Source organism: Emydura macquarii, unplaced genomic scaffold (assembly GCF_026122565.2).
Source record: "Emydura macquarii macquarii isolate MOO-44397 ecotype Brisbane River unplaced genomic scaffold, CSIRO-AGI_Emac_v2 contig_1146, whole genome shotgun sequence".
Lineage (NCBI taxonomy): Eukaryota > Metazoa > Chordata > Testudines > Chelidae > Emydura > Emydura macquarii.
This window is the reverse complement of record NW_027131283.1, coordinates 17,912,559-18,056,737: the sequence shown is the minus strand read 5'-3', so window position 1 is coordinate 18,056,737 and position 144,179 is coordinate 17,912,559. Positions and strand designations below refer to the sequence as shown.

Sequence of the window (144,179 nt, the reverse complement as noted above, 5' to 3'; positions counted from 1 at the left end):
CATAAAGTTAAGTATGTGCATCAGTATTTGCAGGATCAGGGCCTTATCTTGTGCCATTGGGAGAATGAGATAAAACAAAATATAGACGATATAGCAGCAGGAATTAGTGGAGAGAGAATGTCAATGTCAAACACTTTAATACTGAATTTCCTGGATTTGTCAGGTTGCTTGACAACATCAATATAACTAAATATTATGTGTTTATTAAGCACTGACAATGTGCTCAGTTACTATAGAAGACATCAAATACAGAGAGTACTTGTCCCAAAATCGACAGTTTCTCAGCAAGGCAGACGAAGGCGATGCAACATATTAGGAAGCAGAGGATAAATATGTAATAGGCTCTACTTATATTTAAAACTTCAGTAGCTTATGTTATATTGTATTATAACCTAACTTATCCTGGGCAACAAAGAAGTACTGAGTCATTTGGAGAGATGCAAATGGAGAGAAGGCACTAACTTTGTGGAAGGGCTTCCTGGTTCCAATCCATGCACTGGGAGAAGCATGGAAGAAGGCATGATGCTGGCTGTGTGAGAAATAACTGAACAGGGCATCATGGCAGATGTTGCTGGAGTGCAGGTGATGGGGGAATGATTCGGTAAGAGGCAAGGTTTGAGATGAAGGCCGAGGCAGATTTATATTGCAGCTCTCAGCTCCAGCACTGCAGGTGAGTCCCTCCCAACCTGGGCCGAGGGGGACAGGAGGGGAGTTGGAGGAGAGGGGACAAGCAGTGAGTGATGGGGGGAGGGAGGGAAGAGGAGCAAATGGGGGGTGGGGCCTCAGGGGGGAAGAGGCAGGACAGGGGCGGGACTTTGGGGGGAAGAGGCAGGGTGGGGTGGTTCTGGCATTCCTGCTGGAGTGTTTGGTTTTTAAATATTACAAAGTTGGCACCCTATTCCCCAGCAACCCTGCACCTTGTGCCCAGCCCCAGGCTGCTGCATTATCCCCACCAGACTCACCTGCAGGGAGGGGCTCTGTTCTCCTTCCATTGACCTCCCTCCTGGCATGTTTTTGTCTCACTTGGATCCTCTCCCTGGCAGCCGGGCCCAGGTGGAGAGCAGAGGCGGTGGGACGGAGCTGCTTCTAACGCTGGTTGAGGGTGGCCGCTCAGGGTCGTTGCCTCTGTGCCAAGTGAGCTGGAAACATGTCGGTACGAAGGTGCAGCAGGAAAAGGACAGAGCCCTCCCCCTCGCCCGCAGGTCAAGCATAGCAAGCCCTGCCAGGGCAGCTTAGTGCTTGCAGAAATCTGGGGGGCATGTGATCCCTGCGTGCCCCCCCTGCACATTGCCTCTGCCTACTTGCTCCCAAGTTATTATGCCCCTCCTGACTACCCACCCCATTCTTAAATACCTCAGCTATTTTTCATTATTACCAGGGATCCTAGTTTTCTGTGATAAAAAAACCAAAGTTCTCTGACCAGAAAAACCATAAATATCTGTGTTTTGTTGATTAAAATGAAATCTGACAGTGGGAGCCCTGCCTCCCGGGGCTGGCAGCCCAAGCTCCGCCAGATTCTCTGTAAAAATGCAAATTCCGTGTTTTTCCTTGGCAAATGGATTTCTAGGATCCCTGATTATTACTTAAAAGGCCCCAAAGCCCAAGAGTAAGAAGGCACATTATGTTCAAATGGTCTGAAAGTTTTGATTTAACAACAAAAACCAAAGACCCTTACAACTGGAGGTCTGTTCCTTTGACTTCAGTGGATGCTGGATCATAGATGCATAGATTTCAAGGCCAGAAGGTATCATTATGATCATCCAGTCCGCCTCCTGCATAGCACAGTCCATAGAACCTCACCCAGTAATCTCTGCGCGAGGCCCAAAGGTTCTGTTTGAGCAATATTATCTCTTTAGAGAGACATCCAATCTTGATTTCAGAATTCAAGTGACAAAGAATCTGCCACCACCCTAGGTAAGTTGTTCCAGTGGTTAATTTCCCTCACTGTTAAAAATCTGTACCTCATTTCTAGTCTGAATTTGTGTAGTTTCAGCATCAGGCATTGGATTGTGTTGTGCCTTTTGCTGCTAAATTAAAGAGCTGTCCGCTATCAAAAATCTTGTCTCCCTGTAGGTGCTTGTAGACCATAATTGAGTCACCTCTTTAAGCTTCTCTTGGATAAACTAAATAGACTGAGCTGTTAAAGAAGAAAAGGGAAATGCCAGAGCTATAAATAGAGAATTAGATTTTGATTTTAGTTTGTAGTATCTGTTAAAAATGTATTTACTTCTTGGCCAATAGCAGCAGAAGGTCAATCTATAACCAGGTTCTAAGCTTCATCAAAATGGGAATTTAAACCCTAGCCCTGAGGCATGTACTGAGCCACAGGAGCTGAGCTCTTACAATTTCCTCTTTGACTTCTTATAATAGAAATAAGCATTAACTGATGTTAAATATACCCAATGTAATTATGATAAAATAATTTTGCTAGAACTATTTTTCAATATTGTATCAAAGAATTCTGATTTACTCCTGGATATCATCAAATATACAAGCAGTCTTGCAACCTCTTAATTTTGATTCCATGGTGATACAAACATTACAATGTATGAGATAATCTGATTATGAAAAACTACAAAATACTACGTCACCTGATACTTCTTATCCATTCATGGGCTATTACAAATTTTGGAAATAATGTACAATTTTGATTATTTGAAATCTTGATTTTAAAAATGTATTTTCATAGTTACATTGAAACTAATGAAAGCAACTAAGTTCATATTTATTCTGAAACTCCACCTTTAAAGGACTTCAGATGCATTAATTATGCACATGCTTAAGTGCTTTGCAGGATGAAGGCCCTGCTGTTCGGAGGTCTTTGGCCCTCAGAGCCTAGATTTTGTGTGCAGGGCTGACAATTGGATCACATTATTTCCTTCTTGTAAACTGAGCACAACTGATACTGAAATCATTAACACAATAAACTTGCAACTCTACCATGCCATTGTTCATGAATCTCCTTTCCGAACAGAACAACACTTTAAAGTATATGGGAGAAAATCTAACAATCTTCTGCCTTTCCCCCATCCCAGCAGAGGACTATATCATTTGGCAAACATGCCTCAATGGAAAGAGATACAAGATTTAAGAAATCATATCTGATTTTCCTTTTAATGGACTTAGGGACAGTACTGAGGTATTTTAAAACAGGTTAAATTGTATGGACAATAAATGAAGGACTTCATGGAAATTAAATGCTTGCCTAACTGTCCAGATTTCTGAATTTTCCTCTGCTAGGACTTTAACAGGCATACTGCTTAAATGCACCTCTTTCCATTCGAATGCTTGGCCCAAAATGTTTTTCTAGCTGCCAAAACTCTGACAGGAAAATAAGTGACCTAAAAGAATGCACTTTATGGGAAAAATGTTCCTTTTAGACCCTGAGATTAAACTATAGAAGGTGAACAAAGAGGAAGACATGTCTAGAAATGCAGAAATAAGTTGGTTTAATTAAGAGCGCTCCCACTGCTCCCCCTTCATGAAAGTTGTTATGCTTTTGAAACACTGGAGATGGTTTCACTGTGAATTTGTGAGGTTAGGATACAGCTGGGATATTGAGACTGTGGGTTGGGTGGTATGTATAGAATGTGTTTGATCAGTTTCCCCACTTGTGTTAAACAGAGATGGCATAAAACAAATGTGGTAGAAATAGGCAAAAGGGATGAGCAGATTTCTGTGGGATACGTCTGAACGGATTTCGATTTTAGAGAATAATTTTTCTGTTCAAATATTATTTGCTTCAAAGACTTCAGTGAGAAGACTTTTCTAACCTATGTAAATGACACAGGAATCATTTCAGTGCATCCAAAATCAGGCTCAAACTTTACAGTTTATTGCTTGAGATCAGACACTAGTGCTTCTGTGAGAGCATTCTGCATATTAAATTGCAAGTAAGCCCACCAAGCCTTCCATTATCATGCCAATAATTGTTCGTGATAGGGCTAATAATCATTATTCTGCCTTTGTCATGTTTTTGATGTCCAACCCAGAAAACACATTATCTAGCTGTCTAGCTGTAGTGTACACACCAATAGGGTATCTGAGCATTACATATGTGCTAAATAAATGTGATCACAGTTCTTGGATCAAATAGCATTGTGGATGAGCCAGAACTCAGTACATCTAACAATAATTAACTAGAGATAAATAATCAATTCCAACTGCACTACATTAAATTCTTCAATGCTAAGGCTTGCACTGTAGTCACAACAAATAGGTAAGTCTCCCCTTCATCCCAATTCATAGACAGTAGCTCCCTCATAAACACAGTGTTTTATAAGAATTAATCCTTTATGTTTTCCTGAAGTACATTAAAATTATTCTTTCCTTTCTTTCCCTAGAAGTTTCATTCTGATAATTTGATTCAAGGTCCATTGTAGAGGGATTTCTTTTTGTAAAGGACCATGGATAAACTTGGCACCATATTCAAATGTAAAACAACATTAAAAATAACAGATATCAAGATAGTTTCCAATCTTTGTAAGCTCCCGTGCCCAGCTGCTTTTTGTGTCATTCAGAAAAACACTATAATGATTGATTTGCATTCAGTAAATATGTGACAAATTATTAATGGAATAGTTCAAAACTGATTAAAGAAAGCACAGAAGTTTTATTTTATTTGCTAGATTACGTGACCTGACCAGACTCATTGAAAATTGGTACTTAATTAAATGGGGGACATTCTAAATTTGTCTTGTGAACTGTTTCTCTGTTTTCTGTCTCTCATCCTGGAAATAATATTTTCTGAAAATATGAGCTCCATTGAGGTTTCTATGTGGATAACTGTATGGATTAACCCCAAAGAAAAATAAGCAATCAAAACTAGAAGGCACCAAAATATTTTGTTTGCAGGAAAATAGACAATACAGCATTTAAAACTGCCTCCCCTCTTTTTTTTTTCAGCATCACTTCACTCTGGTTCTGATATAGCAAGGTACTTCACCATCTAGCTTACCATATTCAGGAAATGGATTAAGTTCCTTGCTGACTTGGGGATCTGTAGATGGTAGCTGAGGTCAGCATGAGTAAATAATTGTTGGTATTAGAGCTGTGTGGGATTTGTAACAAAAAACCTGTAACTGTATGATGAAAGCAAAATACTTTGGGTTTCACACAAACCTTTCACTCAGCGCTTCTCTATCAGTGTGTCGTGCACTAGCAGTATCTCAGTTCAGAGCCAGGTAAGGCAGAGGTTCATTCCTTCCGTTTTCTGTGGATCACTTGTGGTTGGTTGAGGCACTGCTGGTGGTCCATGGAGAGCTGAATTTTCTGGCCCCATGCAGAAAGAGGGAACAGGTAACAAAATGCCAGTAGATTCAGTGGAGGAAATGGATTATTTTTGCTTCCTCTACCTCCTGCAGACATAAGGCTTCCTAGCTAACTCTTTTAATTGTCCAGATTGTAAGGAGGGCAGCCATCAGTCCCCTGAAGACTGCAGAGCACAAGAGTGTGTAGCAAACCATCACTTCCCTTTTACTCTTCCAGAAGACAGCATCAAGTAACAGTTGTAGGGGAAAGCAGGGTAGGATTTGGGCAACATTCATCCCAAAACACATGAGACCCACCTGTTTTGCAAGTTTAATTTGAATGAACATGTTCACATCAACCTGAATTGCAAGGTGCTAAAACCGTGCAGACTGAATTCACTGAAACCCACTGAACTAAAACCAGCAGGTTTCCCACAGCCCCACGTGGTCTGAATAAAACATAGAGCAGAACAAAAAGGAAAAGCAGAAAATATTGGGTAAATGTATATATTTCCCTCTAACCCTTCCTGTATAGGTTTGGTTGAGGCTGATGCCTGAACACACTGCTTACAGCTCCTCTGCTGATCTAGTTAGACTGTCAGGGCTATACTTTCCAGTTGCTGATTAACTTTCTGATGTGCACTGTGGATAGCCTAAAATTGGGAGAGGTGGAGCCATTACCAGTGGCAGAAAAAACACCTGAAACTAAAAGTAAATTACTGCCCTGGGTACCATAATAATGGATTTTTTGTTTTAAAATCTTCTTAAAGGAAATTGAGCAGCTGAACCATCAGACGATTTGAAATTTCTGAAAATAAAAAGATCATACTTTTGTTATGCCCTCTGTCCTGAATAGAAATGGTAAAGAGTTTGAAAAAGTACACAGAATTCCACTCCAGTCAGGGAAGACCATTTTTGTTGGATGCTGGAGAGAGAAACCTCATTTTGCAGGTGGCTCTTGCCACAATAGGTCTTGATGTGGACGATAATATTATTTCCTTCATCCTGGATCCCAGTCTGATCACACAGTCCAGAAGAAAACAGAGTGCTGTGCCTTAGGAAGAGCTTTCAAGCTGAGGATGATGAATTTACAATCCTATTTCCAGCAAGCTTTAGGGTAGTACATCAAGCAATCTGCTACACTTTCTGGGATTATGCTAGAGCACTCAAATTGTTCAAAAATAGTAAAGTCAGCCAGCAATTTAGGAACTTGGAGGCAGAGGAGAATTTGACTCATAAGTAACTGTATTATTTGAATTAGTCTCTTTGCCTGATTTAAAAAGAAAAATACTCTGGTGCATTAGGCTTTGGTTCTTTTTAAAGTAAGTTCCTATGCTTTGCTCTTTGTCATTTCCTTTTTGGACTTGTCCTTCCAAAGTTTAACTCTCAGCCTACAAGAATGCGGTATGAAGGCTTGTTGCCTTAACAAAGCAGCCAGGGAGCAATTTATTTGTAAGTGGCTGGGCACCCGGTGCGACTGAGTGTATTACATGAGCCCAAAGCTTGGCCACGTCAGCTTCACTTGAGGTGACGTTGTTTGGGTGAATTTGGGGTTTAGTAAAATACTGCCCTGAGGTTTGTGGGTTTTTGGGAGGCATGATTTGTGGTATTTTGGTATAAGGATTTTAAATAGAGGGCACAGTTTTCAGTATCCAATGAGGACGGTGGCAGAGAAGTTCAGTAGTTAGAATAAGAAACCGAGAGTCAAGACTTTTGGTGTCTCACAGTGCACCACTCACCCTGTGACACTGGGCAGGTCTCTGAACTCCGGTTTACTATCTGTAATAACGGAAGTGCCCAGAGGCCTCAGTCAGGATGGGAGCTTCAATGCACTCCTCGCTGTACAGATATCAAAGGAGACCATATAAATGGTAGAGCTGGTCTACATTTTTCCTATTTTAAAATTTGGTTGGAATTCTGTGTCAAAATCTTAACTAAGAAAAGGGGGATAAAATTTCATGAAAATTATAGTGACTTTCCTCCTTTTTTCCACCCATTTCTAATAAATAGCATGATACAAAGAAGGTGTAACTGAGTGAGGAGGGGGAAGAGAAGAGTGACAGGAATAGGGAAAAATCTTCAATGGTCCTATTTGCTATAGGATGCTGAAGTTTAGTTAATTAACATAAGTAATTGTCTTTACCTTGGATAAAAGATGCTATGTAGTAGCAAGGTACTTATACTTTACTTGCTAGCTACCATCTTCTAACTGAAGTATTCAGTTTCTTCTAACTTAAGTATTCATTAAGTATTTTAATGTACTTTTGCTGTGAAAAATCCTACAATCATGTTCATGCAAAAAAGGAAAGAACAGACCTAATAATGAAAACCAGAATTGTCTTTTTCTTGAGAGAGCTAGCTAAACAAAATACCTATTTGGCCTGAGAATAAATATTTAATTAGCTTTATAGAAATGGATAAATAATAAAAAGTATCAACTAAATCCTAAAGGAGAAATGGATGTGAACCAAAACTCTGGAATAAAGCCCTTAGCCCCCTTGCTAGGAAAGTCTGGATCTGGCTGTGGATATAAATGTTGTGGCTGACCACAATGGAGTGAAATGTTGTGGCTGACCATTATGGACTGAAGCAAAACCTAGATATACAGAACCCCAGACTTTGGGTACTTTACATTCACATTTTGAAACTCAGACCCATCTTTGTCCTAAAGCAACAAGTGAGTGGCCTAATTTGAGGAGACGATGAGCACTTGTCTCCCATTGGTTTGCAGATGCTGATCATCCCTTCTTAGCGGTGTTCTACTAGGGTAATATGTTATTAGAATCATTCTTAGGCTTATGTAGTCTCTGCAGTTGGACTGGGCCCTGTGCTTCCAGGGTCCCTGCAGAACCTCCCACCCCATCCTACAGTCACACCAGACCTACCAGTTAGAATACTATTCATGATCCTCTCTGATTTTTATTGCTATTGAATTCTGTAACTGCCTTCTCCTGTGCCCTACTTGTTGGCTCTACCTCTTGGTTTACTGATCCATCCTATGTTCTGAATGAGGCAGGGGTCCTATATGCGATCATGTCATAAAGGCTGTAGTGTGATGCATACACACAAGGGGTCCAAATTAAGGTTATACGAGCAACCTTCATTTTTGAATTTCCTAAATTTTGTATGCTTGACTTTGCAACCTTAACTTTCTTTCTCTGAATGGAAATACACGTGTCCATCTAGTACTACAATCTGTACTGAAACACCACAGCTGATTGGGAAATGTATTGATTCGTTCCAGAATTCACTTTACCTATCACTATCCATTTCAGAAGCCAGCATTCTAATGTTGGTTGGCAAATGGCTTCAGCATATCACAAGCCACAGTACTTGTGTGCAAGTACATCTGGGCATGCCATGTATCTTAGATTGAGATGTGTGCATTGTGCCAAACATTCAAAATGGCCACGTACGAACTTGAGATTTTATTTAGGTTTTGGCAGCCTGATCAGTATTTGTTTTAGCTGCTTTTTAATAACGTAACAATGACATCAAGACTTTTGTTAAATTAACCACAAGACCAGTATGAATTTCCTATGGCTTTCTCAGGGGATGTCCCTAGACTCTACTCCTGCCAAAAGGCAACATTCTGAAATATTGCAGGGATTGGGTACCTGTGGTGCATCTGATTTAAACTTCTGTCAGATACTAGAGTCCGGTGCAGTGATGTGTAATTTAGGATTATTGTAACTATTCTGGAATGTCCAGTAAGTGTAACACTAATTCTGTGTAATATCCTATGGATGCAGTGGGCACGTGGATGTCTAGCCCTAGATGCTTAGCAGATGCAGTAGAGTTTATATTGCATATACAGTTCCTTCTACCATGTAGAATTAAGCTTCAGTATTAAGAACTCCTGACACAGCACTACCATACAAGGTCAAACTGCTCTCGTTTTATGACTACCCCTGCAAATCTATATTTGTTCAAAGATTTGAACAGAAGTGACTTCTCCAAGTCCTCTACCTGCTTATAAAAGTTTCAATCAACCAATCAGGTAACAGAAACCATACCATTTAAGTTAGGTGACCAGTCACACAGCACAAATAGAAAAATACTGCAGTGGATAATCACAGAAAAGCATTAAAATGGCTCACATCTCACAACTGAAAACTGCCACATCCCAGCATGCCCGTAGTCTTTGCTATGGATACGCACATTGTTGCTGAAAGCTAAGCTGCTGCTGATCCTTAATTGGAGCCAGCCCATGAAAAGTTAGAGAGTTTGAGGTCCTAGCCATGGACAGCCTTATTTCAGCACTCAAGGAACTGATGAGCTGGTACAAAAGGAAAGCTGCATGCAGTACTTGATGCATGGTGATGATGTTCTGATGGGAGGTGGAAGAAGCAGAGTGTAGAACTAGATCCTGCACTATATTGCAAGGAGGATGAGGAGGAAATAGGAAAATAGAATGGGGGACAAAAGAGAGCAGCACAGCAAAGCAGTCTCATAGTCAGATGTTTATAATCTTTTCCCCCTCTTCCATATGCTCATCCCTTTGGTGTGAGCTTTCCTTGTCACATCTACTTAAGCAATTTGGGGCAGAGATTGGTCATGTTTTATAAAACAACTAGCATTCTTTTGGATGCATGATAAATAACGGACACATCTATATACCTACAAGTCCATATTCTCTCCTGTAGCCGCGGTCCCCTAAGAGAAGATAGGCATCGCGTTGTGGAGCTCCACCACAGACCCTCTTTCCACTGGTGAATCCTCTTCTTCCTTCTGATGCCAAGGTGAGATTTGACTGAGTGGGGCAGTCAGGCGGGTACCATATTAGTTTAATGATTTTAAAAAATATATATACTTCGTTATGTATTGTGCATTTAAAACATTCATTACAAAAATAATGAAACTCTGTCTTACGAAAATATCCCTGTCATTTTGCAATGTTTGGAAAGCTAGCTGAAACATCTTGTCATTCAAGTTTCTGGTTTTTTGACAATAAGTCAAAAAATCTTTGCACTGAATGTGGCAAAAATACTGTGGGAAAAATAGGATGTGGTCAGGTAAAGAAAGATCCTAGCATAATGCACAGACCCAAGAAAGCTGAATCTAATTTGCTCAGGGAGCCTAAATTTGAACATTTCCTAATTTCTGAGTACTTGACTTTGCAGCCTTGATGTTAGAATCATAGAGTTGGAAGGGACCTCAGGAGGTCATCTAGTCCAATCCCCTGCTCAGAGCAGGACTAACCTCAGCTAAATCATCCCAGCCAGGGCTTTGTCAAGCTGCCGCTTAAAAACCTCTAAAAATGGAGATTCCACCACCTCCCTAGGTAAACCATTCCAGTGCTTCACCACACTCCTAGTGAAAAACTTTTTCCTAATGTCCAACCTAGACCTCCCCCACTGCAACTTGAGATCGTTGCTCCTTGTTCTGTTATCTGCCACCACTGAGAACAGCTTAGCTCCATCCTCCCTGGAACCCTCTTTCAGGTAGTTAAAGGCCTTCTTGGCAACCAGGGCACACTTCTGACTCATATCCAGCTTCTTATCCACTGTTACCCCCAGGTCCTTTTCTGCAGAACTGTTGCCTAGCTCGTCGGTACCCAGTCTGTAGCTGTGCATGGAATTCTTCCTTCCTAAGTGCAGGAATCTGCACTTGTCCTTGTTGAACCTCATCAATTTCTTTTGGCCCAATCCTCCAGTTTGTTTGGTCCTTCTGTATCCTATCCCTACCTTCCAGGGTATCTACCACTCCCCCTAGCTTAGTGTCATCTGTTCTTTCAACATAGGTTTTTTTTTTTGGTGTATAATATATTATGGACTTTGCCTTAAAGGTTTAATGTGTCAAATTCTTCTGTCATTCACATGAACAGTTCTCATTGGCTTCATCTGGATTTTGCTGGGAGGTGTGGAAAGGGTGATGGAAGCTCCCTTTTGGTGAATAGTGATTCAGTCAAAAGACAAGGGCTATGCCTAATCTTGTGTACACCATGGACTACAGTGTTTACCATAATAACAATAGAGTTATGGAAGACAACTGTTTAGCAGCCCTATGTTCCAACTGGCCAGAGTGGTTGTATTTACATAAGTAATACATAATTTACATAAGTAATAGCACATGACTTAAGAATGTACTTATACCAGGCATGTGTTGTTATCTATATAAACACATTTTTTCTGGTCAGGTATAGCAATAAAAATACACCCAATACATAAATGTGTATATATTTTTAACAGTATGTGATGCACCCACACATTTATGTATTGGGTGTATTTTAATATATATTTGTATCTATATTTTGCTGTATCTGTTACACAGATAAATATATTTCAGTCTCCCAAGGGATTAATCTGGCATCTTCCATGAACATTCTGTTCACTCAAATGAAATAATTTGTACATGTCCTCAGAGATGTTCAACTCACTATTAAAGAATAAAAACAACCCCCCCCCCAATATCAAATTTCTGCATGCAGGGAGAGGAAAGAAACATGGAGCCTATTTAACTGAATACCATACCAGTTTTCCTTTTGGCGGTAATATAAGCCCTGAAAATTATTTAGTAAAAAAAATAATTATAACAATAATTATTCTTCAGTAGTGTCCAAGGACTCTGATCAGAGATCAGGGCCCCATTGTACAAGGCATGGTACAACCAAATATCTCAAAGGACAATCCTTCCCCAGAAAACCCACATTCAAGGATTTAGACAATAAGCAACACATGAACAACCCAACAAATGGAGAACAAGGTAAGGGTCAAGACAGTTGTGAGGTGAATATGTAGTTTTCACAGATTTGAAAATCAGAATGGACATTGTCATATTCTAAACTGATGTCCTATATTAGAGACTTGTAGTGAGGTGGTGTGGCCTCCCTCTGACCCAGAGGGGGAGGAGCCACCACCCCCGCCTAAGTGGGCAGAGATAAACCAACCTCACCCCTCCCGTCAGAAGTGGGTGGGCAGGACAGGAAGTATAAAAGGCAGGGCCTCCAGCTTAGTAGATCCTAAGACAGCAAGGGAAGTGGACGCATCTGGCTCACTTTAGGCTGCTGCCTTTGCAGACGTGCCCAGAGGCACGCTGCCTGCTGACGAGGCCGTACCTGTAGGGGAACCACCAGGACTGCGCTGGCCACTTATCCCAGGGTCACTGAGGATGCTCCATGGACCCCAACTGCTGCCATTGCTGACACGCCAGAGGAGTCCTGCCCATCGAGGAGTCCCTGTCTGCCAAGGAACTGCTGGGACTGCCACTGGCCACACATCCTGGGGACACAGACAACACCCCTTGGACTCAGGTACACACCAGGGAATGGGTAGGAAGTAGCCTAGGGGTGGCTGATCACCATTCGGCTGTGTTGGGGCCTGCACCCCAGTCAGCGTTGCTGACCCAGTGGTGGAGCACTCCCCCACTGTTAGGGCCCTGGGCTGGGGTGCCAATAGACGGTTACTGAGTGAGGTGGTGTGGCCTCCCTCTGACCCCAGAGGAGGAGGAGTGACAGGCACCTCTCTACAAGGCGATAGACATGAGATTATGAAGGGTAACTAGTGAAATTCTGGCCAACCTATTCTTATGTCACTTTCTTTATATCTCATAATTTATATGACAGAGTGGCAGAATGTGCATCTGTTACAAATTATCCAATTTCAAATTGGAGAGGTACAGATATAGATCAAAATTATGCTCTGGGTTACATGTTGGGAGCTCAGCTCTTACTAGCTGCTTTTCCTGCATGCAAGGATTTGTCTCTGATGTCAGTGACTGTCCCACACATGTAGGTAGAGCAAAATATTAGAGATGAGATCTATCATGTGGATTTGAGAGGAGAATGTTTTCTCTCTCTCCTCCCCTCCCTGTTTCCATTGTGCCTGTTACCAAAAGCACTGCCCCTGCCTTTAATTTTTTGCTACTCTTTTATGCCACTGTTTTAGAGATCATTTCTACGTTTAGCATTTTTTAGACATTCGATTATATTGTAAATTGCAGGACAAATGATGACACTTAATTATTTTAATTATTTTTGCAGCTATTGATTTTTTTCAAAAGCCAGACAAAAATAATACAAAATCTAATGTTGCTGCTTCCCTTCTTGAGTGATATATGTTAAATTCGCCAAACAGGGCTGGCGTGAGTGTGACTGAGGCTGCAGATTTTGTCTCCAGGATGCTGTAGACTAGAATATTGGAAATGGACAGGAACTGGCCAAAACAGCATTTTGTATCTCCAAAATGTGTAGAAATCAGGACCAATTATCTGAATTATTTAAAAGAGCCTGTTGGTGGCTTGGACATGTGTGACAAGTGTGTACTCAGCAGATGACCTTAGGTCACTGTGACCTTGTCAACAGCAGAGGCTGAGAATAAGGGATACCATGGAGAGATTAAGAATTACTTATTTGTTCTCCTTCGACATAGCTTTCTCATGTTTTTTTACAAAGCTAACATTTTTTTGAACAATTTTCCCAATATTCTAAGTTGATACTTGATTTTCTTCAACATAAGGCATGAGGCACTGGTTTCTATGATTTAACAGGCAGATATTTGGCCCAGTCCTACATGACTTTCACAGGTAAAACTCCCATTAAAGTCACTCAAAATTTTGACTAGAAAGGAGTGCAGGATCAGGCCCATTGCAAGGAAAATACCATTCCCTTTCCATGTCTGAGTCTTGTTATGCTCCCCTTACAGCATCTGCTGGCAATGTTTAGAAGTGGGAGTATCACCTACTTATTTTTTAAAAAGGACAGTTCCCTCGCTGCCCTATGGTCTCCATCTCTGTGAAGTCCATGGGAAACATATAAGATCTGAAAGCTATTGTTTGGTATGTCAAATCCTAGTCCCTTTACCTTTAGCTGTTGGGATAAGAGGAGAGAGTGATATAAGACAAGAGAATAAGAGGAAGAAGGCGTGTGTGTGTGAGAAGGTTAGGAGCCTAAAGAAAAAAGGCTAGAAATAGTGTTGTGCTAAGAAAAGGCGTTCAGGACGAAGAAGACAGGAGAGAGAGTACAGTGAACTACACTTAGTCCTTAATCATGCTAGATGTTCCCCTAAGAACATAAGAATGGCCATACTGGGGCAGACCAATGGTTCATTTAGCCCAGTGTCCTGTCTTCCCACAGTGGCTAAAGCAAGGTGCTTCAGAGGGAATGAACAAAGCAGGCAATCATCAAATGATTCATCTACTGTCATCCACTCGCGGCTTCTGGCAGTCAGAGGCTAGGGATACCCACCGCATAGGGTTGCATCCCTGACCATCTTGGCTAATAGCCATTAAGTTCATGGAGAATATGTCTATCAATCTAATTCTTTTTTGAACCCAGTTGTACTTTGGCCTTCACAACATCCCCTAGCAGTGAGTTCCCCAGGTTGACTGTGCACTGTGTGAAGAAGTACTTCTTTTTGTTTGTTTTAAACCTGCTGCCTGTTAATTTAATTGGGTGATCCCTGGTTCTTGTGTCATGTGAAGGAATAAGTAACACTTCCTTATTCACTTTCTCCACATATTCATTATTTTATAAACCTCTATCATATTCCCCCCTTAGCTGTCTCTTTTCCAAGCTGAAAAGTCCCAGTCTTTTTGATCTCTCCTTATATGGAAGCTGTTCCATACCCTTAATAATTTGTGCGGCCCTTATCTGTATCTTTTCCAATTCTAATACATCTTTTTGAGGTGGGGTGACCAGAACCGCATGCAGTACTCAAAGTATGGGAGTATCATGGACTTAGATAATGGCATCATGATATTTTCTGTCTGATTATCTACCCCTTTCCTAATGGTTCCTAACATTGTGGTGTAGATCCTGGCACAGAGCCCCATGGAAGTCAAGGGAGCTCCAGGTAAGCACAAGGATTTGCCCAGGAAGAACAGGAACTTGCAGGATTGGTGCCTTAGGGGGGAGTAACTAAAAATATAAACCTTAATAAGAACAGAAAGAATGAAGCAAAGGAAATACAAATCAAACAGACTAAAGGGAGAATAAAGACACTGCAAGTGTCCGAAATACGGAATGGGGGAGGAGAAAAGCAGTTAAGCAAAGTACTCTGTGTAACTGATTTCCCATCCCAGGGCATGTCACTTAGTCGCTATGTGACTCAGTTTCCCCACATCTAGAATGGGATTAAAGTATTTGGCATCTGTGAATGAAATGTTTGGATTCCTATTAATATTCATTAATGAAGACAGAGAAGCGGAGCTCTACAGAGGTGGAGTCACCCTTGGGAAAACCAAGTCAAAGATAGGTTTAGAGTAGAAACCAACATGTGGGAGGTGAGGTGGAGAGTGGAAGGAAAAAGGACAGAGAACGGTAAGAAATGTGTAATAAATGGGATCTTAAATGACAAGTATGGTCAAAAAAGTTAAAGTAAAAAATACCTATTTCAAATGCTGATATATTTATTGTAATATTAATATTTGTCCTGTTACATTGACAAAGGTTCTATTCACTGAAGAGTTAATCAGAACCTTTCCTTGAGTTCATGGCCATCTTGAACTATTTATCCACCCAGATTTCCCATCTCCAAAGTGTGTGTCATAAGCTCTCTATGTTCTCTATCTGTGATGGAAACTCTCCAGAAAGCAGTGTCATGGTATCTCATGAAACAGCCAGGTCCAGAACCATTGTAGTAAATGTAATTACAGCCTGACAGTCTGATGTTGTATAAGTGATGCGTGTGAGTACAGAAGAATGTGCTACAGAGAGTTGTTTGTCTGGCAAATTCTTGATCCTTCCTTAGTGTGAAATTATAAGTTTGCGAAAGGGTTTGTAGTGGTAACAGCTGAAAATTGTCATAATCTCTTTCATCTTTGACATCACTGGAAAACACATGGCTTATTTCTGTTGCAAAATCCTAATGGTGGCTGTCAGTTTGAAACTTCCCTGTGGCTAGCTATTGATAAATATCTTACCATTTCATCACCATTTCATATGTAGTTATATTTTGCTAGCTGTTGGATGTGCTTATTATTTGTACGGAAGTGATTGTGCCTCAAACTTCACCAAATCATTGTAGAGGGTGGCCATACTATATAACAAATTTGGATGAACTTTAGATTATATAGCTCCTAGATGATATGTGGTTCTGTTATAGCCAATGAAAAATGATGAATGGAGCCTATTCAGTGCCTAGCAGCTAAAATGAGATACAATAAGAAGAAACATTCAAATCTAGGGCTATATATGGATTTCTGTGGGACATTAAATACTGATTGTGATGACTGAAGAGCAGAACTGACATCCCCTTCCACTATTAGATCCCACAACTTTGATAATTGAAGTCTGGAATATGTTATGAATTCTACTATCCTGGCTGCATATAGAGATCTGCCAATAATTTGAGGTTAAGCATTCCAGTCTTCAAAAACATAGAATTAAGTTAAAATATGGCAAACCTGAGAAGAATGATGAAAGCAGCTGTCTTCCATTCTGTCATATATAGGTTCTTACACTGCACTCCTTGCCATTGTATCTGAGCACCTTCCAGCGGTGCTTTCTTCCATCCTCTCCCCCCAAGAGGGCAAAATTTGTGTGGAGTGTTTTGTTTTCTTAGGGATTGTATTTTATGTATGTGTTGCTATATGTTTATGTTGAAGGCAGGTTGAAGAAATGGCCCTTAATTTCTGTTGGAGTTTGTTCTGATCTCAGACTGCCTTCCAAGAACATTCTGTCTCCTGCACAGATGAGCTTTAACCTTGTGGTAGAAAATACCATTGTGCCCGAGACGTGACGTTACTGAGCATGCGCTTCACCTTGGAACATCTTTTAGAAGGCAACCTTTTAGATATGCTAGGCGCAGGCCAATGAGCACCTTTAAGGATTTATTTACATGGGAATGCTCAAGAAAATTAATCTGAATGGAAAAAAAAAGGGATGAATTTAAAGTGGATTAGTTAAACTGCATTAAATCCCTGGGTGAACACTTTCATTCAGAATTCAAGTGGTCTTAATTCAGTTTACCTTAATTCCCTTCAAAAGTGAACTGAATTAAGGACACTTAATTCGATATGAGAGTGTCCATCCAGTAGTTTAACACAGTTTAACTACTCTACTTTAAATTCACACCTGTTGTTAATTTGATTAACTTTCCTGAGTGTTCCCTTGTAGACAAGGTCCAAGATAGACCGAGACATTGAACTTGACAGTCAATAGGAAGCCAATGTAGGGACCAGAGGACAAATCTGAGATGCTTGCAGACACCTGTGCTGCTGAGACATGCTGCAGCGTTCTGTACTAGCTAAAGTTTCCTAAGGACTGCTGCCTTCATGCCCAAGTATGTTGCATTGCCATAGTCTAGACGGAAATGTGTATAACTGAGGCCATGTCATCATCTGCCAGGATGGGACAGACTCTCCTAGCCAACCAGAGGTGACAAAAGTATTTTCCCAAGAAAAAGACTATCTGTGATACTTCTGTGTTTGAACTGTGATTAAATATAACACCTGAATTTTATTTTACAATACTTACATGGCTCTAATTTCTAGTAGTGAAATCCCCATAATTGGCAACTGGTCCTTATTTTACATAGCAGAATAGTCCATATTCAGTCATTTGCAAAATCACTGGAAGGGCTGAATAACAACTTATTCTCACTGAAAAGAAAAGGACAATCCACAAAAAACAAGATGAACATGCAACATGCTTTACAACAGTACAATAATTTGGGACCCAGTAAAGCATTAATCTATAGAAAGTAATATTATGGCAGCTTGAGAATTTAAAAAATTTGCAATATTATTTTAGAAGAAAGCAGCAGTACTTTTGTAATGTCAAATGGACACAATTTCATAAAGAGATGGACAAAATTGGGTGTTTTTTGTTTGGCAAAACCAAGGGCCAAATCAGAGATGGTTCAGATTCTTTAACCCATTTATCTGGAAATTCTCTGACTCACAAAAAATTGAGGATTCAGCTATCTGATTCCTGTTTGTCCACCTCTGCTTTCTCATTGTCTCTAGTAGAGCTGGCTCATAATTGAACTGAAAAAATTATTGACAATGAAAAAAAATTGGTTTGGGTCAAACTGAATCTGAACATTTTTGGTGAATTGAAAATGTCAGTTTCCAAGCATTATTAAAAATCTAGAGTCACTAAACAACCAAAGGAGGTGGTGCTGCCCCCATCATTTTTAGCCCAGTGATTAGGGCACTCCTCTGGGATGTGGAAGACCAGGAGGTCTTCCCTCTCCCAGGTGCATGCCTTAATCACCAGGACATTGGGAATCGAGCCTGAAAAAAAGATATGTGGGGCCCAAAACTATTCTGTGAATGTGTGTCAAATGTACAAACAGTTTTGGGTCAGCTGAAACTGCGCTTTCTGATGAATAAACTATTTATTCATCCAAAAAAATCACACACAGCTCTAGCCTCGAGCAAGGAAGGCTAGTTCAGCAAAGTAATTTGTTCCCTTAAAGCACATAATAAAACATCACAGAGACAAGGTTGGTGAGGTAATAGCTTTTATTGGACCAACGTCTGTTGGGGAGAGAGACAAGTTTTCGAGCCATGCAGAGCTCTTCTTCAGATCTGGGAAAGGTAGTCTGAGCTAACAGCTAACTGCAAAGTGGAATAGATTGTTTAGCATAAATCTGTTCCACCGTGCATTTAGCTATGATGCTCCAATGACCTTTCCCAGACCTGAAGAAGAGCTCTGCATGGCTCAAAAGCTTGTCTCTCTCACCAACAGAAGTTGGTTCAATAAAAGATATTACCTCACCCACCTTATTTCTCTAATATCCTGGGACTGACACTGCTCCAACTCTACCACATGTAATAAAACAGTGAAGACCCGTTCAGTCAATCCAGAAGTTGACGTACTAAAACCACCTCCTCAAGTGGCGTAGCACTGCGTTGATGGGAATGCGGTTCCTGTCGGCACAGTGCAGTGAAGATGGCGCGCAGAAGAGAAGCACAGAAGTCGACGGGAGTTACGCAAGTTCTTTGCGTACTTTACGTAACTCCCGTTGACTGCCACCGAATCGCCGAGGTAAGTATAGACCAAACCTGAGAAATACTATAGTGGTCTTCTGGTTAAGGCACAAGACTGGGAATCAGGACATATTGATTGAATTCATGGCTCTACCACAGACTTCCTGTGTGACATTTGGCAAGCAATTGAACTTCTGTGTCCTGATTTCCCCATCTGTAAAAAGGGGATAGTAGTTAGAACTGGTATAAATATTCATCACACATATTCGCTTTTCTCTTGGACAGAATGCCTGTTTCCAAGTTCAAGAGATTTTTCCATGGAATTTGATCAAGTTTACAAAATATTGTGGCAAACTTTCACATTAAATATTACTCATTTTACAATGAAAAGTTGAAATGCCACCTTCTTTCCCAAGGTTGTCATTATTGATTACTTTAAAATATCAGTTAATTGGGTCATGTCATGTGAGTTGTGTAGAGAGAGACTGAGTGATTTTTAATTTTTTTTCTATACCCCAAAATCCTATTGCAGAAATGTAGGATTTAGTCTTGAAATTGTGGCCCTGTTGATTACCCTAGAAGTATTGCTCCTAATCAGCACAAGAACAACAAAAGTGTCTAGGAAAATTACTGAAGGTAATATTTAAGGGTCTGATTCCATAAGGTGGAGTGTTGACTGTTTATATCTCCCTTGATTTCAAATCAGCTCCTGTCCCCGGATTACAGGGTTACATTTTAAAAAAAGTATTGCTGTAATGTTACTAATGGTAAATGACATTCAATTGCAAAAAACCAGCATAAATGCAGACTTAAGGTTGCTTGATGGTAGGTCGTCCCCTTAGAGAACATTGAGTCGAGCAAAACTCAAATCTCTGAAAACTGGGAAATTCACAGTTAAGGTGGCAATGCAGCCATAACTCTGCCTCTTTCAGCAATGCCCCAGCACTCATCTACCTTTATTCTGCCAACCCCATAGTTGTACAAGCTCTTCACCCTCTTTTACAACCCATTCACTGTCACCCACTGGATTCCATGTAATACTATTAAAGAACAAAAAAAAAGTTGCCTGTGCCACCTTCCCGCTACTTTTTTTTGAACAATGCCCCAATATGCACACAGTACATACTTGCACTTGCCTTTGGCCTATAAGATTCAGGAGCTCCCAGATCCTGGGATACCCTCACACACTTAGCCAGCTCCCCAGAAAGAATACCACACACATACAATTTAAAAACCACTTCACAACCTTTTACAGCTTCCTTACACTTATTCACAGGCTATCATCTCAACCTACACTTTCACTTAACCATCACGAAAGCATTCGAATGTTCTCATGTTCCGCCTCATTGCTGATGACCTCCTTTGTAATAAGAGCCTGATGCTCTGCCAGTGGCATAACTTACACAATTCTGCATTGAAATGATGCATTCAATAACTTGAAGATACAAATGCACCTCTTCCCTGTCCTCACACATGAGAGAGTGGAAAACAGATCTGCTGATATCACAATCACAGTTCTGTCACACACCTCAGAGTAATTCACTAATGTCCACATACCATAAACACACCTTTATCAAGCAGACCCAGCTATTGCTTCCACCATTTAGCGTAGGTACACTTAAAATCCTGGCTGCATCTGGAATGTGTGCAAATAATTTCCATTGGCTACTGCCAATTCATGGGGAACAGAGGGAAGGTGGCATGGGGCAACCATCCCCCCCACTTTTGTCCTTTAATAGTGTTAGATGGAATCCTGCGCATGAGTGTGAATGGGCGGTAAAAGGAGGTGAGGAGCTTGTATATTTCGGTAAGTGGGTTTGGCAGAGTAAAGATGTGTGTGTTAACAGGGTGCATTTGGGATACTGCTGAAAGAGGGTAGAGTGCATGGGCACCCTTAACTGTGCACTTCCTGGTTTTCAGACGTTTGAGTTTTGCTTGACTGAGTGTTCTGCAACGGGCCGACGTACCATCCACCAACCCTATCTCTACATTAATGGAATTTTTTGACATTGAATTTCCTAGGTTTTTTTAATATGAAAAGATGTTATTGAGAGTCATGTCCTGCTACTTGCACACTGAGACAGTCAGCTTCCCACCCACTCCAAGTCAGCTGAGCCTGATTTAGCACCCCTCTCCAGCCATGTCCCTGCCTCATTCACTTCATTCCCTCCTCCATCCTGGCGTCCTGCCTGCTACTGTACCAAGGATCCCTCACTGCAAGCAGGGAACACATCTCTCTGTAGTCTTTACTCCCTGGTACACAAACATTTCTACTGCTGTTACTTCCCCCACCCCCTATAATCCAACTCCCATGCAGTGCTTGGACTGAAGGACAATTAAATCTACACTTCCAGCTTTCCTTGTGTTGAACCATGGGTTTTTGCCCCACCCACCTATCATCTGCCCTGAAAGACTTCAGACATGTGTACAGGGGTGTTTTGAAACTAAGCTAGCATGCTCACCTGGGTGTGTGGGTAAGAGCACAGACTGACCAGTGATCCACTTCGTGATGTGGCCATAGCAATGATGCAGTAACCTGTTCTCGAGCCTACATAGTCCTCCACCATCTTTCCCACAATTTCCTATCCCTGTATCTTCCGGCCTTTCATTCTCTTCACTTTCCTCCCATTTGTTCTCTATGGGCTGGAAGAGACCGGCTGTTTACAAACTTTGTTCAGTGTTTAACCCTTCCTTATCCATCTGGACTGCTCTGTGTACCCAACTCACCTGCAGCTCAGCCTGCCTGATCATTTGAAAATGTCCACCACCAGCTTATGGCCAGCTGGTGGGAGAACCACATCGTATTCAGTGCTAGTTAACACTTTGTATGAGCAAACCCAGAAGCATGACTCTAGCAAGACCTCTCAGCATACACACGTTTATAAAAGAATCTCAGAGGCTGGCAGGGCATCCATTGGACAGCGGTGCAGAACAGAGAATGTATCAGACATCCCAAGACCATTTATTGTAAGACCAAAGACTCCAACAGCAGGTCTGATAATATCCCTGCTACGAGGAGCTTGCCACGGTACTTGCCACAGCCCCCAGCACAGAGCCCTTCCTCTCACATGACATCCTCCAGCAACCAGAAGGTCTCATTGTGAATCTGGGGGAAGAAGAGGTGGGTGTGGCAGTGGATGGGGTCACAGGGACTTGCAGTCCCGGAAGTACACTCTGGCATTTCAAGCCTTTAATCAGCCTGCCCCGCAGGATGGGTTAGTGGATGCTCTGAGCCCATTTTCCAAGGACCTGTTTGTGAATGGACCCAGGGACCAGCCCAGAGAGAAAGAGAGTCTGAAGAGAGAAAGCACAGAACTGGGCCAGGGCATTGATCTGCAGCCAATTAAGAGTCAACCAGTATGTTTATTATTGTTACTGTCATGTGGTTAATCCTTAGTTTGTTAGGGCAGGATTTCCAGGTTACGACCAATAATGTTCTGGAAGAGGACATTACATGCTAGGGGGTGTGTTTAGCTGTGGGTTGAGGGTTGTATACAGGAGATTCCAATAGGGCTTACCGCATCCCTTTCTCCACACCCACCCCATCCGCCATGGGCTTTCAAAGACGAATGCCAAGCAGAGAACAAAATAAATGAAACACACCACTTTTGTTTATCTTGGCTAGAGTTAGGAACACAAGAGATTCCTGTAGCACATGCATCATAGACTGGGACATAGGCAGTCATGCCTAGCGGTGAGAGAAGTGGTGGTCAGGAGCCAGGAACCAGAGGTCAGTGACCAAGATAGAGATGGGCGTCAAGGCAAGGGGCAGAGTCTGCGGCGGAAACAAGGTTTCTCTGCAGGATGGCTGGGCTGACTGAAGTGGCTGGTGGCTGAAATAAGGTGAGGGGCTCAGCTATTCGGGAGAGTCTTGGAGTAGAGCTGCTACTCCTCAGGACTGAAAGGAGTCTGCTGAGGTGGTTTGGGTACCTGATAATGATACCCCCCTGGTAGGCTTCCTTTGGAACTATACTGAGCACGTCCTACTGGGAAGAGACCCTGAGGCCGACCCAGAACATGCTGAAAGGATTATATCTCCCAGCTGGCCTGGGAACTCCTGAGAATCCCCCAGGAGGCTCTGGAACCTGTTGTGGAAGAAAAGGAGGTCTAGTCCTCTCTACGCTCCATACTGGCGCTGCTATCCTCACCAGGAAAAGCAGCAAAAAAGAAAAAAAGACAACTTGCAGTAAACACCATGAATTATTTAAAACTTCATTGCAGATATGTAGAAAGGTTCAGACTAGAAACGTCAGTGGCGGGGAGTTCACCAGGGACCATCGTGTCGGCACATTGCCTCAAACGACCCATGCAAAAAAAGTGGCTACATAGAAACCCCCTTGTGGTTTTTCCTTTATTGGTGCATAGGCGCTGGAATCCTGCCAGATTACATACTAATGCAAATGATGATGTGAACATGTTCTTAAATACCATTCGAAGTTGGGGGTCCCCCAAAAACGTAGTGGGTGCCATTCACTATCTTCGGTAAAAATTGACCTCTTAAGACTATTTTGACACACGTCCCAGCAATAGTTTGTTCTCAGCTCTGCAATGCCCCCCCTCTTGCCAAAAAAACCCCAAAACAAACAAAAAACCCCGGAACATCTCACCTAGAACTTTTTTGAAAAATTCCTAATGGTGAGAGGGCTTATCTCTCTGGAAACCCTGGATCAAATGATCCCAAATTTGGTCACTAACCCAACTCAGCACTCCCACAAGGAATAGCAAGTGTCAAGAAAACCCCCAGAAGCATGAACATTTCAGAGTAGTTGGAAGCATCACCCTTTAAACAGGAAGAATAGAGGGACGATGGAGGGAAAGGGCTCCTCTACCCATCCATCTTTAGCACAGGAGGCTCTGAAAGGTATGAAGTGGCCCATTCATCCCAATGTGATGGTCTCAGATGAGTGGGAACATCCCATGGGGATGAATACAACCTGAAACAACAGTTCTAAGATGGTCATCTGCTCCATTCATTTCACTGGGTGTTGCCATCCACCTCCTGAGTGCTTTAGTGGCAAGCATGAAGTATGCCCCTTCTCCATTCTCTGACCAAAATCCTCCAGATTCTGGCTCACATGGGGGCTTGGAGGGGGGCAGCGGACCCTCCCAAAAGGCCAAGTCTCCCCCAGACCAGTTCACCATGAGGTAGGAGGGGGTAGATGGGCACAAGATGTGGCATACACATGGGAGTGGCAGCAAAAGGGGCTGAGACATACCCAGTGAGACAAGGCCCTTCCACCTCATGAAGGGGTCATGGAAGGTGTCTCAGACCCACTAGAGGGGGCAAGAACCCCTCCAGATCTGTGCACACATATGGGAGGGGAGCGTGTGGGACTGACAGGTGTCCCTGCCTCTATTCTCTGTCACTCACCCCCAAGTGCCCCTTCCTGATGTCCCATCCATTCACTCCCTCTAGCCCCCATGCCTCCTTCACCTGAGCCCTCAAACTCTCTCCCTTTTCCTACTGCCCATCCCCATTTATCTCTCTCCTAATAAGCCTCTCCTCTTATTTCCCCACCTTTCTGCCCCCAAATACCCTTCCCCTCTCAAGAAGCATTCATATGTCTAATTCCCCTCCCCCTGCCAAAGATTTTGATTTACATTCCCCCCCCACCGTCCCCCAGATAAAACTTCCACCCCTGACTCACAATTTGCAGCAACCTCCTGCCACTCAATCCAAAACTCCTTTTGTCAAAGGTGGGGGCAAATGACCCCCATGAGACAAACCAAATTTCAAAGCAATCTGTGTAGCCATTCTGCTTTTAGAACACTGACAAAAGTCAAGCTTTAAAGATAAGATGGCAGGAATAGCAAACCCCCTAGCCATTTTTCTATAGTGGTGCCTTCCAATTTTCTATATTGGTAAAAAAACATACACTTTCTTAAATACTGTTGTTAGTCTGGTTTCCCCCAAAGATTTAGTGAGTGCCATATGTTACTTTTGGTAAATTTCAACAAATTGAGACCATTTTGATCTGCATCACAGCAACAGTTTGATCATGAGCTCTTCGCAAAAAACACTCCCAAAACAAAACAAACACACCCACCTACAAACTTTTTGAAAAATGGCTATTTTTTGACGGGCTTATATCTCAAGAACTCCTGGCACAAATGATCCCAAATTTGGGTCACTAACCCTACCCTGAACCCTCCTGAGGACACCAGATTTCAAAGGAATCCAATAAAGCACGCTGATTTTAGAGAACTTAGACAGGCTGACCTTTAAACAGAAGTTGTGATGCAACCTTAACTATAGTGGCACAGCTATGCCCTAGTAATGTTAAGTCCCATGGCCCAAAGCTCCAGAGCAGAAAGTATTCTCTGCTCCCTCTATTGGTGGAAAGAGAAAAGTGCTGCCATAGAGGGCTTCATTGGTTTCCTACCCTCGGATCTTCTTGTGACACTTGGGAGATCACCATACCACTACATGAGCTTGGACTTAGGAAGGCAGGAGGGTCTCAAAAAAAAATTCAGAGAAAGAAAAGAGTTCTTGGCTTGTGGCAAAGAGCTCACTTCCAGTAAACCAAACTGTGCTCAAAGGTCCTAAAGGCTCTCTTCCCTTGAGGACTTCATTGAGAGAGACAATGCAGATGGAGCCTTTCCTATGAAAGATGAGGAGAGCAGCAAAGTTGAGTGGATTTTGGTGAGACCCTTCCCATTCAGCACCTTAATAAAGCTGATTCATTAAGCAGAGTTAAGTAGTAGCACCCCCAGATGGGAACATGCAAACAGCTTCCTTGGGATGGAGAGAGATCTGCAAATAGACACTTAGAGGACTACTGTTATTTGCTATTCAGACACTGAATAGTGTTTGGTGGATGAGTGAGATGGTATGGCCAAGGAACTATCAGCTTTGGGACATTCTCACCAGTGGTTGGGTAGGGAGCTCGAAGGCATATATATATATATTTCTATTGCTGGATTTTCCTGAGTTTATGACTGTTCTTTAACTGTGTTGCCTTCCCCTAATAAAGATTTCCATGTTTGTACACAGTCTTGAAATGCTTGTGAGTGGGAGAAGTTCTGTAAGGATCTGCGGGTCCTTAATCTGGGCCTGTGGGCCCCTAGCATATCCACACCACCACCCACAGCTCTGCTAGTGACTGGAGAATTGGGACTCCTAAAACCTTATGCTCCACTAAAGATACCTCCCACAGGGACCTGACTGGAGGAGCTCCAGCATCCCTTGGGCTAGGTACACCATTTAAGCCAGAAAGAGACACAGGAAGTTGTCTGTGCAACAAGGTAGATCCTATCTTATGGCTGCTATAGATCTAGCTGTCTGCTATCTGACTTCTGGCCTCATCCTTGGTCCCTGACTTTGACCCTGCTCTGTCCCTGGCTCCTGGCCACCGCCTCATTCTGGTCTCTGAGTTCCAACCTTAGACTACAGCTCTTTGGCTTCAACACGGTTAGCTTTGACTGCTGTTTCGTATGACCCTGGCTCAGACTTTTGGCTCTGACATCCGGCTCCTGACTCCGGACCTACCCATTGGCCTTTGATGCCTGACCACCATGCTAACCATCAAGCCAGACCACCCACGTCCCTGTTGCTAGTACAAGTATTCCACAGACCCTGACAGATTCTGCCATTTAAGGGTGCCCAGGGATGGGGTGGTGAGTTTTCTCAGATTTGTGGGTAGTTTGTGGGTGGGGCTCGAACTGGTTTAGTTATTTCTTGAGAAGGACCCTAGGTACATTGAACCTGGCCCCTTTTGCTGCTGTTAACCCCCAGGCAGAAGGGTTACATACATATATCTACTGTAAAATTAGCTACATTAGTGATACCCCACAACTCTTTAACTCCTAAGAGACAGACAGTACCGTGGCTGTGGTGTTAAGTTTTGCATAACCATAGTATCTGAGCACCTCACAATTTTTAATGTTTTTGCCCTCCCATCACTACAATGTAGTGCTATTATCCCCATTTACACAGGCACACAGAAAATAAGTGACTTGCCCAAGGACACACAGGAAGTCTGTCGAGCTGAGAACTGAACCTGGACTCAAAGTCCTAGGCTAGCACTCTAACCACTGTCCTAGCTTGCCTCTCTACATACTGCAGCTTGCACTGCATTGCCAACATAGTAAACTTTTAAATCTTTGTACCATGGGCTGGATATAATCAGCCTAAAGGCATCCATTTGTATTTCAAATTGTTTTTCTTATAATAGATTAAATTCTACAAACCATCATATGATCAAAAATATAAATACTCAGGAATTCAGAGAATAAATCTCCATTCTCTTTGATATTTTCCCTCCCTCTTCTGCTGGCTCTAAGATGGCCAGGTAAGCATTTCTCAGTGCCTTCAACTGCAATATGCAATATGCTCTGCCTCCACTAAATCATCCCTAGGGATGCAAAATATACTTTTAAAGGCTCTTGTGTTTGGCTAGTGCAGCGTGCTGTGTCCCTACTGCTGACCTTATTGTGTCTGTTTTCCTTACCATTTTTCAGCTATTTCCTTTAAAATATTTCATGTCAATGGTCAGATTCAATTGCTTCTTGCATAGGTGACAGGGATGGGTTACTCTTACTCAGGGGACATACATTTTCAAACCGACACTCATTTCTATCAAGACACATGGGTTCTCTGGGTTATTGCTCGGGATTTGGGGATGTTGCTTGTTAGGGAAAGTCCAATAATTTCAGAAAGGAGCTTGCAGACTTCAACAGAAGTTCAAATGTGCAAGGGCAGAACTGACTGGACGTAACATGGAGTATGCACCACCATTATAAGAGCTGTAGTAAAATGGTCTTTCCTCTGCCCTCCCCACCAAAATGCAACAGAGGAGACTTGGAAGATTCCATTGAATCCAAAGGATTATCTCAGAAACACAATGTCTTGTGGTGCTCTCCTTGAGGCCGTTCACAATCTACTCCCATATTATTCATCACCCCTCATTCAGTATAGAAAATTCAACTCATGCCTCTGAGTGGCCTATGATGCCAGCCTCAAATATCTCTTCAAACCTTTCCTTTGCTATGATGTCTACAAAAATCTTGACAATGTTTAGTCTGCTGAGACCACTGCCTACCATGCTGACCAATACTGTGTCATTGTTTAATTATAATTCCCTGTGTGTCCATATCTATCTGTCTCTTGTCTTATACCTAGATCATATGGTCCTTCGGGCAGGGACTCTCTTTTTGTTCTGTATTTCTTATTTATACAGTGCTGAGTACAATGGGGTCTTGGTCCATGACTGGGTCTCCTAGGCACTATGGCGATACAAATAACAAATAATAAGTATCATCGCTTTCTCAGACCTACGTTTAGCGGTCTTTATTTCTGAAATGGATCAATTATTCCCTTCTCAAACTAGCCAAATTTAAATAATAATAAATTAGTCCTGCTTTTGTTAGAAAAATTCACATCTTAGTGAATTAGCAAAAATTTCACTCCTGAAATACAATGCCCCCAAAACAAAATAAAAAACCTAAAAGCAAAAATCCCTTGCATTGTAAGTAGCTTTATATTTTACTGTGATTATTTTGAAGATCACTGTCTGGTGCCTGTCTTGCAAATGTAAAAGTTATGTACTTCTATGTTCATTCTTTTATTCATTGTAACAATATATTATTTGAAGTTCACGTGTCACACATTAAAAATGAATGCTGGAGATACTGCCATAGGTCGGCATGTGCTGTTCATGGCTTTCATTGTAATCTGTGTCCCAGTTTCTCTTGGGAATGTTTGACCTGACAATCCACCTAATTTATGAGAGAGAAATCCCTTCACCAAAGGTTGATGCTGAGAATTTATGGCACCCAGATCACTTTTTGTGCAAAGAATTCAATTGATATAGAAGCTGTTCAGCATCTCTGAAGCATGTCACTTCTACTGTACCATAGTATTCTGTACAGAAACATCCTTTAATGCACAACAGCATGATTTAAAAATGTAAACACTTCCCTGCAGCTCATCATAATTGCCTCCTCTGCAGTCCCATTGATTTCAATATCCCTCCCATCCTCCCTTTCTCTCCCCCGTTTGATTTCAGTGGGATAACTTATATACTTAATGGTAAGTACATGCTTAAGTACCTTGCTGAATTGAAGCCTGAGAAGGGATGAAACACCATATACCCTCCCCCAGTGTACTCTCTCTTATTCATCCATAATTTGGTCCATTATACTTCACCTACAAATAAGCCATGCAACACAGCTGAGGTATGGATAGAAGACTAAATCTTTGTGCTGATTTGCTGTGATGGTTGGTTTCTCTCATTAGTTTAGCTATCCATTTTCAGTACACAGGAGTTAGCTCTTCTACAAGCCCTTCGAATGACAAGTTTTAAGAGTGGACACACTAATTTGACATCATTATTCATGATAATGTTGCCTAATTATAATCGCAGGTGTTCTGTAGCCTCTTTTGTAAAATAAACGAAATCTGAATAATATGGGACCCCCTCCTTCAGTGCTCTGCTCTCAATTCTTTGCTGAGAAGCCAGGCGAGACTACTTGTTTGTGTGTGGACATCAACCCACCACAGACATAAGAACCTGAATAGAATAGAAATTAGAGGTACAATTAGCAGAATGTGAATTAGAGTTCTGCTGAGCGGTGAAGTGAATGAATGGTGAAAAGGCAATATGAGGCCAGATACTCAGCTGATGTAAATCGACCTACTTCCGTTGATTGTAATAGAGCTATGCCAGTTTACACCAGCTGAGGATTTGACTCTATATTTACAAGATATTTTCAGTTTTAAATAATTCCGGATGGTGTCAGTGACACAGGTAAGGATATTTATAAAGATATTTGTGTGTAATTTTTAATTTGACAGTGTCTCTTTAAAATGAATTTCCTATTTGGTTACTAAATGTTTTTTAAGTTATTCATGACACTACGCATCTGGTCTCCAGCAGGCATGTATCATAGCTTCAGGGTGTGTTCACTAATAACCAGGGCCAAATTACCCTGTCAGTGGCCCCTAGTCAAACCCCACCACCTCTCTCCTGGTCGGCTCCCCTGTGCCGGCTCTCACTGCAGCTCCCTGTCCAGTGCCTAGATGGTGGTGTCAAGCTCTGGCTGCTCTGGTTCAGGTACTGGTGCAAGAGCCAGCCCCATAGCAGTGGTGAGGAAAAGCAGCACTGGCCACCCCACTGCCCACTCAGGTTTGGCCCCGCCCTCCCTCCATTATGATGGCAGGTGGGCATGGTGGCAGGGCCAAAACTGAGCGAGTGGCATTGTGACCTGGTGCACAGGGGATTGCAGCAGTGCTCAGGTTTGGCCCTGCAGCTGCTCCATCATGACAGAGGGGCCACAGGCCCAAACCTGAGTGGGAGTGAGGGGGTCAGTGCTGTTCCAGGACTGGCTCCCGCACCAGTACCTGAACAAGACCAGCCAGAGGTCAAGTTGGACTCCCCCACAAATTGGGGCCTAGGCATGTAACTGGGTCACCTATGCCTTAATCTATCCTTGTTGGTAGCTAATCATTCATCAACATATTAAACACAGAAAGACCTGCTAAAGTAACACTTCTGGTTTAAACTGACTCAGCAAGGGAAATAAAAGATGGAGGAGTTTCAGCCATTTCCCCTAATTTCTCTTCTTTTGTGGACATTTTTCTTTGTATCCTCTTTTTTCTTGATGAATTTGTGCTTTTGCAAGTTGCCAGTGTAGCTGATTCTTGTGAGATGCGTGGAACCAATGGAGGGGAGGGACCATAAAAATACAAGGAACAGCTGAAAGCTGATGCAGTTAAAAACATAACAGGGATAGGGGTGCAGGTCAAAGGGTCAAGACAAGGGATCCAGAAGGAAACGCTGAACAGAGAACCTCAGACCATGCTCCAAGAAGGAGTCCAAGGAATCAGTGGTGCTGCCTAGACAAACTCTGCCCAAATGTGCGAGATGAGCTGTGGATGGAAATAGGTTCCACATCACAAAAAACCTTTCTGTTCACAAGTTGCTAGTTTGACGGTCCTGAAGATTGAACTCCTCCATCCACAGAGCAGATCTCCCAGAGGTAACGCAAGGTACCATCACGGTGCTGTGCCAATATGCCCGAACCCTAAAGGGATAGCCTCCATGGGGAAATGTTAGTTCAATATCCATACCCATTTAATCCTTGGCCTGTCTGCTGAGGATGACAACCTAAATCAGATCCTTATTCAGAGGGGAACAAATAGGAGCCCAGGACTAGCCATATCAGATCAACTCAATGGCCCATCTAGTTGCATCAGAGCTCCATTAGTGGCCAGCTCTAACTAGATGCTTCAGAGGCAGGTGCAAGAAATCCACAGTAGGCAATTACAGAATAACCTGCCAGCTGGGAAAATGTCTTCCTAATCACCACTGTCCATTTGGCTTTTGCCCTGACACACGAGGGTTCACATCCTTTTTGAACATTTTTTTCAATCCTTGTTGCTGTAACTCTAGATGCATTTGTTATTGATGTAAGGGTCCATTCCTTCTTGGAATCCTCCTAAGCTCTGGGCCTCAATGATATCCAGTGGAAACGAACTCCACAGATTGATTTTGTGCTGTGTAAAGCTTGCCTTTTTGTCAGTTTCAAACTTTGCTGCCTTTCACTTTCATTGAATGTCCTCTTGTTCTTATATTGTGAATAGAAGTGCTCAATTTATCTTCCCTTTACTTTTTATTTTCTATATATTTATCATATCCCTTTACCATTCTCATCTGTCTCTGACCTGACTCTATTTCTGCTTTATCCTTTTTTGAAGATATGGTGACTAGAATTGAAGATGGTATTCTAGGTGAGACCCCACCGTTGATTTATGTAATAGCATTGCAATGTATTCTAAGCTGTTCTCCAGCCAATCCTGCAAGCATCCTTACATTTCATACCTGCCTCTACGCATTGAGCAGAGGTCTTCACTGACTTTTCCACAATGATGCCCTGAGTAGTTCTCCAGAATTGGCACTCTTTACTAGGTTCTAAATTAACAGCATGAGTAGTTCAGACCAGTAGCCTTCCCACGCAACATGCGTGTTGGTAAAGCAGTAAACTATCTCCTTACACTAAAGTGATGTACATGGGACAACCTGTGTCAGCGAATGCAGAACAGTAGTGCCACATCTGTGTGTTTTGCTAAATTATATTACACTGCTATACTACTACGAACTAGTTTATTCATTCCTGTTAAATGCTCAAGCAAAAACTACATCAAGATGGAGTTAAGACTGAAAGTACGTATCAGTAATTTAGGGCAATTCAGGCCTTTAACATAATTTTCTGATTTGATTTCTTACTTCTTGTAATGTTAATATATTATGTACTTGTATTTTCATGTCAATAAACCTTGGAGTTAGCCCATTATATTATTTAGTTATCCAAGTCATTATAATGTAGTCTCTCCATGAATATTAGAAATAATATGCACAGTATATAATAGACCCATAATACCAAATAAGCAATAACGAATTCTGAATGGTTAGCTAGTACTGCAGTGAAGTGGTGTGGCCTAGCTTTGAGGCCCACGCTGAGGGTCAACCCACGCCACCTGGTGGAGAGGCCTGGGTATGGCACCACCTGCCCACTGGAAGTGCAGGGGCAGGACAGGACAGGAAGGGGAAGTATAAAAGCAAGGCCTTGTAGCTCAGTCAGAGGAAAGCTGCTGGAGGAGAAGGACATCTCTCTCCCCCGGGATGTGAGCCTGCCCGTTGCCTTGCCGGGGAGCTGCCTACTGACTGGAGCCTAGAGGAGCTGACTGATGCTGGAGCTCTGAGGGCCTGCCCCTTGCTGTTTATCCCAAGGAGGTGGACGATGACCAGGGCAGCAGGTAGAGGAGGGAGGGAGGGAGGAAGTAGCTCAGGGATAGCTGACCTCCATCTGGCTGTGACCAAGCCTGAACACTTCTCAATGAGTTTTGGCTGACCCCGTGGTGGAACGCTTTGCCACTGTTAAGGCCCTGGACTGGGATGCAGTGAAGTTGGGAGGGCCCCCATCCCCCTCCTTTGCCACCCCCACCCTGAGGTGAAAACCTCACTGGGCTCTAGATAGTTTGTTTGCATTGCCCCACCTGAGGGCCTGGGCTTATAGACTCCTTCAGGGATTGTCTGGATACAGGCCAGCCCCAAGCAATTTACTGCACTGCCCCACTGAGAGCTTGGGAGTACAGACCTCTGAGGGGCTGTGTAGCGAAATGGTGCAGCTTCCCTCCAAGACTGACACTGAGGGTTGATCCCAGTCTGTTACAGAACACATATATGTATTAGATGCTTTTAAAACTCTAATGTCAGATGTTTTGTTTAAGAATACAGAAGGGAATTAACTCACATCATGGACTAATTAACTGCAAAAATCTTATTTTAAAAAACACTTTCTTTTTTATTTAGTGAAGCATACACACAAATCTGAAATCAGCAAGTACTTTACTTTTAAAAAGGATCTCAACTGATTTATGTTTTAAAAATATTCCCTGACTGAGATTATGTTTGCAATATTCCAGTCTGGAGCAAATTTTTTATAAACTCATTTAAAGTTTCTTTGAGATGAATTTGTAATGAAAGACTATAACTGTCAGTTAGGGGGTTGATTTAAAAAAAAGCAAACAACAAAAAATATAGTGATACTGGTGCAATAGTGTGGATGCTGTCGTACTGGTATAACGAGGCTTTACATTGGGATACCTTATTTCCCTTTGCCTATGGGAACAAGCTATACTAGTATGAGCACTTTTACACTGACATAACTGCATTTACACCACAGGGGTTTCACTGCTTAATGATACCAGTATAATTTAAAACAGTGCAACTTGCGTGTTTAGTCAAGGCTGAAAGAGTTGAGAGCCTCTTAATAACGTCAGTGTTCCCAAGTATCTGTTACTTGTGTTTGGTAGTCTTCCGTGCAGCAGCTAAGTACAATTACAGAAAACAAACAAGATAGATATGTCTAAAGCAAAACATAATTGAGACATGTTTTGTCATAATTTTTTTTTAAAGCAGAACTCCAGTTGGCTTAAAGCTTATCTATCCTCTTCTAGGATAACCACCCTAACCCTTCGTTCTGGGATGCAACTCCACTGTTCCCAGCAGGAACTCACACAGCCTCTCCACTGGCAGAATCCTTTCTAGGGGAGCATTCCTCACTCCCCCTTGTGGTTCCTATGGATCTAGCTCTCCAGCAAAGAGTGCTGCTCTCCCTTCCTTCCGCCCTCTCTGGCCCTTAGATCCAGCTCTTTGGCTTAGAATCAGCAGGCATTGGAATCTCCCACTGCCCTGTGACTTGTGGATGCCAACCGAAACATCCTTGCTGCTCTTCTGCTTCAGCCTTCTCCTAGGGAACCACCTTCTGTCTCTGGCAACTCTCATCTCCTACTCTTTATCTGTCTGACTCCTGACTGACCTTTTATAGCCCTCAGGTGCTGTCCCACCCTCTTAATTGGCCCCACGGGAAGCACGTGGACTGCAATAGGAACACTGAGTCTAGTTTCCTTTAATGGGCCAGCTGCCTTGTTAAAATGACTAAAAATGCTATATTTTGGAAAGATTATGTTGTTCTTTTAGGCTCCAATCAGGAAAGCATGTAAGCACATGCTTAATTAGATCCCATTGAAGTCAATGTAATTGAAGTCCAAGGATTTAGCATGTGCTTCAAATTAAGCATATCCGGAAGTGCTTTCCTATGCAGGGTCCTTAAAACTTGCGAAAGCACAAAAGGTGAAACATGGTTTTTCGCCACTCTTGACACTTATTTAATGAGAAGCATGCTTGAAAATGGCCAGTTTTATCTTGTTGATTGTTTTATCAGTGCTGTAGTTTATGGCAATATGGCCCCAATCCTGCACTGAGGTGAAGTGGTTCACCTATATGCAGAGCCCCAGGATCAGGGCCTTAAATGATGACAGGAGACAGGTGTGTAGTCATATTATTTAATGCACTACTGGAAGGCACTCAGAAATTACAGTGATGAGCATGGTATAAGAATCTATATAGAATAGAATTGAAAAAGAATAGCAATGTTGAAGATCAATTTCAGCCTGAAGGTGCAGGGCCTTGATCAACAATCCCAGAGAATGGAAGCAGGGTGAAAAATCCATGAGAGAAAGTAAGAAGAGACTTAGAAACACTTATAATGGAATTGTAATCATGCAAATTATAGCCTTAGGGCTCAATCCTGCAATCATAGAGTGGTCCCTATGCAAGTAGCCCTGTTGGTGTTAATGGGCCTACTGGTGCGAGTAAGTTTTTTCAAGCCTTTATAACTTGAGATCATAGGGGAAAAAAAATCTGACTAAGGGCTATACCTTGCAGACGAGACCCTGCAAAGTTCCCACTGGATTCAAATATTTAAAGTACAATCTACATGCCTACCCTCTCTCTCTCTTTATTATGAATAAGTAATCATATTTTATTTTCTGCATTATTTCATGGAGGGAAAACAACATTTATTTTAGCCTTTTTCTTTCTAGTTTTACAGTTGACCCAGCTGACTACTAAAAGAAAATCCAAATTAATGTGCTTTGCCCAGCCTCTATGCCAAGTGACAGAGATAGCACAGTTTCAAAAAGAAAGGTAGTGTCTGGTTGCGTTTATAGGCTTGATTTTGTGAGGGGGACCTTGCAATCATTCCTGTCTCTCTAGGATCTCTTACAGTGCCCATCGCTATGTTATTGGACTATGTGAATGTATTAACGTAAGAAGCTCTCTGTATCTCTCTCTCCCTTTCCTTTCTCGTTACCAGAGAAGTGTTGGTGTTTGTTTCAAAATGTGTGATCTAGGTGGGGTGGTTGAGTGAATGCTAAGTCAGTGGTCTGGTTTGTATATTTTGTTCTGAAGATTCTGAGTTTTGTGGTCATTCTGATCTCTTTGCTAAGTGAGTTCCACAGTTCGGGGCCAGTTGCTGAGAAAAATCTGCCCATGGAGCGCAGGATTCTCATTCTCAGGGTTGACCTGTTTCAGAGGAATGGAGTTGTCTTGGGGAGGTCACATAGTGGATCAAGCTTTCACATAACTTGGATCACTCTTATGGAGGGCTTTGCCAATGAGCAACAAAACCATGGGTCTATGTCAAGATGTAGCTTAGAGCATCAAAAAATATGCTGTGAAATGAGTAAATAATTCCATAAAATATTTTAGCTGTTTCTGTGCATTGCACAATTACCACAAAAATGGCTTTACCCCCATTTATTTCAGTTCACCAAAAAATGAATAGAGCTCCCACAGCTTTGAGAGTGTTGATATATACTTGGCACTAGTCTCCCCAAGGCTAGGAGGTCACAAATATACTGTTGGTGGGAATGACCCATTTTATAGGATAGTACATGTCACTAGGGAACAGTTCTAGCTAACCAAGTCTAAGGCTATGTCTACACTGACGGTGGCAAAGTCGCAGCCATCAGATTGACTTATCTGGATCAACCGAGCGGTCAGTGAAGACCCGCTCAGTCGATCCAGAAGTCGATGCTGTTAATCCACCCCCGCAAGTGGTGCAGCACTGCGTCGACGGAAATATGGTTCCCATCAGCACAGTGCACTGAAGACAGTACGCAGAAGAGAAGCACAACAGTCGACAGGAGTTAGGCAAATTTTCTGCATAGTTTGCGTAACTCCCATTGACTGCCGCCGAATCACTGGGTTAAGTGTAGACCAAGCCTAAGCTAATGTCAGGAAGGTAGAAGACCCTCTTCATCTGAGGACTCCTCAAGTACATTTATTTGCCCAGAGTTGGCCATTGGGCTTGACAATGCCTGTGGCCACTAAGATTGTCTGATTTGGAAGAAATAGTAATAGATAGGAGTAGCTCAGCTTTAATTTAATTTTTAAATGTAAATTTCTAGCCTTTTTCTTTGGGAATCCTTGAAAATGTACCCATCTAAGGCACTTATATGGCCCCCGTTACTATAGTAGCTGAGCACCTCACAATCTGTACTGTATTTATCATCACAACACGCCTGTGCAGTATGTAAGAGCTGTTACCTCCATTTTAGAGATGGGGAACTGAGGCACAGAGGGACTAAATGTCTTGCCCAAGGTCTCCCAAGTCCTAGGCTACTGCTTTCACCCTGGACCAACTTCCTCAGTGTAAAGTGGTATAATTTGATAGCTTGAATATCAGCCTTCCTTTCTGCAGCAGGAGGTTAGGGAGAAGGAATCAAATATCCCTCTCACAAACACACTTTTATGTCAAAGTCTACACTAAAACACTGCAGCAGTACAATTGCACCATTGTAGTGCGTTACTGTAGACACTACCATCGGTGAAGGGAATTCCCTTCCCTGAGAGGCGGTAGGTTGAGGAATTTTTCTGTCAACCCAGCACTGTCTATACGGGGACTTAGGTTGGCATAACTATGCTGCTTAGGGGTATGGATTTTTCACACCCCTGGCTGATGTAGTGAAAGTGACCTAATTTTCTAGTGTAGACCAAGCCTCAGTTAAGCTTGGGGTGTATCCCCAAGAATCATCTTACTGTTCCCCTCCAGAATCTGTAAGCCAGCCCTCTGTATAGTGGTGGGAAGATAGGCCCTGAGTCAGCAAAGCACTTAAGCACATGCATAAGTGCTTTGCTGAATTGGGATGGTTTTAAGGCCAGATTTTTGAAGGTAGGTATGATGGAGTCCCACAGGGATCATGCTTTTGAACCACTCGGGTGCAGCCAGTCAGGACTCTAGTGCTTCGGAGTCTGCCTCTTGGGTCTCCACACACCAGTGCCGCAGCCTCCTGACACTGGCCCTGCAGTGTTCAGCACTCTTGCTTCGCCTGGAACTCCCCCTGCAGGGGCCCCCCTTGGATGGGTCCCAGGGAGTTCCTCCACACCCAAAGGGCCAGGCACCCCACCTTGCAGTCAGAAGCGATTCATAACCAGCGTGGAAGTCAGAAGGGTTTATTAATTCTCCGGTTCACAGCGTAGAAAGACTTTGCTCGCTATCAGCCTTAACTAGGAGTTACAGCAGCAACCAGTTGGAGAGCCCCATTCTTGGGGTTCCCTCGCCACCGGGCTCCCATGGGGGACTGGCCTCTTTCCCTCAGCCACCCCCAACCCATCCCCCAGTCCCTCCCCAGTCCTTTGTCTCCTTCCCGGGCAAGGTGGCCACTCCTCTTGGTCACAACCTGTTGCAACTGGTTGGGCCAGGGCATGGGGTCCTGGTTAGGTCTGCGTATGTGTGGCTGTGGAAGGCCTATCCACCCTCAAGTGGTCTCTGAAATAATCACACGCCTGGGTCCCATCACTGCCATACATGACTAACATATGGGAAAACTGAGGCACACACACAGCATTCAGAGAAAACCCCAATAATATCTCCACTTCATCACAGTATGTAGGTGCCTAAATAGGCAGACGGACACCTAATGGGATTTTTAAAAGCACCTAGGCACCTAGCCACCATTGAGATGAAGGCACTTTGCTGCATCAGGGCTATAGTGGACTGGAGTCAGTTATGGATGGGGTCTGCACGAGATAAAATAATGGTTTGCAGGCCTGTCCAAATATGTGAAGGCTGGCGCTTTGTTCACCTTGGATTATTCCCAGAGTGAGGTTTTGCGCACCCCTGACCCTGACTTGTGGTCCTGATGACTTGTGTGCTTGAACACTGCATCTGTATGGTTTTAAATGACTGATAATATACTGATGCTTCAGTGATGCTGAAAAGTCATTTACTGGTGCTGGTGCAGTGCCCTCCCCTTCTGCTTGTCACTCAACCATTAAGCTTTTGGAAGCTTGCCATGCCTCTGACAGCAAACTCTTGGCATGGGAGCAGAATGCACAGCACAATAAGATCCAGGAGAAGAGGTGGGATATTCAGTGTGTGCTCTGATGTCAACAGCAGTAATGGACCCCCCTCAGGGAGCTGGATGTTTTCAGGAGGGACCACCCTGGCCATTTAATCAAGCCTGATCAGGGTAGCAGAGAGCTCTTTCTGCAGGCCAGGGCTGTGTGCACCGACAAGGCGCCAGGGCCTCCCGCCCACAATCCTCATTAAAGAAAAATAGCAACAGCACAAAGACTGTTTACGTATTATGTAGTATCTCAGCAACGGCGACTCTATCATCTGTTTTTGCTTTGGTGATTTTTTTTTTTATTAAGAAGAAATGCCACATGCTGCCACAAGTGTAGCAAAATCACTCTGGCTGTGGGTCAGAAGGTATGCTTGTATGCTGAGACTGGATATGTCAGTAGTTTTCCACTGCTAGCCTTTCAGACTTTGCTGGGAGAATGGGGTTCAGGAAAGTGATGAGAATGTGGTTGAAGTAATATTCAAACCATAGATGGTAAGATCTCCGGAACAAGGACTTGTTGTTTTATGTCTGTCAAGGGCAGATGATACATACCTGGTATGGAATCTTCAGGTGGCGGTTGGTTTCTTCATTTTGACAAGACTTTTGTAGCTTGTTTTCATTTTGCCAGTGAAATCTTAGTGGATTGTAAAACATCACATAGAACTATGGTGTGACAGCCTGTAAAAAACAATCATCAGTACGTCTGCCTGTTTTAGAGAGTCTGCTAAATTCTGAGGCATTCTTCTGAGTTTGACTGGTAGAGAAAATTGAAGGCCTCAGAAAGAGGTTAGGAGACCAATAAGTCTTATAGTAAGTAACGTTACCTGGGGAGGATGATAGTCTCGAGTGATAGATCTGAGCTTCTTCATAGCAGCTGGAGCTACGTAAGAGAGAAAAATCATTTTCTTATATCTATTTAGTACAGTAACGGAGATTAGGATTCCATTGTGCTGGGCACTGTCAAACACATGGTAAGAGGCAGTCCTGACCGAAAAGAGCTTATGGTCTACATAGATGAGACATAGGGTGGGAGAAAGGCAGTGTTGTCATCCTCAATTTACAGATGAGGCATAGAAAGAGTACTTGACTTGCCCAAAGTCGCTAGCAAAGGCTGCAATTCGGGCTAATTCTCCTCAGTCCCAGGTCAGTACTTGAACCACAAGACCATATGTCAGAAAGACCTGGAAGAGCATCAGAAGTGCAACAGCCACCAACTCAAAAACCAGTCAATCTAGGAACAAATTCTATGTCAGTCACAATGGTACACAGGGAAGTCCCCATCTTACCTCCCCATAAGCCCTACTCTATTACATGGACTTTACAGACTTCTTCATCCTTTCTTACCATTATATTTTCAGTCTTTGGTTAAGGGACTGCATTGATCTAGGCTGCTGGATAAACTCAGCGTAGCTCATGAAATGTACTGGCTTAACTTGGGGATGGTGTGGAGCACGGCAGGAACTGTTCCTGAGTAATGGAAAAATTGCTCATAAATTATTTCAGAGTTGTTACTCGCCTGAATGAAAACACCGCTAAAGCTCAATGGACGCTCATAGAAAACTTTGAAAAGAGATCCCTCTATTTTACAGCAAAAACAACGAGAGTCCCGTAGCACCTTAAAGACTAACAAATTCCTGTGGGCATAAGCTTTCATGGGCTGCAACACACTTGAATCTCGTTGTTTTTGCTGTATACAGACTAACACTGTTACCCCCTGGAACTCTGTTTTACAGCTTTTCCCCCACCTGCAGTCCTAATCCTATGTTACAGAATCATTTCTGCAGCAACCAGTTGTGACATAACAGAGGACAAGGAATACTTTGGAATGGGAAGAATCAGTAGAAGCCAATAAACCTTTAAAAAACAAATTTCCCATTGGTACAGTAGCAAATATCTTCAGATCAAAAGAGAACTTCAGATAATACAATACTGATGGAATTGTTGCTCAGATATGAGGGCCTGATTTTCAGTAATCAGATCCACGTCCATCTATGTGTGCACTGCAGTATGCACCTGTGCAACAGGGATTTTGCATGTGCCCATGGCTGATGGGGATTATGGATGCACAGGCTCACTAGCCTCCTAGTTAGCCACATGCATATGCAAATCCCTGATTTACACATGCACTGCAATATGAAAGTGTTTGTGGTTACTGAAAATCAGGCCCTCCATGTACTCCATTAGCCATCAGCACATTGAAGTGACCCTTGGCACTCCTTGCTTTACTGTATTATCCAGCCAAATTAGGAAAAAAATCAAAAAAATGTTGGGTGCCCTAACAGCTCTAAGTGCTGAACTGTCTTCTTGAAATGCTATGTCAACAGCACTTCACAGACAAGCCCATTCTTTTTACTGGCTGCAGTTTCCTGGCCAGTGTTGACAGTTTAGTTGACGATAACTGTAAGAGCCACCTTTACTACTCTGGACCAGAAAGCGGGTCAAGTTCTGTACTTAAATGCCATGCTCTCAAAGGCTGGAACATTTGAGAGTAAGTGCTGCGTTGCAATCTCATAAAGTCACTCACACAGAAGAATGTTCTTTTGGTGAATTAATATTTTCCAGGGTATTTGAGATGAATAGGAATGGTTGTAATTATTTCTTACCGTGTTTGTTAGTGAGGACATATGGAAAGATTAGTCTCAAGAATCTTACTCTTGGACATAGTCTTTCCTTGGGGATTACACCACAATTCCTCACTCCCACCCGCTTTTTTTCTTTTCAATACATCAAAGTTCAGTGTAAGAAGTTTTCCTTGGTAATGTGTACAGATAGTGCTTAGCAGATCCTTCAAAATATGCATTGTTTAGAAAGTTAGGATATGCTGAGAGGGTTTTTTTTTTTCTTAAAAAAAAAAAAAAAAAAGAGGGTGTGGGGGGACTAATCCTAAAAGCTAGCATGTGGAGGGAAGTTTGAAGCCAAGAAAGAGGGTTTGCCATTGGTTAGCAGGGATATGCTGCTGCTAGTGAAGTCTTCAGGCAGATGGCCAGGCTGGCATGAAAGAAGCAGTGGCAGCAGGATTAAGGAAGCTATGTGGAAAGTGTTCACAGGGAGAGCTGGAGATAGAAATATGGCGTATGTCAGGGGAGGAGAAGTGAGCAGTGCAGAAGCAAGTTAATGCAGCCAGCACGCAAATATATTGCAGGACTTGCACTGAAGGAAGTTCATATATAGCTGCCACTTAGCTCTGTGGGAAAGTGCTTTTATAAGACATTTGTTAAGATATAGAGAAACACAGTTCTACAAGCTACAGCACAAAACAAACTTGGATTACTGTTATTTCAGTCCTAGAAATATATCAAATATCTACCCCAAACTCTTGGCTGCCAGCAGACATATCACCACCAGCTGTGATTGTGGCATACCCTATGTAAACTAATCATGGTTTGGCACAGGTGGTACTTTGATGAGGGACCTAAAAGGAAAGCCCAGATGCTGTGCAGAAGGCATGCAAGATCAGACCCAAAGATTCTGTGAGTAGATCTTGTGATTGGTGAGAAAATGGACATAGGTATAATACCATGTAGGGATGAAAGTCAAATCCTGAGCTCCTGCATGAAGGATATGACTTTGTTCAAGTGTGGGACACTTTAACATGAGTTTATAAGAAAAAGAATGTCATTGCTAAGTGCTGGAGCTCATGAACCTTTCTGTGCCAAATAGGAGATGAGAATGGAAAAGCAAAACTTTTATATGAAATTGATTCTATAATTATTAAAGGCTGTACTAAAGGTTCAAATATTAATTATTTTCTGTTCTATTCCTTGGAAATACAGTTGTTACCTGATCAGATCAGACTTCATAGTTCATCTCGTTCTGTATCTTGACTAAGACAGTGGCCAGCACCAGATAGTTCAGAAGAAAGTGCAAGAACCTTGTTTTAGGCAGATGTGGGCTAATTTCCCACTACATTGGTCTCTTCCAAATCTCTAGTACTTAGAAATTGATTTAAACCCTTAATCATTAGGCTTAACATTGCTGCCAAAATTTTTAGCATTAACTTTTATAACTGAATATTTTTGTTATACCTTATAATATTCTTGTTATATGTCCAATCTCTGTTTGAATCTTAACCGTTGTCTTTTATTTTTTTTAACTCTGCTGTGCATTGATCAGAAATTTTCATTGCGCTGTTCAGAATGGTGCTCAGGTCTTTTTCCTGATGGTTACAACTAATTTAGAACCCTGCAACCTATATGAGCAGTTCAAATTATTCCTTCTAATGTGCATTACTTTGCATTTGTCAACAGAGACTTCGGCTATCGTGTGGCCCATTCCCCAGCTTTAAGCCACTCAAGTTTCTCAGTCTTCTCTGGTCTTGAGTAATAATAATCTTGTGCCAACTGCAAATGTTGCCTCACTGTTCACCTCCTTAATTATATAAACTTCACTGGGCTTAGTGGAGAGAACCTTGGATCACCCTACTGCTAATCTTTTGTCATACGGAAAAGTAAATCTTCATTGTTCGTTTTTTTTTCTCTTTCTCTCAGCCAGTTTCAAATCCATAGCAGAATTTTATGTAGCAGCAGGAGAGCATATTTATGCAACATTGTTCTATTTCATTGACTTAATCTTTCAGTTAACATTCTTGCACTCCTGTAGTATTATTCACAGGTTGATTTACAGCGATGGAGCTCCATGTGGTCTTCTGATATGCAAGGTTCATTGCCCAGTGTCTTGGCAAGTCAGCTACTGTAATTGATTTATATGTTGAATGTTTCCTCTTGCGTCATTCTTCATATCTCCTCCCACTTAAACTCCTGAAAGGTTCTGTTTTTTTTAAGAATGGCTAATAGAAAATGTATTACTATAGTCATTAAAGACTCGTACAATTATAATTTGGCTAGACAAAAATATAGCAAATAAGAGACATGGAACAAATTACAGCCTTTATATAGTGCCCAGGGTTATTTGGAGGACAGAGGGGCCTTAGCAGACCCAAGGTATACAAACAAGAGGTACACAGCAGCCCCAAACTAAAACACCAACATATAATGATTCTGGCCTTCCAGGGACACAGCCATGCCAAACATCTTCAGTGTCTGCTTATGATGCTACCAGGATGTCACTTTGGGCTCTGTGAATAGATTAGTTTGCCTGGGTGTCTGCCTGCTTCTCGTTTGCAAGTTGATTATTTTGCAAAATATGCCAGCCTGGTATCTTAGTACCAGTGTAACAAGGAACTCTTAATATCCCTGTGCTACTTCCTAAAATTGACCCCTCAGTTACTTTATGCATAATCCGTCTTGCTGTAAAATGTAGCACTGTATTGTACTTACTGTTTCATGACTCCTTAGTTTGTTCAATAATCTCTAATGTAGAATTAGCCACATCTCATAGAAAACTGGCTTACTGTTCTCTCTTCAGCAGCATACTTGGCTTACTCTATACACCAATATACTTGACCTATGAAAATTGGCTTGTAAATATTGAAAATTGGTTGGTAGACAGCAGTAGGGTCAGGATTAGTTCAAAATAAAATTAATAGTTAGAAATTATAACTCACTGTGGTGCATCCTTCAAGGCATATTTACCAACTGTTGTAATTGCTTTCTTCAACAGGTTCCAAAAAATTCTTAGGCCTGTTAATTAGTACTATTTTTGTTACAGAAGGACATTTGGTCTGATAGTTTAATTCTAAATTATGCTTTGATCATAGGATTCCCATTAGAGGATGATTTAGTTGGGGTTGGTCCTGCTTTGAGCAGGGGGTTGGATTAGATGACCTCCTGAGGCCCCTTCCAACTCTAATCTTCTAGGACTCTGATAGGATACCCCCAAGAAACTGACTGTTTTGTTCATAGTGATTTAAATGGTAATGCTTTGACTTAGTTGGAACAGAAATTAGAATGAATTTAGCTAATGCCAGATAGTTTAGCGGTGAGAACCAGATATTAAATAAGTGTGAAATTCTAAACTATAAATTAAGTTGTAGTTAAGTGGGCTTCAGTGATATGGGCTAAAGATGGCGGCAGCAGCAGTTTATACCAATCTAGCCAAGTAGTTCCAGGTCATAGATCTGCTGCTATTGGGCCTATCACTCCCTGCAAGTGAAGACCAAAGTACAACAGAGGCTATTACAGCATTAGGGTCTTCAAGTGGTTTCACTGCTGCTCAGCAGTTTACTCCGTGGGCGTAAGCTCCAGGATTCCTGCCTCAGTCAGCCTCAGTAAAACTTTCAGACATTACACCCAGCATCAGCTCTCTAGTTTGGCTCATCTGGATGAGGTAACTGAAGGTCCTGATCCTGTAAGCATGGACAATCATTGAACGTTGTTTCACTGCTGCCCCTGCTTAAGTCTGTGGGTAAAACTCTCAGTGACTCCACTGGGGCTAGGATATAACCCAATGGGACTCCTCTTGTATGAAAGTTAAGCACATATTTAAGTGTTTGCAGAATCAGGGCTTATGTGTGTGTAAATTTTTCCTCTCCCTCCTCCATATTTTTATAACTAAGCTGGATGGCAAGGGGGAACTGTTCATCTCCTTGGAAAATTGACAAACAAATGAAATCTTGTCAGTGCTTTGGATCCTTGTTCAAAAAAATCCTTCTTTAATTTAAAAAAAACAGGATTTTTTTCATACTGATTTTTACATAACTTCTACTACCCGCAAATAAACAGCATTGCTTTGACTGAGTTATTACATTCAGAACAGGTCACTGAGTTACAGCTTGTGTCAATACTCATCATACACTTATATGGTAGGTTTTATGAATAAAACATGGCACTTGCTTTATGGGAAGATGCCACATCTTAACTACCCCCAAACCTCCTCCTTGAAGTGAAAAGCTTTGAAAAACTGGGACCATAGTTCAATCCAAGATATACAATACACTTCAATGAAGTGTAATATATTGTTTTTAGCTGAATAACTTTCTTTCCCCTCCCCCCATACTTAGGAGAAAAATATGGCATCTTAAACTAAAGCACACTTCAGTCAGTCTCCCTATGTCTGCTCTGTGCCAGCAGCCACAACACTGCTTTCATCTTGGCTTCAAAGTGTGGTGGTGGTGCATGGGGGAGGGGATGCCCAATGCAAGAAAGGGAAACAAACAAACAAACAAAAAAGAGGGAGGAAAAGAAAAATAACATTCTACCTTTTCAATATGAGCACTGCCTGAAGGCTACAGCGCATGTTGTAGTCACACAGTTTTGCGCCGTTGTGTGTGTGTGTGTGTGTATTTTTTTCGTTATTGCTACTTCCCTTGCTAGGAGGATTCTTGTCATCCCTCACATATTTTATCCACAGAAAAGGCTGCCCTGCCCTGTGCTTGGTGATTGAGGCTGTGCCCCTGGTGTGCCACACTATCAGTGGTTCCCAAGGCTGCCTAGCCTGGGAAAAGCTGCATGGACACGTTCCAAAATCAGCATTACATGCATTATTGTTCTTACTCTCCCTGATTAGAGTGCACACAATGAAAACAACAGCAACAGCCTCATTCTCTAACCCTCCTCCCAACACAAGGCTGCTCTGAGTCTGTTTTTTTTTTTTTTTTTTTCCCCTGAGACTTCATAAAAATTAACTATTTTGCTGCTGTAGGGGTCCCAGATACCATCGTTGCTGCACGGCTGTCTTCTTGATTATGCCACACGAGTTTTCACAGATTACAGGGGAAATTTTTCAAAAGTGCCTAACTGATTTAGCTGAGTCACTTTTGAAAATGGGATTTAAGCAACATGATTCACATCTGTGCTTAATACACCAGTGGAGCATGCTGAGATATTATGCTGACGAGTGTGGCTTAGGAACAGACAGACTTCTCCTCAGTGCCTATATTTTTTTTATTAGATGCTCTTGTGCCATGTGACACATGCAGCAACCCAGTGTTTCCACCTCCATTTGTCTAATGCCGTGTTTCTTGCTCCATTGTAGTCTGTTTCCATGACAGCGACCTCTCTCTGTGGTTTTCTGGTTTTCTTATATGTCATCTATTGTCTCCTTTTTTCCATCTTCCATCAAGTGGTAGCCAATCCAGGGCTTGCTTGTCTAGGAATACAGTCTTTGACATTTGTACAACATGGCCAAACAACTTCAGCCTTTTTTCTCAAATCATTATCTCTACAGTCTGTTGGCCAGCCCTTTTTAACACATCAGCATTAATTATTTTATCCCACTAGCAGACATCAAATATTCTCTGCAAGCATCTCTGATGGAACGTACTAAGTTTCCTATTCTAGCATTTGCCAAATTTTAGGAGCATATAACAATGTGATTAGCACAATGCACTAGATAACTTTATCTTGGTTCTTGTATGAATCTCCCTATTTTTCCAAATATTTGTCAGTCTCAGAAAAGCTCCATTTGCCTTCCCAATTCCTGCTTTCACTTCCTTATAGAGTTGGCCATCAGCACTGATTGTGCTTCTAAGATATACAAACTCATTAACCATGCAGTATTCTTCACTATCAATCACATCCACACCATCATTGCTGATTCCTCTTTCAATGATCTTGAGTTCATTTTCTTTTGACTGATTTTTTTAATCCTACTGTGGTAGCCTCCCATTTGACCCTGATAGTGCTCATTTCCAAGGCATTATCATCTATGTCCAACAGAACAATATCTGCAAAGTCAAGATCTTGAAGTGGTGAAAGTCTAGCCTGACTCACAACCGTAGGTCTATGGCTCTTTATTCAATATATTAGGAGTGGCCCATACTACGGACGGGGTTTCCTCATCCGTCATTCGAGAGATGTGCCTGGTAGTGTACCATGCCCCAGCCCTAAGTGCTTAAGTCACTTTTGAAAATGGGATTTGGGCTTCTAAGTCACTTAGGTGCTTTTGAAAATTTTATCCTGCATGCCTCCAGGAAGCTGCTGACTTAGAAGGCTCATGAAGAGAAGAGAAGGTGCTATCCTTATAGATAAAATATGAGACAGTGTCCAGTATTATATATATTTTACATACACATATAACTAATAAAATGTTTGTGTAAAAGTACAATACTAAGTACTGTATACTGGTTCTCATTTTTATATACACATATATACTACATATCATTATGAGTACGTTGATAAACAGACAAAATTGGGTATAATGTAGATTTTTAATTTCAGGACATATTTTTATGTTGGTTTTTTACACCACATTGATAGTACATACAAACTCTTTCAGAGAAATGCTGCTCTCCCAGTCATTACAGTTGCAGCTTGGAAGGAATATTATCTTCAGCAGGATGCAGGCAGGAAGGCTTCTTTGCATATTAAGGCCTCTACCGAGGTCAAACTGCAACTTGTTTTCAATTATTGAGAAGTTGTGAGGATATTCTTGTGTTCTCTGATGGACTTTCTTCTTTTCATCTCTAGGGCTGCAACAGTTTACCTTTGAAGCCGCTTGATGCCAGAGTAAAACTCATTTTCTTTGCCTTTAGTATTTTTACAATATGAAGCAAAAGAAGTATGCAGATGGCTTCTGATATGTATTAAGTGTATCCATTTTTGTTGTAGTTTAAGTGTGTTATGGGCAGAAATGTGTTTCTGTAAAAATAAAACGTGAACGTGAGCTGGGAGACTTGCTCCTAGCCACAATTAGGGTGGCCACTCACGCATTCCCAGAACACCAGACATACTGGTACTTCCAGGAACAGCATGTGCCCAGCCCTGCTGGCGTGACCTCATGCGTGGTGTGGGCAAGATCATGCCACATGGGGATGCCATTTTGAAGAGCATGCTGCCCGGTGCCCACCAAGCAGGATGCTCTTCAAAATGGCATCCCTGGTCTGATACCAGTCAAAGACACATTCAATTTTATCTCAGTACTTAATGGGGGATAAACCTTAGAAAAGCCGGACTGTCCAGCTTAAAACAATGCAAATGGTCTGCCTAGAAGTCGCGTAGACATGCCTTATGACTCAAAAAAGCCACACAGGGTCCAATTCAGCTCTCAGCTACACTGATTTCAGTGGGAGTTACATCCATGTAACTGACTGCAAAATTGATACGTTAGGGTCTTCTGGGTCATACTTCCTTTGCTTGGCTTCAGTGGGAGCTGCATCAGTGAAACTGAAGGCAGAAAAGGGTTAATAGAGGACAGTAGCAAGGGGCCATTTTATTAAGTTAGCTTTTCTGACCCTCACCACGTTGTAAAGAGTACATTGGCTGAATATTTGTGTGAAATTAAAATATTTGAGATCAGACTCCTATATCATGACTGTTTCCTCTACTGATAACTCCAGCCTATGTTTCTGGGTTAACTGTTACTTCTCTTTCAAACCAATTCCAGTGATTGTGTCAGTTACCTGTTTGGTTCAGCAGTCTCAGTCAGAGGGATGTTATAGTCTGTCAAGTTATAATTTTCTAATTTTAGCTGGGAGAAAGTCTCAGACTGTTCTGGAGAGCTTCAACATTGGGTTTTTTATAAAACTAATTAAAGTGTGGAACCAGTTCATGAAGACAATATTAATCAAGCTCCTATAAAATAAGCCCCTCCTCCTCCCAACTATTTCAGTATAGTGAAATCCCTATAGTCACAAATGTTTTATGTGGTGACATATATTACAGGAGATTTTGATATTTCTAGATTAATTGCTACTCATTAGCCCCTTGGTTAGATTTGCATTAGTTTACTGCTGAGCAATTTCTACACTGCAGGCATTTACAGGGAAGTGGTGCCTAAGTCCCATTGTGGATCTGGGCTTTAGGAGCCTAAGAGCTTGTCTATGTGGGAAGTTATACCAGTATAATTATACTAGTATAGTTAAATCTCTGTAGTCAAATCTATATAGATTCCTATGTGGGAGATTTTATTCCAGAATATGTGGCTTTTTCCTGATTTAGCTCACACTGCTAACTCCCCTCACCCCAAGGACCCTCTTACACTGGAATAACAATGTCTATATGGGAGTTGTACCAGTATAATTAATAGTGGTTTAAATTCACTCCTTACCTGATATACCAGTATAGTTTTCCATTTAGGCAGTCCTTAACAGGGGACAGATTTGTACAAATTTGTATGTACAGAGATGCCCTCAGGCTGGAATGTCTGATTAAAGCAATAAAACGGCATCACGGCTGAAATGAAGCTTCATTGGTGTAATCAGGAGCAGGAATTGATCCAATATAGTGAGACTTGATTTGACAGGGCTGCCAGGCATACCTAGGCCAAGCTCTAATACAAACAGCTGAGTTGCCACTTGGTATAAAGTATCCACTTCACACTGAACAGTTTGCTATGGGCCCCTTTGGAATAAAGTCATCCTACAGTTGTGCGTTACCTGAACCTACTTGGATTAAGTTTCTATTGCCATGGCAGCAGGGCCCCCTCATGGGGTGGAAAAAGGGTACACCTTACTGGGGCCCAGAGGCCCTGGGGGGCTTGGCCCAGGCTGCAACCCCCATGACCGTGAGGAAAGTTTTTGATGGCTCATGAGATTGTATATATGGCACAAGGGATTGTGGTATGTGTGTGGGTGGGGGGCCCGTGTTACAAGTTTGTACTGGGCCTGAAAAAAGTTTGCTTGGGCCCTGCATGGCAGCCATGTCATCCCCTCTAATTATTCTGTTCACGTGATGGCCATGCCTGCTGTGGGATAAATTCTGACAGATTTCAAGCTACAAGGCAGGTTTCTTTCTCTTTTTTTATGGGGAAGGCATATTGACTCAAATATAGTTGGCCTACAAATAACTGAAAAAGCCTGATTGTGCAGGGCAAGGTTTGTAAATAGTTTGAAATGATAATGTATATGTCATCTGCAGTGTCTAGCTCATAGCTAAATATGTTAAGTTAAATTGGAATAAGAAGATATACCTGCCAGCCATAGCTGTTAGTCTTAATCTTTGTCTCATTTAAATTCTAAAATAACTCTCTCATCTCACACGTTATGCTTAGAAAGGGGAAATATGTGTACTCCATGAATTGGGAGTGAGATTCTATGGAGAATTTGACATGGAGCAGAAGGGATATGTTGTTGTGTACATGTTGTTAGTTTTAACCAACAAAACCCTCCATAGCATATTTCAGACTGCTTTTTTTCCTATATGATACACAACAGTTGAGCTCAATGGAGACACTCAGGCTAATGAGACTTGGGGTGGTGCATTTGAATAAACAGAAATACATACATAAAAATAAATGGAGTGGCAGAAATGACAAGTATGACACAAAAGGTCAGCAGGAAAATCAGAATAACCACCAAGGTGTGTTAGGAAGAGAGAGACTGACAGTTTCTTTCAGGGAGACAAGTCACAGAAATAGGAAAAGTTGGTACATCCTGCATGAGTTGTACTTATGCTTTCAATAATTCGATGGATTTGTTAAAGTGGGGGGGGAGGGGGAGATTGAATGTGAGACCTGAGTGCCAAGAAGGTGCAACAAGAAGGCAGAGAGAAAACACAAAAAATCAAGATGCTACTGCAAGAAGTGCAAAAACATGAGGATTTGTGAGTAGCAATACCCAAAATCTCTTGAACAGAGTCTCACATCATGGAAGTACTCCAGGTTCTCCAGAAGGTCTGCAGATGATACTCGAAGTCTCTCTCAGACCTTTGAGAGGATACCCTGAATGTGACAGTAACCATAAAATCAATGAATGTTATTATTATTAATCATGTTTATTACAGAAGTGCTTAAAGTTCAACCAAGATTAGGGCTTCATTGTGCAACGCCCTGTAAAAACACAGCAGTTATATACAGTCCCTGTCCCTGAAGACCTTATAATCTAAATAGTCTTGCTACCGTATTCAGACAAGAGAGACCTGCAATGTACAGTGATTCACATGCTAAGTAACTAGAGCATTATGAACAGGAGAAACAAGACAGCATGAACACACACAATGTTAATATGCTAAGTATACATTTTCTCCTATCTACAATCCCTGGGAGGTAAACACATTTGGAGGACCTCTAATAAAAGTGAATAAGTCAAGAAATTAAATTGCCAGCATTTCTCAAATGAATCTGTTCCTGAAGATTCTTCTTAAGATATGAAAACTGGGTACAAACTATCTAAACCCCAAGTAACTTGCCTACAAACACTGCAACATCTGCAACGCAGTACAGCATTTCATACAATGAACCCAAGATGACCTATTCAGCAAACATAAGGTTTAAAGACACATCAGGCATGTGACTACAAATAGTCTATGTTTTCCTACTGCTACATATCCGTACCATAAACATTTTCAAATACCGGATGTTTCTTTAGCATCCTTAAATGCAATGGGCCCATCACTAAAGCTCTGTACTTACATCTCACTGTAATGAGTCAAAGTCTCTGTGAATATTAAAGATGATGATGGATTAACCTCCACAATGTCTTGAGTTTTTTCCCAGGGAAGTTTCCCAAAGTTCAGATGCTTATCCAAACTTAATTGTTCATTTCTTGGTCTAGAATTTGGGTTGTCAAGTTTAGCATAACAGGTTTCCTCTCAAGAAGTCCAGTCTTCAAGAAGTCTTGTCTTGCTGGGGTTGGAAAATGTGTAAGGATATCTTTTCTAGCTGTGTTTCAGTATTTCTGCTTCTGGGGAAAAAAAGAAGAAGAAGAAGAAAATAGTTTATAAATTAACAAACTAAACTAACTTTTTCAAACCTTAAAATAGTTTCAGATTCAGTTTTGCATGAAGGATCAGGTCTATCATTATTTTATTTGAAGCAGTTCACCCATCCTTATTAAATACAGCATGTTGCTTTTTATCACTGTGTAAAACAGATGTTATGGCCACAATAAAGTAGATATGAAATTTAGGGTGCTATGCCTGTAAAAGATAGACTTAAGCTTGCATTGAGGCTGCAGCATTTCTGTCTATCTTCCTAGCTAATGTTTTTATTAATGGAGAACATTTGGGGAGAAAAAATGAAATACATTGAATTGAGACAGCATTCTGTATGGACATACTGGAAAAATAGGTATTTTACTACCAAAAGGGAAATTTTTTTCTGCCAGTGGACATGTAAGTGGTTTAACTGAAAAGTTGCTGACCCAAATAGACAATCAAAATGCTTCATGAATCTTAAATGAAGAACTCATCCTTCTAATCTCTGAGTGGGAGAGGAGGCATTTGTTCGTTAGACACACACACAGACACACACACACACACAGAGCAATAACATTTGATTCACAACACTATCTGATGGATTGAAAAGAAAGCAATGGGCTTTTGCAAGAAGTCCAGAGAACTATTTTCCATAGTTCCTTAATGGTGAATGAGAACAGTAAAATGGACACATCAGAGACCAGGAAATAACCTGAGGGGGTGTTGTTCTGAATAGACAGAGGAAAGCCTGTCCGAGACAGAAAAGATCTCTCTTCATTCCTGTGCCTTGGTAGTAGATAAAGTTTTGAGGAAAAGCATCATGCGGTGGAAACAAACACTTGTAAAGCATGTTGTAAATAATGCACATGGCGTGGAACTTGCCACGGTGTGCCTGAGGACTGTTTGCAACAAGAAATCCAGCTGTGACAGGAGGGAAGTGTGGAGTAATGGTGTTATGTCAATAATAAAATTCACACACAAAGGGGCCAGATTCTGATCTGTCCCCAGTTTTACATAGGAGTCAAACCACTAGCTTCAGTGGAGTTACACTTGATTTACGCTGGAATAAATGAGATCATAGGAAGACCCTATGCTCTTAAGATGGGCTGAAACTCCAGTCAAATTTCAGATGTGAAATTTGGTGAAGGTCTCAACTGTGAGCAGGCTTGTAATACGTTGCTCTTTGGCTATGTAGTGATCAGAATGATACATTCTATTGTCTTTGGGGCTCTGGTATGCCTGCCTGTTAGCTATATGGGTTTCGGCCTAGCTGAAAACTGCTTCAGGCCTAACAACATGCATCTAAATGTAACTTAGATATGAACACTGTTACATTTTCTCTCATTTCTTATTGTTCACCCCTTTTTTGTCTGTGACTTTATTTCAGACCAAGAAAGTCAATATTTATTCTGAAGTTATTTTTTTATTTTCCATTTTGCTGCTCTATGATATCATAGCTAACACAGACTGATCTTACATAATGTGATACACTGGCGGTGACAACAGGAGGTTACGATGCCTACCACAAATAAACGTGTTAAAATAACACAGATTTTATAGTCAAAAGAAATATCTATCTTTAGCAGGTTTCAAAGCAGCTAAAACATTTGTTCAATGCTAACTTTCCACCCACTTTTCTAGCGCCCTTTGCTTTCTCTTCATCTCTCTCACACTTTATTTCTACAATGCTTTGCATTTTTATTTATTTATTAATTTATGTTGCGTATCAATGTCATTTTGACTCATTGCTTAACAAAAAGGAGCATGTGTGATAGGCTTCTTTGCCTTATGGCCAATTTGCCCCACTTGATCCACATTTACATTCTTCTTGCCTACTCATGTTAAACATTTAGGGCCCATTGGTGCAAAATCTCACATGTAGGGGAAGCAGCAGATAGTGTCCATTACTCTTCCTTAGACACAATGGGCCCAATCCTTAGCTGTTTTCCATGGAGCTTTACTGTTTTAGATCAGCTGAGGTTCTGGCCCAGTATCAGTGACTCTGACCTGACTTAGCAGATACCCCACCACTTCCTTGTGTGTTGAGAAAGCAGAATTCCATCCTTCTGACCATATACCAGTTCATTCAGGCAAAGCTCTTCTACTTAGAGTTTGCTCTCAGGGGCAGTAATCTCAGAGATTAGGGCTCAAATTAACCTATATTAATTATTTGTGAAAAATATGGACTCTGGCTTCTAGAGTTTTCTCACATTAACAAAAAAGGGCCTGATTGAAAGTCCACCTAAATCGGTGGGCGACTTTCCAATTGGCATCAATCAGGTCCTGTATTTACACCCAAGAAGGCACTCTTTGCCTCATTCTTAATTTAGAACAAAACAGTTCTAGGCGCTGTACTCAGTTCAAAGATGTACTAAACTGCTCTGTGTTCCTCAATCAACACCTTTGACTGTAGATAAAATGGAGACTGCTACTTTTGATAACCTACACAAGGTGATGTTTCTTCTCATCATATATTTTTGGGACAGACAAATAATCAAAATGCACTTGGGTCAAAAGCATTTAAGATATGATCAGACATCAGCAGATTATGTCTCAATTAGAAATTATAAGTGGAATGCCTGTTGGATCCACAACCATGTAACTTATTTTATCTCCAGGTATAGATAAAGTAAACTCCAAAAATGAAACAAAATAAAGAAAAGTGCCATCCGAGGCTCTTGGTCCATATTCCCATTGCCATTCACTCCTAAGGGACACAGGGATCACATGTGGTCTTGTAGTTTGGAATGTAAGCTAATGATTGTGTACAAGAAACAAATCCTCGGAATGCATGCACCGGTGAAAATTCACACTGCTAAGAATGTGATTCTGAATTGCCAGTGTCATTGATGTAGCATGCTTGGGGAAAAGAGAGAAAGGCTATGACTGGGGCTGTTGGGACTTCTAGTTGTTAGCATATTTATATTTTATTTCCCAGCATTCTGGATACACTTTCACTACTGGCAAAAGAGCATCTTGAAATGTATTTTTAAATCTCCTACCCACACAATCATAATAAACAGAACACAACATGAAGGTTTCTGGATAAATAGTAGACAACTGAACCCACTCATTAAACTTCCAAATTAATCACTCACATTGTGATTGGCTTTCAAGGCCTGTCTAGGTCATATTATGACTCCTTTATTAGTGTTTAAGGTCACTGGGAGACATGCAAGTGCATCCTATATCAGGAAGTGTAGTATGTCTCAAGAGTGAAATATCTAGCTTTTAGTACAAGCTGTGGCCGTGACTCGGAAATCCAGGGAAGTGAGTTAAATGCAGACAAGCTCCAGGCGCCACTGCCTCCACACTGCCTCACAGTAGATAGAATGGACTAGAATAATAGAGGCTTTCCTGCTATTCTCAATATTACGTTGTATTTCTGTCAGACTTTCCTATTGAGTTCCTTGAGGCCATTTCTATTCTGCCTAGCTGACGGCAGGCAGTAATTCAAAGGAAAGGGCTTTCAGAGAGGCAGGTACACAGCACGAGAATGGGAAACAGTCTGATTTCATATTGGTGCCAGGAGATTGCTCCTGCAGGAAGGCAGATTAGAAGCATGCAATGTACACATTCTGTTAGGTGAGTGCAAGTCTGTATGTCTGTGTGAGTGTACAGCAGATTTATTGGTTTATTTATTGGCCCTAGACTGTAATTAGACTTGGCAAGCATGTGCGTGCACCCGTGTGTACACGTGCACACACAATCACACAATATAAACCACACCCCTGCACAAAAATGACTAACCACAAAAACTGCTTATTATCAATGGAAAGGGAAAGGAAGGCAAGAACTGCAGCACTTGAATCCATCTCTACATCTCTTGAAATCTTCAGCTCATGACTGAATGCCTTTCTGGAAGATATGCTGCACCAGACACAAGTTATTGGGCGATATAGGAGTAATTGGAAGAAATTCTTGGCCTGTGGTGTACAGGAGGCCAGACTAGATGATCTAATGGTTCCTTTGGCCTTAAAATCAATGAAACTATGAAATCCCACATATATTTTTATGCTTCTTGGTAGATAAATGTCACAGCTTGCCTAGCTTTCGTTGCAGTCATTCCCCTACCTCATTGGTAATATTTTGCAGACACTTAATGTAGTTCAACCACAAACCAACATAAATGTACTGGAAATAATAATAGTAATAATATCTAGCTCTTATATAGTGCTTTTCATCCAAGGATCTCCAAGTGCTTTACCAAGGAGGTCAAGTGTCATTATCCCCATTTTACAAATGTGGGAATTGAGCCACAAGATGGGGAAGTGAATTGCTGTTCTTTTTATATGGAATTATTTAAAAGAGCTAAAGAAGAAACAGTTGCTAGCAAATATTGATACAAACAAGGGAGAGGAAGTAGGGTGAGTTTTCTTCAGTTAAAAGATAGAGTACAAAATGATTATGCAGTGTTAGTATGTATAATGACAAAATTAGCCCCTGGCAATAATACACACACCCAATATAGACAGAAACAGACCAGAGCACGCAAATATCAAGAACAGTTTCAATAGATAAAGTTAAAAGATTTTCAGTTCTGTTTTTACTGTAGTGCAGTGGAACTTGTGTGAGGAGTCTGAAAAGTACTCATCGGCTGCATAAGAAAGAAAACAAATGATTATTCTTTTAGCAGAGGCAAGCCATTAAGAAATGATTCCATCTAAATGACATATATAAACTAAAATCAGAACTGCTATTCTAAATCTTAAAGAGATATTATATCTCAATAAAACAAGAGAGAAAAATATCACTCTATTTTATTACTGAAATAGAAATGACTACTCTAGGTTTGCTTAACTGTTTACAGCATCCAGTTTTCAGGCTTTCAGAACGTGTGGAAACTTTTGGGCTGAAATTTTTCATAATTAGTCTCTGCCAGATTATTAGAAAGAGAGTGCATGTGTGTACATTTAAATGAAAACAGTTCAACTAGATTTGGTTAAAAGAACCCAAAATGTTTTGTGAAAAACTTTGAAGTTCTCACCTTTTTTGGGGGGGTTTCAGATAGAGCCATTTTCTGTTTTTCACAAAACTGTACAAATTTTTTATTGAAATTTTTTCAAAATAAGAAAACATAAACATTTTAAATGAACAAAATCTATGTTTTTAGTGGGAAAACTTTTTGATAAACATAAAATTTTGAAAATGATTTTTAATAAACATTTTCATAAACATATAGATAAACTTTTTTTTTGTTGCTAAAATGGAACATTTTGAAAATGTTGCCAGTTTTTTCTCCAGAAAGTTTGTTTTTACAAAAGGCTAGTTTTTATGAGAAATTTTTACACACACACAAAAATTTCTGTTCTAGGCTCATCTTTTTTGTTGGTGTGTGTGTGTGTGCTTAAAGTATGATGAAAGTAGGAAAAAATGACATTCCCTATGTGCACAAGCAAATCTGGTAAGGTTGAGCATGCAGTCTAGACTTCCTGACTTCTGAGTGGTATGCTATGCAAATTTAACTTTCTATTAATGCACTATATGTATGCAATATAGTGTGTATAAATACATGGAAGGTTTTACTAAAAGTGTCAGTTTTGCCCTGAGACATTTTATCGCAGTTGAAAAAGAGTCAGGAAACAGGTTAAGCTCATGGCACATGTGTACACATAGGCACATTTGCATTACACGACACATCTATCTGTCTTACCCATCTATAAAAGACTGTATGTCGCCCCTGTTGTCTCTCTCATATTCTGGGACCAACATGGCTACAACAACATCATCCCTCCATTAGCTATCATCTGAGCATGTCTGTTCATCTGCTCTGTACTTCTTAGCTGACAATGAAATGTAGAAGATTCCTGCCCTCCAAACACTTATGAGAATGGGATTCATTTCAGTACCTGCCCAGCTCACCAATGGAGAAGGAGACTGGTGTGATTTGTTCATGGCAGCCAAAACAAATTAATAGGTCTAACTTTAGGCCTACCAGTTTCCACAGTGTCCCTTTCACATATCAGATTACATTTAATTACTACTGTTACCACAATAAGGGAAACTCTGTAGGAATCTGAACTGTATGTTTAGAAGAAGGTCTAGAAAACAGTACTGTTGGCACATGTAGGTTGAGTTGGAATCTTTAAAACATTTTGGGAAGGTTATTTTCAGCTTATTTCATATATGTTTTTGTTCCTGGTTCCCTGTTTCTCTCTGACAGATTGACTTTCTTGTACTCTCTCTCTAGTGAGGGTAGCAAAAATATGGCTAGGAGAGTGTGTTGCTATAATGGAAATAAAGGGGGCTTCTTCATTCCCTCTTCCCAAAGAATAAAACATTTTGCCAGTGCAGAACGTGCAATCTCTCGCAAGCCTGAGGCTATGACTTCACTGACGGCAGCAAATTCGCTGCCGTCAGATCGACTCATCTGGATCGACTGAGTGGCCAGTGAAGACCTGCTCAGTCGATCCAGAAATCGATGTATTAAGACCACCTTCTCAAGTGGCGTAACGCTGCATCAATGGGAACGTGGTTCCCGTTGGCGCAGTGCAGTGAAGACAGCACACAGAATAGAAGTACAGAAGTCGACGGGAGTTATGCAAGCTTTTTGCGTAGTTTGCGTAAATCCGGTCGACTGCTGCCGAATCTCCGAGGTAAGTGTAGACAAGCCCTGAGGTGATTGTGACGGGTTTTGTGCAATCTGTCTTTCTCATGAAGCGCTGAGATCAGTAGTATGAGAAACCTGGCTGTGTCAGACATGCATGGAAGACTCACATGCTTACTAAGCATTTCCTTTAGCAGCCACTGTATGTCACGTCTAGGCTCTATGAATCTGTTGGAAGATATTTACTGCCTGTTTCAAAATGCAAGTGCAAGGCAGATGAAATTAATTAGACATTTCATTGTGCTGCTTTGCTAGCTAAAATTTCAAATAGCGGCTGAAGGAGGATGCATTTCCCTCCATATAAAATTTATAGGTTATATTACAAGTAGACTAAACATTAACACACGGTACAGTGTCAATTTACATAAGATAGGGATTGCAATAATCCTGCGTAAACTCTATTTTGAATGCTGAGCCATATTATGCAGCAGGGTCCAAGATTAAACGAATCATGTCTCTTATTCCACCACTCTGGCCAAGTACCACGTTGTTTTTACTGGAAGACTGGTGTTCAAGTGTTTAAAACTAAAGCTGGGAGAGGCTGGGACATGACATTCTTAGGAGATGATGCTATAAATAATACTGTATTGCATTGCCTTTGTGTAGTTAGTAAAGCTGGAATATTATAGTCAGAGCAGAGAGAGCATGCTATAGTTAAGGTTGCGTTCCAGCTTCCATTTAATGTTCCTTTCTTTCAGCTGCTCATAACTTTCTCAATCAAATAGGCTAGACAAGTAGTCTCTAAACTAGGAGACTTATACTCATCAAGGTTCCAAATTCCTTTCTGCCCAACCCGCTCTGGAGAGATACTCATCAATAGGCATCAAGCCAAACAGTTCTAGATCAAGGAACATACAATTTCCACAAGTGTATAGTGTTGGATCAAGAAAATGACAGTCTCTGGCAACTATAGCTCAGGTTTTTTTCTCTTCCTTTCTTTTAATAACCAAATGATCAAGGACATTCCATGCAAAAATTTAGGTAGATAAGAAAGGACTTTATAGAATGCAGGTAGGGCAAAGAAGGCTGGCAACTCCTCTTCATTCAGAGAGAAAAATAAATATTTGGATATTCCTGGCTCTGTGTGTGTGTGCGTACGTGTATGTGTCTGCATGCACGCAGGTTAGTGACTTTTTGACTTCTACATTCAAGAACCGTGTACATTATAGAAATGCGGTTATTCTAAAGGTGTCACATCTCATTCCAGGATTCTTGTCTTTCCTCTGTACATTGTGTTTCACTTGTTACATTAGATACTGGACATTCTTCTTTCCAATAGATGTTTATGGTTTATACACACAATGATGTTTTTTTTTAGTGGCTTGTATTTCTGATGTATTTTAAGTCATTGTACGGCACATGAAAAATGTCTTTCAGTAACTGGGCTGGCAGGTCCATAGTCTCAGTCAATGACAACTGGCATCAGCCAGCCATTTCTGTCTGCCCTGGAACCCTTGCAAACTTTGAAGACCACATCATTGTTAGGCTGAGGTGGTTACTGACGTGCACTCTTGTATGCAGGAACTGGGCAGAGGCTGTTTAGTTAAAAGATGTTAGTGAGATCTTTTATCAAAGGAAACAAATGGCATAATAACTTTTTGTCAATTTCTCACATGTACTATCTGACTCCACGGAAAGTGTAATGTAGACAAAAATCTTGAAAACAATCAGGACTTGATAATAAATTGCAATGGTGAAAATATAATTTCTTTTTCCTTCAGTGAAGTCCCTTTTCTTTGGGAACATTTTTTTTGCAGCAAAGCAGAACACGGAGGCTGATGGTGCATGAAAGCATATCATTTTGATGAGTACACTGCAGCAATATCCATGCAAAGAATGTCCAAACCTTTTGTTTTCTTACCGTATTGTTCCCTTCATTTTCTCTCTTTCATCTGTTCTCTATGCTTGCCTCCCCCATAAGCAGGCAGTTCTAGAAAAGAATAAAATAATCCAAGCAGTAAACTGAGATCTTAAAGCGGGGTAGAAATGAGAAGGGAATTTCTCCTTACACTATAGGGTTCTTTGATGTTCCGATGTTCCACTGGAATGTCAACACGTCTAAACTTCATATGTACTGAAGTACTAAATGGTGCAGTTCAGGATGGGACAGGGGATGGAGAGAAATTAATCATTGCTAAATCTGCCCACAATGTAGGGAGAAAGATTAAGCCATAGAACAAACCTCTCTACCATGTGGTGGTAAGGGAAGGTGTGTGTGTGTGTGTGTATGAGAGAGAGATTGAGAGAGAGAATAAGTGTTTCTTTTGTTCCTTCATCAATTGGATAAGGAGAGAAGAAAGGGTGACCATAACACCTGCCAGCCCTGCTCCTATATTGCTGCCCTGAGGTTACTCTTAACAGGGATGTAAGGTTGTCCACATTTTGTATTGCAGATCCAAGTATGGATGAAGAGCTGTTAAAACCAGACTACAGATTCAACACATACTCTGTTTAGAGGAAAGCTCACGTGAGATAACAGCAACAGTAACAAAGCAAAGCAGAGAGAATGTATTTGAGAGTTCATCAAATAAGATGGTGAGGTGAATTGGGAGTTTGGCCATGTGTTTTTCCTCCCTATGGGCTTGTCTACATGGTTGATTACTGTGCAGCAGGCTAGGGTGTGAATCTACCGTGCAGTAATGTTTTGTGTGGACACAGTTACAGCACAATGAAAGTCCTGGAGTGCAGCTTGGCATATAGCTCATTCAAGTAACGGTATGCCAAGCTGTGCTCCAGGAGCTTCACTGTGCTGTAGCTGTGTCCACATGGGATGTTGCTGACCAGCGAGCTGCTGTGCTGTAGGTTCACACCTTGGCTTGTTGCACATTAACTTGTCATGTAGCCAAGTCCTAAGAAATGCTGTTTATATTCTCAGGTGTGCAATACAGGAAGATTAATCAGAAGACATAGACTGTGTTTTCTATTCATTGGGAAGCTATACTTTTCTATAAGGTCGGTTGCAAACATGATCTTGAATCTGTAAGTGCTTGTTATATGTCTGCAGGCTGGCAAAAATCTAAAACATGAATATTTTTGCAAGAGAATGCTACCCTCATGTCCTGATGACTTTCATACCTCAGGAGTTTGGTCCTTCATGTGAGCATTCCTCCTAAGTGCTGATGAGATCTAGCCTCTGAGGCCCTTGAAAGAAGACTTGGTTTTCATTTTAAAAGAAACTGTATGTTTGTAGCCACTTTCCCAGGCTGCCCTTCTTTAGGATGAAGCTGGAATTTAGCAACCTGAATGGAACTCAGAGAGGAGCACAGGTTGCAGGAGGGAAGAGTTTGGAGGAGGCACCAAGGAGTGAGTCTGTGTGTACATGGCTGGAACGCTAACTGCAGTAAGCAACTCTTTAAATTGTTCTCTTAATAAAGAACCAGTTTAGTTTTAGAAACCGTTTCCTTTCATGTTACAATATTACCTGGTATGTGGTACATGAAACAGAGGGAGCTAAAGATATGTACACACACTTCCCACTTTTTAAGTGAATGAGTCAGCTATGTTTGAGGTGGAAGCCAAAGAATCACCATTCTAACTGCTGCTGGTAAGACAGATGCTGTGATGCATGTGTGCCTTCTGTTGCTATGGTAGCCACTGCAAGGGAAAGGTCTCTCCTGCATCCACCAGTGCTACTTAGGAGCACACTGGGAATGCACCACTTAGTCCCTGCAACCCCAGCTGCTGACTACTTCAGAGGAACTCGCGCTAAAGTTTCTATAGCAGATGTGAGGCATGTGATATGTCTGTGGATGTGAATGTGCTGGTTACCAAACTAAACACTGAACAGATGAGGGTCTGTGATATAATTGTTAAGGCATGTGAACATGGATTAGATCATGACAATGGCCCATGCTATTGTGATGCTTATCATCCCTTGCTTGTATATATCAGAGGTACTGGAGGGACAGGCAAAAATTTGTACATACTGGACTAGAGCGTTACTGTAAATGAGAAGAGGGTAAGAAGAAAGGAGGTTCTATGAAAACTTTCTGCTTCCCTAATCCTAGGGCTGCTCAGGCTGTTTATTCCTCTGGTGGAACCAAGCAGCCTGAGTTGTCCTGAGTTATATCAACTGGAGCAGTCACATAAGAACTGCTCTGTTGGCTGATGTTTGGCCAGACCTCTGTGTGCTTTGGACCACCTAGCATACCACCTCCTATCTCCCTTATCCCCCAACATGTCCCCTTTCTGCCAACAGAAGAGGAAAGGCAGGTGTCATAAAGCCACCTTTGCTAGCTTTGTCAACTGAAGGTGGATTTCCTTGAGCCAGAATCCTCAGCTGCCTGTCTCAGGCACCCTCTGCATCTCTTAGACAGAACCACGGCTGTTGGCCAGTATCTCTACTTTGACTCACCAGGGGCCTGACCTTGTACCATTGTACTCAAGGGGAATTTGGTCTTTGTAGTAGGATTGCACCTAAGGTAACTGCTAGTTCTTTATTATCACTAAGATATTATCCCTAGGAGCAGCATTTAAAGGTAAGTGTTTGCTAAGGTATATGAAAATACCAACAGTGGTTAAAGCCAGTATGGTTTCTGATCCTCTGTGGGACTTCATTCACATTTCAAAGAGGTGTAAAAAACAGTCAAGCCATGTCTACACTTATGAGCTTACAGCAGCACAGCTGTACCAATAAGAGCGTTCGTGTGACAGTATTATGCCAATAGGAGAGAGTTCTCCCATCGGCATCATGAAACCAGCTCAACGAGCAGCAATAGCTATGTTTGCAGGAGAGCATCTCCCACCGACATAGTGCACACGAGTGCTTATGCTGGCAAAACTTACGTTGCTCAGGAGTATGGTTTTTTTCATACCTTTGAGTGACAAAAGTTTTGTCAACATAAGTGCTAATGTAGACATGGCCTCAGGGAGAGATTGTTTGTTGAGGAGCTAGTGAACAGGAGCAGCTAATGGGAGTTTTGTTATTGCACTGAATGCAACATGTATGATTACCTGCCCTATTGGCAAGTGGCATTTGTGTACGTTTTGTGCAAGGAGTTCATGGCCCTCAGAGACTGCGAATGAGTTTTGGAGACCAGGGTGCCTGAACTGGAGGAGCTAAGGGACACTGAGAGGTGCATAGATGAGACTTTTGGAGACACAGTAGAACACCCCGGTCTGAGAGCCTCTGTACTGTTGAGGAGGATGAAAATCTCAGGGAAAGAGAACATCAAACTGGAGCAGAGGGAATCGATGCCATATTTGGGACCTCCTTCCAGATGATTTTGGGGTATCCTCTTGCACTGAGGATATTTTTTGGAGGGAGGGAACTCCAGCTATTAGAAAGAGACAGGTAACGGTAATGGAGGACTTGATCATTAGAGACATAGCTGTGTTTGTGATGACTGGGAGAACTGCATGGTGACTTGCCTGCCGGGTGTGAAGGTTGCAGAACTCTCAAGGCATCTAGACATATTTATGTGTAATGCTGGGGAGAAGTCAGTGGTCATGGTACCTGTAGGTACCAGTGATATATGGAAGTATAGGAGAGTTCTAGAGGACAAATTTAGGCTGCTAGGTAAGAGACTGAAGTCCAGGATCTCCATGGTAGCATTCTCTGAAATACTTCCAGTTCCATGCACAGGACCAGTTAGATAAGTAGAATTGCAGGCTTTCAATGTGTGGATGAGATGGGAGGGATTTAGATTTATTAAGAACTGGGGAACCTTTTGGGAAAGGGGGAGCCTATACAGGAAGGATGGGGTCCACCTAAACCAAAATGGAACTGGATTGCTGGCACATAGAGCAGTTTTTAAACTAAGGACTGTGGGAAAGCTGACAGGTGTGGAGGAGCATGCGGTTCGGACAGAGACATCACTTCAGGGAGGAACTATTAATGGAGATTCTCCATAGCCTAGTAAGGAGGAAATGATGGAAGATGATAAAATATGGGTAGGATCTGATGAGAAACAGTCAAATGAGAGTCCCATTCAATTACATCACATAATGGCAGACAGCTAAAAGGTGACAATTTTTTAAAGTGCTTATATACAAATGCTAGAAGTCTAAATACTAAGATAGGTGAACTTGAGTGCCTCATATTAAATGAGGATATTGATATAATAAACATCACTGAAACTTGGTGGAATGAGGATAATCAATGGGACTCAGTAATACTAGGGTACAAAATATATCAGAAGGACAGAATAGGTCATACTGGTGTGGGAGTGGCGCTATATGTGAAAGAAAGCATAGAATCAAGTGAAATCTTAAATGAGCCAAACTGTACCATAGAATCTCTATGGGTAGTAATTTCATGTTTGAATAATAAGAATATAGCAGAAGGGATATACTAGCGACCACCTGACCAGGATGGTGCAGTGTGTGAAATGCTCAGGGAGATTAGAGAGGTTATAAAAAAATCTCAATAATAGTGGGGGATTTCAACTATCCCCATATTGACTGGGTACATGTTACCTCAGGACAAGATGCAGAGAGAAAGTTTCTTGACACCTTAAATGACTGCTTCTTGGAGCATCTAGTCCTGGAACCCACAACAGGAGAGGCAATTCATGATTTAGTCCTAAGTGGTGCACAGGATCAGGTCCAAGAGGTGAATACAGCTGAACCGATTGATGATAGTGATCATAACATAATAAAATTTAACATTCCTGGGGGGGAGGAGGTGACACCAAAGCAACCCACCATGGTAGCATTTAACTTCAGAAATGGGAACTACACAAAAATGAGGAAGTTAAACAGAAATTAAAAGGTACACTGCCAAAAGTGAAATCTCTGCAAGCTGCATGGAAACTTTTCAAAGACACCATAATAGAGGCTCAATTTAAATGTATACCCCAAATTTAAAAACAGAGGACCAAAAAAGTGCCACCATGGCTACACAAAGTAAAAGAAGCAATTAGAAGCAAAAAGGCATCCTTTAAAAAGTGGAAGTTAAATCCAATTGAGGAAAATAGATAGGAGCATAAACTCTGGCAAGTGAAGTGCAAAAATATAATTAGGAAGGCCAAAAAAAAAATGTGTAGAAGAGCTGGCCAAAGACTCAAAAAGAAACACCAAAATTATTTTTAAGTACATTAGAAGCAGAAAGCCTGCTAAACAACCAGCGGGGTCAGTGGATGATAGAGATGCTAAAGGAGCACTCAAGGAAGATAAGGCTATTGCAGAGTAACTAAATGAATTATTTGCATTGGTCTTCACGGCTGAGGATGTGAGGGAGATTCCCAAATCTGAGCCATTCTTTTTAGGTGACAAATCTGAGGAACTGTCTCAGATTGAGGTGTCATTAGAGGAAGTTTTGGAACAAATTGATAAATTAAACAGTAATAAGTCACCAGAACCAGATGGTATTCACCAAAGGGTTCTGAAGGAACTCACATATGAAATTGCAGAACTACTAACTGTGGTATGCAACCCATCATTTAAATCAGCTTTTGTACCAGATGACTGGGGGATAGCTAATGTGATGCCAATTTTTAAAAAAGGCTCCAAAGGCGATCTTGGCAATTATAGGCTGGTAAGCCTAACTTCAGTATCAGGCAAATTGGTTGAAACTATAGCAAAGAACAGACTTATCAGACACATAGATGAACATGATTTGTTGGGGAAGAGTCAACATGGTTTTTGTAAGGGGAAATCATGCCTCACCTATTTACTAGAATTCTTTGAGGGGGTCAACAACATGTGGACAAGGGTGATCCAGTGGATATAGTGTACTTAGATTTTCAGAAAGCCTTTGACAAGGTTGCTCACCAAAGGCTTTTAAGCAAAGAAAACTCATGGGATAAGAGGGAAGGACCTCTCTTGGATCGGTAACTGGTTAGTTACGCATAGGAAACAAAGGGTAGGAATAAATGGTCAGTTTTTAGAATTGAGAGAAGGAAATAGAGGAGTTCCCCTGGGGGTCTGTACTGGGACCAGTACTGTTCAACATATTCATAAATGATCTGGAAAAAGGGGTAAAGAGTGAGCTGGCAAAATTTGCAGATAATACAAAACTAGTCAAGATAGTTAAGTCCTAAGTCCTAAGCAGACTGTGAAGAGTTACAAACGGATCTCACAAAACTGGATGACTGGGCAACAAAATGGCAGGTGAAATTCAATGTTGATAAATGCAAAGTAATACACATTGAAAAACAATCCCAACTATACATATAAAATGATGGTGGTCTAAATGTAGCCATTACCACTCAAAAAAGATCTTGGAGTTATTGTGGTTAGTTCTCTGAAAACACCCACTCAATGTGCAGTGGCAGTTGAAAAAAATTAACAGAACATCGGGAATCATTAGGAAAGGGATAGATAAGACAGAAAATATCATATTGCCTCTTTATACATTCATGGTATGCCCACATCTTGAATACTGCATGCAGATCTGGTTGCCCCATCTCAAAAAAGATATATTGGAAAAGGTACAGAAAAGGACAACAACATTATTGGGGGATGGATCAGTTTCCATATGAGGAAAGCTGCCCAGCTTCAGGCCTTTGACTGGAAGATTGTTTAGGGTGGCATGAGGAGTTTGTTGAGTAGGACTTTAATACCATGGAAGGGGAGGTATATGCGCTGATCTGGGTGAACAAAGAGGGAGCACTGCAAGTCCTGTAGAGTGAGGAGGGCTATGGTGTGAGCAACTATTGGAAAGGGGGCATCTGACCTGGAAAGAAGTTGATCCCTCGATGAGGCCCCAAGGAGGTGCCCCAGTGGTGAGTGAACTCCGTGACAGAGCTATAAAATGATTGCCTCCCAAGTAGTGTTGGAGAAATTGTGGTGAGGAAGTAAACTTTTTTTTTATAATTTGCAGTAGCCCCAATGTTCAGAATTATTGGCAGACAATTACACGTTACCAAAAATACCACTGGAATGTGACATATTACGTTTTCCCCATACAAGGTGGTTTTCAGCATAAACAACACTGAGCTAGCAAATGCAAGCACGCACACACATTTGTAAGAATGTTATTTTTAGCAGGGAGCCAAACAAACTGCAGTAAGAGCTTGGAAGCTTGAATCTTCTCTGAATTGTAATAACTGGCTATGGAGTTTCGTATGTGGTAAAAATGGGTTTTGGCGCATAATTTCAAGTGATTTAGGAATCCCCTTCCTATTTGCTGAAGTGAATGAGGCACTTAAGAGCTTGTCATTTACTTTCATTGTGTCCTTTGCTTCCAAAGTTACTTTAGAACATGGGTCTTAGGCTCCTAAGTCACTTATGCATGTCTGAAAGTTTTCTCATGGCGAGTCTAAATTGCATTGACTTCTCAATGAGACCTAAGGCTCCTGAGGGAATAAGTCACTCTTGAAAAGGGAAAATAGGTTCTTGAAACTTCTTCAAACTGTTTGGTAAAAAAGAAAAGTAACCTCTTCAAGTTGTAAAGGCTCCTTTCTTATGCCACTTGGCAGAACACCATCAAACCCAGAGGGAAATGGATGGACAGACAATTCTGACTGAAATTTTGGGCTAGATTTACTTTTCTAGAGTGGAATGTAGAATTCTTCAGCTGAATGTCTGTTTCAGAATAGACATTGCTTATGTTTAATATTATAGTAGGGGATATGATTGGCTATTTTATTTTGAAAGAGTGGACTGCACAGTTGTTGCTCACATTGATGAGCACACAAGTAGTACCATGAAAGTCAGTGAGGCTACTTGTGTGAATAGGTGCTCAACAAATTGCTGTGCTTTGTTCAGGCCCACCGACAGCAATTCCGGGCCCCAGGGCAGAACAGTCAATGGCCCCCACCCCCCTAGCTCCTGCAGGGGGGGGTGGAGGTGAGCAGGGAGGAGGCACATGGTAGTGGGGAGGCCAAGCAGTGTGGCAGGATGTAAAAAAGGAGGTGGGCTGAGCAGGGAGGGGGGAGGGATGCGGCGGCGGCGGCAGCAGCAGCAGCAGCAGGGGGCAGGGCCTGGGATGGAATGGGGCTGCGTGTGGATGGGGCCACGGGTGGGAGAAGGACCTAGCCTCTGGGGGTGGGAACGTTCCCTGCTGCCCATGGCATAGGCCCTTTTAAAATTGCTGAGGCCCCAGACAAATGCCTCTCCCCCACAATTGGCAGGTCTGGCTCTGTTTTTTCAGGTGCCTTATTTAAGCTCTGGTTTGGCATGTGGTGACATGAGGACCTCTTGATGCCACCAGGCAAAGAGGTACATAAAGGTTACAGGAATCCTTTGGATCTGGCATCTACTTACTAGTACACCAAAAAAGTCATGTAAGGTCTCCAATGAAAACTGTCACACTGGTCATAATCATTGTAAGAGGTATGTACAGAAAATACGTGAAGTCTTACGTCTAAATACTGAAAATTACATTCTCTAGGTCTGAGACTTAACACAAGTCACCATGCAATGCACTTATTCTTACAGGAAGTGAGAGAAATAGACTTGGCTGGCCATGTGCAAATTAACTGTTGTATGGTTCACAATGGATGCCTATTTGCAGTCTCAGGAAATTGCTAATCCTGTGGGGGGAGGAACCCCCAAAACAGCAAGGGTAATCCTGGTTAAGATTAAAAAATGAATTTGGGGTGCAGTTGAATCCCGTTTGTCCTTCAGAGGACAAGGATAAGGGATCTCAGTCAAACTGGTTGAAAAAGGACTTGGGGTAGGTGAATGTCTTGTGAGTTAACACTTTTCTAGATCTTAAACTTATGATTTTTGTTTTATATGTAACAATTGGTTTCCAATATTCTCACTATCACTTGAATTTCAGTACTAACAATAAATTAATAATAAATAAAGTAATACATTTCTTCCTGTTTTCACTAATTTATAGATAGCACTTTATTTAAAAACACATAGATAATAAAGTGGAATCTTGCAAGCTGGTGTATACTATTACTTTGGGAATAGAGAGTTCTGTGACTGAGTGAAACAGGCTCTGGGCATTCCAGAGGGGATGCTCAGAACTTGGAGGCAGGTATGTGCCTATCTCTAACCAGTACAGAGAGCAGGGCCTGCAGAGGCCTGGAAGACCATGTTTCTGTTGCCAGAGGCTGGTGGCTTCAGGGAGCTGTTCCCAGCGGGGACGGACAAGACTTCGAGTATGTCTACACTGCAGAGGGAAGTTGATTTGTTTTAAATCGACTTTCACCTGCTGAAGTTTAGAAGTCTCACAGGAACGTGAACACACCATGCTCACTGCGTTGGGGGATTGCATCCCCAATAGCCGTGCTCTAGTCGACAATCAAGAAGTGCACTGTGGGTAGTCTCAGAATAGGCTTTTGGGAAGGTTGTCGTCGTCCCGTGATGCAACGTACTCCCTTCCCTCCCTCCCTTCTTGTCCCAGTCCAAATGGATGATGGCCTTTTTGCACCATTTTTTCAAACACTTCACTCTCTGTCATGCTCACACCATTGCCTGAGAGGAATGGAGCCTGCTCAACTCTGCGCTATTGTGAGCATCACAAACACCTCACCACTTATTCTGCAGTATTTTCGGGGGCGAGACAGAAGCCGCAGTGCTGAAAATTGCAATGTTATTGAGGCCGCCTTGTTACAAGCCATAGAACAAAACAATTCCTGTTCACTTCAGGCTGTCATGCACCATCTGCCGTTGGTGGAGCACCACTTCTGGATCCGGGAAAAAAAGCAGTGACAGGTGGGATCACATCATTATGAAGGTGTGGGATGAGCAGTGGCTGCAGAACTTTGTGGAGAGCTTTTTCCAGGCCTGAAATGCAAGAATGCTCACTTGAGAGCAGCTCTGACAGTGGAGAAGAGTGGCCATCGCTCTGTGGAAGCTAGCAATGCCAGACTGCTACCAGTCAGTTGGGAATAAATTTGGAATCAGTAAATTCACCATGGGAGCAGCTGTGATATGAGTGTGCAGAGCCATTAATAGACCTCTGCTAAGAAGGGTAGTGACTTTGGGAAATGTGGAGGACATAGTGGAAGGCTTTTCTGTAGTGGGGTTCCCAAACTGGGCGGGTCCACAGATGGCGCACACACACATCCCTATCTTAGCCCCAGACCATCGGGCCACAGAGTACATAAATCAAAAGGGATACTTCTCAATGGTGTTGCAGGCCCTTGTGGATCGCAGGGGATGCTTCACTGATATCAGTGTGGGGTGGTCAGGAAAGGCACATAACATGTGCATCTCTAGGAACTCAGGTCTCTTAAAGATGCAGGTGGGCACTTTCTTCCCTGACCAAAAAATAAATATTGAATGTTGAAATAGGGATCCTGCCTACCCCTTGCTCCCCTGGCTAATGAAGCCCTACCCAAGGCACGTGGACCGCAAGAAGGAGTGTTTTAATAAGAGGCTCAGCAAGTGCAGAATGGTGGTGGAAGGTGCATTTTGGACACTTAAAGGTGCGCTAGGTTAGATCTCAGTGGGGAAAAAAAAATCCCACTAGTTATCTCTGCCTGCTGTGTACTCTATAATGTCTGTGAGACAAAGGGGGAGAAGGTCTCATTGGGTTGTGGAGACAGATAGGCTGGCTGCAAATTTTGAGCAGTCAGATGCCACTGCAACGCTGAGAGCCAATGGCAGAGCACTGCGCCTCAGGGAAGAATTGAAAAACTGCTTTTGCAACGAGACACAACAGTAACGTGCATTGCTTAGCTGTGCTGTGCTTTTACTTCACATCCCTACCCATCTCCCACTGATCCAGTTCCCCTCCTTCCCACTAACCCACTTGTTATCAATAAATAAACAGCAATGAATTGTAAAGCAGTACTTTTTTATTAGTGATCCTTCGTGGGGGGAGAAAAGAAGATAATTGAACTTCCACATGCATTGGGTGGGGCCTGAGAGGGGATACAGAGCCCATTTTGGCTGTGCACACATGAAAGAACCACACATCCCCACTCCTTAAAGGGGCCATTGCCTCTTTCTGCTCCCCTCAACTGGCAAGGAGAGGAGCATGTACTGCACCCTGCTCAACTTCCTCCTAGACTACTTTGGGGGTGGGGGCTAGGAAAGAGTGTATTAACTCAGAATTTTTATTATCTGCAACAGGCACTCTGCAGGAGTATGGGATGGTGTGACGACCATGTTGCCCACTGTAAGGGAAGCAAAACACAAGGCACCCTTTGCTTTTCGTCCATGGGATGCATTAACAATGTTCCAACTTATAAATAACTTCCCTTAGTCCTCCCAAGGGAAGGCTAGAACGGCATACCATTGTGTAACTATTGCAGGGGGTCAGTGCCTTTCCAGCCATGGTAAGTAAGGGGCTAGTGCATCTATGTTAGGGAAATCCCCAGTGCCCATGCTGCACAAGTCCATACTCCCTAGAGCAGCATGGATTGATCAGGCTTTTAACAGGTGGTAGAAAGGGTGAGGGTGGGTGGGCGTTAAGTGGCTCTGGAGGAAAAAACGGGAACCCCTTTGAGGATGCCAGAGTCCCATAACAACAAAGTCCTGCTTAGGGACTTGCAGTATGCTGAACCAAGAACCATCCCTGGCTGAGGCAAAACACACACTTGGTCGGGTACTGTAAATGTGTGCCATCTTACCTAGATAACCATAAGTGATGTCAGCCTGCTGAGGGTCACACAGGAACAAGGGAGGATTTGCTGCAAGCACCCGGCTACAGGCCTGGCCCTTGTGCTGCTATGCTGTGTTCCGCCATGATGCCTGCACAATTAATAGAGTGGTGGGAGAACGTGACCTATCACGGTGGAAGAAATAAGGCTGCCCTCCCAAGAAACCTTCTGCAAAGGATTGCAGAATACCTGCATAAAAGCTTCCTAGAGATATGCAGGGAGGATTCCCTGTGCACATAAATAATCTTTTCTAGGGTGAACCCCATGCTTAAGCACACCAAGTACAAGGAATCACAGCCCCACCACCACACACAACACTTTTTCCTGATGGTACAAGATTATGGACTAGGGATATAACCAAACACATGCAATTTGCAGTACATACTCACGAGCTGTGCCTTCCCCCTCATCCGGGTCAGTCACGATTTCCTGCATCTGGGTGGGCTACTGCTGTGTTTCAAACAGCTCCTGGCTTTCAGGCAGAAGGGATACACCACTTGCCTGTTCTCCTCCTCCTCGGCCACAGACTTGTCCTCATTCATCCTGGCCTTAGCTTCTCCCAAGGTATCAACACTGCGTGGTGGCATAGTAGTGGGGTCTCCGCCAAGAATTGCATGCAGCTCCCCGTAAAAGCAGCACGTTTTTGGTGAGGAACTAGAATGATTGTTAGCTTCCCTAGTTTTCTGATTAGCCTGCCTCAGCTCTTTGATCTTAACGCAGCACTGCTGCATGTCTCCGTTGTGTCCCTTCTCCAACATGCCTCGAGACTTTTCTCTTAGCTATCCAAATTTCTTTTGCTGGCTTAGAGCTGAGCCAGACTCTTTGCCCCACAGACTGATGAGATCCAAGACCTTAGGTTGATTCCAGACTAGAGCGTGTTTGGGGCGTGCTGTTGCCATGATCAGCTGTGCTGCAAGCTCTCTCCATGCTGACCTAACAAGAAATGGGAATTCGAAATTTCCCGGGGCTTGTGGGAAGGCTCTATTTCCTGTTTACATGACCATAGTGCAGCAGACTGAAGGTGCAAAATGGTCAAAACAGAGCATTAGGGGATACCTCCCGGAGGCCAATGATGTCTATTTACATTGTGCTCTGCCTACAGATGCTTATTTGACCCACAGAACATGACTTCAGTGCTACGCCACATGCGGAGGTGGTTTTATTAAGTCAAATTTTACCGCTATTTAGGTCAGCGGAACTGACCTGTTTGGTGCAGACTGATACTTTATGGGTGATGGAAGCTGCGTTCCATTGACCTGCATTATCAGTGTAGACCAGGCCTTATTCACGCTGGGGTAGGTGGTGGCAAGGTGCCTTACAACCCTGGATACCCCGGGGAAAGTGTCACACCTATTGGACAGGGGTGTTATAATTAACCAAGATATCAGAAAATAATTTTCAGAAGTGCTTAGCATTGGACTTTGGAAGGAACAGAGTTAAGTCAATGCTGATTGCTTTTAAAAACTTCACGCTAATGTCTAAGATGAATAAACAAGTTGAATGTATTTTGGCAATGGTGGTGGTTCTGATTTGTATAAAATGGATGGACTAACTGCAATAAAACCCCCCCTTTATTTAAAAAATGAACTTGCTTTGACTGTAGAGTGCTACTGTGCAGAGCTTTCATGTGGAATGTGGATAGTGTCATGGGTTATTTAAACATATATATTGAGTGTTTGTTGGTTGAGGAAATTTTAATATCAAATTTAATTGTAGAGAAGTGGAGAACTTGTAGAATTTGTCACGTAAATTAATATGAGATCTGTGAATAGACAAGTTTCCTCTTTGTTTAGCCTGTGCAGTGTCCATTCACAAATCTCAGGGTTTTAATTTGTATTCTCCACTAGTCAATGTACTTCAGGCAAGTAAATATTACTTTGCTTTCTTTTATCAACATAGCTTAGCAGATCTTATAAAGTCACTTTGTCCCTTTCTAGCTGCAGTTCTGTCTCCATAAGACTAGAAAGTATGTGTGCATCTGCAAACACTAGAAAGTATATCGTTACTGACTGTATTGGGAAAGAAAATGCAAGCAACAACACTTGGAGTAGTTGAGAGCAATTTATGTACCCATGTAGATAATGTTACAGGAGTGAACTGTTATGCTAAGTGCATAATACTGTTAGTTCTGGTTATCACTTTTCACTAGCTTGATAGACAGTTCTTATACAGGACCTGCTCATACTTGTGTGAAACAAGCATATAAGAGTAACTTACAGGGAAATTCACAGTTGTTCTTAGCCCTTATTTCCTGTTGGAGATATTTGCAAAATCCTCAGTTACCACCTAAACAGCTGATGATGGGACACTAGATGAGGAGGGATGAATTACTACAGAGAATTTTTTCCCAGGTGTCTGTCTGGTGCATCTCACTCACACGCTAAGGGTCAAAGTGCCATATTTGGGGCCAGGAAGGAATTGTTCCCTGGGTCAGATGGGCAGAGACTCAGGGGGTTTTTCACCTTCCTCTGCAGCATAAGGCCCAGGTCACTTGCAAGTTTAAACTAGTATAAATGGTTGATTCTCTTTAACTTGAGGTTTTAAAGCTTCATTTGAGGACTTCAGTAACTTATCCAGAGATTAGGGGTCTATTAGAGACATGAGTGGGTGAGGCTCCGAGGCCTGGAATGTGCAGGAGGTCAGACTAAATCATGATGGTCTCTTATTCATAGACTCAGTCTAAGTCAGAAGGAAGCACATCTGGGATTTTAGTAGCAAGATAAAACTCATTAGAGAGAACTGCATTGTAAGTCTATATCTGAGGTCAAGCTGCATGTAACAGATGTGATAAGTGCATTCTTCTCCTCTAGATTAGTGTACACACCTTCTATATCTGTCTTGTTAAAATTTAAGGAATTTATTTAGCAGGGTTGTGTTCAGAGATGCAGATGAAAACTAGAATGGAATTCTGCACGTGTAGAAGGACGCTTGTCTTCCATACAAGTTTGATGCAACAGGTAGAAATACTACATTTTCCAGCTAATAATGTAGCACCCATCTGAAACAAGCTGTAGTTTTCAGTGAGGGACTGTGGTGTGGGCACTTGCCTACAGAGTGCATCCTAGTGACTGGATGTAGTACTGCTGGCCTTCCTGCCCTGGTGCCCCATGTTGCTGACCTTGCTTGGTGGCTGCGCCCTCTGGACAAGTCACACAATCAAAACTGGACCCCTTCCGGGGTAGCAAAGAGTTCAACAAATTGCCTCCCCTCACCAGGGTCTTTAGTCCCATCTCTGGGCCCTCTAAATTCAGCTGTTTGTTCAGGTGTGTAAAGGAACCTTGTTGCTGGCTCAGGCCTTAAACCACTTTGCTGATGGGGGAACCTGGGCCTGCTGACTGCTCAGGATTCCAACACAGGCACATGCTGCTGCCTCCAGTTTGCTGCTGCTATTCCCTGGGCCTTTTCCCACATAACTCCTTTTGTTTCACCTTTTCCCTCAGACTGAAGTTCTCTGATCCTCTTCCTCTTCATTGAATGCAAATGCCACCCAAACCTGTCTTGACTCTCTCTCAGGCTCCTCTGACCAGCACCCTTCCCTGCTCCTCTGGTCCTAGACCAGATCTCATCAGCTCAGCCCTGCAGCTCCTTTTTAATCTGAGCCACCTGGGGTCTGATGGCTGCTTCTATGCAGCCTCTATAGGCAGGCCTGGATGACCCACCTTCACTGCTCCTTTCCGGGGATGTGGTAGGACTATGGGGCCTCCAACAGGGGGACATGAAAGCCTGGTATATCCTGTCACAGGGACAAATGAGAGAATTTTGCCATTGTGTTACACTGATGGAAGATAAGCAGTGGTGGAAATGCCATGATACTGAATGTTCTAGAAAACTGAGATTACCTGCCATTTAATAAGTTATATGATAGTTTAATATTTTTAGCACCCTAGAATTATCAAAAAATGCTACAATATTTTGTCCTTTTTATCCCTGGCTCAGGATGGCAGGAAATAATAGTTTTTTGAAGATGTTGCATATATCTATATATGATCTTGGCCCAAAGTAAATGTACAACTAGAAGCTGTCAATGGGACTGTACTACAGGTTGTATGTAAAAATAGGAAGCTGTGACTGACAATGTGTGATGGGCTCATTTTCCATATTGCTCTATTAGTAAGACTCCTTCATGAATTTTCCATATGCATTTCAGTAGTGGTAATATATTTAAGAGAAATCTCATTATTCAGATTATATAATACAAATTTGGTAGAAAAGGAACATTCCCTAAGTAGCTCTACATGGAGGTTGGTAACCAGTTACCACCTTTTTTCATTTTTCCCATATATAAATTGGCTGACAACAAGATTATAATAGAAACTGTTGTGCATTCTTAACTATGGTAATCACTAAAGCTCCCTGTATGACTTTTTTTTTTTTTAAATTCCATTGCTACTGATTGCTGTCAGTCTATCTCTCTCACTCTTCACTGAATCAGTGCCTTTGGGCTGATTGCCTGCAGGTATTTGGCACACAAGGAGAGGTCAGTTGATATGCAGAAGAAAACTTTGAAGGAAGTTGGGATATAGACAGAAACTTTGCAGCTGTTTGTAATTGGCCAAACCAAAACTCTCCTGAGCCCTCTCAAACACTGGGGATGTTTGAATTTGGATCTGAACATCCTGGGTCAGGCCCATCCTGGGTAGATAAGAAAAACAGATAGGTGAGACTTAGGGCTGGTGCTAGAGGACAGAAGGATGGGGAACAAAAAACAGGTTTTTTGGATTGCCATAATCCCTGTAGGTGTTTTCCCAAATATGCCCAGAATTATGCATGCTAAATTCTACCTTCCGTAAATGCTAGATTTGCTGGTGAAATATAGAACTCATTTGGTATTTTTAAAGACCATTTGACAATATCTCGAAATAGTTCTCCAGTGAAAATGGCGACTTTTGGTATCCAAACAATCTCAGCATGCATTTATTGCCTTTCTAAAGTTTGATTCAAATTAGTAGAAAATTTATGAACTGTAAATTGCCTCTGCTGAAGTTGTGATCTAATGTGTGCCCTGCAAGAATAGCCATAATTTTCTCATAGCAATTTACTGACAGTATTTTTTTTGTAAGGAAAGGAAGGAAAAAATATGAAAAGGATCTTTTCAGGTCTCAGTAGTGTCCTGTGCAGCCTTCGCAGTCAGATGAAAGGGTCTGTTGTCTAAACAACCTCCTGCAGGGTAATTGCCATAGCAGCTCATATAAAAGCAACAGTAGAAAGATGTAAAAGACATTTAACTAGGGAGAAATAGGAAGCAATCAGCAACGCTTTAAACAAATTATTACCATGAAATTACTCTCTCATCTTGAGATAAGTACCTGGGGTCTGCTAAAGCCATATAGGCTTCACGGGCTTCCATCCTATTGCGGTGGTGTTGGAATAATTTTCATAGTGGGGGTGCTGAAAGCCATTGAACAAAACTGTAAAACCTGTAGACAATGGAAACCACTTCAAGCTGGGGAGTGCTTTCCTACAGAGGAAGATTTTCTGTTTTGTTTATAAAGTGATGTAGTGGATTTAGGTATTAAGCAAGTGATTAAATGTATTCCATCCCAGGCTGTTGCGTGTGTGTGCATGCACAGTAGCTTTTCAAATCAATGTAATTGAATGGTGTCCTCATAAAGGCTGTGAAGACATAGCTCGTTATAAGCAGCTGTTTGTGACTGTTGGTGTGCACCTGTTACTTTTGCAGGCTTATCTGGATGAGATGTGAGGGTGGAACACACGGTATAGATGACTTCAGAAAGGGGTTATGAAGGACTGAAATACAGGGTGGTTTATCTCAGGCCACTAGGCACAGCACAGCAGCTCTCTGAGAACTCTCTGGAGTATCAGGAGGAATATGTTTTGTTGGTACTCTGCCCTTACAGTGAATGCATCACCTCTATGAATCCTCTAGTGTCCATTGGTACAGGCCCAACGCTTTCCTTAGAACAAGCACACAGATGTGTATCTTGATTTGCACCAAATCAGCAATAACATTTGAATTAAGGATCAAACAAGTCTTCTCAGGAAGCTATGAAAACATTCTGTATGGGAATAGTTCTGTCTGTATGTCACTTCTAGCATGGTTTTTTCTATTAAATCGTCTCTTTTTTGTTACTTGTGACATTGGAGGTCAAGGGTGCAATGACATATCTTTGAGTTCATTGCTTTTGCTGCTTAGTCACAATTCTGTATTATATCAATCTATCAACCAACTCTGATGTCACAAATAGGATTATAACTCCAAGTGAGGAATAAGCAACATGACCAGATGAGCTCTCAAGAAACCCCCCTTCTTGTAAGATTTTCCTTGTGAATGGAGATAGATAGATAGATATGAAACCATAATGATCACTAAGTAGAATATTTTTCAAAAATTTGAGATTTGTGAAGACCAGTGGGTTACTAATAGGGCAGAGATTATTTTTGTTTTTGTTTTCTGTGTTTTATGTACACAGCACAATAGGGACCTGATCCATGACTGGGGATCCAAGATGCTATAATGATACAAATAATTAATACTAGAATGATAAATGCAGCCAACTACTTCATCATTAGTTGGCACTGTGCTTTTAAATCAGATTATCAGGCTTCAATCTTATTTACATGCTTCAGTTTTTGTTTAGGAATTTCTTGATGAACTACGGGTTTTATTCTGCCTACACCTATCAGGAATTTGCAATGTTCTCACTTAGCAAAACATGTGGATGGGTCACTTACAGGGATTGAATCAGGGATCTTTAAAGGGAAAAGTTTGAGTGTCTACTGTTTTGAGCTGAAGAATGAGGTTTGCTGTTTTGAGTTAGACTCGTATACTGCCATACATGCTCCATCACTAGATAGCACCACAGTGTAATAACATGGGTTATGCATGTGTTAACTACAATTTTTCAGTTAGATTTTTAAGTGATCAAATTCCAAAATGATCAGTGAGAGCTTATAAAAATCTTATGCATGTTGTTGCATATTTCTCTAGGCCCACAGCTGAGGACACTTAAACTGAATATAAAATATTCTTCTCAGGTCTGGATTTGAGAACAGGCTGGAGGACGGATCTTTCTTCTCCATGAAGGGTCAAATTTGGCCCTGTTTGACATCAGTGGGAATAGGTTTTCATGTGTGGGTTTTTTAAAATGTCCATAACAGCATTATCTTTTTGTTCGTGTTCTTTTGAGGCTGGTCATTGACCAAGCAAAATGAGGGCTAACACTCAATTCAAAGGCAATTCATCTGATTGTCTATAGTGAAAAGTTTGGAACACCACATCTGATCAATATAGAAATTTCAGGGAATGTTCTAGGTATCAATTGGCACAACCCTGTTCATTTTTGTGCATATCGCAACCCCAAAAAAGCTTGATTCACAGGAAAATCAGGGCAGCTGTCATTTATCAGTCATGCTGCACTCCTATAGCTACAGGGGTTGGGATGGAGCCCAACTTACTGCGTTCTAGAAACAGAAGTTCTATTACTTGAGTTAAAGGAGATTTTTACAGCTGTAGTGGTTTTAAGGCTCACTTCCTTTGTGATCGAGTCACCACAAGGTGACAGTCACACTGTTTGAGCAGGTGTGACATAAAAGGCAATGGTAGACACTAGTGTGGTGGTGGTGTACCCCATACAGACCCTGTTAATGTGGGCCTGAAAGGCCAGATAGCATCCTGGGCTGCCCCTCGGGGGCTGGCCAAGCTTAAGTGATGAAGCCCAACTGGGGAGGGGCTAGGAGAGGAGTATAAGTGAAGAAAACAGGGCAGAAAAAGGCTATATGGGGAAAACTCTGCAGTCTTTCTGTGGGATGGGAGGAGAAAGATGAGGAGGGTCAAGGACAATGCCCAGAAAGGGAAGTTGGTTCTGGGATCCTCTCCTAAATAGAAATGTTTGGCAGGAGGCTAGGAGAAAGACAAAGCAGCCTCTGGAAGTGTAGAGCAGGTTCCAGTGATCAGCCTGGATAAAAAGGCATGATCTGGACTTCCAGGGAGAGTGCTCTGGGACGTGTTCAGTGGAGGAACAGCTAGGGGAATTTACGAGGTCTGAAAAGCCAGGCTTGCAGAGGGTGGAAGTTGGTCTGAATTTGTTCCTTTTTGTTTGGGATTGCAGCGGAGTGCCCTGAGAGAAGAGTGAACCTAGAAAGTGTTCCGGAGTAGGCTGGGGAAAGACCATGGTAGAAAAAGCACTGGTATAAATAGCAGAGTAGATGCTGAGGGGAGTAGAGGCATGCCTGAAGGGTATGGGGATGTACATGCCTTGCATGATCTCTACTGGCCCAAGCTGTGCCATATTAGCAACGTGGTATTTTGCTGCCTCACCCTGCCGGAGCCTTCCACTGACAGGTGTAGCTACATGCTGCAGTGGGACGCATCCATCTTTATGCTATGGTGTGTAGCTACACAAACCCTACATGCTTCTGCCAGCAGTATGTAATATAGACGCAGCCTCAGGGTATGTCTACATGTGAGCTGGGGATGTAACTTCCCACTCTGGTAGACTTACATATGTGCATGAATTTTGAGCTAGCATGTTAAAAATAGAAGCACAGCCATGGAGACACAAGTGGCGGGAATGTCTAGCCACCAGGAGTAAAATACCTAGGTATGTATTTGGATGGCTAGCTTGTCCTGCCACCCTTGCCATCACTGCTACGTTTCTATTTTTAGCATGCTAGCTTGATTTAAAAACAAAAACAAAAAAAAACTCTCACACATCCATCTACCCAAGTTGGAAATTGCCTTCCCCTCCCCCCTAGTTCAAACATAGATGTACCTTTAAAGTGAGCTGTGAAACGAGTTGCGTTATTCCTTGCGTTAATACGTTCCTATCCTAATAACACTGTGGTGCTATTGGTATATGCTAGTATTGATTCTATCTGAAGTAGAAGCCATTCTTGTCCTTACTACTCACTACACCTTAACTTTAGGGGGGTGTTCTAGACAAGCATTCTTTCTAGAGATGTCATAGAATCCTAGAAAATTAGGGATGGAAGGGCCCTTGAGAAGTAATCTAGTCCAGCTTGCTGTGGTGAAGCAGAACCAAATGAATCTAAATCATCCCTGACAGGTAATTGTCCAACCTGTTGTTGAAACGTCCAGTGATGGGGATAGCATATCCCTAGCTAGATTTTTTTAAAATTTTTTTTATGATATCTAACCTAAATCTCACTTGCTGCAGATTAAGCAGATCGCTTCTTGCCCCTATTTTCATGAAGAAGGTGGACATGGAGAATGACTGATTGCTGTCCTCTTTATAAAAGCCCTTAATATATATGAAGACTTATCAGGTCCCCCCCTCAATCTTCTTTTCTTAAGACACAACATGCCCAGTTCTTTAATCTTTCCTCGTAGGTCAGGTTTTCTAAACCCTTTTTTTTTCTTCTTCTTCTATAGACTCTATGCTTTGTCCACCTTTCCTAAAGTGTGGCACCAGAATTGGACTTAGTATACCAGCTTAGGCCTCACCTGTGCCGAGTAGAGTAGAACAATTACCTCCCATGCATTATATAGGACATTTCTGTTAATATATCCCAGAATATTAGCTTCTTTCACAGCTATCACAGTGTCAGCACCCAGTCCATTTGTGATTCACTATAACCCCCAGATCCTTTTCAGCAGTACTACCACTTGTCCAATTATTCTCCATTTTGTTGTGCATTTGATTTTTTTTCCTTCCTAAGTGTAGTAATTTGCACCTTTCTTTACTGAATTTCATCCTGACCAATTTTCCAATTTGTGAAGGTTGTGTTGAATTCTAATCCTGTCCTCAAAAGTGTTTGCAACCCCTCCCAGCTTGATGTCATCCAGATTTTATAAGTATGCTATCCACTCATGAGCCATGTTATGAATGAAAACGTTGAATACTACCAGACGTAGGACAGACCCCTGTGTGACCCCAGTAGATACAACTTCTAAGTTTGACAGTGAACCATTGACAACTATGCTTTGAGTATTGTCTTTCAACCACTTTCATCCACTTTATAGTAATTTCTTCTAGACTGCATTTCCCTCGTTTGCTTAGGATTGTCAGATTGGTCAATCTTGTGCTTATTTTTGAAACGATCATTGTGCAAAATGAGGCTAGTATCAATGTCATTTATCATCTGTTTCACACCTGCCTTTTTGACACTCCCTTGCTGTACTTGCTAGAGGATTTGGCTCTTGTTAGTTTTAAGTAGAGATGAATCTGGAGCACAGAATTTGGATCCAGCTCTAGATTCAAAGTTCTCCAAAGTTCAGGCATGTTGCAAGATGAGATTTATGTTCAGGTTCATGTCTAAGTTTTCCGTCCTTTCTCAAGATTTGTTTACATGCATTTTCATTGAATATCATATCAACCAACTGTGATTTATTTTACCCTGCTTGTAGATTTGGCTACTCCTGTGGTTCTTTAAAATGTTTTCTTCTAGCCACGCACCTGGTAAGTATTACCACATTATTCTATGCTTTGTGGTTTGTATTGGTTTCACCTTCACTTTGTATTTTGGTGTTGCAGTTTCCAAAACATGCATGTTAGGCCTTTTGCACAGGAAATTGAATGTGCATCTCTGGAGAACGTGTGGCATAATTTTACTTGGACTTGTAGGCGCTTCAGTCTGTTGTCACCCTCACTTTTTTGGTGTTCTAAGGATTAGATTTTGCTGGTGGTACTCTGATTATTTTTACTCTGCCAAAAGGAGTCTCAGTATGCTGTCAAGCAGAGAGCAGGAGGCAAGTCTGGGCTCTTTCCTTCAGGAGAAACATCTGGGCTGGGGCCCGGCTGAAAAGAGGTCAGGAGGCCACCTTGGGATCAGGGAGGCAGAAGTGAGGCTTGGCTTAAAGTCTTAGTTTCCATAGATACAGCAAATATTTGTCCCTCTTTTTGATCTTTCATTTCTCTCTGCTCCTTTTTGCTGTCTCACCTACTGATGTGCTGGAGCAGATTGGCTCAGTTTTGACTTTCAGCAACAGTCAGAGGAGCTGATGAGCTTCTTGCTGTGCATTTAGCTACTGCAAACCTGTGGCCCAGCAGCTGTCCTCCTCCTCTCCTCTCCTCTGGAGTCAGGCCTGCAATTAGAGACCATAGTCCATCATAGATAGGGGAGGGTCTGTCTGTCTGTCTGTCACAGGGACTGAGCATTTGGAGGAAGAAATAGCGCAGGAATCTGCTATTTCTGGGACAAAGTGAAACATGGACAAAAGGATATGGCTTAAAACACGTCTGGCAGGGAAAGACCAAAACTTAGTTAACTGAAGAGTCTTTAGTATTGTTCTCACATGTCATAGCTACATACTGTCATTATTAAAATCTCTTCACACACATGATAGTGTAATCCCTGCCTCCCAAGACCAAATATGAGATGAAGACCCCCAATAAACTAGAAAATTACTTGTATAGGAAACTGTACAATTCATTTGTCTAAGGCAAATAACACTTGCAATGACAGCAGCATTCTGATTCAGCATGTTAAAGTTTTTAAAATGTTCATATGGATTTCCAAATTTGTATTGCAGTAGCACATAGGAGCCGCAAGCATGAACCAGGACCCATTGTGCGAGGCAGTATATGAACGAAGAATAAAGACGTTACGATTTAAATATTGGTGTATGGACAGCCTTGGGGGTATGACGTCCTCCGCTTATCCACAGAACAGAAATAACATGAGACGCAGAAGTACCAGATTCCTTTCACTGCCCTGCCAATGTGCTTCAATTCTGACGCAGAGGATTCACCTCTAGGGGCATTCAGTCCTTGGCCTCTGTTGAGAATGTCAGCAAAGGTGCTAACTAGTTGGGAGGATTCTGATGAAGACATCTGTCTGGTTGTTTCAGCATTTGGGTTATAAATACGTCCTATGTTTTGGGGGCAGAATCTGTGAGATGAAGGAAAATGAGCCTGAAATGAGGTTCCGTTGAGTAGTGATACTGAATGCACTTTAAGACTTTGCAGATCCTGGGAGTGCAAATGAAGGTGTATATTACTTAAACTACTTGGGGGTGGGGGAAGATGTTTTTCTGTCCTAGGCCTTTTGTTGCCCTTTTCCTTCCTTTTTGACTTCTTCCTTGACATGGATATGAATGGTGAGTCAGGATCCCATGGCGGGGGAGGCGGGGGAGAATAGGAAACTTGGAGCCATAGATTCTCCCTGTCACAGCCACACTCCAGACCCAAATTCCTGCTGATCTCAATCACTTCAGCTCAACACAACATTCTTCTCAGCTGTTTGTGCAGCCAAAAGTAGCAGCAGCTTTAACCACCTGGCTGCTGACATTTGAGCATGGCATTTCTTGTACATCCAAAGCTGTGATTTACATTGTGGTAAAATCTGTTTTATCAAGACTCCTCTTGGGCCATAAAGTTAATCTGAAAAGTGAGGGAAAGGATAAAGCCCACGCTTTGATCTTCCCCTGAGCATGGATCTAATTCCATTCATTGTGAACTCTAGTCTGGGTGATCATAATTTAGGGAATCACAGATTTGACAAGAGCCTGACACAGTTAAAACAGCCATTCTCTGGGCAATTTCAACTATCTCAATAGAAGACAAAGTGAGGCATTGCTTTGCTCCCAGGCTGTCGCAGTGTCACCACACTTCTGCTACCTCTGACTGCTTTCTTCAGAGATGAGCAAGGTGCTGCAATCCGATGACTTGGCAGGCACCAGACTGTCCTGTTGGATCCTTTTCTAAATAAGTACTTCTGTGGTTCTCCCCACTGTGGTGTCTGACCACCTCACAATAAGTGGATTTTAGCCTCTCACACCCCTGTGAGATAATTTAAACTGGGACTAGATTTCTACATTGGAAATTAAGGCACAGGGTAGATAGGTGACTTGCCCAAGGTCATGCAGGAAGGCTGCAGTTAAGCAAGGCCTTGAACTCAGGCTTTCTAGGACCCAATCCAGTGCCCTACCCACTAGACCATCCTTCTTACCCTTATTTGCTGTCTCCTTACATACAGTTCTCCTCATCCTCTAAAAGCATGGACTAGTTGGAGCTTGCAGTGACGCAAGGGCAACTGTTTATATATTCCAGAGGGGTAGCCATGTTGTTGTGTATACAGCAAAAACAACGAGAGTCCTGTAGCACATTAAAGACTAACAAATTTAATTTCTGCAGGCATAAGCTTTCGTGGGCTGTAACCCACCTTGTCAGCTCACGAAGTGGGTTACAGCCCATGAAAGCTTATGCCAGCAGAAATTAAATTTGTTAGTCTTTAATGTACTACAGGACTCTCGTTGTTTATATATTGCCTCTGTGACCACGGGTTTGTGGGGCATAATTTTCTGTTTTTTCTTACTGTCTTGTGTGAGATATCTAAGATGTCAACCACAAATAGACAACCAATAAATATTATTAATGGGCCAAATCCTGAAGTCTTCATTCAAAGAAAACACCTAAGGGTGGGGGGAGTTTCAGAATTTGACACATTATCTGAAAACCAGAGGACTTGCAGAATGGCTGAAGGAAGTAACTAGCATTAAGAACAACCCTGCTCCCCAAACCAGAGTGCACATGTACCTTGTAGCATCTAGTGAATGAAAAGCACCTGTGGCGAGTCCTGCTATTGCCACTTGTAGGATCAGCTGGCAGAGGGCACTATGACCTGATCCTGCTCACACAGTGGCAAAACTTGTATTGACTTCAGTGGTAGCAAAAACCATCCCTATGTGTGTCCTTAGGTGCTAGCTTCCTTCAGAAGTCATTACCAATGGTATAGCTTAAACAAAGGGGCATTGCAATGGTTATTTATGATTGAATTTGGCAGCACCTAGTCTGTTTTGGTAAATTTCAGTCATAGCAATTTAAATACCTTGAAGTTCCGTGTCAAAGTATGAATATGTATTTAAATATATATAAACATGTAAAGCTTTTAAATCCTCATTTTTCAAATTGAGGGTCCTGACCCAAAAGGGTTGCAAGGCTATTGTGGTAAGAGGGTTATAGTATTGCTACCCTTACTTCTGCACTGAGCAGCCAGAGAGTGGCGGGTGCTGGCTGGGCACCCAGCTCTGAAGACAGCACAAAAGCCAGATTTCACAGGGGAGACCAGATTTCAGTTAGTGACATGTTTTTCCTGGCTGTGAATTTAGTAGGGCCTTATCTATGATAGACTGTACACAAGCTAGACATAGGAGTCTGAACCAGGCAACCAATGGCACTGTGGAACAGTAGATTCTTATTGAACAATCTATATCCTACTCTATAGTAGTTGTTTTTGCCCGGGGAGGGGGGGAGAAGGGGTGTATAATTGTGATAGTGCACTTGAGTGAAATGTTAAGTGTTTGCCCCTGAATTCCTTCAGCATTCTAAAGTCTCCCTGTCTTTTCAATTCGGTTGGACTCCCTAGGACTATATTCAGCCCTTAGGTTGATAAGCAGACAATGAAGCAATACCAAGGATGGCAATTGGGACCTTAAGTGACTGACCTTTGAAAAAAAGAATATTGGCTGAAAAGAGTAGTGGTGCAGGTTTTCAGAGTCATTTGTTCAATACTGTGAAATATGTGAAGCATACATGTAAAATTTGTACGTTTTGCTTGCAATTTTGTGGCAGTTTCAATTTTCTGCCTACTGTTTATCAGTCCTCAGTGTTGTGATTTATTTACTGATCTATGCAAAGTAAAAGTGAAGTGTGATGTAGCCCTGGGGCTACCAAACATGTCTTTAATGCTCTTCATGCTCGGTCCTCCCTCCTCATTAACCAAAGCTGGTTGTGAGCACATGTAGGAAGAGCTATAGATCAGAGAGGGAAGAAAGCCAATTCATCATCTAAGACGTATTATCACTGCAGGAGAATAATCAGATACTAAACGGATGCACCTGGTTTTAGCCATTGGTAACAAGATCTGATTTTTTTTTTCTTTTTGCATGTCCTCTGCTCTTCAGTACAGAAGCTATCCCTCTTGTGACTGCACTTCACCCTACATTGTCCCTTTCTAACCCCAAGTTGTATATTAAGTCATGGCAAGGGCATCTAATCATGGTTTGAACCAAATGTTGTCATGTTCTGATTCCCTTATCAGTATCACCTTTTCCTTCTCCCTCTACCTTGTCCTTAAAGAAGACCAGGCAATGGACCTCAGATCAGTGACACGTCGACCGCTTCTTCAAACACTTGATGTGGGAAACCATTCAGAGGCATGATGGCTGAGCTGCAGACCTGGAAAATAACTGTCATCAAGACCTTTACATCTGTCAAAGGAATTTCAGCCCATTGACTTTGCTTTGCCCCCACTTTTTTTTTAACTTTTAATGTGCTGTTGGGTTTTTCACAATACAAAATTAAAGAATGGCAGTTTGCTTTAAGGGGGCTCTGGGGTTATAGTTGATAACTACTAAGCCAATAATAACAGAGAGTTAATCACATGTATAGTTTTAAAATGTTCCAGTGTGTGTCCTTATTCAGGAAAGAATTTCTTTGTTTTTTTTTTTCCTACTGACACACATAGGAAAAAGCACTCTTTCCATATGGAGTGTATGTATTCTGCTATATAAAATCTGTTTAGAGTACTTAAAGTTGGAGAATTGTTTGTGGTTTTTAAACTAGAGATTAGAACAGCGTAAGTAAAAGCCTGCATTGCTTATACAGGGTACAAGAGTAGCTATGCCAGGAGCAAGGGGCAGTGAACTGTTGAGCTGCTCCTGGAGCATGTTAGAAGGTAGATTGTGTGGGCTCCATCTTGCTCTGTGAGGGAAATACACTTGGCATAGACCAGGCACAGGGTATCCTACTTTTTCCAGCCTGTGCACTAAGCAGTACATTTGCAGGATGGAGCCAAGGCTCTGCCCAATCCCCACCATGTTGTATGGGGCAAAGGTCATAACAGTCTTTGCAAAGACTGTCTCTCCTCCCCTAGCTGCTCTCCATGGTCCAGGTAGCTGGCTCAATGGAGTAAAGGTGTGTTTTACACCCCCCCCCTGCTCTCTTGCATGGCTGCACAGGCAGCATCACAATCTGGCCACAGAACTTCCTCAGGCAAAATCCCAATGAATTAGTGGGAGTTCTCAAAGTAGTCAAGGACTGACTCCCTGATTTCAGCAAATTGCTTGAGCATGTGCACAACTTAAAATAGGAGCACGTGCAGAAACTTAAATTGGACCTCTTTTTATGGGGCCTGTTCTGTCTTGTGCCCACCCCAACCCAAGCTTGCTCTTCCTGTGCCTGCCCCAGCCCTGGGGTTAGAGGATGTCTGTGCCCCTGACTATTATTGGGGTGGGGGAGGGGGAGTTCCATGCCTGTGCTTGCCCCCCCACCCCCCTTGTGCATGTCCCTGACTTAAAGCATGTTTAAGACCTATTGATTTTAATAGAACTAAGCATAGGTTAAAGCAAGGCTTTTGCTGAACAGAGAAGGATTTAAATTCATGCTTGTGTTTCTGCTTAATGGGGCCTGAATAAGGATGGCAGGATTTGGCCCACTGTAATTAGATTATATTCTATTGTGTGTATTCACATATGCATTAAAGAATGTACTAACCAGCCCATTTTATAATGTGCACTAAATCCTGCACCTGACCAGTGATTCATCTCTTGAGGCCTAATCCTGCCAGATGCTGAGTGTGCCTATAAAATGTTGTGACCTCAACTGCCACTGAAGTCCTCAGAACTTGAGGGTATGCAGCATCTTGGAAGATATGATTACTGTTAATGCATGTGCAAACATGTTTTTTTAGCTCTTAAAGTATGTGCGTGTGGTATGAAACCTACAGAAAACAATGGTTAAGTCTCTTGTTATACACTTGCATGCTGTGGGCAGGCTGAAAATAAATGCAAAATATTAATGTTTGTTTGAATAGAAAAGGCAGGAATTAATAACATCTTTTAAATCTGTCCTCAAATATCAGTCACTTTATAATACAACTAATAGGCTCAATTTTCAGACCAACATGGTCTTTTTTTTTTTTTTAAACTATTTCTTTAATTGTTTAAATTTACAAATCCTTGCCATGTGAATATCAGACAAAAGATCAGAAGAGCTTTTGTTTAGAGAAACATTATACAGTAATGTAGTAATTACAAGTCTTTTACAGGGTTACCATCTTAGTAGTACCCATCACATGTAATTTCTGGTGGGTTTTTTAAACTATTTCATTTTCCAACATTTCTCTTGGACAAATGTCAATCTCTCTCAGTTAAAATTTGCATGTTTTCAACATGAATATTTCCTTGACCTGTCCCCTGCTCTTAGATAGTAATGCCAGCTTTGTATATCCCTTCTGTCACTTCCCATATGTCTCTCCTCTTCCCAAATGTGGGCGTTGTGTTTTCAGATGACTTGTAAGTGCAGATGTAGAAGAAAGGTGGAGGCCAGTTGCAAATTTGGCCTTGTGTTCTCCCATCTACTGTAACACTTGTACCATACAATAAAGAACACTTTGAATTTGCATAGGTCCCTTCACCTGAAGAGTGCATAGAACTTGAAATTAGAGCTAGGTGAAATTTTTTGGCTAAAACTTTTTTTCATCCAAAAAATACATACTTGGCAACACCAAATACTTTGCATGTGTCAGTTTTTTTGCTGAATTGTTTCTAGGGAAGGGGTGGAACCCTAAACAAATTCTCAGTCAAAGCTGTTAGTTCCAATGTTTTTTAAACATTTTGATTTTTTTTTCTATTTAAAATGTTTAGAAATTTCCTTACATTTTAATTTTTTTTAAAGGGCCACTTAAGAAAAAGCAACATACAAAAGGTTTTGTTTCAATTTTAAAACATTGAATTTGGGTTGACCCTGAAATTAAATTAATTATTCAGAATCACCAGCAAACACAACTGTGCAAACTACATTTTCAACTTGAAATAATTATTAAACAGCAAGTACACTGCAGCTATTTTTGGATGACTGTTTAATTTATATATAATTTCCCTGGTACAGTAAGTGTTGTGGAATTCTTGCCACCATTTAGACCAGAGTACTAACGAGTAATCTGGATGTGGCCAAGTCTCCTCAGACTCTCCAGTCTCTGGGTAGGGAATGGAGGTTGGTTCTCAATATAACTGTTCACTCTCCCTTCACGCACTGGAAGATGCTAAAAATATTACATCCTCCCCACACCAATGTTAGCGCAAAGGGTGGAAACAAGTCTCTTCTATCCTTCTGTCATTTGCTGCTTCCCTCTGCCCTGTGGTGTTGAGATGAACTATTCTGTCCTCCCTATTAATAGGGGTTCTTAAGGTTTCTCTTAGGCACTCTCATTTCCTCCCAGCAGTTGGTTTCCATTTGATAACTTCTTGGGAGTCTGTCTTGGCATCTGGAGTGCATGTCCCAGATATGTCCAATGCTTCCTTCTGATTCTGGTGGAGATGAGCTGCTGGTTGAGCATTTCTCAGACTTCTTTGCTGGTGCTTGAAGTCTTTCCATCCAAAGCCCAGAATTTTTTCATAGGTACTTATTTTCAAAAGTGTATTTCTGTCTTATGGCTTGGTAGATCTACAGCTTTTACAGCTGTATGTTAACAGTAAGACTACACTGAGTTAAAACTGTTTTGTTTCCGATGCTGTATATCCTTGATTTTCATATGTTCTTGCATTTAGTAAATGCTGTGAAAGCCTTTCCTATCCTTTGATGTCCCTTTCTTCTTGCGGTCTCCATTGGCTGCCCAGGTAGACAACTGTTCTTCGAATGTGACGTTGCTGCTTGGGTTTCAAGGATGTTTGGTTTTTACACGACTGATTTTTTAGCCCTGCAATGGCCTACTGTGTTTTGCCATGTTTATCGGTCTTAAAAAGTTCATGACTTTTTGGGGACGTTGCTCAATAGTGCAATATCACTGGCAAAGTCTAGATCTTCAGGGCATTTGCCATCTACCCATGCTATCCCAGTGTTTGTGTTGCTAATGCATTTCATTATTCAGTCTATGATAATGCCAAACAGTAGAGAGATGGCAGCCCTGCCAGTGTCCTTTTTGAACCACTGCTACTCTTTACAGAATACTTCGCATCTCTATGTATGGCCTTAATGATAGTAACAACTTTAGCTGGGGTTCCATAGGACTGAAGAATATTCCACAATGTATGTCTATGCAGGCTGACTAATATCTTTTGAAATAATGCAACCGATGAGAGGAGCCTGCCATTCTACATATTTTTCTATTATGGTCCTTAGTGTGAATATTTGATCTATACAGGATCTCTTGGGCCTGAATCCAGCTTGTTCTTTAGGCTCAGCAACCACTACCTCTTTCCTGTGTAGTATCACACACTGAAGAAGAGTTTCCTTACAACAGAGTAGTGCAACTCCCATCTCCAGCGAGATCATGCTTTCTGGGTCTTCTGACAGTTATTCCAGATTTCTACTGTGCAGGCGTCTCCTATTTTCCCCAGAATTCATTAAACAGTTTTCAATTTCATAAGTGCTTTTAGCATTTTTGCCACTGTTTTTCAGTTTCTTGATTGCTGCCTGTACTTCTGACATCACTATTGGACCGCTGTTAATGTGAATCTGATCAATTTGACATTTCATCAAAATCTGGTGCTGAGATGGGACTGGGTCTTTAGAGGACTTCCTTGAAATGCTCTGTCCATCTATTTTCTGGTCTACCTCAGTTTAAGCATTTTTCCATCTTTACTTTTTATTAGCCCATCCTGTTTTTGAAATTTCCACCCAAGGTTTTAGTCACTTTGGTAAATGGCCCTGTGGTTTTCTTATTTTTATGAAAGGGGGGTGAATTGGGTCATTTATATGTAGACCATTCTTTCCTCTTAACATCCAGTGATGTGTCCTGCCAGCGATGGCAATATATCAAATAACATACAATATTAGGCATTTTTAACCTGGAAGAGAGTCGATTTGTTTTTTACACTGCATATCCAAATCTCTCCATATAAATTATTGCTTTATCACAAATATAATGGCACTAGAATGCTCATGACACTATCCTGAACTGGTGACTGCATAGATTCCCTCAAGGAGGGAGAGAGGCTCGTTAACTGTGGTATTCATGTTGGAAGCATAACCTCCCTAACACATGGAAAAGGGTCCTTTTTTTAACTAAAGAAAAAGCCAGTTGCATACGGTTGACTCAACTTGTCAGCTACCAGCTCTGGTTAAGAGGTTATCAGTTAGAAAGTTTCTTTCTAAGATGAGGAGATATTAACTTATTTTCAGGAGAGCTTTAATTGGCTTTCATGAAGTAGCAGTGAATGATTAGAAATGTCTGACAGCTTTATCAACAAACACTAGCTAAGGTCTAATATTCCAGCTAGGCCCATTTGGATCATAGTCATATGCCTGAATTTGGAAGCAGCTGTTGGCTCAGGCAGAAGGTTTGTTTAAAAATAGGTCATCTACCAATCAAACATTCCCAAAGGGGATGTGCTTTGTTTGTGTACATGGTACTACATCAGCTTTTCTAATTACCTATTCAGATGATGTTTTCTGTTTCATGTGTATGGTTGTGTGTTGTTTATTCCTAGTTGCATTTTCTCCCCTGCTACTTCAGCAGTCATGTTTAGCATTGGGCTGTGTGCATACCCAACAGGGGAAACGGGTGGGAGGAAAAAAGATTGGCAAGAGAAAACAAAGCCAAAAAGGTGCCTCCCTACCCCCGCTCCCCAAACCCTGCAGCAACATTCTCTCCACACTGTCATGGGACATTCAAAATGCTGGATATAATAAAAAATGAATTGCAAGCTCTAGCTTCACACGTAGGAAACACTTGTTGGAGAAGCATCAGGTAACAAGTTGCCTCTGCTTTCAAACACATGCTAGGCATACCCAAACTGAGCAGATGCTTTTATGTACAACACAAGTGTATCCTGTCCTTCCTACAGTTGCATGATCATAAGCACAAGCTGTCTCATAGGGAACCTGTCATTCTCATTCAAGAATAACATCATAGTGCATTGTCATTCATTTCCTCCTTCCAGTTTAATTATTTGCTAAAACATCAAATCTAGCTAATTATTAACCTAATATGCATAGGTGTAAAAATAAAATATACTTCAATTTAAAACAAAAAAAATTTGAAAATCCTTTTCTTCACTTCCCTACAAACATCTGAAGTCAGATGCTGTGTTCCCTTCCAGGTGCTGATGACTATGCAGCAACGCAGAGCCACGTGGGTCTTGCCAGGTGTCTTGGGTGAAGGAAGAGCTATTTTACAAACCTCTTGTTTTCAGACAAATTTTAAGTACAGAATCATTAAAAGCTAAGATGACCTGTCTATATGTCCCTCATCTACATTGTATCCGAATACTTCACAACATCCTTGAGGTAGAGATGGGGAACTGAGGCACATCATAAACTTAAGGCCAGTTTCTTAAAGGCATACAGGTGTCTCACTCCCGTTGATTTCAGTGGGAATTAGGGACAGACAGGGCCATACTTATACTTTTAAAATGACTTGCCTAAGGTCATTCAGGAAGTCCTATGACAGAGCAGGGAATCAAATCCAGAAGCCCAAGTTCGTACCTTGATTACTGGACCATCCTTCCTGTCTAGGGTCAACCTTCCTCTCTATCTGTCTGGGGTAATTAGAGCATCTAATGCATTCCTCTGCCAGTCTGAGGTTGTTTCCTACTGCACTTATTAACCTTTTCTCTAACTTAGTTTTCAGTGCCCCAAGCAATGGGGTGTCTGCCATTTCCTTTGGAAGATTATTGTTCTGCCATAAAATAGCTCTTCTTCTTGATACCCTGTTTCCCCCGCCCCCTTTTTAAAATGTCCTTTTTTGTCATACCTCTACATTTAACCTTCTAATTCTTCTCCCTTCTAGTGTTTGCTCCTTATTTATAGATTTTATGGAATCACAAAAATATAAGACTGGAAGGGACCTCAAAATGTCATCTAGTCCATCCCCACATGTTGAGGCAGGATTAACTATAATCCCTTAGTAATCATTTAGAAAAGATGCATATTACTAACTCTTTTAATCTTCCCTGATAAATCAGTCTTTCCAGACGTGCTTATTTTTGCTTCTTTCTAAACTCTCTAACTTGTCTATCTCCCTTGTCGTGAGGTTCCAAAACTGAAGGCAATACGCATTGAACAGTCTCAGAGCTCTACATAGAGGGACATTTACCTGTTTTCCCCTCAGATGTATTAATTTTATTTGCTTGTTTCCATCTTCTGTTTCCTCCCATGTTATTTCTTGTTCACAACTCTTCCCAATGTAAGTTCACCCAGAAATATAATGAACATGTTTTTACCCCCCTTTTAACTGATATGAACACTAGCCACACTTAAGTTATATCGCTTATATTGTATTATAACAGGTATTGTTAAAGCAATATGCTCCCCCTCCAAGTGTTTAGTCCACTTATACCAGTGTAAAAGTGCATATTCTGGACTGAAACAAGTTATACCTGTATAGGATGTCTTTACACTGCTCTGACTACATCCACACCATGCCTTTTACCAATATAACTAATATTGGTTTAAAAAAACATATCGTATACCAACATATCGGGTATCTTTATATTAATCTGAACAATATTTATTATACTCTACATTAAATATTTTCCTTCTTAAAATTAATGTAATGCTCCATTAAATCTGCTGAACTGAGGCAATATAAATGGATGTCCTTAATAAGAAAAGGTAGGTATGTTTCCCACTTCAGTACTTCCAGGAGCATGTTCCAGGGGTGGAATAATTTTTGGAGGCAGATCCACCATCTGCAGTAGGTTTTGTACAGTGATGTGAGTAGTGTGTTCTGGTTTGAGTGACCTTTTTTTTTTTTTTTTTTTTTTTTTTTTTGTTAATTGTTTGTTGGAATCTTTTTCATCAGATGAAGAAACACTCAAGGCTGCCAATGTGGTAACTTGACTGTCTATTCACGAGGAACTGAACCAAAATCACTAATCTGTTTCATATATGGGGCCACATCTGCATCAGATGGTAATGATTCAGTTACTAGTTTCCTGGGTCTGAGTTCCTTAGAAGCAGGAATGAGAAACCGATTTTGTGATGGAGTGATTTTGAACCCAGAAATGAGGGTTGTCATCACCAGTCCTGGGTTATTCCAGCATCGGATGTGTCTTTAAAGAGGACATGAGGGCAAGTCTTTAGCTGTAGTTTCAATTCATTCTTGAGAGAGCTGGTCCTAAAAGTCATGTAAAACTTCTGCTTCCATTTCAAAGTAAATGTGTAAAGACAATGTTCTGAACTGTGGTGAGGAAAGAGTAGCTTGGGAGATGCATTCCAGCATGACTTGTATTGTGTGTTTGAATGGAAAACAAGCGCACACACTTTTTAAAATGGCTGCTGAGACTTGCTTCTTGGATGAATCCAAAATGGTGGCAGATTTTTATGGTTTTCATGATAAACTATTTCAAAAGTCTTGTGGCATCACCAACTTTTAAGGTGACTGTGCTGCGTAGTCCGTTGCTGATTTTGAGGTCCCTAGCAGTTCCTTTGTTTTGCTTTCATGATCTTAAAAGTCCGCTCGTCCATCCTTAGTGTTTCAGTTTCACCACATCTTTCAAAAGGGGCTGAAACTGAACAGATCTGTGACTTTTGTGTGCATATGGACAGGAACTGTGATCCTAAAGAATGTGGCACCCACAAGCATACACATGGCTTTAATACTCTTATTTTATTTAAAGCCCTATAATTTAGAAAGCCATGTGTCAATTACCAGCCTAACCAAATGCTTGATGATGATGATGATCTGTGAGAGACAGCCTTCTGCCTCTGCCCTCCCCTCTCCTCTTTACAATGATTAACTCTTACAGGATTTAAAGAATTGTTTGATCATGCAAGAGTATTAAATGCTAGAAAGGTCCCCCCCACCAGTATTAACTAATGTAGTCAAGATGCAGTCAATTAGCCTACAGAGCAAGCCTGATGGGTCGGTGGGAGGAGTGAACTGTTCCAGCTGAAGCTTGGTAAAGAAAAGTTGAGTTCCAAAAAACTGGAAGCAGGTGAGTTTTATGAATAAGAGAAAAGCTCGAGCCATGGGGTAAACAACAGCAAAAACCTGTGTAAAGGATAGTGATGTAGTAGGGAAAGCCAAACCTTTGAAATAGAAGATGAAAAACAGCACTCAGGATTTGTACCCTAACTCAAGTGAAATCTTCCTCGTTGACAGACTGGGGACTAACCACCACCTACTTCTGATTTCCCAAATCTGCCTCCCCGTGTAGGGAAAGGAAAGTCTCATGAAGGTGGGAGATCATTGTGGATGTCTGAGGGTCCAACATGCTGGAGAGACCAAGCTGTGTTCATCCAGGAAAGGCTACCGGGTCTTAAAAGGAAGAGAGCGTTCCTCTACCCTGTTCTTCTAAACAACTCAATCACTTTACTTGGTATGATACCCCTTTCCCCCTACGTTTTCCCTAATTTAGACTGTAAGTACTTTACAGCAAGGGTGTAACTTTTTATGTGGCTGATAATGGCCATGCTCACTAGTGGTGCATTATAAGTAAAAATAGCAATAACAAGAAGCTGCTATTAACTAATGAACTATCGTAGTCGCACACCCACTTTTTAGGTGGAGGGAAGGAGCTGTTGCTGCTGAAGATGGGTGTTTACTGTGCTTATACAGTTGAAGGGTGGGGGGAGGGAAGGACTGTGAGTTGACAACAGTTCCAGAAACTGAGAGGTCTTGCCCCTCTTACAAAGCCTTAGTAGCTAGCTTCTACTGGTTGCTGGAGTTGATGAGGCTGTGTTCTCAATCTCACTAAAACTTCTTTCCTCCTATTCCTCCTCATCACTATTTCTCTTTATGCTCGCTCTCTCTCTCTCCCCTGGGAAAGGCTTCCCCCACCCCCCATGCACTCAATCTCCTCTGCACCTTCTTGGATTTTAACTATCTTCTTCTGAGTTCATTTGCTCAAGTTAGATCAGGGCTGCGACCTTGTCTGTTAGTGTCTTGTGTAGTTCTGTATACATTCAGTAATCCATTCAAGTCAAGTAGTCTTTCTGAGGCTGCCTCCTTGTTTGCTGGTACAGTGCATACTTATGGTGCACTGGTCAATAAATAAGTGATAGTTCTGAGCTGGCTTTCCTTTTTTATTTCCTCTTGGTTGGATTCTAAGCAGCTCTGTAATTAACCCTCTATTTCTGATGAAGGTAAATCCTGACTGGTGATTGTACCCACCTGAAAGGGATTCTAGGCATGACAAGTTTGGAAGTAAAACTGATCATGAGTTGCTGTACGTTCTAGCTTTAGAGAGACTGATCGAAGTCCTAGTTTCTTCTGAGTTTGTGCTTACCAGTCTTTATTGCCAAGGCATGGTGTAGACTCTTAAATACTTTACAGAAGTATTGGATTGAAAGGCAAACTTCTTTCAGTGAAATGGGATTACTCCTGGCTATAGAGTGAGGGAGAAAAGTAAGAGTAAACAAATACATTTAAGTGCAAAGTTTACATAGGGATGAAGATTCAAATATTTATAGGCTTACTTGAACATTTTGAAGTTCACCTATGATTAAAAATGCCTGAACATGTTACCGTCTAACAGAGGTTCCTTGAAATAGGGAGACACAGACCTTCGTAAATGTCAGGGATTTACAGAGAAATTAGCAACAAGTTACAACCTGAACAGGCTTTCCTCCCCAATCTCTGCTCCATCTTTTTGTTACCAGAGACCATTCCCTTTCCGGAATCTTCTGTGCTCTGCTGAGGTGTAGCCTGTGGGCCCAGTTCCCCAAAGGGATTCAGGCTCTTAAACATAGGAGCCTAAATTCCAGATTTAGGGGTCTCTGATCCAGAAACCACCACCTGCTGGGCTGCCACCTAAACCTGCAGGTGCCTAAACTCACTCAGCACCTTCATTTTTGATGTAAAAGTTCCCTAGGCAACTATATTTCTGCCTCTGGGCATGCATGCTTTTGTCCACCTCTCACCTAAGCCCTGTGTGATCCATCAAAACAAGCACAGGAATGCTTATCTTCTGCTGCTCTTCCCCCTGGGGCCCAATCCAGCAGGTGTGCTTTGAGCATGCCTATTGGATTGAACCCCATTCAAAATCCAGGAGGAAGTGGTGGTGCTGCCTCACTTAACTTTTAGCACAGGGGCTAGAACACTGAAAGGGCCAGCGAGAGAGTGAGAATGATTGACTGATTCTATGGCCTGATGGTTAGGGCACCCATCTGGAGGCAGCAGACCCAGGGTCTACGTCCTCCTGCTCCAATGACTATGTATCTAAAGTGGAACAACTTCAATAGGAGAGGCCAAGGGAGCCTCACATCAGACTATCTCTATAGCCCAGTGGCTGGAGCATACATCTCAGGTGTGGGAGACCCCTGTTCAAATACTCAGTCACTCAGGATGTACTGGGGAGAATTCTAACCATGGGGCTAAGTTGGAAGGGTCCTGCCACTTCCATCAATTGTTTCTTCCAAGAATGGCTTGGGTGCCTAAGCTGTTTGACTCAAGGAGTGGGGTTCCTGGCTGTGGATTGCAAGCAAAGGTAGGCAACTTTTTTCAGCCTGGATTTAGGCAACAAACTTTGAGAGGTGCATGGCTTAGGAGACACCCCTGTCGTCAGCAGGTCCCTGCCTAGCATGTAGACACCTGTCTATTCCCACTCATTGTACAGGGAGGTTTTTTTTCTAGGTGCCTAAAAGTGAAGCATGGCCCAGCATTGCAACACCGCCCTTCTGTGGATTCAGGCCACAGAGATGGTCCAGTCTACAATATTGTCTTGAGTTTTGTTGCTGCCATTTGGATCAAGATGGAGCATTGCATACTGTAACTTGCAGAGAAAACTTTGGCCCACCAGCACTAGCTAAGCACTGTGTGAACTGGAGGTGAATAGACAGTCAACAGGAATGGTAAATCAGGAGTTCTATTTTCTTTATATCTATTTGAGCAAAGATCCTCATGAGAGTTAGGGCTGTGATTAGTTCTGTTATATTAAACAATCATTCTGCTTTTTTTTTTTTTTTTTTTTTTTTTTTTTTTAAATGGCCTGAGGATGTTTCTTTTTCACACTGACAGCAGTCCGCTTCCATTAAGCTGGGAAGAGCCATAAAGTCTGCTGCACCTCACCCAGTTAGTTCTGCTTGACCTCCCACTTGACTCTGTTACACCTCGCTTGTGATGGAGACCATGAACTGCTCTCCGGTTTCCACTTGAGTGTTGAAGTGTTAGTCCCATAATCCAGTGTGCAAGTGGCTAGTAAAATGGGTGCATGAGGCAGAGGGCAAATTCCTGCTGTAACGGATAAGTCTCCAGCAGTCCCAGGCATGCTGATCAAAAGGTGCAGAAGGAGGTCAAGATTCTAGATAAGTAGAATGAGTGTTCCGGGAGAGTCCTATTATGTCCTCAGAGGCAGAGTGTTGTAACTTGTAATCCCCTTTATTTCACTTTGCATCAACAGAGATTCCTTCAGATTTCTGCTCAGTTTTTGAGTTTCCTGCTCTAACACCAGTTCACATGATAAAAGTACTGTGACTATTGATATAAATTACTGAATTGAATCATGGTCTCTGGCAATGCAGACACTAAATCTATAAAATAATTGGCAGTGCTTCTTAGAAAACCTTTGTCCCCTTGTGATCTTGAGCCCAGTGTAAACTTCAAAGGGAAATTTCTTAAAATACAAAACTGAAGGAGTTTAGTTATTGTCACTCACAATTTGAACCCCCCATAAAATATGGTGTGTAGCTCTTGGGCACTGGTTTAGCCTTATTTGTATGTTATGGTAATTTATAATCTATAGGATAAAGCATATACTTGTACCACTTTTTCCAGTTCCATCATCCAAAATATCTTGGTATTATCTAATTGGAAGTGCTGTGATTTATATATGGGAATCCCTTCCTGCCAATTTCTTGGCAGGCATGGCATGACATGGAGATAGAACTCACAATAGACTGATCTCATGAACATCCGTGTTGTGAATTCTTGCGATGCTGTGGACCCTGAGGTATTACTTTCCCACTTATAAAACCTGCCTGGTGTAAAAGTCACGTTGTGGTGGCTCTCTTGTTCTTTTTAGAGACATCCTAGATAGACTAGGAATGCCACTTTTTTGAGGTCATTCGCATGTGGAGTCCTGCATGGACCAGTCCTGTTCAGCATTTCTTTGAGGCCACAAGGTGAGATTGAGGGCTTGAATATCAATATGCAGCTGATACCTAGCTCTCCTCCTCTGGCAGGAGACTGAGTTGTAGGTAGTTAGGCCTAGTGGTCAGAGCAGGGGTCAGAACCAGCATCTAAATGCCAAGCCTGAGGTCAAGTCAAAGTCAGGAATCTGAGCCCTGGGTCAGAAGCAGGTTACCTGGAGCCATAGAAGGCTGGAGGGTGCAGAGCAGGCCCTAGGCAGGAGCAGTGCTTAGAATGTGCCAATCACAGGGAGACAGAGAAGCCACTCGGCAGCTACTGGATTACGAGTAAGCAGCCTGACTGCCTTAACCAATGGCCTAGCTGTATTCATTGGCCTGCCTGGTGACTAGGCAGGTGCAGCTGCAGCCTCTTGCTCCCGACGGCCTCCTTCTCAGCAAACGGTCACTATGACTCTCCCTCGCAATGCAGTGCCTGGATGAAGTGTAGACCTGGATGAAGACCAGTTCTCTAAACTAAACACAGTGAAGATGGAAGTGATGTTGATCAGAAGGGGGAACTAGTGAGAGAGACTGGCTGAAAAGGTGATTTTTACCCCTTCATGTGTGGCATCTGTCCTTCTCCAGTGGTCAAGGTAATATGTAGTCTCACGTCCTCTAATTCCTTTTTTACATAGGGATGAATAATATGGACACATCACCACTGCTCTGCCCTTGATGGTGGTTACCAAACAAATTCCAGGTCTGGTTTAAGGTCCTTTTCTTCTACTTTAGAACTTGAAAAGATTAAAGCCCCTCTATCTTGGTGACTATCGCCTCACTATCTGTTCCCCATGAAGTTTGCTGTACTTGGCAGGGACACTGCAGTTGAAATCTGAGCTTTTGCCAGTCAACAGCAGGATTTAGGACCTGGAATTCATTCCTTCAGGAGCTCAGGTTGAATCTGATTTCAGTCTTTAGAGTAGCCTGTAAGATCTGTTTCTTTAAGCTAATGCTTCCCCAAACAATGTTGTAAGATACTTGGCTACAGATGGAATCTTACACCAACTCCCAGTTACTACAGAAAACTGGTTACTAGTGGTTGAGCCTATAGAAACCAATAACACATTGAAAACCATGCTCTAGCCATATAAAAGATGGCTGCCACAATTCCCACAAAGGACATTATGCTGCATGTACAAAGAATAAAAGCAATTTGTCATGATTTCTAGTCTGCTAACAATCACAATGTAGTGTGTCCTGTCCATACATGTGACAGTGGGTTTGATCTTCCGCTGCTTTCGATGAAGCTATGCTACTTTACATCTTCTGAGGTTCTTAAATCAATTTACAAACATTAACTCTGACCTCCAGTAATATTGTGAACATTATTAATTCCCTTTTTACAGATGAGGATGCTAATAAAGCACAGGGAAAGTCTGGTGTGGTAACCCTTACCTACAGCCATTCAGTTTGTGCCAAAACTCCCACAAGGTAATCTTCACATGATGGAGGTCTGAGCATTGTAAGACAACTGATTTGCCTTGATTACTCTCTTAAACTTAGGACCTGATGGCAGCTACATCCATTTTGTTCTCCCATCATCTTTGGTTTCTCAATGCTCTCTAATGTTTTAAAACTGGGCACAAACAATTTTTGCTTTCTGTTCTACCTCAACCAGAAATTATGAGCTTGGTGTGGGTGATATTATACAGTCTTTGACATGCAGAAGATCAAACCAGATGCTCATGGTCCTTCTGGCCTTAATCTATGAATTACTGCTTTTCTTGTAACTCAGAGCGCATGGTATTCTGATTTCTTGCTGTAACTAAATTCTTCCTTATTTTGACTCTGCCAATGATTGATTCTCTCATGTTTTCTCCTTTCCCTCCCACAAAAGAAGTCATACTCATGCAAGTTTTACTTCCAGTACATAGCTTCAGCCTGTTAGTGACATCATACTGAATTTCATGCACAACAGCTATATATGCCTTCCTCTTCAGTCTCACTTCCATGGCTACTGCTTGCATGGATCAATTATGATTAGAAAGGAAAACAGTTTCTACAGATGTTGGAGTGTAAAATGATGAGAATGGAAACAACTGAGACAGGAAACAGGAAAGGACAGTTTTACTCACGAATAGGCAGATAGTGGAAACACAACTGGGAAAATAAGATGACAGGGAAGAAAACAAACAAGCCCAGAGAAAGCACCTAAGACAGCTTTGTCTACAGCAAAATTCCCTCTCCATGAACTTACGTAAGGGAAGGCTTTTGAAGAAAATTCTTCCAGCATGGTCTTTTTAATGTTCTAGCTGCTAGTGTAGCTGAAACCCCTGTACTGAGGAATGAATCTCTAACCGTGGGGTGATGAGGTATGACTAGAACATGAGTTATGAAAGATATAATACAACATACAGGGGAACATAATTAGTACACCAGATCAGCCCATTGGAGTCTCTGATGGTAAGCCAGTACCCAGATCTTTTAGGAAAAAGCTGGCTGGGGATGGGGGCAGAGGGAGAGAAACGTCCCTAGTGAATATTATGGAATAACCACTACATGATGGAAGTGTTATTTCTAATCCCTGCCATTCAGTGGTTGGTTTTTATGCCCTGAAATACACAACATTTATATCCTGGTAGGAGAGGGAAAGAAAGTTTCATCTAATGTAACTCTAGATGCTGTCATCCATATAAATGATGTTTTGTTGCAATGAGGGCCATAGGGTAATTGTGAAAAGAGAAAATTATTTAACATTTCAAATTGTTGCCCTTCAATTTCACTGAATATCCTCTTTTTCTTGTATTACTGAAGGTGAATAAAAGTGGCCAATCTGCCGTCTCTAGATCATTCATTATGTTGTGTACCTGGATTATATCACTTATTTCTTTTCTGTCAAAACTAACTAAACTAAAGCTTTTCAGTCTCTCTTAATAAGGTAGTCTTACCAGGCCTCTGATAACTTTAGTCACCTTTCCCTGAACCCTAGTTCAACTAAGAGTCATAGGATAATAGGGAAGGTCCTTTCATGCATTGTAGCTGGTTATAAGATAGGAAACAAAGGGTAGGAAACAATGGTCAGTTTTCAGAATGAAGAGAGGTAAATAGCTGGGTCCCCCAAGAATCTGCACTGGAACCAGTGTGTTCAATGTATTCATAAATGATCTAGGAAAAATGGTAAATGATAAGGTGGCAAATTTTTATACTATTATACTATATTTTTATACTAAATTTTTCAAGATAGTTTAAGCCCAAAGGTGACTGAAGACTTACAAAGGGATCTCACAAAACTAGGTGACTGGACAACAAAATGGCAGATGAAATTCAATGTTGACAAACGTAAAATAATGCACGTGGGAAAACAATTCCAACTATATTTATGAAATGAAGAGGTCTAAATTAGCTATTACCACTCAGAGCTCTTGGAATCATTGTGGATGGTTCTCTGAAAACATCTGTTCAATGTGCAGTGGCAGTTAAAAAAGTAACAAAGCTAGGAACAGTTAGGAAAGGGATATATATGAAGATAGTACATATAATATCACTCTAGAAAGCCATGGTACACCTTGAACACTAGGTACAGCTCTGGTTACCCAATCTTAAGAAAGCTCTATTAGCACTAGAAATGGTACAGAGAGAGGCAACAAAAATGATTGAAATCTGTTCCATACTCCCTATAGGAGGAGAGCTTAAAAAGACTGGGACTGTTCAGCTTGGAAAAGAGGTGACTTAAGGGTGGATATGATAGAGGTCTATAAAATCATGAATGGTGTGGAGAAAGTGAATAGGGAAGTGTTTATTCCTTCACATAACACAAGAACCAGGAGTCAACTGATGAAACTAATAAGCAGCAGGTTAAAAACAAGCCAAAGGAAGTACTACTTCACACCATGCACACTTACTGTGAAACTCCATGACAGGGCTACTGTGAAGGCCAAAAGTATAACTAGGTTCAAAAAAGAATTAGATAAGCTTCTGCAGGATGGGTCCATCAATGGCTATTAGACAAGATGGCAAAACCTCTGACTGCCAGGTGATGCAACTAGATGATAGGGGGTGGATCACTAAAAAATTGCCCTGTTCTGTTCATTCCCTCTGAAGCGTCTCTTGTTGGCCATTGTCAGAAGACTGGATACTGGGCTAGATAGACTGACTGTACTGCATCAGATAATTATCTTACCATCCCTTTTATGAGAGAGAGTGACCAGAGCAGAACATAGTATTTCTGGTGGGGGTGTATCGTTAATTTACATCACTCATACTGAAAATATTATGCCATTTCTATTTCATTCTTTATACAATCTAACATTTTATTTACTTTGACTGTCAACACATTCTGCAGAAATTTTCACTGAGTTGTCTCCAACATAGGGGTCATTTTCCTCCCTGGTCGCCCCTGCCCCCTGAGCCGTTCATTTGGAACCCAGTACTGTGATGGTCAGATTATCACTGCCAGTGTGGATTAGTTTGTTTGTCAACACTGCATCCCCTCTGCCCTCATGTTGCCTATTCATCTACATTGGTTAGATCCCTCTGAAGTTCCTCACAATCTTCCCCGGTCTGAACTAAACTAAATAATTTAACAGACTGAAAGACTGGTTTTGCTGCCTTGTTAGTCATTCTTCCCCCCTCCATCATAAATATATGAAACAATAAGAAAGTAAACAAATCATGGGCCAGGTAAGCCAAGTTATACCAGCTGAGGCGCTGGTGCAGATACCTATTAGTTACTTTCCTGCTATCTTGTCATTTCTGTCTCAATGAGAGCAGTGACTGTATGGGATACCAAGAGTGTTATTTTTGTTGTGCAACTCACAAGCATGATACAAACTTAAACCATAAACTGTAAGTGATGGGGTTTTTTTTTTTCCAAATTATTACCTAACACATAGAAAATGATGATTCTTCCAAGGTGATCAGCGCTCACAGTAGAGGGGGGATGGGGAAATCCCTGCCGCTGGTAGAACTTGTCTTATCCTAGATACTGCCAAAGCATCCTTGCCGGGAAGGCCCTTCTCCTTGCCTTACAATAATACAAATCTGAAGAGCAGATTTTTGAGGATTGATTTTACTTAGAGTAAACCTGAATACTGACCTCAGTGGAATTACTCCTGATTTCACTGCTATAAGGGAGCAGAATCAGGATCTAGTTTCCTCAGTACCTTGAATTGGTCACAGGTGTCTCAGACAGAGATTTATTAGATAGAGCTCTCTGAAAAGGGACACCTTTTTCAATCAACTCTACTGTTAAAGCATCTAGTACCCGATCCAGAGCCCATTAAACTCAATGTTAGTTTCCATTAGTTACGTCCCCTGTTACAGTAGGATTATTCTTTGTTTTTGCTAGTGCTGAGAGCAATCTTGTTATAAATGATTTAGGAAACATCTGGAATTGTGGGATGGTGAAGAAGAGAGACTTTTTCATGCACTGGGCCAGAATCTGAGCTCTGTTCCACAGAAACACATGTGCAGTGACTTTACAAATTTTAATGGAGTTACTCTCTAGATCTACATAAGTTTCGTGGTAATCAGAATCTGGTCCACTGACTTTTGGTTTTTAAGTCTGGAAAGACAAGCTCCTTCCTTTCCATTTAAACACACCAGTTCTATTTTTTTTTGTTAGCCTTTTGGCCCATTTTTCCAAACAAACTTCTGTATCGTAAATTAGAACAATTTCTAGAACCTTATCAGAACACCAGCCATAGAGCGTCTAGCCCACTGGCTGCACCTTAAGAAAGAAACAATGAGCAATTGAAAGCAGACAGCAAGGCGAGTGCTGCTACGCCCTCCCTAGAGAATGGCAGCGGCGGCTGGGAAGGAGGGAATGGAGGAGGGCTAATCATCGCCCTGTTGGGAACATAATAGCCCCAGGGTAGGCCACTGCAAACAGGAAGGGTGTGGACAGGATCTTAGTGCAGCTGCTGCTCTAACAGCATCTGTTCCCACAGTCTTTGATCTGTGGGCATATGGCATTCTGTGCCATGAGATAAACACGCTCTTGGAGTGGGGTTTGTTTGTGTTGCACATGGCTCCTTAATGAGCAGTGTGCCCTGGCAGCCATACATTGCAAAGCCAGGAGCAACGCAACCAAGCCATCTTTTAAAGTTTGTGGCAGGTTCTTGCAGCTTTTTCACAAGTCCAGGAGGATGATGTCATCTAACTATTTCGAGCCAACCCCAGATTTCTTACAGACTTGCATACTCACGGTTCTCCCTATTGCTCACATAGAACTGCCCCATGACTCATTTTTCTCCCGCTTGCCTCTGTAGATGATTCCCATAAAGCAGGATGCTCAAATTAATATAATTAACTCTCACACACAAAATGATTCTAGTTGGCTCATTGGCACGGCTCTGGCACTTTGCACTCCCTGGCTGCAGCCCCTACGATTGGGAATTCCAAACTCTGAGCTGCTGGAGACCAGAAACATGGCTTGAATGGGAATGCACTTGGATTTCTGCCCACCAGCCCCAATCCATCTCCCTTTCAAATAAATGGGAATCTTTCCAATAACTTCAATGAAAGGTTGATCAGCCTCATGGTGGATGGGAAGGGAAACTGAGCCTGTGTAATGGTCCCTGCTGCTTTGCTTTAAAAGCCTCAAAGAGAAATGTTTCTCACCTTTCAGTTGCTCTATAGGTGGATGTTACAGAGATTAGAGCCTGGGGAAGGGTAACAGTTGTGTTCCTGTTTTCTGAGATTAAACACAGCATTGTAGGTTGGTTGGTTTGTGTTTGCACATTACTTTTCATAATCATTGTGACTATATTTCACAACCATCTATATACTTATCGTGGGTCTCATCCACAACCCATTGAAGACAATGGAAAGACTCCTGTGTCTTTGGCTTTTTAGATACTAAACTTAATAATGAAGGAACAGTGGGGTCCAAACAACGTTTACTCAGTATACACAACATATAGCTACATACACTGCTCCTGTGGCGGGGTTATAAACACAGAATACAGAATGCCATTAGAGGCTTCACAAACTGTTAAAGATATATTATCCATTTCCTATAATTTATAGCACGCCCATTTAACTTAAATGGGCTTTGGATCAGGCCCTCTGTGACTCTGAAACCATCCTGATCTGGTTTAATTCCAGAAATTTGAGACTGGTGGAGTGGCCAAACCTGAGTGGGATGGAGAATTTTCTTTTAAAAAGTTTTTTTCATTTAGTGTAGTCTCTCTCTCTCCCTGCCTTCCTCCCTTCTCCCCGAGTAGTTAGCAAATCAAATTAATACTGGCCCAAACAGAAGTGACACTTTGAGAGTAAGTTCCTGTGCTGTAATATATGGACTGATGTCAATATTAATAATTGTACAGTGACTATATTCCTCTGATCTAGCATTAGGGGTTTTTAAAAAAAATCATGTCAGTTACATATGAGTTAAAATCATACTGAGAACTGACATTTATAGTAAATGACCTCAGTAAAAAACATTGGCTAAAATAACTGAAGCTATTAAAACAGATATTTAGAGGTTAAAATGTAATAAGATCTTAATTAGTTCTAACAACTGCTCAGTTACACTTGTGTAAATCTAGAGTAACTTAATTCAATGAACTTTTAAAATGATAAAATTACTTCAGTGATCACCTTTAAAAGTTTTGAAAATTAAATCTTGTCTCTGCATTATTATAGTATCATTACTGCAGGACTAGAGTTATGGCTAAGTAATTTTGTATGATAAATCCCTATTTTTAGATGCATATAATTTTAGAGGCAGGGGGAAATGAACCTTTCAGCTGAGATTTTTCATTCTTATTTTCAGCCCAAAAGTGGAAACATGATATAATTCTGTTTGACCATTTTTTAGTGAAGATGGGTTGAACAGCCAATTTTTGGTTTTGCAGACTTAGTTGATCATGTGTGAGATTTTGAAAGTAAAATCAGTTACAATTTATCCAAACCATCAAAGTTTGAGTTCAGATAGAAGTTGTGTTTCTCTCATCTCTGTCATGGACAAACTGAAGCAATTAAGGTTTGGCTTTTCAACATCAGTCAGGTTACAAGTTTGCAAAATTGAGCACAGTTTAGATCCTGATTCGATTAAAAAAAATCCCTATCTTACACAAACACACACACACACACACACACACACACACAAAAACCTTTTGTGTGTGTGTGTGAATACAATATATAAATACAGTTGTAGCTGTGCTAGTTTCAGGCTATTGAAGACAAGGGGGAAGAGGTAATATTTTTTATTGGACCATCTTCCGTTGGTGAGAGACAGAAGCTTTCACAGAGCTCTTATTCAGGTGTTGTGTATGAATATGTAAGTCAGGTAAGACAAACACACAAATATTTTCCCATCTTTTCTGAGGGCCTAACTGATTTGGACTCTAGAACTGAGGCGTGGCACTGTGTTACCTTCACTGTATGCACTTCCACAGGTTGTCAGAATGTGCAGGAAACATGCATTTTTATGATTTATTTGTATTGCACCAGCATCTTGACGCCAAAGTCCCATTGTGCAAGGCATTGTACACAGATATAACAAAGAGACAATCCCTGCCCCAGGGATGAGAGGCAATGGCTAGATACAGGCAGTCAGTCAGGAGGAGCACAAAGAAAGAATATGATAATGCAAGTGGCATGATAAACAGTGAGCACACCACATCAGCTGCCTTTTTCACACTTAAAAAATTTACCGTGTTTCCTTTGCACTCAGAACAGTTTGTGTTATCACACATGGGGGCTTGGTCCTGCAAACCATTATTTGAATAATAGACTGTCCTCATGTCCCACTGAAATCAGTGAGGACTGCTTGCATGAGGATGGGCTTGCAGCTTCAAAAATGAAGCATATAAATAGTCACTATATAGAATGCACGCTTTTAGCTTTAAAATAATTATAAAGAAATAATTATGTAAATGGGAGGAAGAAGGATGGTCCTGTGGTTAATTCACTGGACTGGAATTCAGGAGTTCTAGGTACAGATTGTGGCTCAGCCACAGACTTTCTGCATGATCACGGGCAAGTCACTAAATGTCAGTGCCCCATCTGTAAAATGGGGATATTTCCTTTCTCCCATTCTCTGTTTAGATTGCGAGCTCTTTGGGGAAAGAACTGATTTATGTGCATGTACAGTGCCTGACAGAATGGGGCCTTTATCTCAGGAGGGATCTTAAGTTGCTTCTCTGAAATGCTTCCAGTTTCATATGCATGGTCAGGAAGACAGACAGAACTGCAGGGTCTCAAAGCATGGATGAAACAAATGGCATAAGGGAGGAGGTTTTTAGGTTTAGTAGGAACTGGGGAACCTTTTGGGAAAGGAGGAGCCTATCCAGGCAGGATGGGCTCCATCTAAACCAAAAAGAAAGCAGACCACTGGCACATAAAATTAAACAGGTTGTAGAGGAGTTAGTAAACTAAGGACTGGGGGAAAGCCGATAGGTACAGAGAAGTACATGATTTCATCAGAGACCTCCTGTCTGGATGAATTTATTAAGGGGAAATCTATGCCCTAGTAATGACAATAGGAAAGAAATGGGTAAAGTACAGATAGGAGCTAGTGAAGAATGGTCAAGTGTACGCGTCCCATTTAAACATAACACATAAAGGCAAGCAACTGAATATTGACAAAATATACAAGTGCTTATATACAAATGCTAGAAATCTAAATGCTAAAATGGGTGAACTAGAGTGCCTGGCATTAAATGAGGATATTGATATGATGGGCATCACAGAAACTTGCTGGAATGAGGATATAATAAATAGGATGCAATAACACAGGTACAAAATATATAGGAAAGACAGAGTAGATCATGCTGTGGGGGAGTGGCCCTATGTGAAAGAGAGCATAGACTCAAAGTGAAAATCTTAAATGAATCAAACTGTACCATGGAATTTTGATCAAGAGAGATTTTATGTTTGAACAATAAGATTATAGCAGTAAGAATATACTACTGACCGCCTGACCAGGATGGTGACTGTGCCTATGAAATGCTCAGGGAGATTAGAGAGCCTATAAAGGCAGAAAATGCAATAATAATAATGGGGGACTTCAACTATCATCCGACTGATTGGATATATGTTACCTGAGGAAAGCATACAGTGATAAAATTTCTAGACACCATTGATGACTGACTGGTTCTTGGAGCAGCTTGTCCTGGAACCCACAAGGGGAGAGGCAATTCCTGATTTAGTCCGAAGTGGAACACAGGATCTGGTCCAAGAGGTGAATATAGCTGAATGGCTCAATAATAGCAGCCTTAATTTAACATCCTTATGGGGGAAAAGTGCCAAAGAAACCCACCACAGGAGTATTTAACTTCAGAGGGGCACTATCCAAAAATGAAGAAACTATTTAAATGACTATTAAAAGGAATAATCACAAGGGTGAAATGCCTGTAAATTGTATGGAGACTATTTAAAAACACCATAATAGGGGCTCAAACTAAATGTGTTCCCTACTCCCCCGAAAAAAACCCAAAAAACAGTAAAAGGACAAAAAAGCCACCATGACTAAACAGCAGAGTCAGAGAGGTGGCTAGAGTCAAAAAAGCATCCTTTAAAAAAACCAAAACAGACAGGACTGTAAACTCTTGCAAGTCAAATGTAAAAGCATAAGAAAGCAGGCCAAAAAACAAATTTGGGGAGCAAGTAGTGAAGGGCACAAAAACTAACAGCAAAACTTTAAAAAGTACATACGAAGTAGAAAGGTTGCCAAATAGTCAGTGGGGCCACTGGATGATCAAGGGGATACATTACAGGAGCCTTCAAGAAAGACAAGGCCATTGTGGGGAAGCTAAATGAATTATTTGCATCGGTCCTCACTGCAGAGGATGTGAGGGAGAGTTCTACACGTGAGCTGTTCTTTTTAGGTGACAAATCAGAGGAACTGTCTCAGACAGGCTTCAATAGAGGGAGTTTGGAACAAAATGATAAATTAAACAGTATTAAGTCACCAGAACCAAACAGTATTCACCCATGGGTTCTGAAGGAACTCCAATAAGAAATTGTAAAACTACTAACTATGGTATGTAGCCAATTACTTAAATCAGCTTTTCAGCTACATGACTAGAGAGTAGCTAATATAATGTTTATATTTTAAAAAGACTCCAGAGGAGATCTTGGCAATTACCATCCAGTCAGACTAACTTCAGTACCAGGCAAATTGTTTCAAACTGTAGTAGTAAACGAAATTATCAGACACATAGATAAACACAATATCCTGGGGAAATGACAACATGGCTTTTGTAAAGTGACACTTGTTAGAAATCTATCAGCAATCTATTAGAATTCTTTGGGGGAGTCAACAAGCATGTGGACAATGGTGATCCAGTATAGCGCAGTTGTGCTTTCAGAAAGCCTTTGACACAGTCCTTCAGCAAAGGCACTGAAACAAAGTAAGCAGTCATGGGCTAAGAGAAAAGTTCTCTGTATAGATCAGTTACTGATAAAGATAGGAGACAAAGGATGGGAATAAATGATCAGTTTTCACAATGGGAAGAACTAAATAGTGGGATTCCCCAAGTATCTGCACTGGGACCTGTGCTGTCCAACATATTCATAAATGATCTGGGGAGAAAAGCGAGGTGGCAAAATTTGCAGATGATACAAAATTACTTAAGATAGTTAAGTCCAAAGACTGCTAAGAGTTAAAAAGGGATCTCACAAAACTGGGTGAAATTCAGTGTTGAAAGTGAAAAGTAATGCACATGGGAAAAAATAATCCCAATGATACATACAAAATGATGGGGTCTAAACTGGCTATTATCACACAAAGATCCTGAAATCATCATGAATAGTTCCCTGAAAATACCTGTTCAATGTGCAGTGGCAGTCAAAAAAAAAGCTAACAGAATGTTAGGAACCATTATGAAAGTGATAGATAATAAAATAGAAAATATCATAATGCACTATATAAATCCATGGTATGCCCACACCTTGAATGCTGCATGCAGTTCTGGTTGCCCCGTTTCAAAAAAGATGCATTAGAATTGGAAAAGGTATAGAGAAGAGCAACAAAAATGATTAGGGGTTATGGAACAGCTTCCATATGAAGAGAGATTAAAAAGATTGGGACTGTTCATTTTAGGAAAGAGAGTACTAAAGGGGAATATGATAGAGTTCTATAAAATCATGAATGGTATGGAGAAAGTGAAGAAGGAAGTGTTTCTTTACCCCTCCATATAACACAAGAACTAGAGGTCACCCAATGAAATTAGTAAGCAGCAGGTTTAAAACAAACAAAAGCAAGTACTTCTTCACACAATACACAGTCCACCTGTGGAACTCCTTACCATGGGAGGTCATGAAGGCCAAAAACATAACCGAGTTAAAAAATTAGATAAGCTTCTGGAGGATAGATCTATCGATGGCAATGAGCCAAGATCATCAGGGAACAATCCCGGGTGTCCCTAAACCTCTGACTGCATAATGGGGGTGTATCACTAAATTACCCTGTTCTATTCACTCCCTCTGAAGCATCTGGCACTGGTTACTGTCTGTAGACCGATTACTGGATTAGAAGGACCATTGGTCTGACCCAGTATGGCAGTTCTTATGTACTGTAATACATATGACAGTTATGGTGAACAAAGTACTATTTATGTACATCACATCATTTTCTTTATCCATGTAACTACCCAATAAGTGCAGATATTAATACGCTGTATATTGTGTGTGGCAGATCTAGAACTATTGTAGGTTTGATCACTCTTCTTACAATCTATACCTTATTATACACAAACTAAGGAAACCTTAATTCTGGCATTTCTTATCTTTACTAAAGTAAAGAGTTCTTTATTTTTCAACTTTAATAATCTTTTTCTCCAGTTGTTGGGTGTATAATATAGTATATAGGCCAGTCAGAGTGACATGATTCTTTAACTGAGCAAGCCTGGTGTAGGTTGTACGGTGAGTGAGTTTGGATAGGCCCTGTGGATTCTGGAGTCTATTTTTATTTATTTTCCCCTTCTAGTTCATAGTTCAGGGCTGGGAAGCACCATTTAAAGTAGGGGGGTCATAGTTTTGCCCCCTTTTCTGCTCACTTCATCCTCCTTTTCCTCTCTAAGGCATCCCCCTCCCACCAGCCTGGTCCATGATCCCCCACACTCATCCCCTCCAAATTTGAGCAACCTGGCCTACAGGGTCACAACACCACTTGTTGTGATCTCATGTACGAAGTTGCAATGCCACTCACTTAAATTTGACCTCTCTGCTGCTCCATTAAATTTAAATAAGTGGAAGCTGGGCCAAACTTGACTGAGTGGTGTTGCAATCTGGTGCATGGGGTTGCTGTGCCACTCAGGTTTGTTGTGTGAATGGTTGTGCCATGGCCCAGAGGGTCCCCCCCCAGCTCCGCTGCCTATGATAGCTTTACTTCTGATTTTTAACTTTTCTTGTTTTCCTTAATGTTAGAGATTGGGCCCCACCCAAAGCCCTAGATTCAAAACCACCTATCACTTTGGCTGTTTGAAATTCAGATCTGCTTCTGAATTTTGCAGCGTGAACCCAGCTTGTTTTAATATGGGACAAATCCTGAGGTCCATGCACAGGGCTGAATAATTTCACCCACCTCCGCTGCCCCAGCCTTTGCATGGTGGGAACCCTCCTCATCTCTGCATGGAAGGTAGGTGGGACTAAATGGCATCTGTGATGCCTTCCCTTTGACCCTGCTGAGTTCTTTCTGTTCATTCAGGGTCCACGTGGTAGCAGGGAGAGCAATGAGTGAGTGGACTGGCTGCTGTTCTAGCAGAAGTGCCAGTGGGAGATGCACTTTGTCCCCATCTGGCACTGTAGATCTTACCTGAAAAAGGTAATTTAGTCTCAAGCCCAGTTCTGGAGTTTTACTCTTTCCTGGCCTCTCAAAAGATGGGACAATATTTTTGTCTGAGAGAAGGAGACTTGCACTATCTTATTATTTGTCAGACATTAAACATATGCACTTACACACATTTTACTCCATTCACCTAGATACTCAAGCCTTTAAAAACACGCACTTCTTTAATATTTCCAAGGGCATGACACTTATTTGACTTCTCTTGACTTTAAGTGTTTGTGGAAACCTCATTGTATACAGGAAATAGATATAATTGCCAATAAATGTAATTTTAATAACTAAAATACTGGGAACCATTCCTGATTGACACAAAATTCCACCACACACAAATCCTTCATGATGGGATATCCTATTTTCTTATCTAGAGTTAAAAGACAGGATAAATCCAACTGATTAAGAAAAACTTCAAGAAAGATACTACATGTCTTCTTTAAAATTAAACTGTGGCTAAAAGGTCACTCTCTTCCATTGGACATTAAAACTGTAAATACTCAAAGCTAAAAAAAACAAACCAGAGGATTTTTTTACTTGATAATAAGGTCCACACCATCTGGCAAAGAGAAGAAAATAAAGTACCACCTAAAATAAAAGATCAGCAGTCTGGAGGAGCAGGATATTAAATTAATAACAATCAGTTAAAAATGGTGTTCAAGTACTGGAGAAATTGGCGGTGGTAGTTTTGTATAGCATTTTTGGTTTTCCAGTTTGAGGGTTCAGGCAAAAATATAGGCTCGTTTAAATTAGGATTTGATCTGGCTCCCTCTGAAGTCAATGGAAAGGCTCCCTTTGACTCCAATGAGTGCCAGATCGGGCCATTAAAAAGGCTCATGGAAATATTATGGAAAGGAATCAAACCCTTTTGCGAATGAGCAGCTTTAATGAAATTGTTTCTCACCCATCCCCATTGCTTTCAAAAGCATGTGGCCAGTGTGCTCCTTTCCCAGACAGTCAGACACCCTGTAAAAAAAGTAACACTGACCATGGGAATTATAAAGGAGAAAAAGGACACGTTCATAAACAGGGATAAATATCTTTCTCTAAGCAAAGCTGCCAGATCCATTTAAGCAGAGACCTGCTTGCTCTTTCCCTCGGGGGCCACTCTTTCCTGTCTGGGAACCGCCGCGGCATTGCCCATCTGTTCCCAAGTGACCGTCACTGAGAGCTTTAGATAAGGGAAAGAGACACACTCAATAGACTTACAAGCCCAGGCTCCAAGACAAAATGGGAAGGCTGTATTTTTGTTAGCGTTGTGTCAAGAAAAAACATAGGGCACAGCTTTATATTGTCTGATCCCTAATATCTGTATTTATGCAACTGTGATGATTTTAAGAGGTCTAGCTAAAGCATCAGCGGTGTGGCTGCAATAGCAAGTGTTTAGCTAGTTAGCCAGCTTTCTAAAAGTCTAGATGAAGTAATGAATCTTTTTTTTTTTTTTAAAGTATTGCCCGTGTCTAAATTAAGTTGTAAGCTTCTGGAGACAAAGCATATATGAGCGTATGCTACAGAGCATGTTGTCTGTGCTCAGTAATTAATATCACATGGAGTTCAAGATGCTCCACTCAAAGCTGTGAAAAAAATGTTCATGTAAAGCTGTCCATTGAAGTAGTAATAAAATGGTTATCCCTAATTCCTAAGAACATACCATATTGTGTACCACAGATGGAGATATGAATTGTATTTCACTTCTGTGAAGCAGTGGAATGGACTGTGAATGACCCACTAGGAGTCTCTTCTACATAAGGAGATGGAGACTAGATTGAATTTATTGCACCTTTCAGACTTGAAATAATTCTCGTGGTTAGTCATTTTATGACATATGGAGAAATTGCTTTGACCAAATATAATTACCACAATTACAACTAATAAATAATAATGCCCAACTATGGCCTCCACTAAAGTGTGGATAAACTGTGGCATTTTAAAATGTATGAAGGTGCGACCAGTGAAAAGCCTAACTTTTCCCATAGCAGTTTATGCCTGTGACTCATGGTAAGTTAATGCTTTTTGACAAGAAGAAATATGAAACTTTTAAAATGTGGTGCTGGCAAAGATTCTTGCATATCTCCTAGACAGAAAAAAAGATAAATATCTACATTAGAAATATTATTGGTGAGAAGCAGACCCTGTTGTTGGAAATCAACAGATGCAAACATATATACTTTGGTCACATTAGGTGTAGAGATGAAAATATCCTTGCGAAAGTCATTACAGAAGGAATGGTGGAAAGTCATTATCGTAGCAGATGACCAGTGAGTAGATGTATGGATGGTATGCGGCAGATCATTGGAAGGTCAGTTGCTGAGTGCTCAAAGTTAGTGACAGATCATGAAGGCTTTTGAAAATTCTGCTTTGATGTGACCAATATTCAGACACGAATAAATGGATTTATTTAGTGCCTAGAGCCCTTAATCATGCATTTGAACACCATTGAATTCAGCACAGTAAACACACATAATGAAAAGACAATCCATGCTCCAAATTATTCTATTTTCTGTTTTTAGAGTGTACAGGTTCTTGAGGTGGTGGTGGTTGATTGAGAAGTGCAGTGAAATTTATACTTGTGTACAGCATTATGGGCTAGGCGTTCCATTGATGTAACCTGGCTAAGCTCCATTGATTTCAACAGAGCTATGCCAATTTTATACCAGTTGACTCTCTGGTCCTATATCTGTAAGTACCTCAGTTCAGCAGGAAATGATGTACTGTTGTATAGGAGAATTTTAATTTAAGAGCTTTTAAATATACTTCAGAACTCTGAAGGAAAGGCAGACATGATTCTTTCAGCCTTCTGGGAGAAGATTCCATGCTGTCTTTCACTGGCTGGGAAGGAAACCAAATAAGGGTACAGTCCCACTCTCAGTGAGGTCAGTGGAAAGGTTCCTTATAATACCCTTGTTTTGTTCTTTCTGAGATCTGGCACAACTTTGATAACAGAATACATTTTATTCCGGAGAGGTTCTTATACCACCTTCGTCACCATAGTGTCTGAATGCCTTCCAGCAGTGCATAAAGCAATGTGACTAACATCTATCATGTGTGGTTTGTTCTCTCTCCCTAGGGGAAGAGTTGTGGGTGTTTGGTTTGGTAGAGGTTTCTGGTTTTAAATGTACATATATGTTTATGATGGAGAAGGCAAGGTCAAAGAACTGCACCTTGCCTATGTAATGGAAGCTGGTGAAGTATAAGAGGGTCCTTAGTTTTAGTGAAAATTTATTCTGACCTGCCCCCAAGAAAGCTCTGTCTCCTACACAGATGAGCTTTATGCTTATGGTAGAAGGTGCCGTTGTGCCTGAGGAAGAGAGCTTTTGACAGGTCTTCATCCTCCAGCTTTTGATGATCTATTAGATATGATGGCCCTGTACTGTAATGTTGTTCGTGGAAGGGAAAGTGTGAGACCCTTAACTGAATCAAACATGCACATTAAACAAGGTCAATTTTTTCTTAATTCAGTTGAATGGTCAGTAGAACTGAATGTGGAATTTTCTATAGGCCAAATTCCACTTGGGTTTCTCCAGAAGAGAACACAAACCACCTATTGTTAATGGGCCAGCTTCTCATCTATGTTAAATCAGCATGGCTTCGCACAAGTCAATGGAGCTGCACCAGTTCATTGTATGATTATAAATAAACTAAAAATTAAAATGTTAAAAAAGATGGAAGTCAGTTTAAGAAATCTAGCTGTCTAGTAGATGCGTACATAGCTTGTACGTTTTATTACACACACCTAAGCTTGATGTGAATGTTTGTTTGAATTATTTTGTCCATCTCAAATTCCTTTTACAGATTTACTGAGATGCCTTTTCATTCTCTTCTCACCTTAAGTCTACAAATGCACAGTGCTTGTCCTGTGACTCTAATCTTATCTTTTCTGAGGCATGCACTACTTGAATATCCCAATCTCTGTGATAGCTTTGTATTGTGCTGTTCAATAAGATGCTTTTTAAAAACAGGAAAATAAAATGCAATAGCACTTAACTTTTTAATCTAATTTTTTGCTTAGTGGAAAAAGCCAATGGATCTAACGCTATTTTTAAAACACTTTTAATTTATTACATTGCTCTGGAATAGTGGCTAACTATCTTTGCTTGAAATTTATTGTTTTATTTGCCTTTACAAAGGCAGTGTAACCACACACAAACAGACAAAAGTAAAACGTTACTAAGTTTCACTGAAGCTTCTTTAAGGACCTCTGTATTCTTGGCTGCTCATGTTTTGTAGCTTTTTACAGCAATATCTCACTGAGTCACAACAAATCTTTACACCACTTCCAAGAGGTGGCAATAATACTAAGAGGACTTTTTAAAAAACTTTTATTTTGGTAGTGGAAACAGAACACTGGCAGAAAGCAGTACTAAATCAGGGAAGTTAGCTATCCAGCTCTGGACAGCAATCTTGATTATTGAATGATCAGTAATGGTCTGTCTAGAGATGAAGGATGGCCTTGTGGTTAAGCTATTGGCCGGTGATCTGGATTCAATCCTAGTTTTGCTAGAGATATTATATAAATTTGGACACATTTTTATCTCTGTGCCTCTGCTGTAATATGGGGATATTCATACTTCTTTTCTTCCACTTTGTATTTGTTGCGTCTATTTTATATTTATAATTTAATTTGTAGACTCTTTGGGGTAGTGACTGATTCATACTATGTGTTTTACAGGGCCTGGAACAAAGGGGGCTGATCTTGGTTGGGGTCTCTAGGTACCATAACACAAATTATTATTAGTAATAATAATTATGTGCATGTGCCTAAACTGAATAAAAGTGATTATATTGCTGTGACCCTCATCATTCCTTTCCTCATCTTCTACCTACTATTTGTTACTGTCACTTATCAAGACTATCTAAAACTAGATTACATGTGCTTAGGAACAGGGACCATGAATGGAATACCAGTCCCATTGCAGTCAGGAGTTTTACCATTAACTTCAGGTGAGCCAGGCTTTCACCCCATGGCTTTTTATTTGTTCTGCAAAGTGGCTAGTATGCTTTTGGGCATGGTAAAATAATAATAAATGGCACTTACTTCAGTGAAATCATAGACCTAAATATGAATGAGAATGGAGAACCTCACATTGGTGATGGTAGTGGAAATAAATGCCTAGTGTTCTAAGAGCTGTATTTGCATAGAGAATGTTTGCACTCATGTTTTCAATTTCTTGCACATGCTATTCCTCTCTCAAAACCCAGGATCCTTTGGTTAATTGCCTCCTAACTTTTATTGTGATCATGCAGAGAGATTTTATTATATAATGATCATTGAGCAGTTTATCAATTTAAGAAGCATAATCATAAAGCCGCCCCAACAAATAGACATAACTCCTAGTCATGTTTTAGCTATGAATGTATTGAGCCATAGAATCTGGAGCAGTTCCATCAAAATAACGGGTCTTGACTCTCTCCCCTTAGTGCAGCAGGTTCCAAATTGCACCACCTTTGCTAGTGCAGGCCACTGATCCCAAGAACAGCTTTCACCACTGCGTGAAGGCAAAAGCGTGTTTACACTGCTGTCCTGTCTAGGGTTTTGCCTAGATCGAGGTAGCTTTGAGACTATGTCCTGTGCTCTGTAGAAGTCCTGCAGATGGAGGCTGCCATGAGGTGTGCTGAATCAGCTCATTCTTCATCTGCCCTGGCACTGCTTCCACTTTAAGCAGCACAGAACCACTTTTGGAGCCAATCAGCATGTTTGGATTGCATCTTGGGTGTCACTGTAACCCAACTCTGAGCACACTTTTCACCTGTCCTGAGATACAATGGGAGAAGCCAGTGCATCTCTGGTTTGAATCAAAGCCACCAACCTGAATGGAACTGCATCAATTTCCAAAATGTATGTTGTCCAGTAAGTGTGGCAATATATATTTGGAAACAATAGTTCAGGGAAGAAAACCCTATAGAGTACATTTCTTTCCTACTGTCAAATTCCTTTCCTGTTGTCAAGGTGAGTATTCATTAAACAAACCTTCTGTTTCTGATTGATATTTTGCTTGGGGAATTGTCAAAACAATGAAGACTTTTGCCCTGCCATGTTTATATACTTGAAAAACAGATGCCATACACTTTTTGAAGTTAGTTAAAGAATCAATCATGTTTTAAAAATTCCAGATGATAGTGTGAGACCAACCAGACTGATGATGGAAGTAATCTCTAGTGCTTCCCTCTGTCATCTCTCTCAGACAGGTCTTTTAAGTCCTTGTCCTAATGCGACTGATAGCAGCAGTAGTGGTACTGGAGAAAATAGCAAACTCTAATGTCAGGATTTGTATCCAAATGGATCATAATGAATGCAGTAGACACTGTTCCTTTACAGCAAATGGCTTTCAGCTTTTGGTAGCTTAATTAGGAGATGTTTCCCTCTAAGCTATGAGGCTGTCCTACTTCATATTAGCAGAGCTAAACATATCAATATATAGGTTCTGGAAATCTTACAAGAGTTTTTATAGGGAAAGGATTTGTGAATTTGAAAGAAAAGACCTCATCCCGGGTTTAAGGTGTATGCTGAACAAGACAAGCAAGGACTGCTTGCTGCCTCCATCGAGTTTGCTTCTCCTGAATTTGTGCACAATAGCAACTCTGAGTGCCAAGTCTAACAGGAAGCCCAGTGAGCTTCATCTAAAGATATCACAGGATTAAATTACCTGCATTCATAAAAAATAAGCGTGGGTACAATTTACTTCTCAACTGTTTTTCATTTAGAAAAACAATCCTACCTTTGGAGGCTACTTTCCCTCCTTCCCACACTGGCCTGGTGTCATCTTAGCTTACTAAAACTTGGTTACTAACATTAAAAGCATATATGTAACTTAAATTACAAAGCAGTTTACTGGAGTTTGCTGTTCTGCTCCCATAATACGATGCTCTTCCTGTTGGTCCTCAAACCCAAATATCAACATACAGTTCCCCCACTTTAAAAGCTTATTCTTTCCTTGAGGTGTCTGTGTTTGTTTTGTTTATTCCTGATACAAGGGTGAAGACTCCAGCCTAACATTATTCATAATCTATTTAACTAAAACAGTGAATTAGCTTTCAACTAAGGGATTCGATAAAGATTAGGCATTTACCATTAACCACAGATTATTTCAATAAAACTTTTCTTTTTAGGGGACTGTAAAGGAAATTCTTGGTTTTTAGTCAGTGTGGACATTTTCTCTACCTTTTAAAAATTCAGTTTCTCTTGACGAGATGGCCTTTCATAATTTTAACTATCATCTAAGAAAGAACAACTTGTGAGTGTAAGGGTTGGAGGATTGTGTTTTTAGCCCCAATCTGGGAAACACTTATACACGTGATTAACTTTGAGCACATGAGTAGTTCCATTGACTGCTACTGGAATTTGAATGAAATTAAGCATGTGGATAAGTACTTTCAGGATGAAGCCTATGATTGTAGCTTCCATGCTTCCCTATATTTCTATATATATATAGTGAGTAATAAAAATGTAGACAGTCTTAATGTTTCCACAGTATGCTAATTACATCTTCATTCTTCTAGCTGACCATTTAAGATAGAATTAATTCTTATAAACTGTGGAAAAAAATTCTGCTCATTTATATTTCTGGAAGGAAGAGAACAGAATTTGACTCCATATCTTTTTATCCTGATTTTAATCGGGATTTTACATTATAGTGAAGGGGTGTTAAAAAAGAAGCAGAAGATATTGAAGAAATATACTGTTAAACTGGAAATAGCTTGGGAACTGAAGAAAAAAGTTTAGTCAGAATCCCTGAACCTAAAAAGACATACCTTCTCCCCCTCCGACCCCAACATGAAAAGTCAAGATCTTTGCTGAAAAGCCTGTTTTAAAAGCTCAGATGATGCATTTCCAGATCCCTTGTATATTCCTTAGTAAAAAGGACTTCCTTTCACGTATGGTAGCATATCATTAAACTCTTCAAATTCTTCAGTGTTAAACATGTTAGTTGGGACACGAATATTTGCATAAGAGACTCCGCAATACTCAGATCCAGTTTTGCTGAAGATGTTTGGCTGACCAGTAGTTGCAAGTAATACTTTTTGGGAGGAGCAAGGAAAGGGGGACATTTGCTATGCAATTTATGACACCCAAATTATCAACTGGTGTAAACTGGCAGAGTTTCATTGAGTTGAGTGGAACTACATTAATTACAACAGCTGAGAATCTGGCTCCCTGACTTCATGACTCTGAGACTCTTCTACAGTTATTTTAATGTGAGGATACTTAGTTCTTTTTGGACAGCAGGACATACTGCTTCTGACCCTGTGTGTTACGTGACATTTTTACAGGAAAAATTTATCAACATTGGCATTTTTAAAAAAATCAATGATCAATAATTTTCATGAGAAGAAAAAATTAGAAAATGTCAACTTTTCATTTTGTGTCTATAAAAAGGTCTTTTAATAAACACTTTGTTCAAAAAAAAAATGTCAACCAGATCTAAGGGAATGATGGTTTGTAATCTTCAATATTTGTTAAAACAGTAACTGAAAAGAGCATAAGAGTTTTAATGTTGTATTTGAAACTACCTCCAGTCAAAACATTGATTGCACATCTGGCACTCCCAGGCTTGCAAAGTCTTCTGTCTCAGACCCAGTCCAGGTAATACCGTGACAGAATGATAATTCTGGCACTTTGGGAATGTTTTTTGCTCTCTAGATTGTTCCTAGTATGGTACTTGAACTCTTGAGTTTCATAGCATATTCAGGCTCCCCAAGGAAAAGATAAGAAGACTTGCTTTATCTTTTCAGTAATTGTAGCTCATTTGTGCACTAAACACAGTGCTGCTTGCTGTTCATCTTCACTTTTAGGTATGTCTTGTTCTTGTATCTTATCAACTTGTATAGTAGATGTAAATACAATACCAATGTACTTTTGATGTAGGCAAAAATGTGAGGGAGACTACGGTGACACAATGTTGTCTAATAGTCAAGTACTTGTATTTGTGTCGGTCCCAGGATATTAGAGACACCAAGGTGGGTGAGATAATTCTTTTATTGGACCAACTTCTGTTGGTGAGAGAGACAAGTTTTCTGAAGAAGAGGTCTGTGAAAGCTTGTCTCTCTTACCAACAGAAGTTGGTCCAACAAAAGACATTACCTCACCCACCTTGTTTTAGTACTTGTTGAGCCATTTGCTAGTACTTTATTGTATTATCTTTGCATAATTGGTTTATTTATTTTGATCATAGTAAAAGCCCTATGCTTATCAAACTTCTTTTCTTTCTTGAGTTCTTTGATCAACTGTGAAATAGTTAACAATATTTGTTTAGAGTAGTATCATTAGGCTTCAGAGCTAACACCCCCGCTAGTCATATATAGGGGCAATTCAGACGACCTAGAACTATTCTTTCAAGCAGGCATTACTGTACTAGCTTGCATCTTTATCTTTTGAAGATTATCTTTGCGACCATTAAGGCTAAAGCCTTTCTTATATGAAAGGCTACGTTCTGGAACACAGCATAGAGTCTCTAGGAGAAAGCACCAGCCCACTGAACCACAACAAGTTGACCCAGTTCAATTACTGCTACAGAAGAAAGAGCTGTTTGTTTCACTCAATTTCATGAGGTACCAATTTATTTAACAAAACTACAGCTTCATGCAAGTGGTATGTAGCAAGTGGAGTTTTCTGTTACTAGCCTCATTTCATTTGCCTCTGTTGGTGGAGAGAACATGTCTTTTGTTGCTGTTACAATGTGCCCCATTAAAAAAAGTCAACATTTGCCAAAAGTTACCAGAAGACATGAGATGACTGTGCTACCTCAGATAACACTATGTGCTAACTGATGGCAACTGCTGATTTTCTAGTTATGAAAGAGTAGCTAGTAATGGATTGATGTCAGATTGGAAGGAATTCTCAAGTGGGATTCCACAGGGATCTGTTCTGGGTTTGGTGTTATTTAATATCTTAATGACCTGGATGTTGGAATAGAGAGTATACTAATCAAATTTGCAGGCGATACAAAGCTGAGGGGAAGGGATTGAAAACACTTTGAAGGACAGAGCTAGAATTCAAAGGGATAAATTGGAGAACTGGGCTATAGATAACAAAATGAAATTCAACAAATACAAGCGTAAGCTGCTACATTTAAGAAAAACCAAATGCACAAATACAGAATGGGGAACAACTGGCTGGGCAGCAGCACTGCTGAGAAGGATCTGGGAATTGTGGTGGATCACAACCTCAACATGAGTCAAAAATTACAAAAAAATTGTTGGGGGGAAAAAAAAGGCAAATACAATTTTGAGTTGCATTAACAGAGGCATAGCATGCAAGTCATGAGAGGTGATAGAACCACTGTACCCAGCACTGGTTTGGCCTCAGCTGTAGTACTGTATCCAGTTTTGGTCACTAATGTATAGAAAGGATGTAGAGAAACTGCAAATGATCCAAAGCCAAGTGACAAAGATGATCAAAGGGATGCAATGCAAACCATGTGAGCAAAGGCTGTAGAAACTGTTTGCAAAAGGGGAGATTAAGAGGGTGGGGGACATGATAGCAGTCCTCAAATTCTTGAAAGGCTGTGTCATGGTGTTCACTCACCCCTAGTGGTGCCTCCTCCCAGCTGCTCTGGGGATTAGCTTAGGCCAGACATTGTACCCTCCTCTGACAGTGCATCTCTCATCCTGCAGACCCCTCTCGCTCCAGGAACCACAGACTCCTCTTTGTGACTCAACCCTCCAGGTTCTAGGTCACCACATGGATCCCCCTTCTGAGGTATGTAACAAAGCCTTTCCAGAACAAATCTGGCAGTCCACCGGCCTCTGCCTGATCAGTGCCACATTCGCAGCAACTTCTAGCAGAACCTGAGCTTGCCTGCTACTCCAGGGTCCAATTCAGGGACTTCAGGTCAGCAACCAAGGCTTGTACTGTCCTACCTTGCTGCTCTGCCCCTGTGCCTTTTCTACCTTCCTAGTTTCCCCCAATCTGGTTCACCAGCCTCCCAATTCCCTCCTCTCAAGGAGTGACTGCAGCCTACCTTTCTGCAGCCTCCTTCTGTGCTTTGCTACTGGGCTTTATGCAGGTCCCTCCTGTTCCTGTCCAGCTGAGCCTCATTTAATCAACCCCTTCTTCCTGGTTCTGCCTCCTCCAGGTGCAGTCTGGGCAGTTAATTGGGCCTAATTTACACTTTCAGGGTCAGTGTGGGGAGTACACCTCCTCTTCCCCTCCAATCACAGGCTGCCATAAAACAGATGGAGAAAAGTTGTTATATTTTGCCACAGAGGACAAGGCAAGAGGCAGTGGGTTCAAACTACAGCATAGCAGATTTAGATTAAATCTCAGGAAAATCTTCCTAACTGTAAGAACAGTAGGACAATGGAACAGACTGCCTAGGGAGGTTGTAGAAACTCCTTCACTGGAGGTTTTCAAAAGGAGGCTGGATAGCCATCTGTCTTGGATGGTTTAGACACAACAGATACTACATCTTGGCAGAGGGTTAGATTAGAGGATCCTCGTGGTCCCTTCTAACCCTATGGTTCTATGATTTAGAACCGCTGAGAAGAACAAGTCTTAAATAGGTGCTAAGGAAATAGAAAAGTAAAACAACAAAAACATGGAAACACTGTAGTAGTCTAGACGCTGAAATGTAGAAACATGATGATGTGCAGAATAACTGCCAAGTGGCATATTGATATAAACTGTCATATCATAGCCCTCTCCTACTTTTTAGTGTAATACATGTAATATATATTAAAATGAACAATATTGTCCTTTTAAAGCCCAGCATCATGCCAGGTCCTCCACAGTATTTTTGGTAGCCATCTTTGTTAAGATCAAACTTTAGAAGGAGACAGACCTCAGAGCCATGTTTTAAAGCTATGTATACTATTCTGGAAGTTTTCTTCTATTGAAGGCTTTATTCCTCAGAGCTCTTTGGGTGTAAGAGAATTAAAACACCTATGTAAATTAAAAACAGACAACATCTGAGCCAAGTCATGTCTAAAGTGCCTGTAAAGGGAGAAGGCCCAACTAAAACTACAAAATAACACAATATAATATGGCTTTTTAAAATGCCTAGAGAGCTGATATCTCTCGAAAGCTTATGTCTACAAATATTATATTTGTTAGTCTTTAAAGTGCCACAGAACTCTCATTGTTTTTGTGTACCTACTATCTTTCTTTGGAGGACAATAAGGGGAGGGATGGATCGAAGAGATCTTGTCAGAAATCAGTGCAAGCTTTGGTAATGCAATGTTTAAACAACAATTATTGGTCTTAATACTAAATTTGACAGGCTATCTCATAATGTATACGTACAAATGTGAAGAGTAGGTTGCTTGTGCAGCCTTGGATATTTCCTGTTTTTCTGTGTTTAAATGTGCAGCCTTGACATTCCCTTAATGTACTTTTTTGTTTAGTGACCTCAGTCCCACACAGGTACTCCATAAATATCCCATGGGCATAAAACTATTGTGAACATTCCTCTTAAAATTTGCCACATTGTTGCTAAAATATATTGCAGTTACAGATCTTAGAGCATGTCTAATGTCCTGTTGCATGCTAATTTAATCAACAGAAGTCATTTTGCTAACAGTAATTGTGAAGGACTGATTTTCTGAGTTGGAAGATGGTTTCTGTAATCCCTATTGCCTTGAAAGACTGTATTGTTGTTGTTTTTCATCACTTGACCCATTACTCTTTTCATCACTTAATTAAATTATGGAAACTTTTGCTGCTGCCTCTTGCTTGGATGTTTTCCCATTCATCTTTGTCTGAACTCCTCTTCACCTACTTCTTCAATTTCCTAATCTGCCTTGTCATTATCACAGGTGCTTGAAGTAAAAAGCTAATACAGATTCCCATTTAATAAAGTCATAGAGGCCTGTTTCTCTGATCTGGTGCACAGCACACATTTGACAAACACTGAGCCAGTTGCACACATTCCTATAAAATAAATAAATGCAAAATACGTACTTTCCTGGGCTTCCACAATGAGTCAGAGGAGAGCTAGGTTCATTTTGTAGTGCATGTGGCTTTTTAGGATGCACTGTAGACAAAAGCGGACACGGACATGCCCACACGGAGGTGTGTGAATGGCTAACTCCCATACTCAGTCTTAGAGCTGCTTAACAACTGTCTATTGACATGAAATTTCTACACAAAACTGAAGAAATGTTTGTAACACTTTTTTCCTCATTTTAAAACCAATTCTACTTAGTATGACCCCCTCCAAAATGAAGCAGAAAAGGGAGAAAGATAAAGCAACCCAAAGCTGCTGTTCCACACAATCATTATATTCTACACAGAAGGGACTGCAGCCGATACTGTTGATTCAGAATCGGATGCCAATCTCCCACTTAAGCCCCAGAGTGATCCTCTAACTGGAGGTAGATAAGCATTCTTCCACTTATCTCACCCATGAGACCCAATCCAGTAGGCATACTCAGAAGCTACCTACCAGAACAGGGCCCATTCAAGGTCTGGCAGGAGGAGAAGAAGATGCTGCCACACACTTTCTAACTTTTAGTCTAGTGGCTAGATTACTCACCTGGGATGTGGGATACCCAGGTTTAATCCCTCCCCACCTCTGACTGACAGGAAAAAAGGATTTTGAACAGGGGTCTCCCACACCTCTCAGGGGAGTTCTGTAATCACTGAACTATGGGATATTCAGATGTGGGGTTCTCTCAGCCTTTCCTGTGGAAGCTGTTCCATTTTGGAGAAATAAATAAATAGTCAGGAGCAGGAGACTGGAGTGGGAGGTCTCCCACGTCCCAGATGGGTGCTCTAACCACCTGGCTATACAGTCTCTCTGGTCCAGTGACTCTAAGTAGTTAATCCAAAGTAGAATAGCTTCAACTGGAGAGAGAGAGGAGGAGCCATATCGGAATATCCCATAGCTCAGTGGTTACAGCATCCCACATTTACATCTCTGTGAGTGTGTGTGTAATATAAAACTATGGAAAATAAACATGTTTGAAAGATTCAGGCAATAGTGTACTGTACATGTTCAGCCTTTAGAACTGGCTAACAGCACACTCATGCTGTTTCACAGAACTCCTTCAGGAAGATTTATATCCTATTTATTACAAATAAAAATATTAATAAACGAAATATGGAAATTTTAAACTATAGCTGTGTATAATATTGTTCACAAAATAGAAAAGTTACCTCAGTTATTGAAGCAATATTACATCATAATCTCTATAAGCTTTTTTTTTTATCCCCAGGGCAATATTTTACTCCCCTTCCATTCAAACCGATCACTGTAGATACTGTATATAGTAATTACAACACTTGAGAATGGAACCCCATAGTATTTCCCTTCCAAATTTCCCCCAGAGCAACAGATGTGCTGTGCATTTAAAAAACATTGCATAGCGGAGGCAAAGGGACCCCGCCCAATCCTATAAATAGACTCCAACCAATTGTCTATATTATTATGGGATGTGCCTGTTCAGTTTGAACATTGGAGAATAGAGAACCTTGAAAATCCCTTTGCTAGCAAAGGGCCAGAAACCCATAATTACAAATGACAGAAGAGCACCCCTAGATGCCTTGCTATAACTGAGGAAAAAGAAATGGAGTGACTTTTCATACACATTTCCTGTTAGAAGGCCATGGCTGAAGAGACAATAATAGATGTAGATGATGCAGTTGTACAGGCCAGTGTAATATCAAAAATACCAGCTGAACAATGATATTGGCACAAAAATATTACTCAGCTTGTGTGAAGGGAATACTCATCATATAGTGGGCACATGATATGTGGGATAGGCCAGTGATTAGGACACCAGCTTAGGCTGTGGGAGACCCAACTTCAATTCCTTTGATTGCCACAAACATCCTGGGTGACCCTAGGCAAGTCACTAAGGGCTTATCCACAGGAACTTTTAGTTTGTGGCAAGCTGGGGTATGACTCTACCGCTCACTAGCCTGCTGAGATCTAACTGTCTCCCTTTGATCTAGTCCTGTTTCAAAGAGGACAAATTGCACTCACTGTTAATGCGCATCGGCAGGGTCCACAGAGGCAATTCGCATGCGGCAGTACAGTGTGGGAAAGATGCACACCTCAGCTTGCGGCAAACTAAACACTTATGTAGATGAGCCCTTACTCTCTTTGTGCCTCATTTCCCCATCTGTGAAATCGGAATAATAGTACTTCCCCACTTTACGGGGTTTTTTAAGGATAAATACGTTAAAGACTGTGAGCCACTGTGATAGTACGATGATGGGGGCCATATAAATGCTTAAGAGAAATATAAAATAGCTGCCAGATTAAAATAGGGGGTGGAGCTCTATTTAAAAATGAATGATTATCATTATACAGTGCCAGACAAATGGAGTGATTGGTCTAAGCTACTAGATGATGCAATGGATTTCTGCATGAATATTGTCCGATAGTTTGTTTAGAGTTTGTGCAGGGTCACTGGAAAAATATGTCATGGAAATTTTTTTGCTTTAGTGTGGAATTAAGAGTTTTTGCAGATTTCAGTGTCAGTTTGTTAAAATTCCACTGATGCAGGAAGCCTGAGGTGGAGCAAGAAGCATTGTTCTAACTAGATCTCACCTGAGCCCCAATCCAGAAAAGCAAACTAGTCCATGCCTAGAGCTAGGCATCTGCTTAAAGTGCTCAGGACACTGCAGAGAAGAGCGGAGGTTACCAAGGCAGTTCCAAAGAGGGTTTATTTCTTTTTTCCTCTTGGTTCTTAGATTCAAGAGGACCTGAGGGTATTATTAAAGTCTGCACTGTAGGCAGAGAATGAGTCTTGTATAACATATGCATGAGAAACTCATCACTCCTCGAGGGAGTTACAGGAAGGTTCTGTGATGGATGTCTTACTATTTATTGGGGCTTGATAACAAGTGTGTAAACTTTAAGTGTAAACTTATTATTACAAAGTTGCTTTAAAAAAATCCTACAACTGGAACCACAGATCTCACTGAAAAATATATAACCTTTTTAATTTGTTCTGATTTCTAGATAGAGTTGGGTTGGCAGTTGTCAACAGAATGTATTTTTCATTCCAAATTTTATGTTTCTGCTTCCTTTTCCTTCTGGAAAAAACATGAACATGAAAAATGATGAAGCAAAAGCCTAATTAATTTTTTTCAAAAAACAATTGAAAAAAGGTTTGGATAGTTCTGAGTCCAGGATAATGCTCAGTGTGGTTCTTACATTATCTGCTTTCAGTGGCATTGTAACTGAGAGCAGAATTTGGTGCATGATTTTTAATTTGTTGATGCTAAATTAAGCAAAATAATTTTCAAAAGCAAAACCAGTTGATTTTCACATAAATCCTGCAAATCCTACAGATAATGCTCTAACAGAAAGCAAACAGAGCTTGCTTCTGCAGTCCTGACCTGGGAAGAATTCCCATTGAAGTCAATGGGAGATTTACCGATATCAGGACTATGGCACTGGGCACAAAGTTTGAGATTTTTAAAGCTGCATTATGGGGCTTGGAAGCTGGGCATCTACATCCCTTGGGTAGCCTTGAAATTCTCAGCTAAAGATTTCCCAGGAGCATCTTGCAATTTTTTAAATACCATGTTACACTATTAATATATGCTAAGTAGAAAATTATTCTGTAAATAGACAATTTCACTGAGGTTGGCTTGGGTGATTATTGTAGTAGAGTCAATAGAGCCTGATATGTTGCAAATAAATAAATAAATCCAGAGAAAGTCTGTCTGCACTACCTCACCTAACACAGGTGAGGACAGTGGGGAGAAGACAGAGTGAGTGTTTAAAACAATGACACCACAAAAAGAAGGATAAACATAAATAAGTCTCTTGTCCATCTTATCTTAAAATTGCTGTATCCTATTCAGAGTCAGCACAAGTAGAATATTGCACTGAAAAATTCTGCATGCTTAGCGGCTCTATCCAAAAACCTGCCTTTTGTAAAGTTCATATATACCTTTCTTGATCTGTTTATTATAAGGGACAATAAATTGCTGAGCAGTGAACATTCAAGGCCTGAGAGATTTTATCAGACATTAAATGGTGCTTAAAAATGTTAGATTTAGCAAATTTTGTGTGATTTAGTAGGTTGTGGGAAGAATTGCACATTCAGGTCTCCCATACATCAGCTGACTCTGTTCCTTTTCTAATTCCGCATACAGTTTCTATTAACACTCTGCCAATCTTCTGGGAAAGTCTGTCAAACAAAAGTTTGGAACGTGACTTGCACAGATTGCTGATTGCCTTTCACAAGCTGGACATTTTATGAAGTCCTTCATGGATGACAGTGTTTTGTTTTTTAATGTATTCCATAGTGGAAGAATACTGAACTAAGCCACTGTGATCACACTTAATCGACTTGCAAACAATTCACAGAAAAGAATTCATTATGTAACTATAGAGAATTCAGGCCATTTAAGGATAGTGCCGTTATGAATAAAGTTTATTGAAACCAAAATGCTTGAATTTATTTATAGATCTCATGCACAGATGAAGGGAGGAAAAGGATTTGAAAATGGCCAATGTACCAGCAACAACAGCTGCTCCAGTGGAAGTTAGCTACAGCATGTCATGGAGATAAGTCACTAAGGGTGGACTTTTCAAAAGTGCTCAACATTTGGCCAGCTCTTTGCCTGTTGAAGTCAATGGTAAGTCTCCCAGAGTTAACAGAATTAAGCCAAAGTCCACTTTAGATCTTAAAAGAAGAAGACTGAAGCTAATATTATATTTAGTGATCCAGCTAAATTTAAGACACAGCATTTCAGAACTCTGAACATTGTGCTGTCACAGTTGAAGAAAACGTGTGTTAGACTCCATTGTCAAGGGACTGGCTAGAGTGGTCATATACCTACACATGCAAATTCATAAGACAGAAAGTGATGCTGCCACACGCTCAGATGCTAAGAGGTACCTTTCTGGAAAAAACAGTAAATTCAAAAAAGATGTATTTACAGTTTGAGATTCTTTCTGTCAAGCCAGGAGTGAGCATTTTGAGAGCAGTAGCAGTTTTGTCCAGGATTTCCCATCATGGCCCACTTTGAAACCATAATGACTCAAGTGGAGGAAAAATGAACCAACTAATGATTTCAAACATTGTCCTTAAACCCTGTGGTAAGCTCTGGTGTCAATACATGAATGAAATTTGTATTAACTCACGTCAAAGAGTGGTACGTATAATGTGTATGTGAATACTTGCTGCCACCAAAACTGCTAGCTCATAAATGTCATGGTGATGGGGCTCAGATACACAGGTGTAAATCAGGAGTAATTCCACTGAAGCCAGTGGAGTTACACCAGTTTTAGAAGTAGTGCGAGATCAGAATCATGCCTGCTGTCACTGTAACCCACATGCTTGTACTGTAGCTACTGATACATATTTAGTCTAAAAAGGGGAGAGAAGCAGCGGGAAGGCGACCTGGGTTTTTGCTGTATCATCTGTGTCCTTGCACATGTGCAGAGACCAGGGCCTGGCACATAGTTTAAATGGGCCCATAGGAATCTTGAAAAGGTGCGTGTGGTAGTTACAGGGCATGCTCTGTAGCTGTTTCTGAAGCTGCACAAAAGGTTTCCATTAAGGGCAAACAGTCTAGCAGGTTCCACACATCCACTATGTAAGATCTCTTTGGGGAAAAGGCTGCAAATAGGAGAAGAACACAGGACCAAAATGTGTCCAGATGAGAGCTGTGTCCTAGAGCCTGTGCCACTGAATCCAGACCACAGACTCCTTAACTCACTGGAAGCATAGGAGATGACAATTATTGAGTCCAAGACTGAGTTTTGGCCTGTGCTTCAGTGAGAAGTAGGCTGAAGTAAAGGAAAAGTGCATATTTGGATACAGACTGGCTAACCTAGTGAGGAGGGCTTTAAACTAGGTTGGACAAGGCACGTGACAAAAGCCTACAGGTAAGTCAAAAACATGGAGATCTGGGAGAATGGTCAGAAACTGGGGGGATCATGGGCCATTATAGCAGGGATAAGGGAGAGACAAGAGAGACCTTAAGAGGGAAATCAAATCAGTATCTTAGATGTCTGTATACAAATACGAGAAGTATGGGGAATAATCAGGAAGAACTTGAAATGCTAGCTAATAAACACAACTATGACATAGTTCGCATCACAGAGACTTGGTGGGATAATACGCATTACTAGAATATTGGTATAGAAGGGTACAGCTTGATCAGGAAGGACAGGTAGGGAAAAAAGGGAGGTGGTGTTACCTTATAAATCAAAGATGTATACACTTGGACTGAGGTTAAGATGGAAATATGAGACAGACTTTTTTAAACTCTCTGGGTAAGGATAAAAGGGGTAAAAAAAGCAAGGGTGATAGTGGTCTACTACAGATCACCTAACCAGGAAGAAGAGGTGTATGAGGCTTTTTTTAAACAACTAACAATATCATTCAAAGCACAGGACTTGGTGGTGATGGGGGACTTCAACTACCCAGACACCTGTTGGGAAAATAACACAGCAAGTCACAGATTATCCAACAAGTTCTTAGAGGTACTGGAGACAATTTTTTATTTCAGAAGGTGAGAAAGCTACTGTGGGGACGCTATTCTGGGTTTGATTTTGAGAAATAGGGAGGAACTGGTTTAGAATTGAAAGTGATCATGAAATGGTAGAGTTCATGATTCTAAGGAATGGTAGGAGGGAAAACAGCACAATAAAGATAATGGATTTCAAGAAGACAGACTTCAGCGAGTTGGTAGATAAGATCCCATGAGAAGCAAGTCTAAGGGGAAAAACAGTTCAAGAGAGTTGGCAGTTTTTTTAAAGAGACATTATTAAGGGCACCAGAGCAAACTATCCCACTGCCTAGGAAAGATAGGAAGCATGGCAAGAGACCACCCTGGCTTACTCAGGAGATCTTCAATGATCTGAAACTCAAAAGAGAGTCCCACAAAAAGTGGAAAGTAGGTCAAATTACAAAGAATGAATATAAACAAATAACACAAGTATGTAGGGACAAAATTAGAAAGGCCAAGGCACAAAACGAGATTAAACTAGCTAGAGTCATAAAGGATAATAAGAAAACATTGTACAAATACATTAGAGGCAAGAGAAAGACCAAGGACAGGGTAGGCCCATTACTCAGTGGGGGAGGGGAGAGGAACAATAACAGAAAATGTGGAAATGGCAGAAGTCCTAAATGTCTTCTTTGTTTCAGTTTTCATCAAAAAGGTTAGTAGCGATTGGACGTCTAACATAGTGAATGCGAGTGAAAATGAGGTAGGATCAGAGGCTAAAATAGAGAAAGAACAAGTTAAAAATTACTTATACAAGTTAGATGTGTTCAAGTCACCAGAGCCTGATGAAATACATCCTAAAATACTCAAGGAACTGACTGAGGAGATATCTGAGCCATTAGCAATTATCTTTGAAAAGTCATGGAAGACAGGAGAGATTCCAGAGGACTGAAAAAGGGCAAATACAGTGCCAATTTATAAAAAGAGAAATAAAGACAACCCTCAGGGAATTGCAGACCAGTCAGCTTAACTTCAGAACCCAAAAAAATAATGGACCAAATAATTAAGCAATCAATTTGCAAACATCTAGAAGATAAGGTGATAAGTAACAGTCCGTATGGATTTGTAAAGAACAGATCATGTCAAACCAACCTAATAGCTTTCTTTGACAGAGTAACAAGCTTTGGGGATGAGGGGAAGTGATAGATGTGGTATATCTTGATTTTAGTAAGGCTTTTGATACTTCTTGCATGATGTTCTCATAAATAAACTAGGGAAATACAACCTAGATCGAGCTGCTATAAGGTAGATGCATCACTGGTTGGAAAGCCGTTCCCAGAGAGTAGTTATCAGTGGTTCATACTCAAGCTGGAAGGGCATATCAAGTAGGAATCAGCAGGGATCAGTTCTGGGTCCAATTCTGTTCAATATCTTTATCAATGATTTAGATAATGGCATAGACAGTACACTTCTAAAGTTTGAGGATGATACCAAACTGGGAGAGGTTGCAAGTGCTTTGGAGGATAGGATTAAAATTCAAAATGTTCTGGACAAACTGGAGAAATGGTCTGAAGTAAATAGGATGAAATTCAGGAAGGAGAAATGCAAAGTATTCCACTTAGGAAGAAACAATCAGTTGCACACATACAAAATGGGAAATGACTGCCTAGGAAGGAGTACTGAAGAAAGGGATCTAAGGGTCACAGTGGATCGCAAGCTAAATATGAGTTAACAGTGTAACCCTGTTGCAAAAAAAGAAAACATCATTCTTGGACATATTAGCAGGAGTATTGTAAGCAAGTAATTCTTCCAATCTACTCCTCGCTGATTAGGCCTCAACTGGAGTATTGTATCCAGTTCTGAGCACAACATTTCAGGAAAGATGTGCACAGATTGGAGAAAGCCCAGAAAAGAGTAACAAAAATGATTAAAGGCCTAGAAAACTTGACTTATGAGGGAAGATTGAAATAAATTGGATTTATTTAGGCTGGGGAAGAGAAGACTAGGAGGGACATAAGTTTTCAATTACATAAACGGTTGTTACAAATAGAAGGGAGAAAAATTGTTCTTGTTAACCTCTGAGGATAGCACAAGAATCAATGGGCTTAAATTGCAGCAAGGTTTGTTTAGGACGGACTTTAGGAAAAACTTCCTAATTATCAGGGTGGTTAATCACTAGAATAAATTGCCTAGGGAGGTTGTGGAGTCTCCATCATTGTCTAATGTGCTGTTAATCTCCAAACATCTGTTAGGGATGGTCTAGATAATACTTAGTCCTGCCATGACTGTAGGGGACTGGACTAGATGACCTCTCACGGTCCCTTCCAGTTGTATTATTCTATGAAAAAGGGGAATGAATTAGTTATACTTAATATTACCTCAGCACCCAACCCCAGCCCTAACCTATTACATCTCCACAAAAAGAGCCATGCAATACAAGCTGAGAAACTCACTACACCCTTGAAAACACCTGAGATCCCACTTATTTCACACCTTTCACAATCAGTGAGTTAGGCCTGGTCTACACTACAGAGTTTTGTCAACAAAGGTCAGTTTTTGTCAACAGAACAGTGGAGGTGTACACACTGAAATGCTCCTCCCACCAATGTAACTCCCATACTACGCTGACGTAATAAAATCTCAACGAGAGGCGTAGGGTGTATGTCGGTGTACTCTGTTTGGCTGTCATTCTTGTCTGCGGGAGCCGTGAAATTGACAAGAAAGCTGAGCAGCTAGAGCCCAAGCCAGAGCTTGGAGAACTGGACAGCTGGACCCTGATTCCGGCTGGGAGCCGCAGCTGAGAATGGACCCTGCTCCCAGCTGGGAGCTGCGGGCAGCGGGGATGGGGGGCACAGCCCAGCATCCTGTAGGGCAGCAAGGCTCCCAGCAGGAAGCTTCCAGAGGAGCTGAGAGACTGGGCTCTCGGCTCCCCACAGTGCCTCTTTTACATCAGTGGAGGACGTGCACCACTGACCCAAGGAGGGTAGTGTGGACATCAGCCACTGCAGTAATTAATGTGTTGGCTGTAAGTCAACCAAACATAGCTCAGCTTATCTTTGTAGTATAGACAAGGCCTTAGACTCTTCAAAATCCCACCTTGGGCACATATGTTGTTATCTCCAAAGATGCATCAGAGTGCCTTATTCCGGGAACTTATATCAGAATAATTTCTTTTCCCTTCTTGTGCACCTCACAAACTGTGTAGTTGCTTTCTCTAACGCCTTTGCCTTTTGCAAGGGTCTTGGAGACTAAGCCAACAACCTCAACTCTTGCAAAACCCTTGGCTCATCCCCTGCATCCCTTCCAGCTCATCCTAACCTCTTCTCCCCCACCTTATTTTGTATTCTTTTATAATTTTCATTATACAGCTAAATTAGACATACACACTCAAACACAATAGTAACACATGCCTTCTTTAGCTGCCCACTTCACTTTGATTGGCACTCTTAGACTTCTGGTATTCCCTCGAATCCTTTCATAGTTGATGCAGTATATCAATTCCAAAGCTGACATCTGCCTTATTTTCCTATAAGTAATTGATTTCTGAAGCATGTTTTGATATTAATTGCACAAGTATTCAGATTTAAGTTTCCCATTTCCAAATTATTGTGAGAGTTGCAATATGGTTTGTCACAGAAATATAGTAACATAAAATTCTACATCCCCTTTATGTGTTGTGTACACATATGGTCAAAAGAAAAGTGGTGGTTTAAACATGGAACACGTAATTCAGCTTACTTACATAACATACTGCAGGAGTAGCATAGAAAAACATACAGGTTTCATCTCTTCTATTTATGTTTCTCTCTATATTTATCAAAGTGCAGTTTCTCAGCTAAAGGCTTGGGACCAAATCCTGGTATTTGCACCAAGTCTGGATTTGTTACCCGCAAGTTTGTTATCCGTAGATACCCACAAGAAAGTGGGAAGAAGGTTTTGCTCCTTGACTGTTGATAGCCATTGAGAACTGCAGGGGTTCTCAAACTTTTTTTGCTGGGACCCCCTTTAAAAATATTTCAAGCTGCGACGACCCTCCCCACCAAAAGTGATGACCTCCCCCCATGCAATGCCACCCTTACTTCTGTGCTGCTGCTGGTGGTGGTGCTGCCTTCAGAGCTGGGCACCAGTCAGCAGCTGCTACTCTCCAGCTGCCCAGCTCAGAAGGGCTCAGGCTGATAGCCGGAGCCCCTGTATGCATGGGGACTGACAGCTTGCGACCCCTCTCCCCCATAATAACCTCATGATCCCTTGAGGGGTCCCGAGCCCCAGTTTGAGAACTCCTGGTTTACTGGATCCTTCTTCTCAACGTTTAATGGCATGAAACAACTCACTTGCACAATAAATATTCTAAGTGGCTAAAATATCCTCCATTCAAATGAATCAATGGGAATATTCAGTATGATTTTGTTTTCTTTTTACCAGCAAGACTAAGTAACCTGTGGATTTGGAATTAGGAATATCTTGATTCTTCCAGCTGACCTTTGAGAGCAGTGACATAATGGCACGCATAGGCAAATAGAATTTATCTGCTAGTGTTTTCACTGTCTTGGCTTTTTAAAATTTCACTAAGATAGTAGTGAAATCAAAGCACTGCATTCACTTCTGTTTACCATTGTTACTGTAACCAGAGGTACCCAGTCTGAGTGGCAGATCATCCAGCTCTTCACAACCTTCTTCCAATAGACCGTCACACTAGTACATGCATGCAAAAAGACTAATAAATTTAAAATACTCTCTACATGAGAACTCTTCCAGATATCCACATAGAGATTATGCTTTCCCTCTTCATTTATAGTCTGATACAATGTGTATTTTTCACTTACAAACGTGGTGCCTGCAAATTAGCAGATTGCAAAAAGAAAACAAAACCTCTTGACAGCTTTCTGAACATTTGATTACTTTCCTTTGGTTTTGGCATGAGTACTTTATTTGAACACACTAAACTTTATTGGCTATGCTTTAAAAGAACACTAACACATACTCTTCCCCTCATGCACAGTTATACAGTCACAAGCTTGAAGCCTTTTCTTAGATAGACAGACCTCTTATTTTGGATCTGAAGGAAAAACATCAGCATCTCCCTCAACTGATTGCATTGTCCTCTGATGTAAGCCATCCATATTGAAGCCTGCCATTGTTTAAGATCGGCAGATGCAGTTTGTGCGTGCATGGTCCTTGTTCCTTTTGGACTAATTAAAAGTAGGCTTCTAGCCTTTTTTCATCTCTGTAGCCCAAGGCCATAGGACATTTCCACTCTTAGTGTTTAGTGGATGTTAGGTAAAGTAATGTTGAAAAAGTGCTCTGTGTTGATTGCTATAATTGCTGACACATTCCTGTGGTACACTTGATCATTAGAACAGCTTGCTTAAAACAATATTTCCTTTGGAAGGAAATCAGTAATTGGGTTGTTAAGCTTCTCTGCTTTGCGTTCTGAGTCTTAATATTATGTTTGCATACAGTGCACGGTTATTGCTTACTAGAGCATGCTGACTTAAATTTTCATTATCCAAATGCATGTTGACTTTACTGGATTCCTTTAACCACTTAATTGCTGCAACATTTCATGCACAAGGCCTTCCAATTTTAGTCATATACATGGTGGGATATTTGAAAACAGTGTAATCTTGTACTACTCTGTGATAAAATGGCTCTGACATTGATTAAATTATCTTGAATGTATCCCAAGACTCAGCTACCAAAATTAATTTATGTGACAGGTTTTAAAAAACATGCAAAAAATACGGTACATAAAGTATCCAAACCTAGTTCCAGAAACCAGAATTTTGCCCAGAAAGCATTTTACTGGCTGAGGCTGAGTTAATGTTGAATTATTGATGAGGTTCAAATGTCAATGGTTATGGAGTGTACAGTAATAGCAGAAGACTGATATGTGTTATTACTCCTTTTCAGGAGAGATCTCTAATGATAACAGGAAAAAACCACCCTTCCATATTTATGCATTAATAGATAATAAGGCCAAAAGGGACCACTAGCTCTGACTTCATGTATAGCACAGGCCATAGGACTTTGCTGTATTAAATCCTGTTTGAACTACAGCAGATCTTTTATGAAAACATCCAGACTTGATTTTAAAATTGCCAGTGATGGAGAAACCACTACAACCCTTGGTAATTTGTTCAAATGGTGAATTATTACCTTCACTGATAACAGTTTGCACCTTATTTCTAGTCTGAATTTGTCTTGCTTCAACTTCTAGACATTGGATCTTCTTATACTTTCACAAGATCAAAAAGCCCTCTTATCAAATTTCTGTTTCTCATGAAGGTACTTATAAATTGTGATCAAGACACCCTGTAACCTTCTTTTTGATATGCCAGGTAGGTTGAGTTCCTTAAGTCTATCCCTATAAGGCCTGTTTTTTCAATCCTGTAATTATTCTTGTCTCTTCTCTGACCCCTTTCCAATTTTTCAGCATCCTCCTTTAATTGTGGACAACAGAAATGGACACACAGAATCCTAGATATGGCTATAACCATGCTAAATACAGAAGTAATACAATTTCTCTACTCCTGCTTGATATTTTCTTGTTTATGCAACCCTTGGATGTAGTCCTTTTGGCCAAAGCATTGCACTGGAAGCTCATGTTCAGCTAATTATACACCATGATGCCCAAGTCTTTTTCAGATCACCGCTTCTTTGGACAGAGTTCCCCATCTTGTAACCGTGGCCTGCATTATTTTTTTCCTAGTTGTATGACCTTACATTTGGCCATATTGAAATGCATATTGTTTGCTTATACTCAGATTCAAGAGATCCAGATCACTCTGTATCAGTGACCTGTCCTCTTCTTTATTTACTACTCCCTCAATATTTGTGTCATCTACAGACTTACCAGTGAAGATTTTGTTTTCTTCCAGGTCATTGTTTTCTTCCATGACATTGATATTACAGGAATTCTTTATAAGTGAAGTGTTGGTGTGAGGCTAAAAAAGATCAATAAATAAAAAAATTATCCAAGAAATCCTGCAGTAACACGCACACACCAGAAATCATACAGCTGGAATTTTCTCAGTGGACCTATAAATCAACCCAAGTGAGTTTTTATAGCACAATGATACCACAATAGTAATATTATAGAGCAGCGGTAGCAATATCTATACAGTATTACACACAAACTACATTAAAGAAATACCATTAAGCTTGCAAAGTCAAGTACTCAAAAATTAGGAAATGTCAGAATTAAGGTTACCTATGCAACCTTAATTCGGCCCCGTTATGTATATGCATTATAATACAATCTTTAATTAGACATTAAGTTCTCACTAAATTTGGTTGCCCAATTTGAGGTACAGTAGAATTCAAGGATGCTGGAACAATTTTTATAGTAGGAGTGCTGATAGAAACCATGTATTTGGTGTTTGTTATTACTACTTCAAGCCAGGGGGTGCAGTAGCACCCCTAGTTTCAGCAGGCCTGGTAGAACTCCAGAGTTACGAACACCTTGGGAATGGAGATTGTTCATAACTCTGAACAAAACGTTATGGTAGTTTTTTTCACAAGTTTACAATTGAACATTGACTTGATACAGCTTTGAAACTTTACTATGAAGAAGAAAAATGCTTTTAACTATATTAATTTAAATGAAACAAGCACAGAAACAGTTTCCTTACCTGTCAAATCTTTTTTTAAACTTTCCCTATTTTTTTAGTAGCTTATGTTTAACACAGTACTCTACAGTACAGCATTTGCTTTTCTTGTTTCTGCTGCCTGATTTTGTACTTCCCGTTCCAAATGAGTTGCATGGTTAACTGGTCAGTTTGAAATTCTGATGTTTGTAACTCTGAGGTTCTACTGTACCTGGGACCTGATTTTCAGAGTACTTAGCATTATATAGCACTTTATATGTTCAAAGCACAGCTCCCATTGATTTCAGTTGCAGCTATGAGTGAGGGCTTCTGCAAGTCAGACCCCAAGGTCTCAAGTTGGGTACCCAGATAATAAGGAACACATTTTTAGTGACCACCTGGGAAAAGTTTGTTTTAGGCAACTTGACTAGCATCAGTAGGAACTCTGTGGCAGAGGCAGGGACAGAATCTCATTTTCCAGGGCCGAATTTACCTGCCTGAACCATGAGACTATCCCTTCTCTTTCTACAATCTCCTGTCTCATCCACTACACTTCTCCCAATTTCTACAACAAATGAAGCAGAAGTTCTATAGGCAACAGCCTCTTTCATACAACTCGAATGCATCCCCAGAGCAGGTCTGTCTTGTTCTTTAATGAGGTTGGGTCCTGTGGCAAAAAAAAATCATATGTGTTAGTGTAATTAAAGACTTTATCATCATGCATATGCACAAGAGGGTTGAATTAAGGATCCACAGGAAGCCTTAATTCTGCCAATTTCTAACTTTTGAATGCTTGATTGTGCAAGCTTAATAATGTTCTTTTAATATAGTTTCTTTCTAAGTAATTTCTTAGGGTTTTTAAAAAGCAAGCTGAAAGAAACAGAAATTCTGTATGTGGCATACTGACACCTACATGGGTCATCAGCAAGGCTGGAACCTTTAGATCCATCACACGGTGGCTTTTGCAACTTGAGCTAACAAAGTAACTGTTAGTAGTGGTAGGTTGTCATCCTTTATGTAGACCAGCACTGAGGTGGATGAGCCATTTTGCCTGTGGTTTTTCATAGATGTTTACCTCTCTCTTCTCTCAGTTCAATTCCACTACCCAATCACCCATGCAAATAGGCATATGCTTTCTATAGGGTGGAAAACATATGCCAAAAAAACCTCTTTCTGCAGCTATATTTCTCCCTGTTGGGGCAAAGAACACCTTCCACTCTGGAGCTTATGTCCATCTGGAGTTCTAGGTAAATAGCTTATGCAGATCAGGTAGCTGTGTGACAGTTCTTCCTCTTGTTCACCAACAAAAGGAAGAGAGTTCCTTACTGAATAGAACTTCAGTCCACAGGGCTTACATATATATATTTGCCTATTATTATGGTTGCACAATATGTGCCATTATGAGACCCTGCTTTCAGTTATTCATAACTGCCAAATTTTAACTGTTTGGGATGAAATTTTCCATGCTGGATGTCTGCCTCAGACTGAAATTTTTGGAAAATATCCGTCAAAAGTTTGTCATTTCTGAGAATGAGATTTGGGGAAAACTATGTTGTTTTGCCATTTAAAAAAATTCCAGTGACCTTCTCTTTGAGGAGCTGTAACTCCCCCATGCTTTGGTGTGGGGGCTTGAAATTTGCCCTGGGGGGGGGTGGCCTTTGTGTCAGTTTTTTTTTTTTTTTTTTTTTTTTTTGCAGTTCCTGTGAAAATCTGCCCAAATGTGGCCAAGTTATAAGACTTTGAAAAATACCACTTTGCACATGTTCAGTAGAGATTTTTAAAAAATAATTTAGCCGCTAAAATCTCCAGAGATTCCATTTTCACTCACCATGCTTAAGCCATTCACAGCTAGTAGAGCCATCCCTACAGAGCAACTGAGCATGCTCCATCTCAGAGCTACAGAGGTGAAACTGTAATTGCTTCTCCTGGCTCTTCTGGGCCAGGGTGAGGCTGGGCATTGTAACTGACAGAAGGAAGCTTGTTTCTACTATGCTCTACAAGACCCCTGATGATGCCTAGGCAGCATGGATGAGGAAGTCACCTGACTTGCATCCAGAGAAAAGCTGAACTGGGGGGGAGGGAAAGGAGTAGGTTGGAACAATTTTGGCAGTATTTGTCCAGCTTTCATAAATATATCCTGTCATATAATCCTTTCTTGTTTATCTGAGATCCAACTTTAGCTTTACCTTTATTTTTCCTTATAAATTCTATTTCTTTATACTGATCACCTCAAAAACTCATTGACAACTCAGGAGGGGTTAACTGGTGAAGGCTCTACAGAGACTGCTGTAGTGACTGGACAGCGTTTCTGACTAGGGAGGTTTGTCCAAAGAGCAATCCACTGCTAAGAACTATCTGTGCTAAAGTCTGATTGCTGAACAGAATAGCAGCAACATTGTGCGAATTAATCCGTCTCAGCCTTCTGAACGCATTGCGTTCTCTGGCTATTTTTCTAGTCTGGAAAAGCATTTCATCAACTACCTTTTTTTCCACATAAATAAACCTTTTTACTGCCATAAAAGAAATACACCACACTCTCCTTGGGAGAAAAAAGATCCCTAACCCAATCCCTCAAATGTCGCTGGTTTTGTAATACAGTCTTTATTGTAGGCTGATATTTTTTAAATGCTACATATTTAAGCCTCTCAGGGAAGCTGCTACAAGTTATGAATAGCCAGGGAGTGGGATTTCAATGTAATTCAGGAATGAAAACTCCCTTTGCTCAGCAAAGAGCAGAATATTCAACCTTTTCATGGAAGCATTGAGTATTCTTTTCAAAGTCATATATCAAAAACCCACATACAGTGGAAACATTTTCCCTCTCTAGAACATAAAAGGAGAGGGAACTTGAATGTTACGCATTCTGAAATGATCCCTTTTCATTACAATTTCAGATTTTTCTCTCCAGAGATCACTGACTTCAAACCATGAAGAGACGGGGAATTGACATCATGCCGTTTCCATTAAAAGCAGCCATGCATAGCCTATATTTTTTTCCTTTTGTCTTTTTTTCCTATTTCACAATAATATTTGCATTCCAAAAAAGTGATTCTCCTTTTTTGATGCACTGAAGTTAAGCCAATGAGCTTAAAGCTGAGGATATTATTCATACTGCTTGTGCCTTCTTTGTTCTGAGCAGGTGGCAGAGAAACCAGCAACATTCACCATAGAAACTAAATTTATATAAAATCCATTAGAAAAGAAAGCATTCAGTCTTTCTTCATTTGG

General features: G+C 41.1%; 2 long non-coding RNA genes across 3 annotated transcripts; both read left to right on the top strand.

Annotated features, from left to right (window-relative positions):
• The first annotated feature begins 82,696 nt into the window (after positions 1–82,696).
• Positions 82,697–87,801, top strand: LOC137152225 (uncharacterized). The gene is made up of 2 exons (XR_010919492.1): positions 82,697–82,726; positions 87,347–87,801. It is a non-coding gene; the product is annotated as an uncharacterized lncRNA (long non-coding RNA).
• Positions 87,802–96,223: 8,422 nt separating this feature from the next.
• On the top strand, positions 96,224–143,937 carry LOC137152226 (uncharacterized). 2 transcript variants are annotated; one of them, XR_010919494.1, is made up of 4 exons: positions 96,224–96,531; positions 131,374–131,544; positions 140,244–140,419; positions 143,846–143,937. It is a non-coding gene; the product is annotated as an uncharacterized lncRNA (long non-coding RNA). The 2 variants fall into 2 exon arrangements; XR_010919493.1 differs by lacking the exons at positions 140,244–140,419; positions 143,846–143,937 and having other exon boundaries at positions 131,374–132,047.
• Positions 143,938–144,179: the final 242 nt, after the last annotated feature.